Genomic DNA, 111,509 nt, shown 5'->3' with positions numbered 1-111,509 from the left:
AGACAGAAAAGTTCTGTAAATATGTCCTCAAATATGAGCATTAGGAGAAACAAGTAAGAGGTACTGCGGACTTCCAGAAGAGACAGAAAATAAATTAGTGATAGCAATAAATCAGTCTTTATTGGAACACAGCAAAATCATAAATTCAGCTGGGATGGGTAAAAGATTCAACAAAGCAAGCTAAGACAAGTGAAGAGTGTCTTTCAGGCTCAGGAACACAGGCAACACAGTTGCAGCCCTTGAATACTGTATCTACCATTTCTTTATCTGAATATGAATGGGGGTGTTGTTGGATCCTCAGTTGTTGTGGCAAAGAGCTCTCCCCCACTCCCCGCTACTCTTATGTAACTGTTGCAAACTGCATCTGAAGAAGTGTGCGTGCACATGAAAGCTTATACCTTGAATAAAACTTTGTTGGTCTTAAAGGTGCCACAGGATTCAAACCTTATTGCAAACACTGTATATATGACTATGATAATCTGTGCAACCATAACCTCCAGGATGAACTACTGTAATGAAATGCAGAAACTGCCCTTGGAGTCAGCTCAGAAGCTTCAGCAGGTGCAGAATGCTTCTGCCTATACAAAATTGGCTGGGCCAATCTGAGCATTGGCCGAGCCAATGCTGGAAAGGGAACTTTTCTCCCTTTCTCACAATACGAGAAGTCGTGGGCATTCAATGAAATTGCTGAGCAGTTGGATTAGTACTGATAAAAGGAAATACTTCTTCACCCAAGGGTGATTAACACGTGGAATTCACTGCCATAGGAGATGGTGTTGGCTACAAGCATAGACAGCTTCAAGAGGGGATTGGATAAGGATATGAAGCAGAGGTTCATCAGTGGCTATTAGCCACAGCGTATTGTTGGAACTCTCTGTCTGGGGCAGTGATGCTCTGTATTCTTGGTGCTTGGGGGGCACAGTGGGAGGGCTTCTAGCCCCACTGGTGAACCTCCTGATGGCACTTGGGTTTTTTGGTCACTGTGTGACACAGTGTTGGACTGGATATACATATTTTAATACAATTTTAACTGGGAAAGTAGGTGAAGCTGTGGTTGTGTCACCTGCAGTTTTAAATATACAGCACAAATCCCCAGGCTTTTGTTTGACTAACAGCAGAGCTAAGCATATGAAACGTTTATTGCTGCAACTCCCAATGTTTAATTAGACTACAAACTGCAAACCCTCTCTGTATGATCAGTCATGCAAGCCACTAATATTTTAAATTTTCTATTACAATAATTGAGTGACAATGATATGTAAGAGTTTGTCCAGTTCCATCAATGAGAATGAGCAACCAGGCACAGAACAAAAGACATTAACACTTTCTCAAGGCCTAAGAAGGATCTACCAAATTGCAATTTAACTGCTGGGGGGGGGGGGTGTCTGAGTGTTCTGCAGAGGTGGGGGGTATCTTGGTCTCAGAGAGAATAAGTTACAGGGGGTGACATAAATGGGACTTTGTGGCTGGGCCACATGTGTCATAAAATGTAATGCCACGTAGTGGAGATATAAACTGGGCTGTGTGTGTCATAAAATGTAGTGCCAGGTAGCAGAGATATAAACTTTGACAAACACAATTAAAGGGTGTTTTTTTTAACTTAAAATACAAACATGCTTAAAACTTTTACAATATTTTGTTTAAAATGGAAAGGTGGGGGAATACTGAGATTTGGCAATGCAATCTTTTTGTGTGTGTGTGTGTTAACCAAATTTATTAAATTTTGCCATATATTGAAATGTATTTCAAATAATAAAAAAGCAATATTTCAATCCTCATCAATACATTACACATTTTCTTTTTTCCCCCCTCACTTCTCACACCTCTTTTCTTTGACCTCTGTCAGTGCTTCAAGCTATTGAAAAAAAACAATTAAGGTACCATCCGTTTTAGAATCTTGCACTATAAAACTTACATAAAATCTAATAACATCTCTATATCTCTATTTATAATTTGGTCTTCTAGCTTTCCTTCAGGACATTGTTAGCACATCCTGAACTTATTTATCTCATTATACTAAATCATATCACCTTAACCTTTTAGTTCAACCATAGTATTACACTAATCTTTCATCTATTATCACACCAGTAAAAGCTATTTAATTCTTTTTAAGTATTACACTTATCTTTCATCAATCTATTACCACATCAATTATAACTGTTTGTTGTAATTATCACTATATTTTCTAACTGCTAATAAAAGGAGCTATCGTATATTGATTCAAAAATTCTTTCTAATCATCAGTCTCCCCCATTTCCCCCAATTTCAGGTTATACTTTCAAAAACCACCAAATGTCTCTTAACTCTCCATTGCTTTTCAATATAGTCCTGAAACTTCTTCCATTCATCTTTAAATTCTTCTGTATCACAGTCTTTCAAGATTCTAGTAAGTCTATCCATTTCACTCCAATGTGAAGTTTTTAAAATCCAGTCCCATTTATCTGGTATTTCAGCTTGCTTCCACCCTTGTGCAAACAATGTTCTTGCAGCTGATAACATATAATCTTAAACATAAAACAGCAAGAAAAAGCACAAGGATCACAGCAGAAACTAAAAAAGAAAACATGAAATGGCCTAAGAAAACATGAAATGGCTGGACATTGCAAGCGTCTCTCCACCCTGCCCTCCAGGTTTACTCAAACTGGCAATGGCTCTCCAGTGTAATATTCTCCTTTAGCTGTGAGTTCCCAGGTTACAATACCCCCTAGCACCAGTTCTCAGGTCCATTCAGCAGAGACAAACTGGCTCAAAGCATCAAGCCTTGATTTGCAAAGATACATCTCTAGCAAGCAACAGCTTCAATTGGCCATACAAATCCTGGAAAGTGAAACAAGTTCATTGAAATACATTGCATCTGGACCTGCAAAGTTACAACAAAAACACTGAATGGATTTTCTATTAAGGTCTCTGGTCCCAGATACACTACTCCCAGAGTAGTCTATCTGGATTCAGAGACCTTAATGGAAAATCCATTCCATGTTTTCTTTGCAGCTTTGCAAGTCCAGAAGAGCTTCCTGCTTAAGCCAGCAAAGACAAGGCAGAAGAGCTGGGAATTTCAGCAGCCTCAGAGAAATTAAGGCCCTGGGGCTGCACTTTTGACACCCCTGAGCTAGGCAAACTGGAATATGTCAGAGAGGGCATACGGTCCAGTAAGACTGAGATCAGAGAATTAGACTCCCTTATAGAAATGCTTTGGGTTGAAATAGAGGGCCCAAAAGGCAATTTAACTATGGGAGTTTGTTATCGCCCACCAAATCAAAAGACAGAGGATGACTATAATATGATGGAAGGCTTAAAGATGGTGGCTAGACGAAAAAACTGTGTTATCATAGGTGATTTTAACTACCCGCAGATTGATTGGGTCAATATGTGTTCAGGTCGAGAGAAAGAGACAGAGTTTCTAGATGCTCTCAATGACTGTGCTATGGTCACAGAACCTACCAGGGGTGGGGCGATCCTGGATTTGGTCCTAAGTAATGCCCAAGACCTGGTGAGAGATGTAAAAGTGATCACACCTCTTGGGAGCAGTGACCATAACGTTATTGATTTCACTATTTGTATAAATAGGGAGTTGCCCAAAAAGACCACCACAACCACGTTTAACTTTAAAAGGGGTAAATTCTCTGAGATGCGGAGGCATGTGAAGAGGAAACTGAAAGGAAAGGTAAATACAGTCAAAACCCTTGGGGAAGCTTGGAGGCTATTTAAAACTACAATCCTAGAAGCACAGATAAAATATATATCACAAGTTAGGAAAGGTATAAGAGAAGGCCTGCATGGTTAACAAACAAAGTAATGGAAGATGTAAAAGGTAAGAAGGACTCCTTTAAGCGGTGGAAAGCTAGTCCAAGTGAAATTAATAAAAGGGAATACAGGCAATGGCAAATCAAATGCAAGACTGTGATCAGGCAGGCAAAAAGGGACTATGAGGAGCATATTGAAAAAAACATAAAGACCAACAATAAAAATTTCTTCAATTAGAAGCAGGAAACCAGCCAGAGAGGCAGTGCGGCACTTGGATGACCAAGGGGGTCAAAGGATTATTGAAGGAGGATAGGGAAATGGCTGAGAAGCTACATGAATTTTTTGCCTCCGTCTTCGCTGTGGAAGATGAGAAGTGTTTGCCTGCTCCGGAACCACTTCTATTGGAAGGGGTATTGAAAGACCTGAGCCAGATTGAGGTGACAAGAGAGGAGGTCCTACAACTGATGGATGAATTAAAAACTAATAAGTCACCAGATCCGGATGGCATACATCCAAGAGTTCTGAAAGAACTCAAAGTTGAACTTGTGGATCTTCTGACAAAAATATGTAATCTTTCATTGACATCTGCCTCCATTCCTGAGGACTGGAAGGTATGAAATGTCACCCCCATCTTTAAAAAGGGTTCCAGAGGAGATCCGGGTAACTACAGGCCAGTCAGTCTGACTTCAATACTGGGAAAGTTGGTAGAAACCATTATCAAGGACAGAATGAGTAGGCACATTGATGAACACGGGTTATTGAGGAAGACTCAGCATGGGTTCTGTAAGGGAAGACCTTGCCTCACTAACCTGTTACTTTTCTTTGAGGGGGTGAACAAACATGTGGACAAAGGAGACCCGATAGATATTGTTTACCTTGACTTCCAGAAAGCTTTTGATAAAGTTCCTCATCAAAGGCTCCTTAGTAAGCTCGAGAGTCATGGAGTAAAAGGACAGGTCCTCTTGTGGATCAAAAACTGGCTAATTAATAGGAAGCAGAGAATGAGTATAAATGGGCAGTCTTCGCAGTGGAGGACGGTAAGCAGTGGAGTGTCGCAGGGCTCCGTACTGGGTCCCATGCTCTTTAACTTGTTCATAAATGATTTGGAGTTGAGAGTAAGCAGTGAAGTGGCCAAGTTTGCGGATGACACTAAATTGTTCAGGGCGGTAAGAACGAGAGAGGATTGTGAGGAACTCCAAAGGGATCTGTTGAGGCTGGGTGAGTGGGCGTCAATGTGGCAGATGAAGTTCAATGTGGCCAAGTGCAAAGTAATGCACATTGGGGCCAAGAATCCCAGCTGCAAATACAAGTTGATGGGGTGTGAGACTGACCAAGAGAGAGATCTTGGGGTCGTGGTAGATAACTCACTGAAAATGTCAAGACAGTGTGCAATTGCAATAAAAAAGGCCAACGCCATGCTGGGTATTATTAGGAAGGGAATTGAAAACAAATCAGCCAGTATCATAATGCCCCTGTATAAATCGATGGTGCGGTCTCATTTGGAATACTGTGTGCAATTCTGGTCACTGCACCTCAAAAAGGATATTATAGCATTGGAAAAAGTGCAGAAAAGGGCAACTAGAATGATTACAGGTTTGGAACACTTTCCCTATGAAGAAAGGTTAAAACGCTTGGGGCTCTTTAGCTTGGAGAAATGTTGACTGCGGGGTGACATGATAGAGGTTTACAAGATTATGCATGGGATGGAGAAGGTAGAGAAAGAAGTACTTTTCTCCCTTTCTCACAATACAAGAACTCGTGGGCATTCAATGAAATTGCTGAGCAGTCGGGTTATAACGGATAAAAGGAGGTACTTCTTCACCCAAAGGGTGATTAACATGTGGAATTCACTGCCACAGGAGGTGGTGGTAGCCACAAGCATAGCCAGCTTCAAAAGGGGGTTAGATAAAAATATGGAGCAGAGGTCCATCAGTGGCTATTAGCCATAGTGTATGTGTGTGTGTGTGTGTGTGTATAAATTTTTGGCCACTGTCTGATACAGAGTGTTGGACTGGATGGGCCATTGGCCTGATCCAACATGGCTTCTCTTATGTTCTTATGCAACTTAGAACTAAGAGTTGCTACTGGAAGTTAGGTGAGGTAGGGGGCTGCATACACTGCTTCTGAAAATCTCCTTGCCAATGAAAGTATCTATTTACTGCTACATAAATAGCAGTTGGGAGGGATGGTGGCTCAGTGATAGAGCATCTGCTTGGTAAGCAGAAGGGTCCCAGGTTTCAATCCCCAGCATCTCCAAACAATGGTCCAGGCAAATAGGCGTGAAAAACCTCAGTTTGAGACCCTGGAGAGCCGCTGCCAGTCTGACTAGACAATACTGGCTTTGATGGACTAAGGGTCTGATTCAGTACAAGGCAGCTTCATATATTCATATAAAAACATATTTTATGTTTTTACCTGTCCATGTGTTTATATTTGTTTTTTAAAATATTTGTATATTTTTGTATTTTAAGTATTTGATATGTTTTGATGTTTGCTGCCTTGGGGACCCACAAGGCAGCATAGAAATGTTTTAAGTAAAGCAAATATAACAAAACCACCATCAGTATATAACTCTAAATAGGGAGGGTTACACTATTCTAAGCCTTCTGAATACAGTGGTCTTAGAACAGTGTAATTGTGCTTAGGAATGCACCCTCTAAATCCTCCCAATGGAAATCGAACCAACAGGACTGCCTTTGGAACGCCTGGAAAGCAGAGTGTGTTCTTATTTTTGTTAAACTAAACCAAGAATGTATACAGTTATTCTGCTGCCTTGTTTTTAAGTTTTGTTAGAAACTGTTGTGGTTATGTCCAAATATAAACTCAATAAAGCGTTTTAAAAAAACTTCTCTTCGTCTAGAAAACATCCCCCCTAAATCGTATTTGCGTGATAACTTTGGTCAAGAAGAATCTATTAACCGCATATGCTTGAGCTGCAGATGACAACGATTAATCAAATTTCACGACTGGGGGCAAACTTAGCTGCCAAGAGAGGTGCTTTTGATTCGCTTAACATTTAAGAAGTGACAAAGCAGAATTAATCTACACTTCGGGACCATAGTTCTGTGAACAACTACTAGGTAGTAAAATTTGCGGGAAATCACTCTGGGTAGAAACACCGCTCAAGCATGAAGCGGTTATAACACGCCCCCCTCAGAGAGCAGAGTTTGGTGGAGCGGCCTTGCGAACGCCTTCGCCGACCATTGGCGAGGAGGGCCTGAGAGGAGCTCCTGCTGACCCCCCGTGGGGAAAAGAACCTGACAGCTGAGCTGCCTCGCCTCCTTGCTCTGCCGCAGACCTACACTGGCGCGAGGCGGCGTCCTTCTTTCGCACACGCAGCTCTCCGTGCCAGCGCTTATATGCGTCTTCCAACGGAGGACAAGGTTCACGTCTCTGTGGAAGTGGACTCTTCCAACTCAAGCACGGGTGTGTGTGTGTGTGTTGCTGTCACGGCCTAAACTAACACGGCTACCCCCGTCCTGTCAACTACCTTTCACGATTGAGGTGCCTGCTTGTGAGGGACTGAGGCGCACATAACGGGTTACTCTTGAGGCAGCGGCCCACCGCGAAGGCGCCTGAAGGACGCCGACGGAAAGACGCTGGACGCGCTTTTTCCTCTTCGTTGGAAAGAACAGCGTTAGTAAGGAGCCTTAGCCGCCACCAACTTTCTCCACACAGGCCCCTCTGAAAAAGCCACAAACCCCTCCTCCTGTAATTTGAGCACGTAACCAAAACTGTCCAGGTCCCCGGCCGTTAGCTCAGGCTTTGTAACAGGTGCGGGGAAAACAGCGGAACTACAAATCCCGCCATGCTTCGCCCCGGTACTATCGCCAGCTGGGGGCGCCACATGTTACTGTCACGTGACGCGAGAGGACGGAAAGGCAGGTTCTCGGTGAAGGTAAAGGGGAGACGTCAGCATGGTTGTTGGTGCTTCCGCTGCCCCTCCAGAACGGCACCGGGAACGATGAGCGCTGAGGGGCGGCAGTGGAGGACTACCAACCGCGGCTGTTCCGACGCTTTTTTTGTACGTCCTTCCGCCACGGCGATGGTGGCTCCGTCGCATTGGTGACTTTGTGTGACTGCAGGCTAAAGGAACCCGGAACGGCTCCGCCCACTTCTCGGAGGAACTTGCTGGCTGCAGGTAACCCGCTGCCCTTAAAGTGCTGTCTCTGCTTAGAGGGATTCTGCCCCTGCCTCCCGGGGTCTTCTCCGGCACAAAAGGGATTCTCTTTTCGTGGGGGCTTGTCGGTGTGCCCGAGCCCATTTGGTGCCCCACCTTGAGCAGCGGGTCCTGCGTGACTTACGTTCCCCCAGTTGAATTGGTCCTCTCCTCTCAATGGGGTGGATTCTCGTGCCTGTACGATTCCTTTTCAGATTCGAAGCGAGATCTCACCCGCGCGTGGAAAACTAGGCGTCGATCAGAAAAAATGCGCAGCCAGTCTTCTCCTTAGTATACTAGTTTTCTCCGGGTAAGCAGTCTTTTTGTATGGAGGAATATTCACTCATGGGAGCCTCCTCCTGCTGTCAAAAGGCCATACGCTCCCCATTGTGAAAGTAGGCCTTTCTTTTTCCTATGAACGTTCCTGCTTTTTATAGCTTGTATAGGCCAAGAGAGTTCAAAGCTGCATGCAGTAGGGGTACAGTGCAGACTTCCTGTACGTGTGAGATTTGTTGTCATTTCTGTTGTGTCAGAGTTGGGTAGCTGGATGGTACTATGTCTGTAACTTGCCTGTAGTATTGTGTTGAAGCAGCTTCTCTTTAAAGGTGCCTACAAAAGAACTGACTTATAACAGCAAATGTTTGCCTACCATATGTGTATGAAGCAGGCTTGTCTTCATATGATCCCCATCTTTCCTAGTTCTTCATACCAGCCCCAAACAAATCAGATTTAGCTGGAGATATTTCATAGCTTGTGTACTGTATGCAATGTTGCTGGGGTTCTTTTCTGCGGATACCAGTGTGCATTCAGCGGTTTTTATTTATTTGTGCACGTTCTCCAGAGCCAGCACTTTCTACCAGAGCTATTAACTTTGCTGTCTTCCCTAAAGTCTGGACCCCTCCTTCTGTCATTGGCTGCTTTCTGAAGGGCTTTCTACCCTGTTCATGCCGTAGTCCCTAAATAACCTGGTAGTGTCTGTGACTTTAACCAAACTCATTTTGTTTGATATGCTGTTATAACTTTTTGTAACTGGACTACATAAATTTGTGCTTGTAGGCTGCAACCAGGAGAGTGACAGGTTAAGAATCAGCGAGAACTGCTGATGTGGGGACTGTAGAAATTTTTCTTTATAATGGTACTATGGTTGGTGTTGAAACACTTAAGGGAAAGTCCAGTGATAAACTTCTTTGGAGACTTCCGAGTACTGGCTGGGGTGGATAAAAATCAATGATTAAAAAAAATCAGATTTAAAAAAAATAAAATGCTTTTTGGGAAAAAAATCTGTAGTTTTGTATTTAAGATACACTGTAGTCCAATACTCATCATGAAGTTAGGATTTGTTTTTAACTATGTAAAATGAGGCTGTATATTCAACCAATGTTTAAATTTTTTAGTAAATGAATTCTATTAATCCATTCACAATTTTATGCTCTTCCAGAGTTTTCTGTAGGATTATTGAGCAGTTTTTCTATCTAGAAGATATTATTACAGAAGCTTGGTTTTACAATTCTCAAAACTGTGAAATTGCGTCTGCAGAGATCACGTATCTTCACAGCAAAAATGTTACAAAATAAACAGTCAGAGTTAAGAAACCAGTCTTTTTGGTTCTCTGCAAATCTATACATACAGAACCCCAGCCCCTTATCTCTTAAGTGCTAAGTTTCAAGAAGTTCTATGAATATAAGATTGTTTGGGAGGAATAGATCTGGATAAGGAGGAAATAATAAGAGCTAAGTGTGAGGAGGGAGGGGCAAGCAGTACAAGTGAAAGTGAAACTTTTTGAGTAGAATAGTCCAGAAATCTTGATCTTTATGAGTGTATCCTCACTGAAGTGTAAACAAATATAAGAATACATATACTATATAACGTTATTGTTTTAGTTAAATAAAATAACTTAAATGATTATTGTTAATAATTTTATCCTTCCAATAAAGTACAGCAGAAAAGTTTTCCAACTATGAATGATTAACCTATTAAACTGGAGATAGTTCACCTTGCACCATTTTTTCCAGGTGTTTAGCAGGGCTATCTTCCTCCACTACCTGGAGGTTGGCAACCCTAAGCATTTTATGGAGATCAGTGGGGAGGGGTGAGGCAGGAGAGTTCCATACTGCTGATGGGAAAGTTAGGCTGGATCCAGCCCATAGTCTTTCAGTTGACCAACTCTGATTTCCCCTATTTTTTATTTTAACATTAGTAAAACATTTGGAAACATGATATTATGAAGTGGTTTATTGACAGTGTTTTTTAAAGCATGTGGAGTGGTTTTATCATTTTATTCAGGTGTCATGGAAGAACTAGCTGAAGATGATATTGATATTCTGAATCATGAAAAAGCAGACACTCGTCATAAGAGAGATGGCGAAATCCCTATTCCAATGTATACAGGAGAAGAATCGGTTGCTTCACATTTTGCTCTTGTCACTGCTTATGAAGATATCAAAAAGCGACTGAAAGAGACAGAAAGGGATAATTCTTTGCTAAAGAAAAGAGTAAAGTGGCTAGAAGAAAAGGTAAGTAGCTTTCTAACAATGTTACAGAGATGTGCTTTCCCCTCCTAACAATGGCTTTTGTATGCTTATATATGTCTGTCTTTAGCAATGGATAAAATAACTAGAAAGGAAGGGGAGTTCATTTTTCAAAATATAGACCATTGCTTAATTTAACATACATTTTAAATTTGACAGCACTTGGCTAATAGTGAACCTGTAACCTCAGTACATATCTCTTAATTTTTTAGCTTCTAGGCTCCCGTTTGGAAGAAACCACAAGCTCTGTAGGCCCTGAGCAGGTTAACAAAGCCTATGAAGCATATCGAGAGGCTTGTATTGAACGAGATAATCTGAAGAGTAAACTTGATAAGATGGTATGTTCTGCAGAAGTTTAAAATGAATGTAGCATGCTATGTGGCTGTGGTATAGAAAGGCTGTTGTGATTTTTAGAAAGTTGCTGAGAGGGGACCTGATCCAACATGGCTTCTCTTATGTTCTTATGACCTGGACACTGGATCAGTAAGTTATTAAAAACACTGTGTGAGAGAGCTGAAATAAATACGAAGAATTAAATATATTCTTAAATTTCCCATAGCAATCAGACTTTAAAAGGTATATCAGGATAATAGCCAGTGTGTGGATTTTGGGAGGGCGGGGTAGTTTACTTTTTTTGGGGTTTTTTTTTGGGGGGGGGGAGAAATCTAAAACAAAAGTGAAGTATTAGACTTTGAAAATAATACTGTTGCTTGTCCAGGATGTTGATTTTTTGAGTAAGCAAAGAAAGCAAAGCAATAGACTATATAGTTAGATGATAAGGCTGCCACAGGGGGTTCAGATTTCCAAAGCATTACACTATGCTGCAAGTGGCAATATTTTAAAAAAGCAATATTGTTAATAATAACAGTAGGACCTATAACCTGAGGTCCTCTTGAGCCTAAGAGAACAAATAATACAAAGAAAACTGTAACAGCAAAATTGGAAATAATTTTGGAAGACATTTCAGAAAGTTGAGCTCAGCTTGACATTTTTAGGTAATAGTGGGGTTTGGGGTTGTGCCCTTTTACACTATTCACAATATGCAAGGCTGTGGCATCTGTCATTATAATTTGTTAGTACCTCAGAAACAATAGAAAACATCAGACAAATTTGCTCTCGCTTCATGAAGTGCCAGGCTAGCTCTATGTGTATATAGTCTGAGAATTCAGGAACGTAGAGTATAACAACAGGGAAGTATTTTCTTTCTCAAATTAGATAAAAGAGAGCACGGAATCATTGAAACTCATGAACGAGCAGTTGCAGTCTAAAGAAGTGGAGCTCCTACAGCTAAGAACTGAAGTGGAAACTCAACAAGGTGCACATTATCTCACATTGAATGTAGCTGTACATGTCTGACTCCAGCATGCAGAACTCTGTGGCTTAACACCTGTTGTTCAGCTAATGCAGTTACCTTCTGTTAACAAATTTTTGTCCCATCATATTAACTAGAAGCAAAGCTTAAGTGTTCTGGCATTTGCTGTTGATGTCATTTTTATTATGCCTGTATATTTCCAGAATTTTCTTTGCAAATAGCTTGATACTATTTTTGGAGAAGTTACTTGCTTCTCATTTAACAAGATATACATAAGAGAACAGAAACTCTATAATGAAACTAGAGTCTGCATCTTCATATTAATGCAAGGCCATGCAAAATCTTCCTTCTCTAGATATTTTCCTAAATGGTAGGATGATTTGCTGCTAGAAAAGGCTATCATGTAGTCCATTTAGGAAAATTAAGGTGACATATTGTACAGTGGATTAATTACATGCTAAGATGTGTATTTCATAACTTTCATAAGTCCACACGCCTTAGTGCTGGAATGTTTCGTGACTGAATAACCATTTTTTCTTTTATCTTGAAAGTGATGAAGAGTCTGACTTGTAATCCATCCAGCTGGGAAATAGACAAGCTGAATAATGCTCTTAAGGTGCACAGTTTGGAGAAAGATTTAGAGAAACTGAGAGAAGAATGTAATGGTCTTAGAACAGAATTAAAAAAATCTATATGGAAGGTACTACTGCATTTTGCATTCTGATACAAAAAGGGCAGAGGATGTGTAAAATTATATAGTTATACTTGTACTGCTGAATGTTGTTATGAACTATATATTTAAGCTTTTCATTTTTCTTTAAATCTTTATATATTTGAATCTTTCATTTCTTTAAGGATGTTTAAAGGTAGTTTTTGACTTCTCTGTACAGCAGACTACCTGTCCCCATGTCATGTCATAAACTGCTTTTTGACGTCCTTTTGGTTCAAAAGGAGTTTGCCATGTGATATGTAGGACCACTTTTTAAGAACCACGAGGCCCAAGCTTCCCCCTCAGGCATGTGAAGCCAGTTCTGTGATATGCTGACTCCAAGAAATTTGTTGATATGAGAATCTCATGCACAATGTGAGCTTTCTTTCTCTTGCCAAGGTTTAGTGTTTTGCTGTAGTGAGGTGCTGTCACACCTTAGATAGTTCCAAAGTTAGTAATTCCATTTATTTATTTATTTCTATTTGTATCCCGCCCTCCCTGCAAACAGGGTGGCTAACAACATAGTAACGTGATAAAATACAATAATCTATTATAAGACAATATTAATATAAAAATAAAAAATTAAGCAATTATTAAAACCAAATACATAGAATTAATTTCTTTGGTGCTGTATCTGCTGTTATGTAATGTATAAAATAAACAGATAGATGGACAATATCATTGTAATTAATACAACTTGGAAAGTTAATATCAGTAATTCTCAAAACATTTTGATGTGACCATTATCCATATTTCTTGTCTGCTTAGACCTCAAGAGGATCATAAAGAAGGGGAATAGAGAGAAGCATGACTCAACCCATAAAAGAATAATAGGGATATTTGCAAATCAGAGCAGGCTATATGACCGCATCACAAGCTTGAGGGTGGAGGGACAATACAAATTAAATGTGTCCAATGCCATTAGTGGCCAGCCAGATATCACGCCTGTAAATTTGGCTGAGGGTTTGGGGGCTGTGGTGAGATGCTTAAAGCAGAGTTGGGTAAGACTAAACCCTCGTAAGATAGAGGTTCTGCTGCTGGGGTAGGGGGTGAGGACATGGGGTTTGGAATACCAATCCTCATCTCTTTTTAAATTTTGGTTTGGGTTTTTTTTTTTGTATTTTTATGTGCATGTCTGTGCACCTGGAAGTTATGACAACCATTGGTGACTGACCCTTACTAAGAGCATGGAGGATATTCAGAGAGGTAGTTGAAAAACATCTGCCTCCACTTCCTGGCTCTGGTATTCCAAGGCGGCTCCCATTCAAGTACTTGCCAGAGTTGGCCCTGGTTAGCTTCTGAGATCAGGCTTGCCTTGGCTATCCAGGTCAGGACTCCAACTCTCATTTCTTGATGGTATGCCCTTATTACTGACACAGACTATCAAAAGTCTGGGTGTGATTCTGGATGCCTTTGTCAATGGAGGCCCAGATCACAAATGTTGTCGGACTAGCGTTCTTTCAGCTGTGCCAGGACAGACAACTGGCCCCTTACCTGTCCTGCCCGTGCCATAGTCACCTCCAGGCTAGACTACTGTAACTTGGTCTGTGTAGGGCTGCCCTTGCGGCTGGCCCAGAAGCTCCAACTGATCCAGAATGCAGCTGTGTGGATCCTTACTGGGACCCCTTGTATGGCACACATTCAGTCTGTGCTGTGCAAACTATATTGACTTCCAGTGCAGCACTGGATTAGATTCAAGGTTATGGTATTAACCTTCAGGGCCCTTAATAGTCTGGGACACATGTACCTTTGGGACCTCTCCTCCTGCTTGTCCCCAGAAGAGCCTTACACTCAGGAGATAAGAACTTACTGGTGGCCCCTGGCCTGAGGAATATTCAGCTGTCCTTGGCCAGGGCTCTTTCTGCCCTGGTCCCTACTTGGTAGAACTCTCTGGTGAACAACATCCATTCCCTACAGGGCTTGTTGTTCCACAGGGCATGTAAGGCAGGGGTGTCCTGCCAGGTGTTTAGTTGAGGACAGTGATGGTTTCCCATATAGTCTGGCACTCCTCTTCCTTCGCCTCCCTTTTCTATGAGGCAATAGCACTTCCTTGGAATTAGCACCAGGAGATTGGTTTAGGTTGCTGTCAAATGTATTTTATGAATTATTTTAACTTTTAAATCTTTGTAAAGTTTTATCACTGTTATATACCACCCTGAGCCTTGTTTTTCAGGGGAGGGCAGCTTAAATGTTGAACTTAATAAATAAACAATATTTTCCAGTTCTGATATAGGCCCCCATGTCATTTACCTAACTAGACTAGATGGTTCAAAGAAACTAGTCAAACATCACCTTTTGGCTTTCAACAAAGCACCCAACATGATTTACAATACAAATGCCAGATTAACCACACATCATCAAATCAGCTGCAGTAAGCTCAGTGTACAACAGTAACTTCAGTAATTTACACCTTATTGAGGGCTTTCAATAAGTGGCCTTCACATATTGCCAGAAGGCCCAGCAGCCTTCCAAAGACCCCTCAGACAGCAGTACATTCCATAATGAGGAGCAGTAGCCAAAAACCTCCTTTGTACCTGCCAGTTTTACCTAAAATAATGTGGGATTACCAACATCTTGGATCCTGCAGTCCTCTGTATATATTTATCATGGTAAGTTTCATGTACAACTTTTTCCACTGTATTTTTGTGTTTTATGCTCACTGAAGTTTCTGGATACTCTTCCAAGGCAACTCCATATAAATGTAAAACCAGAAGTAAGATTTTCAGTTGTGTTTAGACCCACAGTCAGAGGGAACTGCAGTTTCATTACACCTTTTCCAGAACTAGAGTTGTGTTCATTTTTTCACTAATAACTTGTATGAAAGGTCTGAGACCCTTTTATGATGCAGTCCTAAACAGTTATATCTGTTTAGGATTGCACTGTTACTATATTGCAGTATCTTGGATATTTTGGGTTTGTAAGATAGATATTTTGCTGAAATATGCAACCTAATTATTATATACAGCTAATTCTGTGAAACTACTTTATAGCATTCCTTCTAATAGCCTAAATAGCTGATTACCTTGGGTGGGTTTCATAGAAAGCAGTGTGACCTTCTGAAATAGAAAAAACTAGATTACAGATGTATATTTAAATAAACTCCACTAGATGGTGCTAAATGCTAGACAGTGGAAAGAGTGAGGTAGTCTGCATTTAAATGTGGGGAGAACTAATATTTCTCAGTTTACAGTTCAACATTTTCTGAAGTAGGCAAGTAATTATTGCTACTCCTGTTTATTTCAGTAGCATTTTTCATCAACAATTCTTTGTTTCCTTTGATTCTCTACAGAAAGTAATTAACCCATCACTTTATTGCTTCTTGTTTTTTAACTGCCATACTTCTTAATCCCTTCAATTCATACCATATTGTACCTCAAGTTTCCCTAGAGTGAGTTTAAAATCACAATTACTCAGATGTATACTAGGGTTGGGCACAAACTGAACCATGAACCACGGTTTATGCATGATACAACAGAGAGCATGTGGGCTAGAGAAGGGAGGGGGTGGCATTTAAATGCCTCCCTCTACCCATAATGAATCATGAACAGGTTTGGGGGAATGGTGGTTCAGACAAACCACCATTTTCCCAGTTCGTGCCCATCCTTAACGTATACTATAAAAAATACAAGAAATTTAGCTAGCAACTGTGATTTTCAGGAAATCTTTATCAAAGAATGAAGTTTGGATATGGTTTTGCATTCATGAACATTAAAGCCAGGATTATCTCATGTAATACAGCTTGAGCCTTCCACACCACCACCACACAGTTTATTGCTATGCCTGTCTCCAGACCAGATATAGCAATGAGTGTTACTGTTACTGCCAGTTGTGCTTCCTGTTAAACTGTATGTTACTAGCAAAAGCATAACAGGTTTTTCCAAGATGAGTAGCTGTGTTAGTTTGTCTGTAGCAGTAGAAAAGAGCAAGAATCCAGTAGCAACTTAAAGACTCACAGATTTTGTGGCAGGGTATGAGCTTTTGTGAATCTCTGCTTACTTCTTCAAGTAACAAGAAATTTCTCAAAAATCAGTTGTAAAATGTTGGTGTCGTTTCAGGCTCATTCTCACGAAGGAACTTTACTAAATGGAGAATTTTTGCAACCCGAGGACATTCATAGGTACAAAGATGTCTTGAGTTTGACAGTTTTGTTATGTAACAAATGAATAAATGAATCCTGGCTACTAATCCCCAATGTAAATTACTTCCATGTTGAAGCCCCTTGTGATGGGACTGACCTGGCATTTCCACAATTCAGCTATTAATTTCCTCCATGTAGGCAGTTGATGGTTCTGAAGGTTAATACTTTGGTCCAAATTCAGGTGATGCTAGACAAAGATGTAAGATTTCCAGAAATTTTGAAACGATGCTGGAGGGAAAAAACTTTTCTGTTTTGTAGGTCGGGGATTGAAATATATACAGTACTAACTTTCACGTCAAACTTAAACCTATTTTGTTGCTTTAATATGAAATGTGGAATTTATAACATGCAGTATTACATTAGTTGATGTATTTGTGGAGTTTTGCCCTAAACATTACAATTATGTCTGGTACTAGAGAGAGAGACCTGCAGACCTGTTGCACCCAATACTGACTTAGCACGTTTCATTCTAAAAGAAAATAAATGTGTCATGGGAGTTTTTTCAGTGTCCCTCAGAGTTTCCCAGTTTTTTTCAATGGAATTATTTTTTTTTAAAAAAAAAGATCAGGGGCTGAGGGGGACTCATTTTGTTTCTTCCCTTTTCTGGGCCTTCGGGTCTCTAGTACTAGACAATATGCTGATAATCTACAGAGTTGGAAGGAGAGGAAGAACAGTAGCTTATCTTTATTGAAGGCCCTGCAGTCATCATCAAATACTGATAAAACCAAGCTAAGTTCATGCTGAGAAAGAAATCATTGAACCATTATGTGACAAACTGGGGATCCCACTGCTTGTATCTAACCATATCAGTGTTTTAACAAATAAGAATGTCTGTAAAACTTTATATAGATATGTATTATAAGTATTTGAAATGCTGCAGGAGATTTGTCTTGCTTTTCACCAGCTGCTTTTTGCCTTACCTAATAGTCCTGAATGCCACAAGAAAAGCCTGTGCTTTCTAGGATAAAGGGCAGCAGTGTTTGCAGTACTAATTGTCTGCTACTCCTAGAAACATTGTCCTAGCAAGAAGCGGTTGACACGCATAAAACATACAGTACTGTGAGCACCATAGTGACCTCTCTCTTCAGGGCAGTAACTTCTAGACAAAGTAATGCATAGTCAGAAGCATGAAATCTCTGCACATAGGAGAGGCCTCAAGGATTGTAATATAACTTGTCTGTTTCCTGTCCCCAGCTCTCCATTTTCCTTATTTTCCACATGAGGGAGAAAGAGGACTTGATTAGATGAGGCGGTTCATAATTATTTTGTGGCTGGCATGAGAAAAAGCCAAGGAAGCAGAGGCTGAGTGGATTGCAAGCGTTCATTTCATTGGGCCTCCACAATGTTAATAACTACCGAGTGTATCTTTCTTTGTAGTTGTTCAGCTTAGTTAGTTAGCTAATACTTGCTCTTTAGGAACAATATTTAGTGTCAAAAGAAGTTATCAGTTCTATTATAGGAAACAGTCCTCTGTAAATCATACACATTTTACATTGCAAAATAGGGGTGGGCATGAACCGCAGTTCATGTATGAACCGAATCGGTTCAGGGAAACTTCATACCCATCCTCCAACCCTTGGCTTTTTCCAGGCATGAAACAGCTGAAGGGCGCCTGAGGAAGGAAGGCAGTTCAAGCTGCCTTCACTCTGAGCCCATGGCGAGAGGTCTCCATGATTTTTCTTCACTTCCCCAGCTGGCCTGCCAGGGCTGACCGACTGGGGAAGGGAAGAAAGATTAGAGAGATATCTCTCCATTGTATCCTATGGAGTCACATGTTATGATAGCAAGATTGTGCCATGGCTGTGGCATGACTCCAGGGAGGGGGTTTAAACTTTAAACCCCTTCTCTTTAGAGTCGAGCTGTAGCACAGTGTCTCCATAGGGTACAGTGGGCCCATAGAGTACAATGGAGAACTCATGGGCTGGGGGAGGTTGAGGCAGCATTTAAATGCCTCCCCTTTCTCCCCCAGCCATGCAGCCACTGCAGACCAGCTGGAGAAGGGAGGGGGTGGCATTTAAATGTCTCCCTCTCACTCCCCAAGCCCTGATGAACTGGTTCGGGGAAGATGATGGTTCAGTTGGCTTGTTTGGTTCATGCAATCAAATGAACCACCAATTTCCCAGTTAGTGCCCATCCCTATTGCAAAACTATTTTACATGATTCACATTGACTGTGAAAACAAGCTCTGTTCACACCTAGAGGAAATTTTTTGAAGTGTTTTGGAAGAAATATTTGGTTCAGTATCATTGTCAGTATTTACTCATCTAATATTGCTATAATCAACTAACTATGTATTTGTTCAGTGGCACAGGAAATTCTCTGAAGGGAGAATGGTTTTTGTGTTGATAAAAGGAGTTCTGGCTCATTTTAGTGAATTCTTGTTAGTGAATCTTTGTTGCTTTTATTGCAGTAATAAATTCTAGTTAAAGCATATTATATACTTTAATTTTACTGACAAATACTAAGATGTTAATGGTGCTGGAGAATTTGGTCTCAGCGGCAAGCAAGCGGATTTTAAAAAATCTGTGCACTTAAGCGTAAGATGGAAACACTGGGTTTACTTCCCCTTAAAATATCTCTAGATTAAAACATTTTGTAGGTCCCTTAAACTCATCCTGAATCACTGGATGCTTGTTTTGTGTTCTTTGTATAGAAATAATTGAAGTCTAATGCAAATCTAAAGCAGAAATTCTGTGGGTTGGATCCTGCAATCTGTTAGCAGTTACTGTTGGTAGTCTCCAATCTTCCTGGCTTTCCCCTCTACCAAGCAGTCCTTCACAACCCTGGGAAAGTGTATTTTTGGAGTTGTGGAACTCATGTGGACTAATAGCCATGTGGTCAGAAAGAGGACAAAATAATCTTTTCTGATTCTTCTATCAGCACAGCTGCAGTGATGGAAGAGGGAGAAAGGACTAATTTCTCCCTGTCTCATTACATGAAAATCAGTAGACAAATATTGTGAATAAATAAAATACTGCATATTAAATGAGATCATTTTGGGTGGTTTTATTGCATATCCTTTGACTTCTATAAAACACAGTCAGTATTGGTAAAAGATTTTATTCAAAATATTGCCATCCAGTTAAGAAATAGCTAGCTTAATGTTGGAGATGGTATTATGACAAAACACCTGAATGTGCAGTAATTGAAAAGAGACTTGAAGGATACTGACTACTACAAGATCTAGCGTTCATCAGCTAGTTAAAATAAATTTACAGAGGGCTAGAATGCTAAATACATCAATGATGGTGAAACAGAACCTATGTACATAGGAAACATACTTCTGAACACTAGGTGTTGGGGAAGTTGATTGGAGGACAGCCATTGTCCTTCCCCATTTAACTTGGAAGTGTAAGGTGGAACTGTGTAGATCTTAATAAAGTGGTTTTAATTTATGATTTTCTAGCTCACACTATGCCACATTAGCTGATGACTACTCTGTTGGATACTCTTGCTTTTTAAAACATCTTTTTATGGGAGGCGTACTTGAAAAACCTAGCTAATGAAGTTACCCTGGTGAAATCTGAGCTCTTTAAAATAGCCTGTATTACATGTACATTGAAGCAATCCCTCCCCCCCCCACCCACAGTAAGCTTTAATAGAATAATTTACTTTCACTTTGAAAAATGTTCTGCAGCACACAGTAGTTACATGAGTTATAAGACTGATGAAATTTAACTTAAATGTGTTTCAGTGAAAGCCTTCAGCAAGCATACTGGGAATTAAAGAGGGAGATGTCTAATCTGCATCTGGTGACAGAAGTGCAAGTTGAAGTGTTGAGAAAGCTGAAACTGATCCCATCTGCAACGAAGACAGGCAAGTCAGTGTTTGCAAGATGAGGTCTTGAGAACACAAACCACTGATTTAAGCTGTACCTTTTTGGTGTATAGCTCTAGCTATTGCATCTCTTACCAAAACCTCATCAATTGATGCTAAACCCCTATTTTTTAAAGTTCCAGCCTCCCATTTTCTGCCTTGGCTTCTGTCTCATACTGGTCAACTTCACACATAAAGGTGTTGCTGATTGGGGGTTTTTATGCTGTATTCTCTTCCCCTTGTGGCTTTTTTCCTCACTCAAATGTTGCTTATTCGTATGAGGCAGAGGTGTTAAGTTTACTTGCATTTGACCTTTTACCATAACTACTTCATATTAGAAAAAGCACCACAGATATTTCATTTTTCAGATGCAATGCTTTAGAAGTGCTCTTATTAAATGAGCATACTGCATTTTTAACCTTTTACTGGGATAATTCTTTAATCCTCCACTCACTTCATACATTGTGAAATTCATATACAAAAGACACTTGTAGTGCATAGTAAATAATCTGTGTAGGTTAATAACCAGGCAATGTCAAGAATGTATGTATGTACATATATGAAAGTCTTGGCTTGCCTGTTTCTTTCTAGCATCCATACACTAGTCCTAAATACTGTAAGATCATCCAGTGTAATTACCCATTGTGGTGGGCGGCAGTGATGGTATTAAGTACAGCCCCCGATAGTGAACTTTTACCTAGGAGCCATTTATGGGCAGGGCATGTGGCTTCTTTTCTGGAAATACATAAATCAGTCACAAATGTTATTTATGGGTTGGATCCAAAGTGTCATCTTGCTTATGGAAGACACTTTTGGTTTCAATTCTAATCATGGGGTTTGATCCCATATGCCAAAGTAGCTCCCTGAAAGCATGCCTTTACTAATAAGTTTCCATTTTCACTAGGTGAAACTAACTCTTGTAATTTCTGTCTTCTTCCCTTTGGTACTCCTGAACACTCTGTTATATAGGGGCTCAGTGTAGTCATACACTGGGACTGTTTATCCTTTTTTATCCTGCCTTCAAGAAGAATGGTGTACAGGGTACCCTCAGTAGTTCCATCTAGAGATCCTAGGGGTTAATCTGGCTTTATTTTAAAAAAAAGCATATCCAGCATTATTAAACTTGCAGTGGAAACATGTTGGGGAACTTTGCTGCAGCTCCGAGTGTTCCATTTAGTATCCTAAGGAATGGGACCTCTAAAACTTAGATGTATTTGATTAATGAAAAGTCAGATTTTCCTTTGGACACATAGAAGTTTACAGCACTACTCTGTGTGCAGACCCAACAGGAAGAAGTCAGAGCTGGTTGCAGAGGAACAAGCAGTCTTCCAGAAGGCACTTGGCTTGAACAGAGTATTTCTTAACTTGCATTGCCTTCTGTCCCCAGAAGACACACATTGTTTATGGCATTGGACATATCCCTCCATGTTGTGGGATATGAGTGAGTGATCTCCTTCATTTCACAGTTGAAGGGTTTGCTGAGGTTTTTGAAAGAGTCATCATGCTAAAGCCAAACAAATGGACAGCTAGCTGCATAAATTTGTTAAATCTGATATAGATGGGGAGATGGATCCAATGTGCAGACTAACTAGGTTAAATGTTGATGATTTGGTATGTTTTCTGCAGTGTCGTCCTGTGCACCTATTCAGTGTATTGAAGACCTTGAAAAAGACTTCAAAAATCTTCATTTTGCTGCTTCCAGTGCAGCGTTTAAGAGGCTACTTGTACCAAATGAACAAGTTTTCAACAGTGCTGTGTCTTCCCCATCCTGTACTGATGAGAGACTTAGCCCAGTCTGCAACTCTCCCTTTCAAGAACATAACTCTTATGGAAAGAGCTCTCTGGAAGATAATTCTTGGGTCTTCCCAAGCCCTCCAAAACCTAGTGAGACAATGTTTTGGGAAATGAAAAGTAAAATGTCTCACGTAAATGTTTCAGAAAACAGTTTGGATCAATGTAACCAAAACTGCCTGCACAAAAGTTAAGAGCTTTAGGAGGAACTTGATATGTTCCTGTATTCGTAAGAGGCAAATAGCTAATGGGAAGGAACATGGTGACAGTGTCGTAAATAATCCAAGCTGGATCTTAATTTTTCCACTGTAGCGTGACTCTGAAAGTGATCCATTGAAGACTAAAGAATGGTATTTGATGTAAGGCTAGCATATGTGAGTTGGCCCTGATGTTTCCAAGTGCATACCTGCAAACAGAGTGTAAAACCTCTGGATAAAACAGAAGCCGTGCACTGTATGAATAACTTTACTTTGAAATAGATTATGTCCAGACACTCCTTCAAGCTGTGAGAAATACCCTCTTTTTGGACAGTCGTTCCTCCTTGGGCTTCTCAGGTAAAGCATGCAGTTGGAATGTGATTTGTTTTTACCTTCAGATCTGAAACTGGTTTTTCATTAAGTGTGGCTTCTACTGAGAAGAAAACATGAACAGACAATAAGATATGTATACTAAGCCAAATTATTAGTCCTTATTGAGAGTGTGTGCCCACTCATCAGCCTTATGTGAAGGTTCTGAGGTAGTTGAATCTTTTACCCTGAGAGGAACTGAGAATCTCTTAAACAAGCCAGATTCTGTGATCTTTTCACAAACGGCATTCTGTATACACTGCTGCCTCTTGTGGCCTATCTAAAATGCAGTGATCACTTGGGTGCCTAATCTGCCAGTTACCAAAACCTTCACTTTATAATTTCTAAACCCAATGACTTTGCTTTGATATAGAAACCTCCAGACGCCTTAATATAAGTAGCAGAACTTGAACTGTCTGAAAGCATTTACTCTTTTGATAACATAACTATGGTATTACATTCATTAGTGTTCAGTGTCCAAAACATTATGCCTTTGGGCAACAAAATAGTCTCTCTTCATTCAGATATCTTATGCCCCTTGCTGCTCTAATCAAGCTCTAACCAACATGGCTTATACAAAGTAGTTTGGGTTTAAATGCTGTATTACTGATTAGATAGTTCATAGTTAAGATCTAATATTAAAATTTGTTAATCTGTATTAATCTCCTTTAAAGAATGAAGAGTGGATTTCATCAGGGCAAGTAAATTGACAGATTTCTAGTTAGATTTTCCTAATTTGTCTTTAAGATGCAATGAGAAAATAGCAAATGGAACACTTTTGTAATTCTGGGAAGGTTACATGAAGGCCTAGCAATGTAATGATGGGATAGGCAGGTATGTGTCAGATCATTCCAGTATTACAAAATCATATCTTCTACCATGTTCTCAGTGTTTCCGCATTTACACTTCAGATGCATTAATAGGAAAAAGTAACATTTGAATCAGGGCCGAGACAGCTTGTTTCTTAATGATGAAAAAAAATTCCCTGCTGCAGAGAAATGTGAAAATATCTTCAACAGCATACCCATATCAGTGGTGTACTGTGACAGAAAAAGACGTCTTCCTTTCCCTGCATTGCAGTTCAAATATTTCAGTGCTGGCTGCTTTATTCCTTTTCATATAGCCTAAAGATAATTTTTATCTGTGGAGGAAGAAGAAAGGATGCCTTCTACTGTTAGTGAATGACATACATAAATAACGTGCATGCCATTCATGAGATTGTTTTTTATCTTTTATCTTGCTCACGTATCTTGGCTTGTCTGTGATTAATGGAAATGGTGTTGGATGCTGGAATTTATTCTGACCAATGAACATAGCAGACTCAGGGGAGTACAATCTCCTGCAGAGTAATAGAACAGAACCCAATATGCATAAAATAAATCCAAGTCACTAGACTTTAGCTGATAGAACCAACTACCTGTGTAATAACAAAGCAGCAGAAGCCATTTCTCCTGTGGCTATATAGTTCTGATGTTTTTCTCGGTGATGCTTCTTTGGTTGCAGAGACATGTATGAGGAACATTCTCCAACATACCTATCCACTTATTGTTTGAACAGTGTACTGAAGAAATTGTCATATTTTTAAATAAATTATTTTTGTTTGAACTATGGTATTAGTTGATCTAGATACGTGAGCTAGATATGTTTGCATTATTATAAATCCTGGAAATCTCAACTTTTAAAAAATTTTAATAGCATGACTTGAAAACCTTTGGATGGGGTGTTCTTTCACTCTGGTGGTGCAGCAAAATAAACAATGAAAAATAATGTATGCTACTGATCTGATTATAGAACACTGTATTGTAGAATTAGTTTTTTTCTTGGTACGGAATCTGGATTGTTTAAGAGCAAGTTACACCAGCTTGTCTGATATTTTGAAAAGAGTGTTTTAATTTTATCCACCCAAGGAAAGCACATGTAAATTATATTCCTGATTAGAAAGACAATTTTATTTGTTTGAACTGTATACTCCTGCCTCTTGAAACAAACAGCTACATTTTAAGCATTTCTGAGATGGCTCTTTATCTGCCAAACTTTCATGGTGAAGTGGACATTCAAACCTGGATCTAACTTCACCGTAGGGGCTACTTTATGTAGAAGAGCTGCTGGGTTTGAGCAAGGAATATAAAATCTAGTTTAGGTCCCTAGCCCAATTGTTCTTCAGTGAGTATCTTCTACCACAGGCCTTAAGGGGTGGGCTCTTGATAGTCTACAATTAGAGTGAAGAAGGGAAACATTTAATGGTTGTCTCTTCAAGCACCTTCTTTCATTTTTAAAAAAGTCTGCTGCTACTTTAATTTGTGATACAAAAAAATTTTATATCTACCCAGCTGGATCAATACAAAACTGTTGAAAATCTGTCAATTCCCAGAAGTGCTCAGAGAGGGTCTTCTGTAAAAGTTGCAGCACTTACAGAAACAAAACAATCTTCTGGAAATATTCTGATAAATGTCACTTGGCCATTCTGGCTTATTACATATTGTACTACTTGCTACCAACAACACTGCAGAACACTTAAAATGAAATATACATTCTGTTGGGCATAAATAGGGTATGCTGGTTTCTGTTGAAAGTAAGATGAATATTAGGCAAGGAATTTTATTTCATATCTGTTTGCTCTTACAGGATCAAAATCTCAAAGAAACATTTTCATTAACTCCAGAATGAAACGTTACTATAATTCCAGAAAATAACTTCTGGTATGTTTAATTCAATAGTTGCTGATATTATAACCCCATAGCACTGGATAGAAAAGGAATTAAAAAACATGCTATCCATCATCTATGTCCAAACCATCATAGTTCTTTTTACCTGTATTTCTCCTCCCCTACCCTCAGCATTAGCTGTGATTCTCACCAGTACAGCACACAAGGCATTTACTATCCCAGTAATTCAGAGCTAGCTTGATATAATTCTGTGGTTAGCTGGCAGTGGCAAAAGTAGGGCTGAGTCCATCAGCTACCTCTGAAGTGAAAATGAGGGGCACAAAAGGCAATGTGTGGCCATCCCATTCTTCTGGATGAGGCTTTAGATGTTTCCACAAGGAGGCAGGAAAGGACTAAACATGTAGTTCCCTCAGGCAGCTTGCAAAAAGGGCTGTAGTAGTCCTTACATGGTGTAGGAGTATCTTAAATAGTATACTTCTGTCTCATTGTTCTACAGGGTGGTTCATGTCTTTTGAAGAACAAGAATACTCCATTAGGAGGAGAGCTAGAACAGTTTGGCTTTTCAGAATGGTGCTAGGTCAATTTGAAGCAAGGCCAAGAGCTACAGGCTACTGAATTGTAACAACAGTATTCAATACATTCCCTTCAAAAAAACAAATACAAACAATGAGGCAGACTAGGTGCAGCAAGTACATCTTGAAAGACTGATCCTCCAAAACAGTAAAAAATTAAACTCCAAGCACCTTCCAAAGAGATGACCAGAACACTTCTCTGTGTTCAGTTTTCTAGAGGAGGGAGTTTTCTGGATGCAAAAGAATTCTTGCCTGTAACCTCAAAGCAGAATAACTCAGACTCAAGGCTTACCACATGATTGAAAGGTATCCCAGGTGAAGGACACAGAGGCCAAACTGAGAAGCGCTTCCAACTCATTAATCAAGTAAACAGGACACCCCACCCTGATGCTTAGTCTGGTAACCCTAAGATTTTTTTTTTAATTTCTCAGGCTCTTCTTTAGGAAGAAATGCTGCCCTTAAAGCTAAATATAGAATTTCTTTTAAGGAAAGTTACCCAAAAGATGCACAACACAGCTATATTACTGCTTTTGCCTGCGGCTTGGTCTTACCAGAGTTAGTACATTAATAAATTATACAAAAAATCACATTTATTTACAGAAATGAGCTGTTCTGCAACGGGCAAGAAACTGTCCAGAAGGAACAGCTTTTCAGTTAATGTCTAATATTCACATGAGTAACATGAAGCAGTAACATGTCAATCAGCAGCTGAAGTTCAATTTATACTAATCTCTCAGGATCCCACATATTTAAAATGTCAGCAGTTCTGGATTCATGCTATCTCCCATACTATGATGCTCCATTTCAAGTGGATTAGGTTGAAAAAATAGAATATTTTATTGTTCCATCATTTAAAGGCATATGTAAGTTCAGGTTTAAAAAAAGAAATACTGCCAGAGACTTTAAAATTGGCTACATACTGGTAGGAATTCTCTGTTCCTTCTGAGCAGGACGAATTCCTTTTGTTCTGAAATCTTCCCTTTGCTTTAAATATTCAGCCTTGCATTCTTCATAAAATGCTGGATTGGTATAGCTGAAAGACAAGCATAATGTGAAAATAGGAAGTAATGTTATCTTCACAATTGCACTTAATGTTGTATAAAAGAACAGTAGGTAATGGCAAAGAATATAGCCAGTAATGAATATAGCCATCTTTGCTTTCCTGTGCATATTTCATGTAAACATATCTGATAACCAATATGGCCTATAGATAACCTTTGAATTCCTGAGGCTGGTTTCTGAACGTTGCAGAGCAAAGAGCAATAGGTGAACAGGTTTTTCATCCGCCTACCCACATGCCATTTCATAAATGGATCATATTTGTGTCCATAGTTTAAACTTTGCATTCTTCTCAGCCTATTGCCTCAAAAAGGAAACGGATTATTCCAATACTTACAGTGGGTCTAAACAAAATGAGCCGAGTTAAAACTGTCAGCAGGACAAGGGAAAAGTTACAGGGGATGCAAAAGGGGAAGGAAGGAGGGAATACTGAGATAGTGTAGGGGGGAGGATCAGTAGGGGTGAGATTCCCTCCCCCACAAACTGCCTCTTCTGTAATAATAGAACCATTGGTTCTGGCAGTGAATCAACACACATTGCAAGAGAGTGAAGTGAGATCAATGTTGTTCAAAGCTTATTTGTCACTTTTCAACCGAAGATATTTATTTCCTGGTGGAAGGCTATTTCAGGTTTTTGTTATTACAACAATAATTAGGACCATATCTCTAAAATGATTTTTTCCCCTTCAGATGTAGTAATATAATCTCAGAATAATGGCATCAAATGTATTTTTATTAATTAAATGATTTTAATTTTCTTCCAAACTAACTATACATAACTGAATTTTTAATATTTTCAGTATCTTTTGTGTCAAATACCGCTTAAGTTATAGCAAACAGAAGACAAGATGGTTCTCTTACACATATATTGATTAAGTAGACGTATTATGTACTGGATCATTCCAATTGGGCAAAAGGGGGGAGGGACCCCTTTTGCCCCTCCCCTCAGTTCACTACAAGGAGGAGAGCTGAGTGACATTGCCCCGCCTCCCTCTTATACCAAAAGAAAACCTAGTGAGAATCCAACATTTGCCAAGTTCTTTCCTAATGTGACAAATGAAGCTTATCCACAGTTTCCAAATACGTTGCAACAACCAAGTTGTATTTTCCCACATGTTGTAGTTAGACATGTTGTATGTGACGACAGCTTAGCAAGTTTCCTTTTTTAAAGTATCAGACAAAGATATGAACCCAAAAGGTGTCTGCTAGCCAGTACTGGCTATACTAAAGAGACGCATTCTTCTGTGTTTAGATACACTACTTTACAGACTACCAGATGCTGATAAACACACAGCCATCTTGCCAATATCCTATTAAACAGTGAAAGCTGCACAATAGATTAGTGTTCTTTTTTGTTACTTACTGGCCTTTGAGACATTCTTTCAGTGCTGCATTTTCCTCTCTGCATTTTACCACCATCAGAAGGCCTGTTTCTTGACAACATTTGGTAAAGGCTGAAAATAAGAATTACCAGTATTTATTTATTTAGAAGATTTATATTCTGCCCTACCCCCACAAACAGGCTCAGGGTGGATTACAGCATTGTTAAACTATTAAAACACAACATTAAAATCAATAAAAACAGGCATTAAAACAATTTACCTCATGGTTATAACAAGAGACAAAAAATAGTTTACAATTATCCGCTGGCTAATGAGTCAAGTAATATCATATTGTTACTGGGCCGTCAGATAGACACTTCAGCAGCTTTCAGTATAGTCTGAATATATCAGTATGCTGCGGCAAGGGAGGCCAAATTGATTTAATTTGGACACCTGCTGCCTCAGTTAAAGGTCTGGCGGAATAGCTCTGTCCTACAATCCCTGCAAAATGTTAACAAATCTGGCAGGTCTATAACCTCCAATGGGAGTATGTTCCACCAAGCTGGGGCCAAGGCTGAACTGAAAAAGCCCTGACCCTAGTCGAGGCCAGATGAACGTCCTTCGGGCTGGGGACTACCAGTATATGTTGGTTCCCTGAGCGTAAAGCCCTTTGGGCCACATATGGGGAGAGATGGTCCCTCAGATGTTGGCTGCAGGCTACGCAGGGCTTTAAAGAACAGTACAAAAACCTTAAATCTAGTATCAATAGGCAGTCAGTGCAAATGGTGTAATGCCAGTCGGATACACGCTTGTATAGACAATGCCATCAACAGTCATTCTGCACCACCTGGAGTTTCCGGATGAGCCTCAAGGGAAAGCCTGCATAGAGCGAGTTACAGTTATCCAATTTGGAAGTGACCATTGCTTGGGTCACTGTAGCCAAGTCCTGAGGGGAGACATAGGGAGCAAGCTGCCCAATCTGCCAAAGATGATAAAAGGCAGATTTGGCAACTTCAGTGACCTGGACCTCCACAGAAAGTGAAGCATCAAGAACACTCCCAGGCTCTTTGCCTTCTGGGCTGGCACAAGAGGTGTGCCATCCAGGGCTGGCAGTCTGATACCCTGTGCTACTCCACCCAGTTTAAGTATAGGACCTCTGTCTTCACTGGATTAAGCTTCAGTTGACTCTGCTGCAATCATCCAGGAAATGCCTCAGCCAAATAATCCAGGGTGGAGTCCGGACAACTGTCCATCAACAGATAGAGTTAGGTGTCATCTGCATACTGGTAACAGCCCAAGCCCCTGGGCTAACTGGGCTGGGGGCACATGTAAATGTTAAACATCATGGGTGAGAGAATTGCCCCCTGCGGCACACCACATTCAAGTGAGTGTCATGAGGAAACTTGTTCATAAAGCACCACCCTCTGTTCCCAACTATGGAGAAAGGAGGAAAACAACTGTAAGGCAACTCCCTGTACTCCTACATTGGCAAGGTGGTGGGTCATAAGATTGTAGTCAACCATGTTAAACACTGCCGTTAGATCTAAAGACAAAAGCAGCGCCAACCTTTCTCAATCCAGCTGCCTCCAGAAGTCATCTGTGAGGGCAAGTAGTGCAGTCTCTGTCCTGTGGCCTGGGCGGAAGCAGGACTGGTCAAGAATAGATGTGTCCTCCAGGAAACCCTGGAGCTGTTCAGCCACCACCTTCTCAACTACCTTACCCAGGAACAGAAGGTTGAACACTAGGGTCGTTTTCGCACTCACCTTCCGCCGGCGCGACCCCCCTCTTCACCGCGCAGGATCTGCGCGGATTTCGCACTAAACGCTGCGGAGCAGCCCGAAAAGCCGGAAGCTCCCGGCGCAAAAGCCTCTCAAACTGAAACCGCTAAAAAGCAGTTTGGCGTTTGCGCGGCTTTTGCGACGGGAGCTTCTGGCTTTTCTGGCTGCTCCGCAGCGTTTAGTGCGAAATCCGCGCAGATCCTGCGCGGTGAAGAGGGGGGTCGTGCCGGCGGAAGGTGAGTGCGAAAACGACCTAGGTGATAGTTGGCCAGGATGTAGGGTCCAATGTTGTTTTTTAATTGTAAGATAATGTATATTCAGAATTCAGTTCACCCCCTAGTATAATGCTATTTCATTGCCACACAGCATACATTCACATGAGCAATGAGTTTTGTTTTTAGATGTACACTTGGTCCACATAAAAATCTTAACGAAGGCTGAAGAAATACAGTTACTGAATGCACACACTGTGGCCTGGGCTGACTGTACTATTTTAGAGCCTTGTCACAGAACTGTACCATTTCAGAATGCGCATTAGAATGTCTCTCATTTGAAATTTCTGTGTACATTCAGGAAGTGCATACTTTGAATACCAGATACTGGGGACTGAGAGATTAGCCTGCACGCTCAAGCTTTGCTTTTCTGCTTCTAAAGGCATCAGGGAGGGCCTCAGGAGATAATAATGATCTCTGCTAGTAGAAAACTTGTACATTAGTCCAAGGTCACTGGGGCTGTGGGTCAGTGGTAGAGAATCTACTAAATATGCAGAAGGTCCCAGTTTCACCCACCAACTTCTCCAGTTAAAAGGTTCAGGATAGCTGGTGATGTCAAAGCCCTGCAATTGAGACCTTGGAGAGCTGTTGCCAGTCCAAGCAAATACTGACCTTGATAGATCAAGGGTTTGACTCAATATAAAGCAGCTTCACATGTGCTCATGGTGCCTAGAATATAATATGGGGGGGGGGACAGAGAATGCTTCTAATGGGACACAGGTGAGAGCCCTCTTAAAGAAGTATTCTGTGGAGATACTGGGAGCGAAGTGTTACTTCACAGTGCCATCCAATGGAGCTTTTCTGAGTCAAAGAGAACAAGGTGTGAGTCATGTGGCACCTTCTGCACCAACAAATTTTTATTCTAGGTATAAGCTTTCATGTGCGGGCACACACATGAAAGAAGTGCATGTACACACGGAAGCTTATACCCAGAATAAAGCTTTGTTGGTCTTAAAGGTGCCACTGGACTAAAACTTTGTTCTGTTACTTCCGACCAACATAGCTATCCATCTGAGTCAAACAGAGTTCTTCATATAGACTTCAAGCATCAACTAGATCCCTCAGCAGTGCACTACAATTTATTTGCTAAGCATTTAAGGTATAAAGTTCCTCACATCCTCTCTGATTTTGAGATTAGTACACATGCAGGATGCTCTCTTACCATGATCTTATTCTTAAGTACTTGGACCAGTTTCAGCTGTTGCTGCTTGAAGCCTACAATGTATATGCTCAAATCCTACCCATCTTGGCTCATAACATCAAGCTGAAAAGGAATAACTGGCTGAGTCCCAGAAGTGACAAATGTCTCATTATGACAGAGTGGTCCTGGTCACTGTGAAAGAAAACAACTGTTCTCCTAGAGACAACTATCAGCTGGTTTCAAGAGGGCAGGGTTCAAGCAGGGGATGATCACAAAGTTACATGTGTTTCTGGTTAACATAGATATCCAGACCCAGTTAAATCTGGCAGGCAGCTTGGCTTTAAAAACAAGCGACTTTGGTGGCTCTGGCTGATTGCCTTCATAGGAGAGAAAAACAGGAGGAATGTGACAGAATAGATTCTCCAGGACCTCCAAGTGATGTTGGTGCCATCAACCATGGCATTTTTCTGAATTGCTTTTCTGAGATGGGAGCTGCCCAGTGCTGACGCCTGGTATTTATTATTTCTGCTTGGGCATCAATATATTGGTCTAAAAAAGATTTATGTTACAGATTTGATATGTCTTGAGTCTCTTGAAAATTACACGCTGAAGAGCACAAAATATTCCAGCACTTTTGTAACATCTGTATTAGGAAGCCATCCTAGTCACCAATCATGCGGTTGTATTAGTCAAGAATCTTCGCAGAGAAGTATTTTCTCGCTCAGTGACCCAGTCCGATCTCCAAGCTTAGCCACTTTTGGCCTGTTGCCTCGAGCTGTTTGTAAGGTCTTTCTCACTTGTTTAGCAACAAGGTTATAATTAGGATTTTCCCCTTCACACTGTGTAACAAATTAACACTGCTCATATTTGGAGTGATCTTCAATACTACTAAACTATTTATGAAACTGTATTATTCTGTAACAAATTCAGAGGTGAAACCCTTCTCCTTTTCATATGGCTTTCAACAAGTTCTAGCCAGTGTGATAAACACAGCTTGCTTTCAATCATCGTTGTGTGCTGCCAGTTCCTGAGAAAACACTACACACAAAAAACTACTTTCCTTTACAGATGCAGCCTAAATGTAAGAAAATCAAGTGTATAGAGTATGTGTGACTGATATATAAATATATTTTGCCATATGTGCAAAAAAACCCTCTGGCTACAGGAAACACAAAAGGTGAGCCAGGCCTCTTTACCACTGTCACCACTCAGAAGCAGAATGAATTCCTATGTAGTAGTTGTAATACAACAAGTCCTAAGTGGCATGGCTGCTACCTCTCCACGTGGAATTCCTGAACATAGAGCACTGCCAGACTGTAGCCCTGAAGTGGGTTAATTACATTAATTAATTAAATTTTATCCTGCCCTTCCTCCAAAGAGGTCAGGGGAGTGCATACCATTCTCTCCTCCTCCATTTTATCCTTTCAACAACGTTTGGCTGAGAATACACAACTGGTTCAAGGCCGCCCAAGAAGCTTGTGTGGCAGAGTGGGGATCTGAACCTGGACCCCCCAGATTGTAGTCCAACATGCTATTTAAATTTATTTTATAAAATAATTTAATGCTGCCTTTCCACCCAACAAGAGTTCCCAAGGTAGGGATCACTGTACCATGCTGGCTTTCACATTGAATTAAGTAACTAATTCACCTTTCCTTGAAATATAAAGCACTACACTGTCAAAATTCTGTCATCATAACCAAAAATTAATCACAGACCTAAGAAAATAGGATTTTTCAGATGCCATATATACTATCTCTAATAAATGCTCCTAATAAGTGTAAGCAGTGACTGTTGATCTTGGAGCAGTACAAAAAAAAGAACTATGCCAGCAGCAAGAAACAGTACATAAATTTCAGCCTGTTTAATGTATCCTCTAGATAAACCATATTTTCCCACTTAAACAAACAAACCGAAAAAAGCACAGAGGCTATAAATTAGTTGGCAAATGCAGATAGGTTCTCAAGCTGAATATTTGGTCTGGGGAGCAATTGGATTTTGCCTTCCCACTGGCAGGGGCCCTGAGTGCAGCAGTGCTGTACTGCAGTGGCTGTTTGTGCTCTTTGCAATCATTCCTCCTGAAAGCTGTGAAAGTTTAAAAAAAAAGAGGAAAAGAAAAAGAAAACAGCCTCAATACAAAATAAAATAAAAGCTGAAGACAACAGGAGGTCCCTCTCACTTGTTAGCTCACCAGCTTCAGTTGGTTAAAGGTGTGATGTCCTAGCGAATGAAGACCGAACCGCTACAGAGAGCACACCCCGGCTTTCGACAGACCCTGCTGAAGCTATATACAGCCACAGAAAGCATCATTACAATGTGATAAAACTGCTTCCAGCTATATAGCTTTAATATTGTTAATGCTAACAAAAAAGGAAAAGAAAAAAAAAAGAAACAGACTCGAGAATATTAGATCCCTCCACATGAATATATGACACAACTTAATTAGTACTGGCTTCTCGTATCCCCAGCCTTTTAAAATCCCTGTGATGCTAGGAGGGGGGGGGGGGAACCCTAAATGAATCCAGACATAACTCGGTCAGAAAGATTTAGAGTCTCAACAAGTATGGAAACCCCACACCTGTCATTTTGTTTTCCAATTCTGAGCATCCGGGAAGTCTCTTTGGATTTTTATGCAGTACATTAAACAGCTTCAGCCATTTAATTAGAATTCACTTTGGAAAAATAGCCTCACCAATCAAGTGGAATACTGGCTGATCTAAGTACTCACAAACATTAAAGATTAGCTTTCAGCAAATCAGCCCTATCTTGTGTCCTGTTCCATAATGTGAAAGGTATCTTAAAGACGGGTAATGAACTGCACAAAATGGGAGTAAATACACAGGGAGAGAATAAAGGTTCACAATACTTTCAGTGTTTTCACAGTATTTTCAACTCAGTCCCAACAGAGATTGTAATTGCAGGGCACTACCCTTTTCACAATCAGACCGCTGTTGACATATATTGCATGCTGAGTGAGGAACAGTTGGCCTTTCAAGTCTAGTCTAGCACTGCATGGAGAGGAGGGACAAGAAAATCTATCCAGAAATCCATAACCCTTATTTGATTTCGAGCATCCTTAAAAAAAAAGAAATCAGGAAAGCAATCTCCTGTGGTTAAAGACGTTAACATATTGTAGATATAAAAAACATGCTGCTTTTGTGTGGCTGCACTTGCATGGCTTGCAAAAAGCCAGAGAATTACACATTTCATTTTTAAAAGTCTGCAAATTCAGAAATGCAACTGGGAGGGGATGAGGATGGAGTCACACACACACACGAAAAAGGAGAAAGCCTTGCAGAGACTTTATGCTACTTTCAGGGTTAGATCAACTGTGCTTCTGTCATGAATGTATCTCTGGCCAAATGTAACACAAGAACAAAACAGTCAACAAATTCTGTTGTTTCAGTAGAACTTTGCTCATGCTGCCCACAAATGGAAGAAGGGCTACTAATTTAATCTTCTGAACATTATAATACACAGGGAAGAAAATGTTATGTTTGAATGTTATCGCCCCACCCCAACCAAAGGTCAGTGCTTTACTGATAAGAATACAGCCTCTGAATTGGCCACGGCATTGTTTGTTTACACAATGTATATCCTGCCTTTCTGCCCTCACAAGGGCTGCCAAGGCAGCTAAGAAATTAAAAAATAGATAGCAAAATCACAATTTAGAACTATTGAAAATCAACCACCCTTCACAAAAACACGCATAATTAAAACAATTAAAAGCAGAGCTAAAATACATACAAATATATAAAAAACAAAACATTGGTCAGGGTAGAAGGATCACTGAGGGAATGCAGAACAAAACAGAAAAGTCTTCACCTACTGGCTGAAAACGGCAACAGAAGGGGATGGGTGAGTCTCCCTGGGGGAAGGGGTCTAAAGTTTGGCTGCCATGACTGAGAAGGCCCTCTCCTGGATCACAGTCCAGCTAATCTCAAAAGGCTGGTGGGAAGGATCAAAGCAGGGCCTTGGAAGATGACAATAGTGGTTGGGCAGGTTCCTAAGAGAGTAGATATGTTGGTCCCAAACTATATATGGCTCTGAAAGGTCAACCCGCAGCACCTCAAATTGTTCCCAGAAGCAAACTGGGAGCCAGTGCAGATGGACCAAAACTCGTGATGTGATCTCTATGACCCAATCCAGTCAACATCTTGACTGCAGTATTCTGTATCAACTGAAGTTTCTGAACACTGTTCAGGGGTGATTCCATGTCGAGTGTATTGCAGTAATCAAATCTAGATGTAACCAGGGCATGAACCGCAGTGGCCATAACTTTGGATCTCTCTCTAGTTTATGTCCTCAGCACTCAGCATTTATATACAGAGGGGTTAACTTTATGCACAAACAATTGTTAAATAGCTATTGCCAATGTTTCTCAAATTTGGGTCTCATGGTTCTTTGTAAAGTCAGAATGTCAGCCTTTCTCATACCCCCTCTAAGTTTTGTAGGAATGGCAGCAGGAACTCAGGGAAAGGAATCTGCCTCCCTTTCTTTTGGGAGGGTGGATGCAATCAAAAAGCCACCACTACAACAGTCACTTAACTTCAGAGCATGTGTTGATTGGTTACTGGGATCCCAAGTTCAGCCCTAGGAACTCTAATTGGCTTAGAGGTACCAAAGAGGAATAATTTCTATACAGCTTTAAGAGTTGTTCCAGATAGAAAATGGGAAGTGGAACTGGTTTTCACTATTTTCTAGTGCAACAGATATCATAGAGACAGACATCTCTCTGTAGGCATAGCCAACAACAGCAAATGGTGGTCTTTAACAAAGTATAGGATTTATTAAAAACATACATTAGCCACCTTTCTTCCTTACAGAGCTCAAGGTGGTTTATAAATCAAGATCAAACACAATGGATAAAACATATTAAGAACATAAAACCAAAATTTTAAATAGTTACTCAAGATGGGTACTAAACGTAATCAAATGCAGTCCTAAATAAAACTATCTTCAACTGCTTCCTAAAAAGGTGCACCTTTCTGGGAGATGTTCCATAATCATGCAGCTGCCACTAAAAAGGCCCTCTCTCAAGTAGCCACCAAAATGAGCTTATTTGATTCCTGAGACAGTCCAGAGGGCTTCTCCCTATGATCTTAATTACTGGGCAGGAAACATATGTGTTTTGTATATTCTGTGTATTTTTATTCGCAACTGTTATGCCATTAAAGCTATGGTATGGTATGGTATGGTATGGTATGGTATGGTATGGTATGGTATGGTATGGTATGGTATGGTATGGTATGGTATGGTATGGTATGGTATGGTATGGTATGGTATGGTATGGTATGGGCACTGGTCTTCTATTTCTGTGACCAGCTCTGGAAGTTTTTCCCAACATCTTCCCATCTGTGTTCAGCTGGCCACTGGCTACAAGTGACAAATAGGAAGTTTCTTGCTGTCTCTAATACAAATTCCCTTCCAATCAAGGGGTGAGGCAGATTAGAACTGTATTTTCAGTTATGGCCCTAGAGGACCAGCTACCCTCACAGACATGCGGCCCGCGGGCCGGATGAGGCCCGCAAAGGGCTCCAATCAGGCCCTCCAGCGACTGGCTGTTGTCCGCTTCATTTCCCCTTTCCTGCTTTTTTCGGTCGCCTTTTTGTGTTTCTTCCCAGATAAGCCAGAGCAGCAAAGCAGCCAGCCTTTCCCTCTCCCCCCTCCCTTTTCCCAAAGGGAGGAGGAGGGAGGAGCAGCCTCAGCCAATGAGGGAGCTTGGCTCTATAGCTCTGCTGGGTGATTAAGTTTGCCAGGCTCAATTAATCATCCTGCAGAGCTACTGAGACAAGCCTCTCTTCCTTCTAATGAATGGCTGAGGCTCCTCCCCCTCCTCATGCCCTGGGGAAGGAAAGAAAGAGCCAGAGCTTCCTTTACATAGTCCCCACCATCAGGAGAGCTACAAAGAGTGCTTTTAAGACTAGCAACATTTTATTGGATTATAAAAGTTATGACATGGAGTGAAATGGACAAATTAACAAGAATATTAAGAGACTATGATTTAGAAGTTTTTAAGACGGAGTGGAAAAAGTTTAGAAGATATGTAGAAAAAAAGTGGAAAATAAAAGGACACTGGACAATTTTTGATAATGAATAAGTTTTAGAAAGAAGAAGAATATAAATTTTTGTTTTAATAGTTAAGGGTACCTTTAAATATTAGCATTTTAAGTAAATAACACCGGCATGTAAGAAATAATTTATTACCATATGTTACCAATAAAAATTGTTTTAATCGAAGACTAGCAACATTTTAGTGAAGGTATGAGCTTTTTGCCTTGATACAGAGAGAGAGAGTGAGAGAGAGAGAGAGAGAGAGTGAGTTTTGTTGGGCTTATTATGGGTGTAACTGGGTTCCCCTCCTCTTTTTCACTGTACTCATGCCCTCCAGTCTTTCTCAAAAGGAAAGCATGTGAACTATTTAGAAGAGAAATATCAGCATTAGGCTGAAAGTGTGTTCCACTTCAGGATTACCCAGCAAATTTTCCTTAATTTTTCTTTCACGTTTTTCTTTGATTGGGGGTCTTGAATTTAGACTTCCCAGATAGTAGGCTGACACTGACCACTGTACATGGCGGTCTCTCTGTTCTTGTAGTTTTTGGAGGGAAGTTGTATTTTTTTTTAGTTGTAGTCATATTTCTGGGGAAGATTATAGTTTTGTAGACAAGCACATAGCCCTCAGTCTGTGCCATGGTGCCTTCACATGTTCTTGACTGGTACATAAAGCAACTTCAAAAGCTCACAATGCCCAGCTGCTTCATGTTCCTCGGGGTCTTAAAGCATTGACCATGTCTGTAATGAATGTCAATGCATCAAAAGTAGGTTTGCAACTTACAGATGTGCACACCTGAACAACACATATTCAAGACTTGTACAGTACTAGGGTTGCCAAGTCCAATTCAAGAAATATCTGGGAACTTTGGGGGTGGGGCCAGGAGACTTTGGGGGCGGAGCCAGGAGCACGGGTGTGACAAGCAGAATTGAACTCCAAAGGGAGTTCTGGCCATCACATTTAAAGGGACGGCACACCTTTTAAAATGCCTTCCTTCCATAGAAAATAATGAAGGATAGGGGCACCTTCTTTTGGGGCTTGTAGAATTGGACCCCCTGGTCCAATACTTTTGAAACTTGGGGGGTATTTTGGGAAGAGGCACTAGATGCTATACTGAAAAATTGGCACCTCTACCTCAAAAAACAGCCCCCCCCAGAGCCCCCGATACCCGCGGATCAATTTCCCATCATTCCTTATGGGAATTGTTCATGGAGGTGCATAATGGCTGTGGGGGTGGGGCTTCCCCCGCCGGCCAGCTGGCTGGGGGAGGGGGGAAGCCTGTAAACCCGGAGAATTCCCCGCTGGGACCTGGGGATTGGGAAGCCTATACAGTACAAACATTGTCTGCAGTTTTTGATGCAATAATTCATAGCAAGAGGTGTCATTTATCAGAGACTGTAAAACAAAATATTGCAAGCATGCTAATATTTTAAGCATGTTTTACTTGAAGTAAAAAAAAAATTTTAATTGTGTGTCCGTGCCCTTTATAAAGTTTATATGTCTGCTACCTTGCATTACATTTTATGATACACATGCCCAGGCCCGACAAGGTCTCATTTATGTCAAATCTGGCCCTCATAACAAATGAGTTCGACACCCCTGCTGTAAACCATGCACTGCCAGTACAACCATTTCACTTAAACTTGCTTTTAAAGTGTAGCTAAAATGGTTCTCATTGTAGCATTTTGAGGACAGTGGCGGTTCAGGACACATTTTGGAAAACACAGAACAAGGCAATGTTTTGCTTTAAAGAGATGTAATTCACTGACAAAGAAAATAAAGTTTTATTCAGAATGTAAGCTTTCATGCGCATGCACACTTTATCAGACAATTCATTGTCTGACAAAGTATGAATGCACACGAAAGCTTACATTCTGAATAAAACTTTGTTGTTCTTAAAGATGCTATTGGACTCCAGCTTTGTTCTATTGCTTCGGACCAACATGGCTGCCTACCTGGATCTACTGACCAAGAAAGTTATGGGGCTAGAACAATCTTTTGTACACAGTGATTATGCCAGTATTTGAATAGGCTAAATTTGGCTTTTTGCATGTTCAATATAAAAGCTTTGTTGCATTAAGTGGTTTTTGAAATAGGACCAGAAATAGGAAAACAAATACTAGTTGTGCTTTAAATTACATAATACTTAGCATTTAATCTGAATGCTGAAAAACACTTTAAATAGATTTTCTCCACAAGAAACTCACAACAGTTTTTAATGCTTACAACGTAAGTCAGTGTTATCTCTATTCTTACAGAATTAAGCCAAGAAAAGTTCCTAGATCTGTTCAGCTGATGACAAAAACACAGAATATTGCCTAACTCAACTATTCCTAATGGGTTTTCTTGTTATGAATCATGAAACTTACCAAAGTTTCAAAATGTAATGCAAGCGTTTCTCACTAAAACTGGTATGACACTGTATTTTCCCTATACAATCAATAAAGCAGTACTACTCATTACTGAGGTAACACTGATGGTCTTTGGACTGGCTCTGTAGTTTATATAAAGGGTTTACAATTTTACTACTTAAGAGCTGGTCCTATGGAGGTGTTATCTCACCATTTATATTTTCCCCAACACTTATGATATTGCTATCACACTCTTAAAATAGGAAAACATCTACCATGAACCAGAGCAAGCTTAAAGTTATACCCCCCAACCTTGGACAAAAAAGGGAGGGGAGTATATTCTCCAGTGACTCAATAGAGGAAAAGAAACGATGATTAGGAATTACAGAACCCATTAGGTATTGAAAAATCATGTATTTTGTGAAACAGCTAGGAGACAATGATTTTTAAAAACTAGGAATGTGCCACTTTTTAAAAAAATAATTAAAGTTATGTTTTTAATTTTTTATTAAACTGTGATTTATTACCTTGTTCTTTTGCATATTATGTATTGTGCAAAGAATGGATTTGTGTGTGCATTTAATGAGGCAAGTAGAAGGTACAGTGAACATGAAAAGACTATTCCACATTGTAGTGCATGAGCTATTTGATATTTCCGACACAGTACAAAAGACAGCTTCTCTGTAGATTGATCATGGTTCAGTTAACATCACTGAATATCTAATACCTCCAACTCAATTAATTCTCACCTGATTAAGATCAGGCTGATATTCAAACTAAATCATCTCTCCAGTCAAGTAGAAATCAATATTTCTTATTTTACTTTTAAATTATAGCAACAAATAAAATATACAACACCGTCCATGTGTACCAGGAGTGTCTTTCCTGGTCTGGCCTACTATGGCATGCATAACAGAGATGATTAAAGAATTATTCTAATTTGAGCAAGAACATATAGAAAAACCAGATTAATCTGAATACAGGGAGATGGAATGAAGTAATTATAGGGCAACCAGAAGACTTAACATAGTATGAACTCTGGTTCTATAAAATTTGCCTTGTACTCACTGGATCTGAGAGACTGTCTGTGTGTTCATGTCTGCATCACTGTGCTTAAAATCTCATACTAAATACTGACTGATGCTCCTTAGGAGCCTGTGTTAAACTTAACAGCTACTCTAGCATAGCAATTTCCAATTCTGACAGGTAACATTACCAATGTATGGATCTAAAAGAACAACAGATACAAGACCAAACACCTGTTATTTAACAAGCCTCTTTTCTGCTCAAACCTATTTCTGTAGAACACAGTAGTCCTACTCGGGGGGCGGGGCTGACTGATAAGTGAGCCCTCCCATCAGGAGTTGGAAGCAGGACAGTTCTCCAACTTCCAGTCTCACTGGTAGGGGCAATCATCCCTTCTTTAATTCTCATTCTGTCTTGGGACTCAAAGCAGGGCAAACTCTTTTCAAGACTCATCCATTTTTGCCTTCACCCCCCTCCCCCTACTACTTCTCTACACCACCCCCTTAAAAAAAAAACAGTGGGGAGGTTGGTTGTTTACTTCCAAGTTGCTGCAGTTGTGATCATCTAAGACAACAGCATTGCAGCAGACCAGAGGTGACTGGACAAAGAGGCCATCTGCATCCCTGGCCAAAGCACTACTCATCATCAGCTTGAGGATAACAACTCAGCAGAACTCCAGGATGAGGACACAAGCCACAGCTCACTTGACTGTACTTCAGAACAGGAGGTGCAGGGATTGTTGCCTCAAGGACACCATCTGGAATAAATATTCCATCAAGCTTCAAAGAACCCCTCCCAACAGATTTCATCATCACAACCATCCTTTAAGCCACACAACCAACACCAAAGGCAGATGCCAAAGACATCCCTTTACACTCAAAGCAAGAGCCAGTGCTATTACAAAAATGAATGACAGATATATATATATATATATATCCAACACACTTCACAGTGTCCAAACAAGACTGGCAAATGGAAAGGTATTTTTACCTGAAATTCCTAAAAAGATCGGGGGGGGGGGGGGCTGGGGATGCTTCCATGTGGAGATGTAAGATCTATCATGGAAATATTGGAGAAGGGTAAATCCTCCCCAATAGATCTCCCAGAAGCCTAGTTGCATGTATCTATAGCACCCTCCTACTTCTGCTACCTTTGCTCTGGCTTCAGCACAAAGAGTGTGTTGCTGATCACTCCACAAATGGATACAGGGTATCAACACTTAGTTTTACTTGAATGATATCATTCAATCAGGGAGAGGATCTTGAGGGACATTCAGGTTACCAGTGGCTTCTTCATTAGCAAGGAGTACCATGCACCCCTCCCATTGTCTTCTTAATCCAGGGAGAAGCAGGGGCCCATTATGAGAAAAGTTAGAAAGTTAGTAGCAATTCAGGAAGTGGCGTCTCCCTCGTCTGACCTCACGATTTGGGGGAACACTTCTAGAACGGAATGATTTCTTGCCTAGAATTGTTACTGTGGCAAGAAAGTTTCCATTGCAACATGTCATCCTGCAGAAGAGATTAATGCATATCCTACTAGACAAGAGATGCCAGCTGTGTCTACAGTAGACCTACAAAGTGGTCTTATTCAAAGGGGTGGGAAATTCTGATTCATGTACAATTTCAAGTTGGTATGGAGGTGAGCCTTTTGTGTTAAAACACCCATTACAATTAGTTCTCTTCACATAGTCAATTACCAAGATACCACAACAGGCATGGAAGGTATTAACCAAAGGAAATATATGCAATCAGGGCTTTTTCTTGAGCCGGAACGCACCGGAACGCCATTCGGACTGGCTTGGGTAGCATTCCGGCTGCCTAGGCCAGCGTTCAGGCTCTGCCCAGGCTGCTTACCCCGCTGGCTGGCAGGGTCTGGAGAGGCCAACTGCACGTGTGCAGGGGTGTCTGGAGTTCCAGGTGTCTGGCAGAGTCCAGGGAGGCTAGCCACGTGGGGGGGGGGCCTCCAGAGTTCCAGGTATCTGGTGGGGTCTGCGGAGGCCAGCCGCGCATGCACAGGGGCCTCCGGAGTTCCAGGTGTCCGGCGAGGTTCAGAGAGGCCAGTCACACTTGCTGAGAGTCAGCAGTTTTAAAGGTGAGTTGCTCCCATCCCCTTTCTTTCTGTTTATTTCTTTTCCATTCTTTTCTTTTTCTATCTTCCTTTTCCCCCTTCTTTGTTTTACTTCTTCCCTTCCTTTTCCTTCTTCCTATTTCATTTTTCTTCCTATTTCACCTTCCTTCCTTCCCAACTATCTCCCCTATCTCCCTTTCATTCATTTATTAATTCTTTCTTCCTGTCAGTCTCTTTTTCCTTTCTATTTGCTTTTATTCACCCCCCCCCGTCAATCAGACAGTATTTTCTCTTTATCAGTCTTTTTTTCTCTGTGTCAGTCTCTCTCTCTCTCTCTCTCTCTTTTTGTCAGTCAGCCTTTTTTCCTGTCTATTTGCTTTATTTCTCTTTCTTTTTTCAAGCATTACACTATGCTGGCTCTTGTGATTGAGTAGTGTGTTGGAATTTGATTTTTTTTTTCTGGAATGGGTATATATATATGGATATATCTATATATATTTCTGGACTTTTTCCAATGCTAGAATATCTTTTTTGAGGTGTGGTGACCACCTCAAAAAAGATATTATAGCACTTTTGGTGATGTCAGAGGTGTGGCCTAGTATGCAAATGATGGTGATGTCAGAGGTGTGACCTCGCATACTAATGAGTTCCTGCTGGAACTCTACAAAAAAGCCCTGTATGCAATCAAGTACCAGGATGCAAATGGGACAATTTCTCTGACATGAAAGGTTAGCTCTAAAGACTGCAGTCACGAAAACACAGTGGGACCAGCCCAAAGGGTGAGGCTCACATATCCCAAGAGCATACCAGAAGAGCCAGTGCAATCCTCATCAAACTCATATATTCAGGCCATACACTAGTACCGTACAAATCCAACAAACTCCTACTGATGCTACACTAATAACATCTATAGCGACACAGAGCCTCAGGGAATGGTAAGGATCATATGAGGTGGAAACACTAACCGAGGAGTGATGTTTTCCTTCACCCTTCACTACAAATTTTCAGAAAGCAGAAATAAGTACAGAAATTGTTTCTAAGTCCCGTCTTCATTTAAACAAGTTCTTTATGTTGAACTTGGAACAACAAACAAATAAGCAGAAGAAAGGCCAGCTTCCGTTTCTGCCACAAGTCAAGGACAGTAGAGCCACTAGACTGGGACTGGGCAAACCTAGAAACAAGCTAAATATTTAAAAGTTGCTGGGAAAGAAAGAGATATTGATTCATGGAAAAAGTCTGATATGAACAAGAGTTCTAGGCTCTGCTCCACATATTCCCCTTGCCAGGTAATCAACACTTTTACTACCAAACAATGCTAAACACCTGTTAAAAGGATGTGTGTGCAGGCTACTTGACCACTAATCACTTCTGTGCAGTAGCCCAGGTGCTGAATAAGAGGGTTTTTAAAGATATGCTGCACAGGAGACACATGATAGTCTAGAGAACAATCCACATTCAGAAACCCAATTCTGTACATGAATTGCCCTTTCTGGATGAGGAGGATAATCGTAACAAGCAAGGCACACTTTGATCTAAAAACATAACCAAAATCCATTTTAATGTTAGAGATGTCACTGGTAACTGCAATTCTGCCTCAATGCAAAATGGTGCATGGTACTGTCAGTGTTATGGCTTCAGGAATAAACAAAGATAAAACGCAAATGAAGAGATCAGATCATATGAGAGAATGTCATATTTATTTATCTAACTTTGTTTTATCTAACTTTCTCCCAATGGGTCCCAAAGTGGCATACCTCATTCTCCCCTCCATTTTATTCTCACAACAACCCTGTGAAGTAGGTTGGGCCAAGAGTATGTGACCGGGCAAGGTCACTCAGCAACCTTCTCTGCCAGAGTGGGCATTTGAACTTGGATCTCAAAGATCCTGGTATGAAGTAGTAAAATAAATGAGTGGTTAACTATAGATATCTCCGTTCTGTTCTCTCTCTGATAAGTGACATATCTATAGGTGCACAATAGGTTTCCTTGGTCATTTCCAACTTTCCTTAATTTGTAATAACCTTTGATTCAAACTGTGCATGCTTTTGCGCTTGTGTGTGTGAAACCCAAAGGATCACAATGGAAGCATGATTTAAAAGATTGCCAGAACCATCATAAATGCACCCAACCCTGCCTTAAAAATCAATGGAAGACCTTTGCCATCACAACGTGACTTCTGTAACAATTATAGAACTTGCATAGGGTAACAGTTGAGAATACAAACAGGAAAGTTCCTTATTCAAATATCATCTCAGCCATGAACTCAAGACAGGTGGTCTGTTAAAGACTACCAAAATGAATTAGTTGAATAATCTGTAGCATCAGCAGAGCCACTACATATACTACACACTTTGAAATCTCTCAGGACTCTCAGGAACAGTATGGAGCAAGGGTGGCCAAACTGAGGCTCAAGAGCCACATGTAGTTCTTTCACACATATTGTGTGGCTCTTGAAGCCCTCACCCACCCCCTTCACTGGCTTGGAGAAGGCATTTGTCTCTTTAAATCACTTCTACAAGCTAAGTCAGCTGGCAGCTTGGAGAATGTATTTAAAGTTGCTTCCTTTCCACCTCTCCCTCCCCATCTATTTTCCTTCCTTCCTTCCTCCCTCAAACATCTGACATTCATATCTTGCAGCTCCCAAACATCTAACATTTATTCTATGTGGCTCTTAAGTTAAGCAAGTTTGGCCACCCCTGATATGGAGGGAGCAAGAAGGGGGAATTGGTGAAAATGCCTTCTCCTTCTGCTGAGAGAAGTGGCTTTAGTAACTGGAAAATTACCTTTGCGTCCAGCTAAATACATCTGAAGTGCTTTGAACACTCAGAGTGACCTACGTAGAATGCAATGCACTAAAAAAAGCCACTTCCTGAACTCTCAACTAAAAAAAAAAAATGATTGTATATAGTTAGCTCTCATCCTGAAGCCATTTTAACTTAAATGAATGTCCATGCACGATTGACTTGACCCCTCCAATGCATTTATTTAGGGAGTGTGAGATCATGCCCCCTTTCCCTACACCCTACTTTTTAGTAGGCTAAACGGGCCCAGTGGGTTCATCATTCCCCAAGGTATTCATTTTATAGACTTTTTCTCCCTCGTGTTCCAACACCTGTAATAACGAAGCAGGCTTTGTCAAGAAGCAGGTCTAAATTATGTGACAAAGTTGGACCTTTTTAGCCTATTAGGCTGGTCCCTTTCAGAACAACTGCTATCTTTAAGAGCAATGTTTAAAGTTTAAATTTGATTATCTTCTCCATACTCAAGATTCTTGACATCAAGTGTCATCGCATCAGGCGCCAGAAGGGGCAAAACTAGAGCACATACGAAGCTTCCCTACAGCTACTACCTATCAGTGCCTATTCCTATATTACCTTACACTGAACAACACTGCAATATAGCCTCAGTCTTCGTTTTCCCATATCCTGTAGGATCAACTAGAAAAGGGTGATTGGACAGAAGGTGTGATATAGATTATACAAGGTAGATACACACTTCATAGCAATAAGACTTCTAGCAGTAGCCTATGTTTGTCAGCAATCTAAAAAGTCATCATTCCCCCACCCCCCAAAAGGCAACTCAGTGCCACTGCATTTGGCAACACAACTCAGACACATGGTAGTGAACACTTCATTTCACCATGGGGTGGGGAAAAAGCAGATAATTTAGCAGTTGTCTGTCTGGGAACTATCCATAGAGACCTTGGGTACTCGAAACCAATGCCTGTACTATTACTATGGTCTAAAGCCAGTAAGTCCATGATAAGAGAGTGCTTGGAAAAAGGTTTTTTTTAAAAAATTCTTCTTTCACATTTGAAATAAAATAATCTAGCAGAATTAATCATTGGAGAGGTTCTTGTTATTAGAAAGCAAGATGTCTTGTTTTGGTTCAAATGGAATATCACATGAAACAAGACAGAATGTTTCCTATTCATGAAAAGAGGGACCACTAGACAAGCAAGAGATGGACCATTTTCGCACACAGCTTACCTCGCAGTCACAATCCTGTTCCCTCCGCAGCGTCCGGTTGGATTTCCCACCATTTGCGCCGGAGTTACAGGAAGTGACGCAGCTTCTGTGTAGCAAACGTAAACTGGGTTTTAGCCGTTTACGTTTGCTATGCAAAAGCCACGGCACTTCCTGTAACTCCGGCGCAGATGGTGGGAAATCCGACTGGACGCTGCGGAGGGAACAGGATTGTGACTGCGAGGTAAGCTGTGTGCGAAAACGGTAATGCTCTTTTTATATGAAAAAATATTTCCAGCCTCCTCATATTTCCAAGTAAGTAGCACATCCTTCATGTCATCGGCCGTAAATATATACAGTCAAGCTTTCATAAAGCAATGACCTAACTGAAACATGGACTGCTTTACTGAGTTGGACAGTAGCATATATTTCAGCAATTATCAAACTGGAAACTTAACTTGAGCAATGTTTTCCTATTATGGAGTGTTTCCTCATCCTACCTCTTGAGATGTCTTCAGGCCAGAACAGAGGTTCTGCTTCCTCATCAAAAGGCAAGGAAACAAAGACCATATTGTCTCATCTTGAGCTGACAATCACAAGCAGGGCTTTGGGGGGGGGGGGTAGAAAAAGTCCAGTAGGAACTCATTTGCATATTAGGCCACACACCCCAGTGTCACCATGGCTCCAAACATGGCTTTTCTGTAGAAAAAGCGCAGCAAGAACTCATTTATATATTAGACCATACCCCATGATGCCAAGACAACCAGAATTGCATTCCAGTGTGCTTAAAAAAAAAGCCCTGGTCATAAGCAAGGAAAGATGTCTGTGTGCTTTGCATATGACAAGCAAGCTATAACAGAGTATGTACAAGAGACTACACATTTAACTAGGAATAGCCATCCTGTAGGGGAGATACAAGAGCCCTCAATTTGCACAATATCCAAAAGCAAGGAACATAGATTTGAATTACCCACAAACACCTTCTATTACTTTTTTCTTTATTTATGTGGAGCAACTCCAAGACACATAAGTGAGAATAACAACAAAGAAAACAGGACAAAAATGTGGCAATACTTGCATGGCAACTGCCAGTCAAGAAAAAGTCAAAAAAATGGAAAGCCATAAAAATAGTAATAGCCACTCACTGAAAAAAGGAAAAACATAATGGTAAACAAAACAGAATCAGACTCCACATCATTTTAAACAGGCTATGAAGTTTAGGGAAAGAGGTGTGCTACTTCTCCACTCAATCTGTCTAATTCATTTTTTAAAAAAACTGAAAACAGGAACTATCAGCCCAGAAGGTTCCTAAGGCAGCTTCCAATACACAATTAAATTAGAACACACACCACATAAAAATGTCAAATACAAGAAAAGAAAGCATCACCAGTAATGAGATGGTGAAACCACAACGAAAACAGCAACCAAAATGAATAAAACACAAAATCTAAAAGTTAAAATTAGCAATAATTGTGATGACATAAAACCAATAGATCAGATCATTATGAGTAAAATATACATATATTTTACCCAGCATCCAAAGCTACACAGATGCAGGAAGATGAAAGCTTTTCTGAGGGTAGATAACACCAGAAAGAAAATCCTATCTTCAGCTACCACAACCTCCTCCGCAAGTGTTGAGAACTCAGAAAAAGGTGTCTTCTTCACTATCTGCTAATAAAAGGCAGGTATGCGTAGAAGTGAACAGTTGTCTTCATCCCAGATGATTTAGGGTCTAAGATCATAAAAGCTGCTGTTTACAACTGTCCAAAATAAAGCACTCTCATTTGACAGACTACCTCATATGGGAAAAATCCTAGAAGACACTAAAAGTGCCCCAGGTAGCAACTGCAGGGACAAGGCCAAGGACAACAACTCCACTTCTAATATGAACTTATTTCCATGTTTTGTGTTCAAGATCTGGAGGTTTGAGCAGGTGGCTACTGCTGTATTACAAGTAAAGCCTCTAGAGGGCAACTAAGATTCAGAGTAACATTTCCTATATATATACAGTTTCTTCACTAACTTCAGTCCAAGTTTGAAGCTTTCTTTAACACTTATTAATTTTATCTAAGGGGCTAGCAGGCAGAATGTGTAATAAGAAATGGTTTGGATTCTGCAAGTAAAGAATGTATGGAAATCATCCCCTTTCTCCAGTTTAAGTCAGCTTGTTTTCCAAACCAACTCGAAGCATCCTAATAAGCACAATTAAGCTTGGCTGAGAAGAACCTTAAAAAGAAAGATCACACTACTCTTTATTGTGAAGAGCAGCGAACACAGTAAGTGATTAGATGGAGAGTTACTTTCAGTTGTACTCTCCTCTCTCCTGGCTGCTCCTTTTTGCAGCAACTAAGTTATTCTGCTAATACTGCATCTCCAACATTATCAGAAGCTACCCAGTACAATAAAGTTTATTGTCTATGACCAAAAGGCCATTGCAATCTGACACATATGACATAATTACAAACATCATCATTAAAACAATCTTAAAAAACATACTAATCAAAAACATTGCCCACTTTAGATACAGCTCTAGCCCATTTTTTCTTGGCTGCTAAAGCAAAGTGTGACACTCTATAGGAAACAAATGGATGGGCGTCTGAGAGAAGAAAAAGCATCTTCTCTGAACCCACTTAAGCTCATTAAAGGCACTGTGAGAGATTTGGTTTAGGGCTCTATATGGATAGCACAGGATAAAATGTAGTGCAATAGCTCCTCTGGAACTGAAGCTCTGCAAATGCAAACATGTGAAGCCAGCAGAATTTGGGAGTAATGTCTAGCAAGCAAAGCCTTGGCATGGTTTGAAACCAAACTGAAGTAAAGGCTATTCTGACATTATGCAAGCAGATATTATTCAAGTAGAAGACTCTAGCATGGTCCCTTTTAATCAGTTTGAACCACTGGAAGAATTTGGACTGGGAATTTGACTGCCTGTCTGTTGCAGCACCACATTTAAAAACCCAGTCACAAATACTGGAACCAGCTATGGGGACACACCCTGGATGTCATCTGATAGGAACAGAGGATGTCATTATAGCAAGCTATCCAGGCAGCATCATTTTGCAACATGATTTCATAACATTTTGCAACATGACCAATGAAGTAAATAAGTGGTGTCACACTTTCTCCAAAATCGTATCAAAGCTACATGTACATGGGTACTAATTGAGGGCAAACTGAGTTCTGTTCATATCAAAGCTGCAGGGATACCTCTAGGAAGAGTTAGGATTTGCCTTAAAAAACAGATTTTGGCCTGTCGGGGTGGGAGGGAGTCTCTCTCTTTCTCCCCCCCACAGGGACCAAACCAGGTGGCCTCCTGCCCGCTCCCCCTCCCTATAAATCATGCCTATGTGCCCCACCAAATTTGAAATCCTGGCTATGGTCCTGATGATGAACATTTCAGCCAACAAATTTACTTGGTGCATTTCCACGTTTGGGGCATGTCAAACACATGTCTCTTTTGGGAGTCATATCCCAAGTTAACCAGCAGACAAGGAGGATGTGCCACATATCACTGGAGAGGGAATACACAAGGAGATTGTTGGAAATGTGCAGCTCAGTTTGACAGGCCTGTTCTGTGTTTTCCTTTGCTGCGTCTGCTGCTGCAGAATAACACCACATTGATTTTGATTACTGCGGCACCCTTTAAAAAAGGGTACTTTCTTTTAAAGTATCAGAATTTCTGGCTCTAAAAGAAAGTACAGTTAAATCCAATTGAACTTTGGTAGTCAAAGAGAGCCTAACTCCCTTTCCATTTTCAACAGTCACCCTTGAAAACAGACCAAGTAGTTACTGTGACAACTGGAGACAGTGATGGTCACTTTATAAGGCTTAGAGACATCATTTTGTACCAAAGCCACCCAGTTGGCTAATAGTTTGGAATCCACAATAAGAATCACTTCGAAAGACAGCTCTCTAATCAAAAGCAGAGGGCTGTTTTCCAAGGATGAAACAAACCATTTCCCTGAAAGATGCACATTGGACTCAACAAGAGAAAAATAGTAACCCATTTTAGTGTGAAAGTAACCTAAGGGCAAGATTAATAATGCATATTCTATATAAATATTTACACATATGCATAAGGAATGTAGTATGGCCTTCTTCGTAAAATATGTTTATGTACATGCACACACATATACAGGGCCCACGTACCACATTAGATCAGATTGAAGAAAAGGTATTGGAGTGGCTTCAGATAAGATTTCTTCAGTGTAAAACATGTGATTGATACATAGCTGCTACAATGGGGGGATTCTTCATTTTCCGATTTTCATATTACTGTTGCAAGTATTCATTAAAAATACTTTGTCATGTGTCACTACAACATAGCAATATGTCACTGCCATATTATTTTTAGACTGGCAAAGTGGCATATGTCACAGTATTTGCAGATATTTCCATTCTCACTTAGATGTGTAATATTAATTGCTTTGAAAGAGAAGCAAGTAAAGCCTTCAAACAAGCAACAACGACTACAGACTATCTAACATAAACAAGTAACCAAGTGCTAAATTTCTGAGGAAGGCAACTGGAGAATCAGAATCAGCAGATGCTAGCTTGACGAGGGGGATATTATTTGGGTCAGATTTGATGGTTTACAATGACAACTCCTTAACACTTTGCCAGTGTGGAGCCATTGGATCAGTAGCAGTGAGAATAGGCTACACCACAGGAGCAGGACATGCGCTTTCTGGAAGCAACATCTCTCGTTCAATCCTTTGCATCTTCTGCTAAGGAAGAAAAAACTCAGATTCCATGCAAAGGGAAGCAAAGAAGGATTTCCAGGATTCCTTCAGCTTCACTGCAGCATTTTTCAGAAACCATGTGGTATTCTGAACAATAGGTCTTCAAGGGTGGCCTGGCCAATGACTTTCCACATAGAACCATTATTCCGTGGCAGGCCGACATGGGAAAAGCCGGAGCAAACCTGGCAGGGGACACATTTCCAGACAACACTGTGTAGACTTAGTAGTCCAGGACTAATATAGTCATTAGTTCTATGCAGATGCCTGTAACAGCTTTGGGTGGGGGCAAGACCTGTGGTTGCATTAGTTAGCATGACGTCCTTGACGCACTCAGTGTCCATGCACTGACTAGAATGTTGACCAAAGCCCCAATAAGGACCACTTTTGCAGTGTTCAGAATGTAGAATTGGAACCTATCTATAGTGGAAGCGACACATATGTATTCACATGAGACAAAGTGTGGGTATCAGGTGCATGGAGTAGGTAGGGCTGTCCAGCACCTCAGCACAAACCCTCCCCCTAAATACATATGGTGAACGCATAACTGCTCAGGCCTAGTTTAAAAGTCCCACTGTAACTTCTCTGTCAATACAACACAAGCATAGTGTAGTTAAGACTCTCAGGATATGGCTGCCCTATGAAAGCTACACCAGTAGTACAAAACTATTGTGCAATGTTTCTAAAGTGCGACAAGTTATTGCACAACTTGAACACTTTGAAAGTGGTGGGAAAGGCAAAAGAGTTGAAACACTGGCTGAGAAGAATGATGACAAAGGCAACCTAGGGACTAACCTGTAGCTCAACTGGAAGCAGCAAATTGACAAACAGCCCTTGGGGAAAAGGAAGATTTGTGAGAGGACTTTAAGACTGACCCCAGAAACAGGAGCACTTCTGGCAGACTTCCTCGAAGAGTTTGATTTCAAGTGCATTTGTGTTAGTATGTTTAATTATTTGTGTTAGTATGTTTAATTATTTAAGAGGAGGATTCTCCAAAAATCTCCCAGAAAACTATGAAGAAGGTGACAAGATCCAGTAGCTAGCCACACCCACACCCCCAATCCCTTATGAAAGTAAAACTTCCCTTCTGTACTCCATCCTCTCTCCATCTCTCACATGAGCCAAAGTGCTGGTATCAGCACCTCAGCACAAACCCCATTCCACCACCTTTATTCCTTTTTGCATCAGAATTTTTGGCTCTACATTCTACATAAGCAGTATTTTTTCTGCTATGAACCAATCTTAACCCCTAAGATCTTGAGAATTAAAAGATATACATTAGAAGAATCTTTATCAATGAAAACAAAGAAAGATCACAGGAGTAAACAAGGTAAGGCTAACATTTCTTTATACAACATTTCTTTTGAAAGGGTAAAGACTGGTTAAGGGTTGCTGGGTACATTAAAAAATTAGCCAGACAGAAATTGAGGACAGCGATTACAGAAGCCTGGGCAACCCTGAGGTGCAATACTCATTTCATGAGGATGGTTGTACTCTGAAAAAGGATTAGTGTCTCTTTAAAAGGTTTGAAGTAGGCCACAGTTCAGAAACAGTTCTTCTGCATATACTGAAATGCCAAAGGGAGACAAACTAGATCTGTGGAACTTATTCTTCTTCCTCAGAATTCTTAATAGACAGGATTAAGGTGGCAAAGTGCTGCAGTGGTAGGTTAGACTGTACCATTGCAAACTGCAGTTGAGGGATTACATTTTTCAGAGTGCCCAGTCCTTGTAAGTGACGAACTAGCAGACCATGTTAAGGGCTAACCTTAAAATTTCCTCCCTAATATACTAATATTTTATTTCCAGATTTTATTATACAAGATAGCAATTTAAAATGTTATATCTCCCATCTACCATCTGAAAGGGGGGACACCCCATTCCACCACCTCAGAATTCTACCACAACATGTAGTATCTTAGTATGGAATCAAAATGCCTGAGCTCTTACAGCCCAAACTTGTAACAGCCCAAACTTGTAACTGTTTTTTTTTCAGAAGTCACAATGAACCAAGTGGAGCTTACTTTCAACTATGCAAACAATCATCAAGTTGCATGTTTGTTCATGGCCCCAAAGAATAATCCTACTCATAAACCTAGATACCCACATTAACACTTCACCACATTGCTTGCATATCATCAGAATAGCTAATGATGAAGATGTACTTAATTAGCAAGCTACTGTTTAAGCCTCAGGAGTTGGCTATATCAGAGTTCTTGCTGTGTAGATTAATGCAAATATATTCAGGGAATGTGTTAGGATTAAACACCTCTAAGTTAATGGCAGGGTTTTAACTTGATGGCTTAACCACCTACATTATAATGATTAAGATGGTAATGGCATATTGACCTCAAATTACTCAAGATACCAAGTCTCAGCAAAAGCTCAAGGCTAGTGACAATTGTTTTAAAAAGAACAAGAAATTTAAGATAATTGAGTAAATATAAGTAAATCAGCCATCATGCCTGCCTTTTGTAAGCATTAAACCTGAAATCTGGGTAATTAGAGAGATGCAATTAAAACTTTGTAGAAGGTAATATAAAAATTAAGGCCTTGCTGATCAGAATACAGCAACCTGGCTGAAATTGATATTCATTAGGATACTCCTTATATGAATGGGAACCATTTGGACTTAGTAGTCTTTATAAGAGCCCCAGCTGGTAATGGTTGAAGGTTAATGCCTTACCCCATTCTGTTCAATTTCTGTCCTAATTAGTCATCTAAATCTATAGCTGTGAGCACCAAGTGTCTGTGCTCAAAAGAAACTAATTAATGCTAGCAAATTAGATCAAGTCCAAAGATCCAACAGCCAAACTCTTAAACGCTCCTTGTTAATAGGAAGTGTAGCTGTCAATAACTGCTGTTGGTAGTTATAATGAGGCCTCTTTCTTTCACTGAAAGTGATTTCATTTCTCTTTGTCCTCACAAAAGCTGTTCCAATCTCTTATATTAAAAAAAAATGCAGTTGCAATGTGATGTTAGCCGCCTGACCCATTTCTTGTGATCAGGCCTGGGCTGAAATGACATGGAAAAAAATCAAATTGGGAAAAGAAGTCTCTTTAACCCCACCCCCAAATTATGTTGCAAACAAGTTTCTTTGGAAGCCCTAATGCTAGACTTTCAATACCTACATTTTCTTCATCACTGAACATAAATATACCACTACATTTCGTTAAGATACAATGGTTTAGTTAACACAGAAAATAACCAACAGAAAGTAACTGGATCTAAATCCCTCACCTCTGAGTAGGTGTTTCAGTTCTGTTACAGAAGAGGATACATGCAGAAGATTTAGCATGCACCCTTACCATGGAAATTGGTAATATAGGCAGCAAAACATGTCCCCTACTGATTCAAAAGATTCTGCATGCATTAAATGGAGATGAAATTATACTGAAAGAATGCAACCTGACAGGTATGGATCAGAATCTGGGCCTGGAATCGAGCATCAACCTGCTCCTGAATAAGTACTCAACTTTCTAATCTTGTTCCTTCCTATTTTTCCCCTCCCTGTTCTATGCCATCTATGCTATGGAACTGGTTTTAGATTGTTGTTTTTAAACTACTGTATAATTTAATTGTTGTTTTAATTTACCTTATATTGTATAATTTTACTGAACTGTTGTTAGCCGCCCTGAGCCTGCCTAGGCGGGGAGGGCGGGATATAAATAAAATTTATTATTATTATTATTATATTATTATTATTTTCTGTGCCACCATGATTTTCTCCTGCTCTACATTTGTTCTCTCTTTAAAAAGAAAGCAAAACCCCTTTTAAAAGTAAATAGTCATCATGGGCGTGATTCCCCCCTCCACAAATGTTAGGGGAACATTAGCTCACTGAATACCAGAGCTGTAATACAAAGCAAGCAAGGGAACCACTATAGTATACATGTTGCCTGTGTGAAGAATTTGTTCTACTACTACACAGAATTGGTGTAGTTTGGAGGGGGGAGGTTGATAGCAATTTACTGGACATTTTCTAAGATTATTAAGTAGTTATTTGGGAAGGAATTGGTGCATTTAAAAAAAATGCTTGCTAATAGGTCAATAGTCCAAGTTGATTGTACAAGATAATCTAATTTTCCCAGCCTCTGGAGTTTTGCTTTTGTGAATTTTTTTTTAATTCGAGAATAAGAATGACCATAATACAGTCCTAGTATGATGCTACTAAGTATTTCACCCATTTTGTTATCTACATTTCTGATGAGAGAAGATAAGACACTTATTAAGTGCTACTTCAGGTGTCCTTGGGCATTGAATTAGACTGTGCCAACATTTGTCCAAGCTTTGGGATTGCATTCCTTTTGCAGATCTTGATGTGTCAGGTGCAAGGGTCATGCTCTGGTGCAGGTGGCCCCAAGGGCAACATATCAAATCCCAGCTACTGGACTGCTGACTAGTGTGTATTACTGAAACTATGGTTGACATTGGCCTTACTTTTCTGTGGGGAAGCCTGAAGTGGTGTTTCATCTTATCATCTTCACTAAGTATCAATGCAGTCCCCAGGGAGAGGGAAAATAGTAGTATTTGGAAATGGCCTTTGTCCAAACACTTCCCCAATTCTAGCTATATAGCTTTGCCATGTATTTATCATTAATTTATTTAGGCAATTCCTACGCCACCTTTTGTTCCAACATACAACCCTCAAGGCAGCCGAGAGCAACCACAGAACATCATTGACAAATATTAAACCATCATTATAAAAACCAACTACACAATACAATAAAAGAGGTCATGGCACTATCAAGCAATTAGTCAGCCAACTCAAAGGCCTTTTATGTGGATATCCAGCCATAACTGTTACAATTACTTACATAAATAAATGCAATCATTTCAAACTATTTAAACTGCAGCCATTTAATCAAAGATTACATAGTACAAAGGAAAGTATATCTTGAAGTCACCATTAGAACAAATCACAATCCCCAACACCAAATTTTTCAGGCCAGGACTCAAATAGCAAGGAGAATAGTTATATTTTGGTTTAAACCAGCAACTCTCTGAGAAACATTAGCATTCTTCCCAATATCACTTGCAGTTGTTCAAATACCGACAACTATTTCCAGGCATTCTATGAGAATTCTGATGATCACAAATTCAAAGCTGGCAGCCTAGATTAGCCTTTAGAACTTTTAGACAGGATAAACACCTTGGGTAACAGAAAAGTGGGTTTGAATGACTTTGCCTCATGTGACCTGTGTATCAGGTATTTTAATTATGTACTTTATTTCTAGTTTGCCTTCCTTACTGGGATTTGAGGCAGGTTACAAAAATCTAAGAACAATGCAACCATATAGAATAAAACAGGGCCACCCAACATGGCATCTATGGACACCATGGCACCCACTAGTATTTCCCCTGGTACTCACCAAGGTTTTAAAAAGCTAGACAGGGCCATTGTAAGGTAGAGGTTGCTATTGGCTGTCCTCTACACTGCAACAGCAGCTGCAGACACTAGAGAATCAGGAGGAACAGTAAGCACCCAAGTCTGTGATTCTATTTCCTCTTCAGGTTTTCTTCCTAGAAGTTAAATAGCTAAACTATTAGTATTATACATTTGTCATAGTAGGAAGAGATTGAAAGAGGCAGAAGGAAAAGATGAAGACCTGACATAAGATGAATTGACACAATAAAGGAAGACACAGCCCTCAGTTTGCAAGTCACGGGCAAGTCTATTTATAATGCTTTGGTGGTCATTAATACATAGAGTCTTCATAAGTCAAACCAATTAGGCAGCACAAAACACACACAGTCAGAGTGTAGCTCAAGAACTCTACAGCATCACCAGATGATGTGGATAAAGGAATAAGAACATGGGTAGGGCCTTCTGTTAAGCTGGATCCTGTGACATTCCTCTAATGGAACAGCTCAATGGAGGAAAGCTTCCTTGGATGGTAAAAACTCTTTCTTTCTTTCTTTCTTGAAGGGAAGAAAGTCCTGGATGAAGACTTGGTGGAAGAGTGTTGTAAAAAGCAGACTAGTGGAAGGAATTCAAAGGCTCCAATCTCGCGAGCTAAAAAAACATACTGCAAAGGCTATTCTAGCCTGAAGTTTACATATCTAGATCACTGCAGTTCAGTCAATACATCCAAAGGTTTTTACAAATCATTTTTCCTTCAAATCATGCAATGAATCTCACTTAAACAGATCAGTTTAAGATTACTGAAGTGGATCAGTTATACCTTAACAAGCTTTCATTCCTATTTTGAGAACAATGCACATTGTAAAAGAGATGGTTTCTACCACTCTTTAAAATCCTTCTACATACTAAAGGATAGGAAGCAGTATACTAAATTATTCCATCCTACTCTCAGCCATCACAAGCCAGTTTGAATAAAGACACTGTAAACAGGATGAAAATGATGGATACGCAAGATTGGATCCAACCAGCTTTCTCACTCAGTTGCTCCTAATTCCCGTCCTTAAAATAACTTGTGTCCCACATGACTTCCTGTAAGTCCCATGATTTTCAGCATAGCCTTCTTTGGCTGTGGAAGCAGAACCATCTTTTCTTTTTCCCCAACAGAAAAAATGTGGTATACAACCTGCAGACTTCCCAGGGAAAAAATAATTCAATTTTTTTGAACCAGAGGAGTTTGCCATGTCAATCTGTAATTTTTTAAAGTATTCATTTTTTTGAAGTTTTCACTTGAAATGTCTACCCTTACAAATCTGGAGATCTAATATGGCATGTAGGTGGCAGACTTAATGTTCACCAGAGCTTTTTTTCTAGGAATATGAAAAATGTTAATTACAACTGTGAAATGGGCAAGCTTGTTTAACACTGTATTAGCAATGGCATCCTTTCATTGTTTGTAGTCTTTTTTTCTTGTGGAAAAATACAGCCCTGAAAATTTTTATGCTCTGAATACCTGGTGGCCTGCAGTTTTGCACCAGCTGAATCATCCAAGCTGTAATCAAGGAAAGCCCTACACAAAGTACATTATAGCCATCAAAGACAGGAAAGATGATCGCTATGTTTGCACTGGAAAGAAAACACCACAGCCTTTTCACCAAGAGGAACTTCTCACCAAGTGGAACTGATAAAAAGACCTTCCACTGTAATCTGGTAATCATGGTTTAAGTACTCATAACACATGGGGATGTGGTGGTTCTTGAAGCCTACTCAGCATGGAATACAGATAACGGAAATCTTCTACATGTGGGAAGTACAACTAAGGGAAATCATCTGCATTCCCAAAGAATCTGAATATATTTCCATTGAAATAGCCATTTTCTAAAATCAGAACATTCAAATCTGCGCATACTTGACAAGAGTCTAAATGTAAGACAACCCTATAAGCAGCATTAATACTATACATGTAGTTTATAATTCAATGCTGAGCCTGACCCAAAGTTCAGAGAAATGAAAAATCTGCAGCAGACCAATCAGATTAAAAAAAATATATGGAAAGGGAATTCTCCTTGTTTGTGTTTTATTCTCACCTAAATAAGAAGAAGAAGAAGAAGAAGACTGCAGATTTATACCCCGCCCTTCTCTCTGAATCAAAGACTCAGAGCGGCTTACAATCTCCTATATCTTCTCCCCCCACAACAGACACCCTGTGAGGTGGGTGGGGCTGAGAGGGCTCTCACAGCAGCTGCCCTTTCAAGGACAACCTCTGCCAGGGCTATGGCTGACCCAAGGCCATTCCAGCAGGTGCAAGTGGAGGAGTGGGGAATCAAACCCGGTTCTCCCAGATAAGAGTCCGTGCACTTAACCACTACACCAAACTGGCTCACAACACATGCATGATCACAACACATATGTAGAAGTGTAAACTTGAACACTGCAGAATTTGCAATGTATCACCATTATATGAACAGTTGTATTCAATATCCCATAGCTTTCTTAACAAATTTCAATGCAGCTGGGAATAAGAATGCAACTTTTTTTACATAGGGGCAAAAATCCATGCGTGTGTGAGACAGAGAAACACACACACACATACAGCAGAATAGACTTGTCATATGAAACTGAGAATGAGGTATCTCAGAGATCTGCATACAATTTGTAAATTGAAAATGAGAGCTGGTGAATTTAAGATCAGCCATATCACTAATCACTGCTCCATCCAGACTACACTATTTCTAGAAGAGAGCAGCTAGGATATGTCTGTGCTGATCTAGGATGTTTCAACTATACCTCAGTCACCAGATTTTATAGTTGCCTCCACTTCTTTCATGATTGGATCTAGATCTTTCTATATTAGGGCATTTTCAGAGTTTGCACTAATCCATTATTGTAGTGCCTAAGTAAGAAATACCTCAATACAACAGATTTTTCTGAACACAGTAGTTATCAGCGCATTTTCAGAGTTTGTGTTAATCCATGATTGCAGTACCTAGGTAAGAAATACCTCAGTGTAACAGAGTTTGTGTTATGGGGTATGGAGCCACAGAACTTATTTATATTCAGCAAGATAGTAGTTCTGTTTCTTATGCTTTTTTTGTCATGAGTAGCAGTGATTGAAATGGAGATCACCAACACATACATCATTGTATACAGCCAAAACCATGGAAAAGCACCATATGGTTGGTGCTGTTTGATGGCAATGTTACACAGAATGAACATTTTGTTTTCTGTTTGTTTCTGAAGGTTTATTTAGTTGCACATTTGTTTGCTTTGCTGAATTCTGTCAACATTTCTTGTGTTTCAAATCAAACTTCTTCTTTTAACCTTTATCTACATGCACAGCTTTTCAGATCCCATAATAATTTTGCTGGTCTGGAACTCTTCCTATTTTTGTTTGTAGATGGGATAACAGAGGTCTTACGTCGCCATAGTAAAATCACAGGCCTCTTCTGTGGTGGGTCCTGTCCTTTGGAATAGACTGCCAGAGCAGGTGGCAATGGTTCCTTTCCTTGATAGATTTAGGAAAGTATGCAAAGCAGTCCTCTTCCAGACAGCCTTTAGAGGAAGGTGAATTTCTGCAGCAGCTTTAGCTGTGTGTTTGCTGATCACACTAAGCCACCTTATACTGAATCAGACCGTCGTCCATCAAGGTCAGTATTGTCTACTCAGACTGGCAGTGGCTGTCCAGAGTCTCAAGTGGGGGTGTTTCACATCCACTAACTACCTGATCCCTTTAATTGGAGATGCCAGGGAATGAAGCAGGCATGCAGGAGGGCCTCTGGGGGCCCTGACCCCAGACTTCCTGTTGGGTGCCCCTGACCTTCCCTCCTTCCTCCCTCCCCCCTGCCACCACCACAAGGGTGAAAGCAGAGAGACTGGGGACCACCCACTCCCCCATGATTTAAATTGCATGGGAAGGGTACCCAGGAGCAGCCACTATCCCTCCCATGTCATTTAAAGCAGGGGTCCCTAACCCCCAGTCCATGGCCTGATAGAAAATGGGCCGTGGGTTATATAATTATTTCATTATATATTACAATGGAAGAAGAAGAAGAAGAAGGAAAAAACGAAGAAGAAAGAAAGAAGAGGAAGGAAGGAAGAAAGAAGACGATGATGACATTGGATTTATATCCTGCCCTCCACTCCGAATCTCAGAGCGGCTCACAAGCTCCATTACCTTAATCCCCCACAACAGACACCCTGTGAGATGGCTGGAGATGAGAGAGCTCTCCCTAGAAGCTGCCCTTTCAAGGACAACTCTGTGAGAGCTATAGCTGACCCAAGGCCATTACAGCAGCTGCAAGTGGAGGAGTAGGTAATCAAACCTGGTTCTCCGAGATAAGAGTCCGCACACTTATCTACCACTCCAAACTAATAGAAATAAAGTGCACAATTGTATCATCCAGAAACCATCCCCCTCCCCACCTACCCCCGGTCCGTAGAAAAATTGTCTTCCACGAAACCGGACCCTAGTGCCAAAAAGATTGGGGATGATGCTGATTTAAAGGGCCCTCAAAGGGGGGGGGGAGGTCAGGCACCCTGAGTGGTGACTGCAGCCAGGAGAAGGGAGCTGCTAAGTGCCCCCTACTTTTTTTACATGCCCCCCAACTTTTAAAATTCTAGCTATGGACCTGGAATGAAGCTTGGATCATCTGCATGCCAAGCAGATACTCTACTACTGAGTCATGACCCCCGTGTGTGTTAAGCCTGAATGTATGTGTTAAGTCTGAATACTTTTAATATGGTAATCTATGGATTTTAATCTGTCTTAATTTGGTTAATTTATGCCTTTGCAAGTTGGCTACACTATATGCCACCTTGAGTCCAAGAAGTTAAGGCAGGGTAAAAATGTTTTAAATTAAATAAATAAATCTAATATTTTATTTGCATTTTCAAAAGGGTTTAAAGCATGCTGCTCATTTAAACAACATCCTCCCAATAATCCTGTCCCTTCCAATGCCCAAACAATTCACCCTACACAGACTCGCCTCTAACCCACCCCTGCAACAGAAAGAAGAAAAAGACAAAAAGGAGGGGAGGGGGACAAAATACAGGAAAAAAGTGGAAGGGAGACAAAATCTGGCTAAAACAATTATGTATGGAGAACTGTCACCAGTTAGTAAGAATGTCAAGAATGACCCATAATGATACGCTATTACATAACAATGTTCAGAGCAGTGTCTTAGCTTCATTGCAGCCCTGATAATTAAATTAGGCTAATGATATCTTCATATATCCTAATAATATCCTAACAGTTGCAGTTCACTGAGATAATTCATAAAATGAGCCACAGTAACTCCAAGGGTCTAACCAGACATGTATGTTTCTGCAGCTCCCAGTATTGTTAAAACTTAATTATTAGCCACATAGAAGTCCAATTCAGGGTGGGACTGAAATGCAAAGGGAAGAGGGTTCAACCCAATGGGGCAAATAATGGCTTCCTGTGAGAACTTTGAGTTGGGGAAATGGTGCTGGGGGAAGGTTTAAACTCAGCCGTCATGTTGTGATCCCAACCCAAATCAGACTTCCAAATGCATGATTTTTTAAAAAAAATACCAGGAGCTGCGAAAGAGTACATATTTAGCTTGATCCACATAAACCTTGCTTGGTTAGAAGTATCACCTACTGGTATCCAACACAGAATATCCTAGTACAGGGTTTCCCAAACTTTTCTTTCCCGTGGCCCAGTTATTTTTACACTTTTCCTTCATGGCCCACTAAAATTTGGGGGTGGAGCCAGGAGACTCTGGGGGTGGAGCCAGGAGACAGGAATTATTCTTGTGGTGTCAAGGACCAAGTGATGTCACTTCTGGGGCACCCTGAACCAAAATGCCACCTTTTCCCGTGATGTCACTTTCAGGGCACTCCCCCAAACCTGCCTCTTCTTCGGAAGTAAATTCATTTTCAGAAAAATCTCTCTGAATCTCATGCTGAGCCAAAATGGGGGTGGAAAGTGGGCGGTCCTCTCTTTTCACCCCCACACCTGCATGCACCTAGCTGTTTGTGTATTTTTCTCCAGCTTGCAAGCACTCCTAATGCCCATGTTCAATTGCCTGCACCACCTACACATCCCTTGCTCAACAGCACTGGCCAGTGTATGCAATTGGGAGTGCTGTTGCCATTGCCATCAGGAATGCCAGCACTGTGTACCACCCACACTGGGCCCTGGCAGCTGCTCTACCTTTGCCTCAAGCTACAACCAAGCTTGCTTGGTTTCAAGAAAATCTTTCGACAGCTATTTTTCATACTTTTCTTTGGTTGAAACACAGGGAAATTGCTGTGAAAGGTAGCAGAGAATTGAAATTCATTCATTAATTGCAAGGCAAGTTATATTTAGTTCATACAAGGTTTTCTGCAGTTATCCCAAAAAGGATATTTATGAGGGGCTTGCAGCTTTTTACTGGCTGTGTTTCCCATGTCTTTAAAAGCAACCTGTTGTGGAGATACTTAGCCAGTGAACTACTTTCATCCTTTTTAATATCTACAGGAGGAGTTTAATTCTGGTGTCAGACAGCTGTTAAAAGCAGGACCAGTAAAATGGAGCCAAGTTCATAGTACCATCTCTTTCAGTGCTGTTGAGATATACCACAGTAATCTCCAATAATCTCTTTCTGCCCCACACCTCTTACTCTCACTCACTCACACAGAAATCTCATAGAAGGCCACCTGGCTACAACTGGGGGTGCCAACTCTTCATTGGCAGAGCTCCTATGTCTGCAACAACAGTATGATGAACAGAAAAGTTTCATCCAGTAAAAATGGAAGGAAGGAAGGAAGGAAGGAAGGAAGGAAGGAAGGAAGGAAGGAAGGAAGGAAGGAAGGAAGGAAGGAAGGAAGGAAGGAAGGAAGGAAGGAAGGAGAAAGACGGGGGAAAAGTCTGACGAAAGAAAGAAAGAAAGAAAGAAAGAAAGAAAGAAAGAAAGAAAGAAAATTTGCTGTATATTTGAATGGCTTTGGATGACTTCACTAAGTATAAATGGGATTCATCTGGAGCTTTCTGTATGTTCTCTATGATATCAATAAATCCAATTACTGCTCTAAATAATTATAACATGCCCTTGATTTCAATGGATATGCAATTGCTCTTTTGCTTTACGGTACACAGAATACATTTCTCTAAGGTGTGTTACCAGCCTTTCTTCTGCAAAAATTAAGCAAGGAGATCATTGTCAAGGTGTATGTGTTCTTAAACTTTTTTTTGGCATAGATAAGATATTAAGACATAATAATGATCTGAGTTCTTTGTATTCTTTAGCAGCTAATTCTGCAGTCAAGCATCCTTCTAAGCTCCTTAGGTCTTAGACACCTACAAATTATATTTTAGATAATGACAGAATCTCAAATCACACAGGTTGTCTTTTCATGCTGATCTACATAACCAATGCAACAGCTATAGTGCATGGCAGTACAGGAAGTAGCCCCAGCTATCTGACCTACTTCCCCTGAGTGAATGCTTTCAGCCTCTCTCTTTCCCTCCTGTTCACAAGACTTAGGTTATTTTACAGTTTTCACAACATCTCACCTCTTTCCCCTGTAATTCCAAAACATATGGGGAGTTGCTCCTCACACTGGCAGTTTAGCTGAATGCAGAGAGGTGATATTCTTATGCCATTTGATTCAATGTTTTTGTTTCTTCAATTGTCATGCACCATTATAAGTCAAATTTAACCTTCACTTATTTTTACAGATGCCTCAACCTATATAAGGGTTCAGAACACATATGAAATTTACTTGACAATTATGAAGAAGACCCAATTCCAAAGAACCTCAATACCTAGATATTTAGTGATAATTACTACACATACAGTGCTATCAGCAGGGCTTTTTTTGAGCAGAAACACAGTCCCGGCTGGCTTGGTTTCAGGGGTGTGGCCTAATATGCCAAAGAGTTCCTGCTAGGCTTTTTCTAAAAAAAAAAAAAAAAGCCCTGGTTCAGTCCACTTGGTACCTTCCAGTGCTTAACAGGCAAAAATAGACAACTCCTTGTCTACTGGAGATTACTGGATGCATTATGCAAGCAGAGCTAAGCTCCCACATGCAAGTGGAAATTCCTCTACCTCTCACTGGAGAACTCTTTATGCATGCAAATGAAGAATCACACCACCTGGTATTCCATCCCCACCACATGTAGCAAAGGAATGCAGCATAGTATGATATTTTCAAGGTTGGATTGCATACACCTAAGAAGCATGTATGGACATCACTGTTTGAATACATGTAACATAATTTCTCTTCAGAGCCCTGTGGTGCAGAGTGGTAAACTGCAGTACTGCAATCCAAGCTCTGCACACGACCTGACTTCATTCCTGGCAGAAGCTGGATTCAGGTTGAGAACCTGAATGCATTTTTTGCTTTCGTCTTCACTGTGGAAGATGAGAAGTGTCTGCCCGCTCCAGAACCACTAATTTTGGAAGGGGTGTTGAAAGACCTGAGTCAGCCTGAGGTGACAAGAGATGAGGTCCTACAACTGATTGACAAATTAAAAATGAATAAGTTACCAGGTCCAGATGGCATACATCCAAGAGTTCTGAAAGAAAACAAAGTTGAACTTGTGGATCTCTTGACAAAAATATGTAATCTTTCATTGAAATTTGCCTCCGTTCCTGAGGACTGGAAGGTAGCAAATGTCACTCCTATCTTTAAAAAGGGTTCCAGAGGAGATCAGGGAAATTACAGGCCAGTCAGTCTGATTTCAATACCGGGAAAGTTGGTAGAAACCATTATCAAGGACAGAATGAGTAGGCACACTGATGAGCACAAGCATGGATTCTGACAGCACAAGCTGAGTCTTCTGAGGAAGACTCAGCATGGATTCTGTAAGGGAAGATCTTGCCTCGCTAACCTGTTACAGTTCTTTGAGAGGGTGAACAAGCATGTGGACAAAGGAGACCCAATAGATGTTGTTTACCTTGACTTCCAGAAAGCTTTTGACAAAGTTCCTCATCAAAGGCTCCATAGTAAGCTTGAGAGTCATGGAGTAAAAGGACAGGTCCTCTTGTGGATCAAAAACTGGCTAATTAATAGGAAGCAGAGGGTGAGTATAAATGGGCAGTCTTCGCAGTGGAAGACGGTAAGCAGTGGGGTGCCGCAGGGCTTAGTACTGGGTCCCATGCTCTTTAACTTGTTCATTAATGATCTGAAGTTGGGAGTAAGCAGTGAAGTGGCCAAGTTTGCGGATGACACTAAATTGTTCAGGGTGGTGAGAACCAGAGAGGATTGTGAGACACTCCAAAGGGATCTGTTGAGGCTGGGTGAGTGGGCTTCAACGTGGCAAATGAGGTTCAATGTGGCCAAGTGCAAAGTAATGCACATTGGGGCCAAGAATCCCAGCTGCAAATACAAGTCGATGGGGTGTGAGACTGACCAAGAGAGAGGTCTTGGGGTCACGGTAGATAACTCACTGAAAATGTCAAGACAGTGTGCGATTGCAATAAAAAAGGCCAACACCATGCTGGGAATTATTAGGAAGGGAACTGAAAACAAATCAGCCAGTATCATAATGCCCCTGTATAAATTGATGGTGTGGTCTCATTTGGAATACTGTTTGCAATTTTGGTTACCACACCTCAAAAAAGATATTATAGCACTGGAAAAAAGTGCAGAAAAGGGCAACTAGAATGATTAAAGGGTTGGAACACTTTCCCTATGAAGAAAGGTTAAAACGCTTGGGGCTCTTTAGCTTGGAGAAACGTCGACTGCGGGGTGACATGATAGAGGTTTACAAGATAATGCATGGGATGGAGAAAGTAGAGAAAGAAGTACTTTTCTCCCTTTCTCACAATACAAGAACTCGCGGGCATTCAATGAAATTGCTGAGCAGTCAGGTTAAAACGGATAAAAGGAAGTACTTCTTCACCCAAAGGGTGAATTCACTGCCACAGGAGGTGGCGGCGGCTACAAGCATAGACAGCTTCAAGAGGGGGTTAGATAAAAATATGGAGCAGAGGTCCATGAGTGGCTATTAGCCACAGTGTGTATATATATGTGTGTGTGTGTGTGTGTGTATTTTTTTGGCCACTGTGTGACACAGAGTGTTGGACTGGATGGGCCATTGGCCTGATCCAACATGGCTTCTCTTATTTTCTTAGGTAGCTGGCTCAAGGTTGACTCAGCCTTCCATCCTTCCAAAGTTGGTAAAAGGAATACCCAGCTTGCTGGGGGTGTAGATGACTGGGGAAGGCAATGGCAAACCACCCTGTAAAAAGTCTGCCAAGAAAACATAATGATGCAATGTCACCCCATAGGTCATTAACAACAGTGCTTGCACAGGGAACTATCTTTACCTTTGTAAGAGTGCTGTGGCTCAGAGTGGTAAGCTGCAGTACTGCAGTCCAAGCTCAGCTCACAACCCGAGTTCGATCCCAGCAGAAGCTGGGTTCAGGTAGCTAGCTCATGGTTGACTCAGTCTTCCATGGGCGGTAAAATGAGTACCCAGCTCGCTGGGGATAAAGTGTAAATGACTGGGAAAGTCCCAGTAAAAACCACCCCGTAAAAAGTCTGCCATGAAAACACTGTGAAAGCAACGTCACTCCAAAGTTGGAAATGACTGTTGCTTGCACAGGGGATTACCTTTACATCATATATAATTTAGACTTTACCTTTCACGTCAGGAAGATATACAAACTTATCTTTTTGTGTACTTGCAACTTGTTGCTATATTGTTACCCACCATGAGTCCTGTTAACCACCTTGAGGTGGGACATAATGTTTTAAACAGACACAGGGCAGAAATCCTAAATTTGACAGGAAGCCGCAGCCAGCGTACCCAGTGGCAAAGGTGAGTTTATTGCAGGATAACATATGAAGTAGTCCCAACTCCCAAAAGGATTTAAACTCCCCAAAGTGTGTGTGTGTGTGTTTTTTCAGAATTTTTTCACAAACCTTTTTTGTCTTGTTTCTTATCTTACTAGCATGGAAGTAAAATAAAACGATGCACATGTTTTGAGGGCTTTACATTCAATATATTTTCAGTGTGAAAACCCCTGCGTTAAGAAGCATTTCACTGATTCTAAAGCAGGGGTCCCCAACCCCTGGGCTGGGGACCGGTACCAGGCCATGGCCTGTTTGAAACAGGCTGTGCGGCCTCGCCCCCCCCCCCCCCATGGCGCCTCCTCTTCCCCCCATTGTCACCATTTTAAGGTGGGGAAGGGAAGGAGGCAAGGGCTGCATTGCTCACTGCTGAAGCAGCTTTCCTACCCACCAGCTGATCGGCGGGGGGGGGGGGGGGCTCGGACTCAGAGGTGCTTCACGGCCCTTTCCCTGGCCTTAAAATAGTGAAAACAGGGAGAGCAGGAGGCAGCGAGGCTGCATAGGGGACAGCAGCAAAGGATGGAGGAGGAAACAGGGAGAGGAGGAGGTGGCAAGGCTGCACAGGGAGCAAAGGCGAAAGATGGAGGAGGAAACGGGGGAGGAAAACGGGGGGAGGAGGAGGCAGCGAGGCTGTGCGGGGGGCGGAGCATGGAGAAGGAAACGGGGAGGAGGAGGCTGCACGGGGAGCCAAGCAAAGGAGGGAGGAGGAAACAGGGGGAGGAGAAGACAGCAAGGCTGCACAGGGAGCAGCGGCGAAGGATGGAGGAGGAAACGGGTGAGGAAAATGGGAGGAGGAGGAGGTGAGGCTGCACGGGGGGCAAAGGAAAGAGGAGGAAACGCCATAGGAGGAGCCAAATTGGGTGCCCCAACCGTGCCGGCCCTGGGGTCGTGGTCGGCAGGCCGGTCTTGGGGCCTGTCCCCAAGGTCAAAAAGGTTGGGGACCACTGTTCTAAAGGATAAAATATTTAACAGAAGGGGTGTTCTGCATGAAAGACTAAAAGAATACCCTCTAGGGAAAGTGGTTTTCCAGGCCTTTATTCCTCTAACTTAGGATGCAAAGAAGAGATGGAGGAGACAGGATAGAATCTTCTGGGCCCCATTTTACAAGCTATGGTCAAGAAAGATTTGCCTCTCAGTTTCCTTTCTAATGCAGCTGATTATTTCATGTTTAAAAAACAGGACTGGGTTAGTAATTCTTGCTGGTTCACTGCATTTGGTAGGGACTTCAAATATGACTGTCTAACAAATATCACTGTCTACTGGCCAGTACAATATCGCTGTCTAACTGCTTGGCCAGTTTTTAAAAACTAAGTAGCCCCCTGAAGGAACCATAGTACACTGTTTAGCAGAACACAAACAATAAGAATAATTATTTTGATAAATTTCACACTCACCGTCCACTTTTTCTGAACACAGCTCTTTGGCCTTCTCTCTCATGATTTTGGGAATCAAAATGTCCTTCTCAACATGTCTGAGTTTTGGTTCCTCTGGAAGAAAAAACACACACAATATCTTCAGGTCACAAATGAACAGAAAGGTTAAGAAGGTTGTTGTGTGAAGTGATGCATGAAGCCTACTGTTCTTAAGTATATTTGCAAGGATACCTAACTTCAGTGTCCCGTTACCACTCTGATACCTTATAAACAGCTGTTCATTTTATCTTGAATTCCAATTGACAATTTATATTTTCACAGGCAGCTAGTTACAGTGAGGTAGTACCAAAGCTGACACTACTTTTATTTATATTTTTAAATACTGGGTTGGAACAAGGAACTCCTTTCTTCCATCAGAGATGACGCACTAAGCAACAAAGAACTCTTGGATCCAACTGAAATGTAAAAGAGACCCAGTGGGCCATAATGGTTAGAGAGTTGGACTACACCTAGAGACACCCAGGTTCCCATTCCCGCTTGTCTTGAAACTTCACTGGATGAGTTTGGGCCAGTCATCCTCTCTCCACCTAATTTATTTCAGGGTTATTTTGAGGATAAAATGGAGGAGAGGAGAACCATGGGTACTAAGCACTATGAAACAAATGCTTAATCTACTTAATAGGCCTTAATTTGTTTTCTGAATCTAAACACCTTTCCTGGGTATGGGGAAACATTAATACTGATAAGTTCCACTCTTCCTTTACTTGACTACTTTATGCCACAGTTCCTGAAAGGAGAACAAGCCCTGCTGCCTGCTTCTCTGTCCTCACAGACAATATTTATAGAGCTCCCATTGGCCCCACAAGCTTCACAAAACAGTGGCCCCTCCTCTTTTCCTCCCATCCAATGGGTTACAGAACACCAGGAATCTGATTAAAAGTTCTTGAAAGTGTCCCTTGCACTTGACCCATAAAACGCTTCCCCCACCGCCCTGCTTTTCCTATCATTTCATCCCCACATACTTCTACCACCAGTGGGTAAAAGCTCAGCTGTACACACCTCTGGCAGAACGTGTCCCCTCTACCTGCAAATCCCATTCTATTCTGTTCTCCTAGGAGGTTCCCAACTTCCTGGAGGGGCTCTTCCTTTTATTCTACCACCTTTAGCCTTTAGCCACTACCACTTCCTTTAGCCACTACCACCACCTGATCAATATAGCGATTGCCCACTGAGGGGATCAGGACCCTCAGCTTCCCTTCCCAGTTCAGAGGCCTCACATCTATATCTCTGGCTGCCTACAGCCTGGCTGCTACGGGGACAGGTTAATGCCCTGGGCATCCCTGGAAGCATAACCGCTTGTTGGCTTCCCTTGAACCCTTTTTAAAAATAGTGTGCCCGAAACAGCACAGATCTATGTGGCAGAGAACTGCTCCTCACATCAACAGTTTAAAATATTTATTAAAAAGAAAATGTTAATAAGCATGCTTTTAGCACCACGCCAGACAAAAGCAAGGAAGAACAAAAGAAATTGGTAAAATGCAAATCCTCTGTTCCTCTCAGCTATGTGTGCTCTAACAGATGTTAAACTAAGACAGGCTCTTTACCTTTAATTAGTTACAGCTCTCTACATAGTTTATATTACCTCCATGCTCCTCTCAGTTCTCCAGCCTAGCCACATGGTCAAAGATGGCTGCCTGCCTCAAGAAGAGTCTCTGTGTCCTTTCACATCCTCAGCATTCCACTGAAGGAAGGCAGCTTCCCATAGGAAGGGAGTTTTATTAACTCTGTATCTCTACCCACTTGACTAGGTCATTACCCTTCTAGTAAAAAGTCCTCCAAGCCTCTATGTTCTCTGCTTGGAGAAGGGGGAGAGTTTGCTCCACCTATTACCTCTACTACATTTGTATAGAGAGGGGCTGATCTCTTCTCCTCCTTGCCTGTTCTCAGCAGTGGCCGGGGGGGGGGGGGGGGGAATGGTTGAAATGCACAGTGGAGACCTGCTCATTGCCAACCTACCAGGAGACAAGGCATTTGGATGTAAATTGTTCTTCTGGATGAAGACAACATGACAAATATAATAGAACTGGTCACTGGTGGGAGACAGAGATGGTGACACACAAGTTTCTTATTAGAAACTTGCAATCTTCATTCTTTGAACTAACATTTATGAAATTAGGGCTACAATCTGATCCTAGTTATTGGAATAAGAGAGAACTCACTTGTACCACTTAAAGAGCTTTTCAACCTTTCTTGTACTGTTGGTATATATGACAAAAGAGAAAGGCAGTTTTAAATGTGGCTGAATCAAGTTTCTGAACTGGCCATGCAAAAAAATTTATTTACAAATCGTGTTTTTACAATGCAATTTCAGTCTCACTGAATTTCTGGTGGACTTTACTCCCTTCTCAGTTAAACATGCATAGAATCAGACCATAAGTTGCTTACTTTGCTTCATGGCTCTGTGTTAAGTACCAGCTGTTTCTGAAAATCAGTTCAGCAAATTGTCTCTGTCCATACTTTGCGAAAGTTTCAAGTTTTGAGATTTTCCTACCTTGCATCCATATCAATTCAAATGAAGAGAGAGCACAGGGATGACAACACTAGGGGGGGGAACTTCAAAGCTTTAACTTCTCACTATTCTATCATCACCTTGAAGTCAATTTTCACCTTTTTCACTGGCTGAATCTGTTACCTTACATTTTGCTTTGGGGCTCATGTGTTCTTGCAATATAGCAGTACTGGATTATGAGAATACCGACAAGCATGTTTGCAAAAAAAAAAAAATCACAATGCTTATAGACTTGTAAGTTGGGAATCGGGGTTCGCAGCAATTCTGTTCTACTTGGCAAAACAGAAACATACAATACAAAACACAGATAGAACTAATATATGTTGAGCAATGCAAAACCACATGAACAAAGAATAAAACAGCTCCCCTCCTTGAACAGTTTCATTTGTTCAGAGTTATCAATAGCCACTGCAGAATGGCTAACTTAGGTACTTAAGAGATGGTAGATTAAACAATCCCTTGGGAAACTATGGCCAGTTCATAAAAGATGACATAGGAAAACTCTGAAATAAAGAGATATTTCTTAACTTTAAAAAAGAATCCTGTCAGTCCTGTGTTATACCTGCAGACTAAGTTGAATCACCTACACATTCCACAGTACTTTACTATAAACCAAAAAGAATGTACTGCTGCTAGAAGCTTATTACTTTGGTTCAGATTAACAATTAACAATAGTGTGAAATGGAAATGCTTGTCCAATGTAGGACCTGAACCCATAATCCCTACAGGTTGTTAAGACCCAAACATCACACAGTGCAATACTAATCATTTTTATTTGACGTTAAGTCACACTAAATTCAACAGCACTTTCTTCCTAGGACTGCTGTCATAACCATCTACCATTGCAAGTTTAGTTGGCATTTATCTGCCACATCCCAACAGGATCAGTGTTAGGGGGCAGAAAGGAAAGGAAGCAACATTCACAAGAGCACTAGAAATGGTGTCACTATTGCTCCCCAACCCATAGCAAGATAGCTGTTTCCATGCAGTGAACTATTGTGTAGCAATTTATCTAGTTTTATTTTTTATGCCACTCCACTGAAAGATGCTCCAAGCCATTTATGGTAGAAAAGCAATATATAAAATGAAAATAAATGGGGGCAAGGAATAAGAGATGTGCTACCTTCAACCATAGCTCTTAAAAGTCCTCAAGGCCCAAGGACCTAAGCATACAAAGTATTTATTCAGGCCTGCAAAGAGTTCGTAATTAGGAACATAGTACTGATTCCTACAAAGTTGGTGTTGGAGCTTAAGGATAAAAGTGCTTTTCCATGTTTGCCCAACAAGTACCACTGTGTACCACTATAATGACTCCAGTATATGACGACTACTGATTCATGACAATGAAAGAGGCAGATTTACATGCACCTAGCATTGATCTGTGCAGAAATGTAGGACCAGTAATTCAGGGAAATATTCTCTGGTTCATATCTGTACTGGAATGATTAGGTCACTCCGTAACTCTACACAGGATGCTGATTAACGGGATACATTCCAAAGCCTGACAGGAGCCTTTGATTATTTCAATGGTTTATTTCTGGCAATGCACTAATTGTTTTCATCTAGTATAGTTTTATTCCAGTCTTCTCCGAAGGAACTCTGGGTATCCTACATGGTTCTTCCTTCCTCATTTCATCTCATAATCCTGTGAATGACTGGCCCAGTGTCACCCAGCAAGTTTTATGGTAGAATGTAGACTTGAACAAAGGTCTCTCAAATCCTGGTCCAACACTCCAACCACTACACTGCTATGGCAGAAAAAATCTCTTTATCCATGCTAACATCCTGGCACACAGTTTGATGATGACTGAGTTACCATATGTCTTGAAACAATAAAAAACATCCAAGAAGTATGGGATGAGGGGAAGCAATGACACACGGTAAGCTTATGTGTATGATGGTGTCCAAAGTGGTACCTTCAAGGTTAACAGATCCATTAAGTAAAACTGGGAAGACTAAACAGACAGCCTAATTTCAAGCATGTTTACCCAAAAGAAGCCCTGCTAAATTCAATGGGGCTTACTTCTAGGTAAGCATAGATAGGGTGGCAGCATCTTTAAGAGTTACAGTTGTGACTGAACAAAGATTTATCGATTACTGAGAATTTGGCTGGAAAACACATGTTCATCCCTGAACTTCTTAAACCTGGATTTCCTCTCTGAAAGTGTACATAAACACTGCCAAATTCACTGTGACTTCAAACAGATACACATGACAGCAAAGACAAAGTGGCAACGGCAGTCACTTAAGGAGTTTAACATTGCCAAAGCCAAGCAGCATTTCAGCATGTATTGCTAGGAAGTACAGTCCCAGGAGTCGGATCTCTGACAACCACAGACCAGCCATACACTTATTAGCACATCACCAACCACAGGTGAGAATGTGCCTTGACAGAACCTGGCATGTACGGCTCCTCAAGAATAAAAATTGTTTTGATAGCGAAGATGAAAACATGATAGAAGGTTTGCACCCCTCTGTATAACACTATTGCAGCTAAGGGGGGCATCTCAGACAAACAAGTGAGTTAAGTGATGAACATAAAACATGTTTCTAGAAACTGGATGACAAGAATAGGAGCAATGAAGTCAGCATGGGAACCTCTAGTGGGCAGCATCTAGAAGGTCACACTTGGGTCAGAAGCAGGCAATGGGACTGCAGACTCTCTCTCATCTCCTGCCCATCTTAATCCCATGGTTAAATTTCACTACACATACCAATTTTAGCTATGGTTAATGCTAACCAGAGCTTGCTCTTAAACTAAGTTTTGAAACCAGCTTCAAAGCTTGGTTACTTAAGCTTAATTAAGGATTGATCCAAATAGGCAGCCGTGTTGGTCTGAAGTAGTAGAACAAAATAGGAGTCAATTGCACTTCTTTCCCAGAAGTTTTTTCCTGTCCAACTAATTTACCTTTTAACATGTAACATAAATATATACATCATTTTAGTTTGACATTAGGAAAAAATACATTTCTGTTCAGTTCTGGGGAGGTGTTTGTTCCAAGTTCCTCAGGACTGAACAGAGATGTTGTTTTGTTTTTTTATCTCATTACATATGCTAAACCCACTTTCATCAAGTATGACAATATATCCACAGTATTCCAATGTATTTCTCTTTTAGGATAGTGTATCAGAACAATGCTTTTGTATTGACTTCCAGGGTTGGAAAATGCCCAGCTGAACTGCTTCTCAGAAGGGGAGCAGGCTGGAACTTCTGTTTGGGGTAGTGGAAGGCAATCTAATGCCTACTGCTTACTTTTCTGTCAGATAAGTCCAAGATATGCACAGGAAACTTTGAGGAGATTTACCTTGGCTAAAAGGGAGTCCCGGGGGGGGGGGGCTCCTTTGAGGCTTTGAGGGGTCTCCGGAGACGAGTTGCATTTTCATCATCTGCAGAAGTTTCCAGAGTCATTTATTTGACATAAACTCGACAGGATCCTAATCTTCTTTGATACTGCTAAACATCTAAAGCTATACAAGACCGGTGTTGATCTGGATAACTACAGAAAAGGTACAGATTGCTATCTTTCATTCCGGGACTAATTAAAGTTAAACAAAATAAAATCAGAAGGTGGGAAATTGAAATCTAGAAAGCTTGGAAGAAGAAGGGGAAAACGGGCGAAATTTGGACTTTGTAAATTTAAAGGACAGTGCTAAAAAGTGGAAAGGAATTTATTGTTTTGTCAACTTGCGGTTTTGGAGAAAAAGCCCTATTGTCATAGACTTGCAGCTCCCACAGCCAACACAGGACATACGTCAAGTATCGTGAGATCTCTCTACCAGCGAAAACGGGATTTGGTGGCAAGCAAAGCAGGAAGTATCAGACGGAAAAGAGAAATCTTTGAAGCAGCCAGCCTACTCTAGGACTATAATATCATAGAAAAACATCGGCGGCCATTGCTAGAAGGCTTAAAATTAAATAAAACTTTTAAAGTGTTCGGGACATTAAAAATTGGTGGAGCCGACAGAGGTGACAATTATAAGATAAATACTATTGGACATTACTGTTAATAACCATTTTAGAAGCCTCTAGAGGAAAAAGGAAAAAAAAATTTAAAGTGAGGCAGAAAGTCGTGACCGCCATTTTGGAAAAAATAAAAACTTTAAAAATTAATATCTGAACCCAGGAGGCTCTGAGGACAGCGAAATTAGGCTTATTGGAAAAAGTAAGCCTCACTCTTTTAAATCTGATAGTTGAAATTTAATTTGGTGAGGTCAAAATTTTCGGTGTTTTTACATGTCAGACCATAAGCAAACCCGTGCAAGGACTGCTTCACTGGAGAAAATGCAGGACCAATTAGATGCAAAATGAAATAAAGAAAAAAGAAGGGGAACTGAGAAAAAGGCCAGGGAAAAAGAAAATTATGAGGGAGATTACAATGTTACAAACACAAATGAGACATTTGGACAGGAAAAACTTCTGGGAAAAGAAATGCCTTCTTTTTGACCCAGGTTTATTAGCAATAGAATAATTAACAGGCATTTTCACATTCTGACATGTTACTGTTTTATGGTTTCCCACGCTAATGCAACCCAGATCAAAGTTTTTCTGAATTTGTTAATTTTACTATTCTGCTATTGGTTTTTAACTTTGTACCACTTGGCATTCCAAACCCCGCCAGCTATACTTACTGTACTCTGCTTAGTGTACCTCATTCCTCGTATGAAGAAGTGTGCATGCACACGAAAGCTTACGTTCTGAATACAACTACATTGGTCTTAAAGGTGCAATTGACTCCTATTTTGTTTAACTAAGGATTGGTGTTCATGAACTGAAGTTCTACTATAGCTTGGGGACAGTATCTGAGGTATTTTAATTTAAATGCTCTGCAGTAGAACTAGGACATTCTTCAATATGGCTGTATTAACAGGAAGTACCATCTAAGTAGACAGGAAGTTCTAGAGATTTTTTTTTTTTAGAAAAAATTATAAAATAGAAAAAGTCAGCCAATGTATGTATAATAAAAGTCAGCCAATACATAATATAATAATAGAGTGATTATATTATACAGAGACTGCAATGTACAGAATTCTCAGGGATACAACAGTCAAGAATCCTTTGATGACTAACAATTGAAGGATATCTGAAATAGTCTAACAACTTAAACCTATTAGCAGATCACCAACATAATTTCTCGGTTCCAGAAGGCAAATCCATGACAACATGTCATACTCACAAGATACAATACCTAGTACAGACAGGGCTTCCCTTTTTTTTGGTAGCAAGAGTCCTGTACTAAGAGCCCTGTAAGTTCTTGGAAGATTGGCTACATCAGGGGTGTGTGGCCTAATATGCAAAGGAATTCCTGCTACAAAAAAAGTCCCAAGTACAGGTAATTATCATATCTTAATAGACCAATTCAAGTTGAGCAATACAATAAGCTAAGAGGCAAAAATGTACAGAGAAGCATAATCATTAGCTTTTGTAGAAATGGAAGGACATGTTAGACAGATTTATATTATGTTTTTAATATATGTTAAAGTTTATTTCTACCTAGTCACAAATACTTAAGAGAAAATTTCAAACAAATGGTACCATTCAAAAAAAGAGTCCTGACCTAATAGATAAAATTCATTTTAGAGATTTGTTATCAGGTTCTATCTTCCATCTGGAACCAAACAAGATACTGAGAATCTCTTATTAAACCAATCTTTTCTGGTTTAATGCAAGCTAATGAACTGCACAAAATTCTTCATGCCATTACACAGAAAAGGAGTTTGGGGGCAGTTCAAAAGCTTGCACACACTAACACTAAAAATATTGGTTCAGAAAAAGTTATCTTAAGAAATGTCTCTCTTAAAACTGGGCACACAATAGTAAATTTGTCTCCCTCCCCCTCCCCCCCCAATCATATGCAAGAAGGTAAACCCTTTGTCACTATAAAGTGGACATCTCTGCTTAAGCAAACAGCACCAAGATTACCAACTCAATTACTGCTATCATATTTTACTTGCCATATAGCCGAAGACATCCAACCACAAGACGACAGTAACATCTTTATCAAATTCATCACAGATACAGCAGCCACAAAAGCATTTCCATAGACCCTATTATAGCACCAAGAGCAATCCAGGCTCTCTGCGGGACACCAGCAACTGACTAGATGAAGAATGGCAGCCCCACTTCATCAAGGGGCTACCTCAATGGGCTGCTGCTGACTGCTGTGGCCTCCCTAGACCAGATAGGCCATAGGAATGGGGGCAGATGGGTGAAACAGGTTGTTCGACTTGCAGATGATTCAATATGTACTATATATAAGGGCCAAATACCAGGCCAGGGAGGAGGCTCCAGGTTTTCTCCAGGCCACAAAGGAGAGGCTAGGGAAGACAGGGAAACAAGATGGAGTCAACCTCCTTCCTTCTCAGCATCAGAGGTATTTTGCCATGACCACAGAGGCAGGGCGGAGTACAAGGTGGATAGTGACTCTCTGAATCCCCACAGTCTCCCATTCCAACCATCGAGACCAAATGGATATTATGGTTGACTATTTCAGAAGCTTTGTCACTCAGTCTTGGCAACATTTGCCCATCAGGTGTAAGGCAGTTTCTGTCTCTAAATGAAGCAAGATACCAAACTGAAATGATTCTGAAGAATCTGTTTCACCTAAAAATCCCTGTAGCTTCATAGATATCTACATGCTCAAGAACCTTACCTCCAAAAGCCAGAGTTATCACTCAAAAATTAAAAATTATGCCACCTCTCCAGGGACCTGTCTGAGGCAGCTTACTAAATAATAATATTTTTAAAAAATTAAAAGTTACAGTCATTGGGATACTCTCATGGATTCTTCAGCAGAAATTTAATGACCATCTCCTATAATGTGGTCAGCACTATTTCTCCCATGTTAACAACTCTGTATCCAGTCAAATAACCCCCCTCTCCTACTACAGAGAAAGCAACTTTGGTATAGCTTTATACAGAGCCTCACAAAATGTATCCACATACTGATATAATATATGCACACATGTCAGTGTTACTGTATTTGCTCAAATGCAAGACTAGGGGGGTTTTTTCCCCCAAGAATGTCAATGGAAAATAGGAAGGATCATCTTACGCTCACATACAATTATGTCCAGTAGTAATAAATTTTGTTTTGTGCATAACATTTTTAAGGGAGTCCCCTTCAGGGTAATTTTTCTTTAGAGTAAATACCACATCATTGCCACAGCCTCTACAAAAAGATTTGCGGTACTGGACAAAGTTAAAGCCACCAGTTCTTTAAAGTAAAAATTCCTTTATCTGAGCTGCTGAACACCTTCTAGGTGAGAAGACATTCAGTGCTACTTTGTCTGAGGAGAACCTACCAGCCTGCCGAGCTATTTTTCCACCAGCTAATTCTAACAGCAATAATAACTCATGCGGGGAATGTGGCTGTCATTGATAAGGTGGGATAATAAAGAGATCAGAAAGGGGAATAAAGGCAATGATTACTAACCATTGTACTCGAGAAATTTCATTATACATTTTAGAATTCATGACTGGGTAATCTTCCTCTCTTCACCATCAGCATGAACACTGCAAAAGTGCGTGACTGGAGAGGGAGAACCATCAACCATTACCAGATTATAGCCGGGCACAGATCCTAAATCCAGGGACCAATCCACAGCCTCTATTCTTTAGATCAGGCTCGAATTATTCACCTGAATCCCTGTCACTATTTTATAATTCAGGCTCCTATAATTGTTCTAGCAAGCAGAACATTTTCTCACTGGACTTGGAAAACTTCTAGAGGGAGGTCGACAGCCACTGGCCAGCCCAAACTCCACTTTAACAGTCCCTTCATTAGAACAAAGTTTGAGTCCAGTGCCACCTTTAAGACCAACGAAGTTTATGAGCTTTCGTGTGCACGCGCACTTCTCCTGCTCATCAGAGACTGGAGCTGCCTAAAGGAAGCAAGGACAGAAATGAGGGTGGTAATCCAAAAGGTGAAAAAAAAAGAAAAAAGTATCCAGTGCTGAACATCTGCTACTAGAAAGCCCGGCATCCACCTTATTCGTGCATGTAAATGGAAGGCGTAACAACCACCTCTCCTACCTTCCACGCCAGAGGCAGGCTCCATCTGTAACTTTCTTATTAATCCAACTAATGCGGCAACTTGTGCAGGTTCGCATCGCTTTGCGCACGCGCGGATTTGCCAAACCTCCAGCGCGTGACCCTTGCGTCATGAGGCGAACGCCGCAGATGTCACAGTACCACGACGCATGCGTTTAAAAAGCTCAGCGGTCTTCGAGATAAGAATGCAGGTTGGAGGGGAAGAAAGTTTAGTGAGCGCATGCGTAATACTGAAACCTGAAGAATAGAGGGAATACTAAAAGCAGTTTCTAGGCTGTTTCCATATTCTAATCGGAAAAATCTCGTTAAGTAGCGTGTAGCGGTATCTTCCGTTTAGGAAGAAAGATAACCCTTAACGCCACCTTTAACTAAAAGGCTGATAAGCCATTGCTGTCACTAATTTCCAGTGTTCTGGTTTGGTCTTGCTGGTAAAATGCATTCCTATAGATTTCCAGGCACTCAAAGCTGTGTTCACAAGAACAGGCTCGGGTGTTCTTTAGGCTTTATTCAAAGTGCGTTACCGGTTTTTGGTTTTTTGCACTGAGATCTCGCGTTCTGTAAGAACTGCGAGGGGCGTAGGGAGTTGTATCTTACAAGGCTTTTTTTTTTTTACTGCGTACGCAAATCATCCTGCATTATGTGGTGGCCAGAGATACCCTGAGAGAAACGATAATTTGTATTTAGACATAAAGCTAAGACTAGCATTACTCCTATTTAGATAAGTATATGTGCTTGTTTCTTCTCACAGTGTAAGTAGTGAGCAAGTCACATGGCGTTAAGAAGTGTTTAGAGCTGTCCAAAGTAGAGTTACATTTGAGTCCCCGAAGTAATGCCTATGGGCGCCATGATGCCCACTAAGTATTTTAAATTGATATGCCACGGTGGGAAAGATGTAGTGGGCACGTAGAGATTTGATTGATCTGCAGTTTTTTTCGGGGCATGACTGAAAGCCATAGCAGCCATTTGTACTTACTATGCTGTGTCAAAATTCCAAAGGCACCCCCAGACTAAATAATGTTGGGGACCACTAAATTACAACCTTTCATTGATTTTAGTGGATTTATTAGAGTGTGACTGTACTAGTGGTCAGTTAAAGTGGAGTAACTGCTTGGGTGAAGGTAGTCTGAGAAAGGACGTAGTACTTCTACTTAGTAATGACTGGAACCAGAATAATGCAAAAGAAGTTTTAGGAACTTCTTAACATGACTGAAAAGTGCCGTTTATAAATTACAAAGAATAACTTTCTCATGCATAAACTGTGGCTGTTCAAAATAGCTCCAGCTTGCAGTCATTTTTGTGTTTGTCTACCATTCATATTGTCATTTGATTAGTTAATCACCCATTTTCTAAGGTGCGAATGTGTTTTTACACTTCTTCCAAGACAGTGTTAACTATGAAACTATAGATAGCAATTGAGATTAATTATCTATTTCAGAAGGCTGCACGTCTCCTGCTTCCCAGAAAAAGGGAAATAACTATAACTCTTCAAAGGTGTAGTTCAGCCCGCTCCATGATATGTGGTCAGTGAGTTCAACAGAACCTGGACAAATGGCAGGTTCAAAAATGTAAACTGGTTTGTCACCTTTTTTGAAGGATGCTTGTAAATTAGGATTTTGAACTGGTAGTAAATAATGAGACAAAAGATACTGGAGTCGTGGTGGCTCAGTCATTGTTAATATGTCACAGCATGAAAAAGGCAAATTCCATGGTAGGGATTACTTGGGGAGGGATTGAAAATAAAATAGCCTTAGTGTAATGCCCTTGTATACATTTATGGCATTGTCTGCATTTGGAGTACTGTACATTTCTGGTTGCCTCATCTCAAAGAGGGGTCCATGAGTGGTTGGTGCCTCCATCACCTCATCCTTTAGAAATCTTGCATACCCCCTAACAATTCCCATTATAAAGAAGAGACATGCAACAGAACAATCCTGCTAATCCTGTTTTATTGTAAGGGAAAGGTAATACAGTCCCTTTTAGTAAACACCTCACATTTCTAAGTATGGTCAAACGGTATTCTCTCTGCTGGCTCAAGTTCACAAAGATGGAAAGTCTCTGGAATTTCACCTCTGTGCATAGCAGAAAATATCTTGAGTGCTTCAATAGAAGGTTGAGTTATATTATGATGATGGTGTTGTCATAGTGATGGATTTGGTCTCTCCCAGATTGTTCATAGAAGAGTTCATAGCTGGTAATGAGGTTGGTTGGTTGGTCTTTTTAAAAAAAAAGTTTGCTTGCAGGATTCTTTGGCAATTTGAAGGCCATGTTTGTATTTAGGCAGGCAGAAGATTGATGTTTTTCTCAGGCTGTTGTGTATTCTTTTCCCTCCTGTTCTTATACCAGCCATAGAGAAGGGAAAGAATATCTTTCTAACGAGATTTGCTGTAGGCAACTCGTCTGGTGTATTTCCTTGGCATGACTTGTCTCAAGGCACTTTGCACATCTGAGGAGATTATGGAGGGGCGGCCACCTTTTTTCCTGAGGCGCTCCGCTTCCCCAGATACCTTTTTGTAGATGCCATCTACAAAGGAGTGCAGCATGCCCCAAGCATCTCTGGTCATTCGCATTCGCATCCTGCCAGTCCTCAGCCTTGTTGCCATCTTGGCACCAATTCTAGTAGAGCGCTTCTGCCTTTTGCTGCTTTTCATAGACTTCATGGTTCTCTTGCGCACTGTGTGTCTTCTCCGGGTCTGTGCCCTGGGTCGCTTTTTCTTGCGAAGGTATCTCTTAGTACTAGCCATTGTTTCCTGTAACCAGATTGCCAAACTGTTTGGTTGCCTGCCTGCCTGCAAATGCTTGTGGCCTTATTTAAGCTGTAGTCTTATATAATGGTGGGTATTTAAATGAGCAGCCACTTCTATGGCTAGTGATTGGCTGACTAGAACAAAGAGCTGAGTACCTCACAATACATGACTATGATGTTTACTGAAATGAAAGAGGTTTTTTATAGACACCAGGAAATTTGTTGTAATGATTAGGTCAAATCATGGACATATCAAAATTAAACTAAATTTTTTTATCCATTTGGGGTGAAAACTTATTCCAAAGAGGTCTAAACAATATGTATAATTTCCTGCTAGTTTTTCCCACTTCATAACTCATGTATTTCCCTACACTAAAGGAGCTGGTGCTTCAACCTTACATATATATTTCTGGTAGATCCAGGTGGGCAGCTGTGTTGGTCTGGAGCAGTAGAACAAATCAGGAATCAAGTGCACCTTTAAGGCCTACAAAGTTTTAAGACTTTGTTGATCTTAAAGATGCAACTTGGCTCCTGCTTTGTTCATATATTTCTGGGTTTCATAAAAAATGTCTTTGAGTCAGAACATTTAAAAAGTCAGTGTAAAAAAAACATCGGAAAGCTAAACAATCCCAACATGATTAAAACAGTCATTTCCTCACACATTATCTACTTTATATTGATTTAGCAATTTAAGACAAACTTTAACCATTCATTATTCTGTATTCATATTTCCAGAAGACTTTCAGCTGTAAGAAAAGTGAATAAATTATAAAGAGATTTTTTTAAAATTCCCATAGGAATTACTTCTGGTGGTCATTCTAGAACTCAGAAATCCTGTAAAATAAATTATTAATCTGTGCTACAGTATATAGCAGGGATGGCCAACGGTAGCTCTCCAGATGATTTTTGCCTACAACTCCCATCAGCCCCAGCCAGCATGGCCAATGGCTGGGGCTGATGGGAGTTGTAGGCAAAAAACATCTGGAGAGCTACCATTGGACACCCCTGATATATAGTGTCCTATATTATCAAAAGCAACATATTTATTTTAATTTTTTCTATGCCTCCTCCCACCCATTCAGGTTCCTCAAGGTGGTAAACGTTAAAATATTTGAAACATTAGAATGCATTAAAAATACAACTGTATGTTAAATACTTTAAAGAAATAAAAGATACTAAATGGAAGAGAGCCAATAAGAGTGAGGAGTGCCAAAGAAAACAGAAAACTCTTCACTGGCTAGTGAAAAAATGATGATAGAAGGTTACAGACAAATCACCTGGGTGGTTGGTCTAAGTTTTGGTGCCACAACTGAGAAGGCTCTTTCTTGGTTGCCACCTGTTTAACCTAAGGTTTCAGGAACAATTGAGGCAAAGTCTCCCAAGACGACCAGAGTGATCAGGTAGGTTGATATAGGAGTAGGCAGACCTCTAGGTATTCTGGCCACAAACCCTAGAGCTTTACAGTTTAATAGCAACACCTTAAATTCTTCCTGGAAGCAAATTGGGAGTTGATGTAGATGGAGGAACACTGGAATAAGATGGTCCCAAGGACCCAATCTTGTCTGTTCTGGCTGCAGCATTTTGTATCAACTGTAGGTTCTGAAGAGTCTTTGGGGCAGCCCTATGTAGATCAAATTGCAGTAATATAATTTAGATGTTACCAAGTCATGCACCACAGTAGCAAGATCTTTCTGCCCCAGGAATTCCTACAGCTGACTCAGTAGCTGAAAATGGTGAATGGCGCCCTGGCTACTACTGCCACCTGTTTATGCAACAGGAGGCCCAGGTTCAGCAGCACCCCCTAATTCAAGATTGTCAAACTCATTTGTTAGGAGGGCCGGATCTGACATAAATGAGACTTCGTGGGGCTGAACCATGCATGTCCTAAAATGTAATGCCAGATAGCAGAGATATAGACTTTAGAACACAGGCCAACACAATTAAAGTTATAATTTTTAACTTAAAATACAAACATGCTGGGCAGCCCAATCCTGACTTATGAGTCAGCTGGCCGGGGCGTAACTAAGGAGCCGCTCACTGATTTCCTAAGGCATATATTTTATGCCAATAAAGGCTGACTTGACTTGATTTCCTAAGGGCTTTGGCATGCTCAGCTGTGGGGGGAGGGGGGAGAGAAGAAGCGTAGGTCACCACATGTGAGACTGTCGCCATGACAACTCTGTTGGAGTGCAGACTCAGCACGTGGGCAAGGCGGAGGCAGCAGAAGGGGAGGGGCCTCCCTGGCCCCCGAATTGGCCAGTCCTAGCGCAGGCGCTGTGGCACATGACAATCAATGGTGAGGAGACGCAGCCCCGGAAAGACTGATCGCCTGTCCCTCCCCACCCCCTGACAGATAACTGCCAATCACAGACATACAGGCAAAGTCAAAGGAGGGAAGTCCCACCAATGTGGGGAGGGGAAAGGAGTGAGGCTGGCTGTGCATGTGTGTGAGAGAGAAACCTGGCTTGCTGCCAAGGTGGGGGTGGGGGTGGAGGAAGGGGAAGTGCGGAGCTGCAGGATTGGCCAGTCCCACGACTGAGCCCACTTGCTGTCAGAGACTTGTGCAAATGGCAGGAAGACAAGCGGAGGCATGTGACTTCCCAGCTAGCCATAAACAGGAAGCAAATAGTGCAGGAATCTGCACCAGAGACCCCAGGCAAAATGTGTGTATCGAAACGAGGAGACAGTCCTGGAATGCCACCAAGTCCCATAGGAAAGCCCCCCATGGCATGAACTAAGAGCCCCTTCAGGATGCCCTGATGTCCCCTGCTACTTGTGGTGAACCCTTCTCCTGGCAGCAGCAGAAGACAGAGTGCGAGGCACCAGCTAGGTGCTCATTCCATTAGCGCCCATCCCAACACTCCCCTCTTCTCTGGGCCATGAGCACAACAGCGCTGTAGGGTTGGGCAGGCTTTCAGGCTGGCCAGGCTGAGGTGCAGCACCCGGCTCAAGGCCACCCTCCCGCCCACGCGATGCATGGGGCAAAGATCTCCCCTGTCCAGCCTCATGGTGACTCATATGTTCCTCCTGCCCCCTTCCCAAGAAACAAGTGAGCCATCCCTCCAAAACTTTCCCTCGGGGAGCCCACTGACAGAGTGGTAGAGGGGAAGGGGAGGGTTACAGGGAATGTGCAGCAGACGCCAAGCAGGAGAGACAAAGTAGAGTACATTGCAGATTTTATTGCACTGGAACTGAGTGCAATGGTATCCCAGGTACAACTTGGACAGTCTCGCAGGGGGCAAGGCTCCACTCAGAGCAGAGGGTAGGAACAGCTGACTGAGTAGAGCTTGGGGCGGGAGGGTTGAATCACCACACATGGAAGCCTCTGTGTTGAATTCCCACTTGCAAAACAGTGACAGAGATCAAGAGCACCTGCAGGTGCGGCAGCTGGAGCAGGACGCTGTGTTTCAGCCCGGGACTCTCTTAAAGATACAGTCTCTGACCCACCTCCCCATAGGCATCAGAGCACCTGCCAGACCACCCCCCCATGCTCTGCCAAGGGAGGGAATGAGACAGAGGACAGACCAAGGGAAGGGGGCCGGCAGTGGTATATGGGGGCGCGACAACCACCCCCCACCTGAGTTCGCTGCCTGGTTCAAGTGCCGGAGACGCTGTCACAACACCCAGCCTCGAGTGAGGGGAGAGGGAGGGAATTGGGGGTGCACAATTGCACTTACCCGTCCATGTGCAACTGCCCTTGCATACTGAGCCTCCGAAGGCCGGGTACCTGTTGAGACTTGGAAATGAGAGAGTCAAAGAGCTCGCCCTATACTGTCTAAGCACTCTCACTGTTCACCATGCACCCCCAAAGGGCCTGGCCTTTTAAGTCCGTGCAGCAGGGAGCTCTGCAGCAGAGTCCCATGCCACATGCCCTACCCTACCTAAAGAGTTGTGTGGGGCCAGAGCAGAAGCCTTTGTAGGAGGGGAGATTGTGATTGAGTGCTGGAGAGGGGGCTTGTCCCACCCAGGGCTTACGAGTATTGATGTGCTGTTTAGTTGGCTCCCTAAGGGGTTTCAAGGCTGCGCCAGGAGCGGCAGCAAACTTTGTTTTCAGGGTGCATGGGTCTCTATGGGATATGCCAGTATTTTCCTTATTGTAAGTTTACGCCTCTCGTGAGGGGCATTCCCAGGTTGGAAGGTCTTAGGAAGCCGACTAATGCTGGGGCTGCCCCCTCGTGCAGTGGTGTAGCGACCTCCACCCCAGTTGTGCCACTGGCTGGGCAGAGCACCCCTGCACCGGAAGCCAGGGACAGGCGTATGCTGAGGCAGGCATAGAGGGGTGCAACTCCCATTTGAGTCAGCGTGGAGAGAGAATGGCGCAACTCACACTTACAATGACATAGTGGTTAGTTGGCTTCCAAAACACTTTCAATCCTCCCCGCCCCCTCAGGATTGCATTGTAAAACTCTTAAAATATTTTGTTTAAAACAGAAAGTGGGGGGGAATAGTGGGATTTTGCAATGCAATTTTAAAAATAAAACATCAAGAAAAAGCACAAGTATTACAGCAGAAACTAAAAATAATAAAATGCTCTCAGCCTGGGAAAACATGAAATGGCAAGACATTGCAAGCTTCCCCCTCACCCCTGGGTCTACTCAGATTAGTCTCATTCTGAATAGGAAATATCCCCATTTCTGAGTCAGGCCTTCCCCCCACCAGTAGCACCTCCATTTTATTAGCCTTCATCCCAAAACTGCCTCCAGGCACTTGTTCATGGTTTTCATAGCCTCTTTAGGATCTGCTGGAAACATGAAATAGAGTTGGGTGTCATCCACATATGAGTGGCAGCTCAGCCCCTAACTCCAGATGACCTCTCTCAGTGGCTTTATCCACATACTAGCAGCAGCTCAGCCCAAATCACCACTCATTCAGTTACCTTGCTCAAGGATGGTACATTTAAGACTGGTCAGGTTTCTTTAGGAGTAGACATACTGTTGCCTACTTTGAGGCAGGGGTGACTGTCACCCCTGTCAGGGAGTTATTGACTATCTCCCAGACACAGTCTCCCACTCCACCCTTAGCAGAGTTAGACAGCCAGGAAGGACAAGGGTTGTACAAGCTCCAACTTCCAAGAATCCTGTCCATAACCTCAGACTGAACAAACTGACAGGTATTCCTCACAAATGGGTCCAATCCTGTCACTACAAGAGATCTTAACTGCAAAGAGTTGAGCAAAATTATCACAGTGGTCCTGCAGAGCAATCCACCTTTTCCCATGGACCAGAAACCAGTAGGGCCCTCACCACTCAGAACCATATAAAGTAATGGGCTTCAGAATACATAGTTTACTGTGATTAGAACTAGAAATAGGTACTTAATGAACTGAAGAAGCTAACCACTGTTGAGAATCATGCTTGCATTTCTTTGGTAAACAGAAATTATACCTGGGTATCATTCTTTCATTGGAAGCTTATGATAGATTTACAGTTCTGTCCAAAGGAGAGTTACATTCTTCTAAGCCCACTGTCGTCAATAGATTTAAAAGGATGTAATTTAGCTTAGGATGGGACTGCCAGGAACCTCAATTAGCCTTAGAAATCTTGTGAACTAGACTCCTAAGACTGTTGGAAATCCAAGCCATTAACCTGATTATAGTCTGAAACTAAATTTACATGGTTAAATGGAGAAGTGGTGCATTTCATGAAAACAGTATTGGACCAGATGGTTTAAAAGGCTTTTTATTTTGTTGCAGTTGTCTTAGCCCTCTGATACTTCACAGTTGTGTTTTCGCATCACTTTTTTCTGGTTACCCTGTGATTTCTGACTGCTGGTCATAATTTGGAATGATAGGCAAAAGGAGGGGTCTGTAAAAAAATTCATTGGATTAATTTACAGACGTTTGCTTATTATTGGTGATATCTGCTTACAAAACAGTTTGGTAAATGCAACCAGAAAATCAAATGGACACATGAAATTTAAAACATAGTGCAATCCTAGGAATGCTTGCTGGGACTAAGGCCCATTAAGTAGGTCAGTAGGATTCTGAGTAGACCTGTTTAGTACAGTATTATTTGATAAATACTTTGGCATCATGCTTAGGAATTTCTTGGGGCAAAAAAGAAGAAAAAAATCATAGATTTCTATTCTTGATTAAGATAGTGAGGAAAAAATGCATTTCTGACTTAAATCTCCCTATCTTGAGCATCTTTTACACAAAGATTCTCATTTTATTTTCATTTAACCAATGAGAAGTAATACAGGCATTTGAACTGAAATTCTCATCTGTGTGACTTGTCGTGAAGACAGGAACTGAGTTGCATAAAAGATCAAACTAATTATCTGGCTTTGCAGCCATTTCTGCAGTTCTGTTATTAGTCCTCTATATTCAAGAACTGCTTGGTCATTTAAAACACAAGTTTCTATATGTTCTGTGAGATATTTGAGGAGAAAGAAATTAAGCTACTGATGGAAAGCATTTGAATAGATCCAAGACGATCAAATCAATGTTATTAAAGAAGTTAGCGATAAACACAGAAAAGTTTAAAATATTACTTGGGGATCTTTTTATATTATGAAAAAGGGAAATGGCATCCAGTTTGTAAATCATCTTTATGGGTAATTGGTACTGAGCTAAACCCTATCACCATTCAAATCTATTTTACTTGTGCATTCTCTGAACAGTGAAAACATGTAAATCTTTTTCAGCATCTTAATCTGTATTCAGATAAGAACCAAAGACTGATTGCAGTGTGATGAATCAATTCCCATGATGAAGGGAATAAGCTTGCGGATGCCTGAGTTTCATCATTGTCTGAAATGTAACATCAGATTATGGAGGAGCCTGTAGATTTTAACCCATACATTTTTAAGTCAAGTAATTTCAATTCCACTTTAATACAATTCACATAGATCATCCCTGCTTTGAAACTTGTAATGTAATAACTATTTTCTTAGAATGTCTGCTGTACTCATGAAAGTAATTTTTTGGGGGCAGGGGGCAAGTCAGAGTCAGAGAGAGAAAGTGACATAGCAGGCCTGTGCAGAGTTACTCCATTCTAAATCTATAGGTTTCAGTGGTTTGGACCAGAGTAATACTATTTAGGATTCCATGGTTAGACCTGCTAGAAAGCAAGAAGCATAGAAACTCCCTGTGATTATTTATTGGTAAATTTAATGTAATCTGTACATATCCTGAAGCATCCTTTTCAGCCAGTCTGTTCTGTCAATAATCTGTCTATAGATTCATGCTTTCTGCTGTTTCACTTTTGCTATATTCCTGTGACATTGGGACTTTTCCGTACCCATACTTAAGCCCCACTACATCCTTTGTTGATCGGCTGTCACACACTCAGAGAATTCCTTCACCCACAGGGGCTTCCTTATGCATCTTAATCCTGGTGCTGTTCAAGGAGCTACCTTGGAACCTGGAAGCCTCTGGATGATGGCCTTTGGAATGGCAGTTTGAACAGCTGTATGGATTCTTCTACTGATTTTTGGCTTTTTCCACATGGAAATTCTCACCCCCCTCACACAAACACAGGGGCAGTGGGAAGCCCCCCCCCCCCAAGTACTGAGACTTGCTTGACTCCTGTATTTTTAGCCCTTTGAGGCAGATTAAACTACTACTTCTACTTCTCCTCCTTCAGTTTAGGGCAACTCTGTAGGGTTTTCAGGGCAAGAGATATTCAGAGGTGGTTTGCCATTGCCAGTCTCTTCATAGCAATTCTAAACTTCCTTAGTGATCTCCCATCCAGGTACTAGCCATGTCTGACCCTACTTAGCTTCCGAGATCTGATTAAACTAGACTGCCTTCAGGTAGCTTCTGAGATCTGACATTAGTCTATCCTTAGCTATCCAGGTCAGGGCAAAACCTACTTTGAAGGTAGTAAAATCTAAAGGTAGCCCCCTGTGCAAGCACTGAATCGTTACCAACCCATGGGATGACATCACATCAGGACGTTTTCTTGGCAGACTTTTTATGGGGTGATTTGCCTTCCCCAGTCATCTACACTTCCCTCCCAGCAAGCTGGGTATTAATTTTACCAACCATGGAAGGATGGAAGGCTGAGTCAACCTTGAGCCGGCTACCTGAACCCAGCTTCTGCTGGGATTAAACTCAGGTCATGAGCAGAGGTTGGACTGCAGTACTGCAGTTTACCACTCTGTGCCATGGGGCTCCTGATAAAACCTACTTTAGCCTGTCTGTCTCAAAGGGGAAACTGTGGGGTAGCTATAGACAGGGGGCAGTGGGGGAAGGCTCCACACTCCCATTTCCCACTTCAGCCTTTCAAAGGGCTTCTTTCCCTTCCCACCTTCCTCTTTGTAGTGAAAAAGGCTTTATCTGGTGGAGAATATTTTTGGTAGAAAGGAGTCAGAGGATCCAACAAGGGAAGTGCCTCCTCTTACCCTTGCCTGTGCTCATCAGATGAGGATGTTTGACTTTATTTTGGCAAAACCAAATAAGTCTTCATGTTGCTTTTCATGCTATGACTTGGCAATGCAAGTCTGATTTATAAGAAAATCCATGTGTAAACCCAGGGGTCGTTTTGTCGAAAAATAGGTGGTGGAGCTCATCCAGGGATTGTTATGCAGCTGCACCTACTATTCAATGGACAAGGAGGTGGAACTCTCAGAAGGAGGAGGAGGAACTTTCAGAAAGGTACAGGAGCTGTGCTCCTGTGAGCTCCCACTGATTCTGAGGCCTGTGTAAACCAATGCAAAGAGTCAAGTTAGTAATCCTGAGAAGAAAATTCAGCCCATGAGTTTCCATTCTACTGGGTGGGATTTCTTATTTGGGTCCTACTTGCAAACATAATAGGAAGTCTCTTTGTATCATGAGAATGTGTTTTATTTTAATTATGAATAATAAATGTCCACCAACATTATAAAATATTGAGTGCTGTTTTATAATCTGATGTTGTGTGTATCCACCACGTTACTGAGGTCTTCTTTCTTAGAGAAACCTAAATCAAAGAAAGAGGGAGAAATCAAAATAACTGAGGCTCAAAACAGAGTGGCAGGCGAGGCTGTGTAAATAAAGTGGCTGCCTAATTGTATTCCCTCATGAACCTAGTCCAAATGGACCAGATGAGTTGAGTGCATAATACAACACATGTGCCACAGTTTGAAAATCTCTGGGAATACTGAGGTGCCTTGTGCCACCCCTGATGGAGCAGAAATTGTAGTGAACAGAATGCTGGAACCATGTTGTATTATCAAAGGACATGGAACCACTTATTTCAACTAAACACTTAGTGCTGTCATGCTGGTGTGACAGAAAATGGCACTAAAGCACAGACGAGTGGCTATTTTAGTCTGAATAAATACACGAGTTTGCCAAGCCCTGTCTTAGGTCTACAGAAGTGTTGGGAGCTTTGGAAATATAAAAATGAGATCTTCATACTTTGCTTATAGCTAATTTTATTCAGTACTGGAATAATATTAAGTATTTGCATTTTTCTCCCATACTGTTTTGAAACAGAACAGATTTTGAGTCCAGTAGTGCCTTTAGGACCAACCAAGCTTAATTCTGAAAAAGTGTGTTTGTATACAAAAGGTTATACCAAGAATTAAACTCTGTTGGTCTTAAAGGTGCTTCTGGACTCAAGCCTTAGTCTGTTGCTTCAGACCAACATGACTGCCCATCTGAACCTGTTTTAAAAGTTTACTCTGAGATGTGTTTTCAAATGGATATAGCTGTACACCAAAGTGTATGGTCCATTTTGATGGCTTTGTTGGTGATTCTCAAATAAGACCTAGAAAGTATGAGTTTGTGGAGTAAGAGGCCTTTGGCTTCCATGAGAACTCTACTTCAAATGTGTGTCTGGAGTATTGGGTTGGGAACTCAGTTCACAGACTTGAGGGATGTCAACTCAGATCAGCACCATAGCTCATGGGAGAAGGAGCTTAAACCCCCTTTGCAGTTTTCCTGACCTGAAATGGCCTTAAGAGCCATTATTTGCCCCACTGAAGAAATTCACATGTATTGGTAGATACACATAACTTTTCCTCAGTGGTTCCCAAGGCCATTTCTGGTCAGGAAAAGAGAGCAAGAAGGAAGACTTGATTCCCTTCTCCCTCTCACCACCACCCTGATCTGAATCAGGCCTCTATGCACTTGCAAATTGAGTTCCCAGGCATACATTTGTTGACAGTCAGGTGTCCCCTCTGTAATCTTTGTAATGTGTGAATTGGCCCAATCATTTAAGACTGTGTACAATCCTTTAATGCCAAGGAGGTCAATAGAAAGGAATATATGCATCAAAGACAAAATATTGTGCTCTGTCCTGAAGCAAGAAATATTTAAATAATTGTTTTAAAGATTTACTGAATTATTTTTTAATTTTCTTCTCCCCTTCTCCTATAGTCATGAGATATTACTGTTGTAATGATCAGAGAACATGGGAAGACCCTGCAAAATCAAACCAATGGTCCAGGTAGTCCAGTATCCTGTTTCCCGTGATGGCTGACCATATGCCTTGGAAACCTCCAAGTAGGGGTCTAGAGACCAAATGTGTGCTTTGTTGGGATTATTTTAACTATCATGGTAAAAAGGGAGGGGGATGTTCCAGGTTCTTTGCATGTTACTTTTTAATGACATGAGTAAGGCAATTCTCAGAACCAGTGATATCTATTAATATGTAAATTGTTGCAGTCTGTATCGAGGCGCAATTATCCTGTACTTGTTTAAACCATTAGAAGTGGTCCAAAGAGTATGATGTTTACAACTCTGGCTCTGACTGTGGTGAACCTCCAAGCAAAGGATGTTCAAAATATTTTTAGTATCAAAATTATAAATGTCATGGCTACTGATTCTTTCCTACAAACCATATTGTTTTTGAAATAATGGAAAATTATATCTTTGGCCTATCAGCAATAATAGCGGCCTTTGAGATTGTGCTATAATTGAAAATGAGAAGCTACTTATGCATCAGTTCTGTTGCCTGGCTAGCAATTTTTGATAGATCTCTCTTCAGAATTATTGTATTGTCCACAGAACAAACCCAAAGCTAGTGTAATCTTAATTTAGAAGCTGTGCTTGGTGTATACAAACAGTTTTTCCACTGGCTATGTAGACATTTCAGAATGAATTCACTCTGATGGAGCACCGGAGAATAACATGATGCCAACCTAGAGAATTGACAGAGGGGCTTATATTCAGATTCTTTTAAATTTTTAATTTTTTAAGAACATTGTTATGTATTTCTCTACCAGAGTAGGATAAAGTATCTTGCCAGCAGTGCTGGAATGCCCTTAGGATGCCCAACAGCATTTTAAATTATATTTTATGCACTTGGAGGAAGGCCGGAGGTAAACTTTTTAGGTGTCTGCACTATCTGTAAAGTGTGGGGATAGCTCAAAATGGCTGCTATTTTTATTTCAAACTTTCTAGAAAGTTTGTATTTGCTTGCTAATTAGCAGTGCAAGCAACAACACTGTTGCCAGGATTAAGTGTAACATGTAAGTTTATTTCCATTTGATTCAGAAATACTTTCAGCCTTTCCATGCAATCTGATAGTATGTAAACTAACAGAATTTTATTGTTTGTGTGGTGCTCTCTGAAGCCTGGTCCACTGTAATTTATTGTATGGCAGAGTTACGCACAGGTAGCATACAATAATATAAAATACATTATCTAGATACTACAGGTATCAATCAATTGGTATTAATCAATTGGACAATCCCCCTAAATACTAATATGTAAATTTTCAGTCCACTCAATCGCAGCTTGCGAGAGCTCAAAAGAGCTCCATAACATCTCCCTGGAAACCACAAGGTTCACATTTCTGTGACAGATGGAAAATAGTTTGGCAGACTGCACCACAGTTGCGTTTGGGTGCTGGTATTTTGCCCCAGTTAAACAACAGGTCTGCACAACTGCCAAAGCCTGTTCATAGTCTATTAGCAGCAGGGCTTTTTTTTTAGCAGGAATGCACAGGAATGCAGTTCTGGCTGGCTTGGTGCCAGGAGGTGTGGCCTAATATGTAAATGAATTCCTGCTGTGCTTTTTCTACAAAAAGCCCTATGGGAAACAATGGTGACATCAGCGGGTGTGACCTGGTATGCAAATGAGTTCTTGCTGGGCTTTTTCTACCAAAAAAGCCCTGATTAGCAGTCTTCCTTACTTTATGTGGCAAGTCAAATCCTACAGGCCTTTCATTGGTGTTTATCACGTTGTGAATATTGTGTGGAACTGATTGCTTCCCTGTTCACAGCTATTCATTCCCTAGATAAAAATTCTGTGATTGCAGGATTTGTACAGATCTTATTGTTGGGTGTCAGGACTCAGGATCTTAGTCTGGATAGGCCTGTGTCAGCCATGTCTTTGTGGATGAGCATCTCTCTGTTTTCAGTGGTTTTTATTCATGAAGAAGAGCATCTTATCTTCAAAGATGCGAGGGAGCGATGTGGCACAACATGGGTAGCCGAAAGGTAGGAGAGGGTTTAATATCATATCTGCTGATGGTTCTAATTGTTGTATTGAGTTGGATGTCAAATTTGTGGACATGGGGTCTGTTGAGCCACATTAAAGCACCATATGCCATAGAAATTAGACCTGAAAGCTGAGCATCTAAGTGTTGTAGGTGACGCATCCCAAGTCGTACCATGTAATCTTTGTAGAATGTTGTTTTGCATGTGTATTTTCACTACTACATTGGTGGTGTTTATAGCTCAAGATCCTATCCAGAGTAATGCCAAGGTACTTAGGTGCATGGTTGTGTGTAAGTTGGGTGCCATTAAGGGAAACATCCAGTTCATGGTCGGCAAGATTGTTATTGAGATGGAAAAAGGAGCATTCTGTTTTTCCTAGACATGGAATAAGCTGCCATTTATGCTAGTAAGTCAGCCAAAAATTTGAGATCTCTTGTCAGTATTTCCTCAGTCCTTTCAATTGTATGCCTTACTGCAATCCACATGTCATTGGCAGATATCATCTCAGGAATATCGATGTATAGATGGAAAAGAAGAAGAAGAAGAAGATATTGGATTTATATCCCGCCCTCCACTCCAAAGAGTCTCAGAGCGGCTCACAATCTCCTTTACCTTCCTCCCCCACAACAAACACCCTGTGAGGTGGGTGGGGCTGGAGAGGGCTCTCACAGCAGCTGCCCTTTCAAGGACAACTTCTGCCAGAGCTATGGCTGATCCAAGGCCATTCCAGCAGGTGCAAGTGGAGGAGTGGGGAATCAAACCAGGTTCTCCCAGATAAGAGTCTACACACTTAACCACTACACCAAACTGGCTCTCTGAACTGAAATGAGGACTGAGCCCTGAGTAGACCTTTATTCAGTTTCTTCTGATTGCTGATTGACTGACCCATAATTACTGGAAAGTTCTATTGCTTAGCATGTTACCTAGGAGTCAAAATAATGTTCCGAAGAGGAAAACTTGTACAGCAGATCATCCCTGCAGACTGTGTCCTAAGTGGCAGTCAGATCAACAAAAACTGCTGATGTCTTAAGACATTTCTAATACCTTATCTGAATGAAATTGTTAAGCTGAGAACCTAGTCTTCACAGCTATGATAGGGGGCGTTTTTGCACAGAGCTTACCCGGGAGCGACGTCCCTCTTCACCGCGTAGCGTCTGCGCGGATTTCGCACCAACTGCTCCGCAGAACCAGGAAGAGCTGCGAAGAGCCGCAGCTTTTGCGTTGCTAACGTAAACTGGTTTTTAGCGGTTTACATTTGCGACGCAAAAGGCTCAGCACTTCGCAGCTCTTCCTGGTTCTGCGGAGCAGTTGGTGCGAAATCCACGCAGACGCTGCGCGGTGAAGAGGGACGTTGCTCCCGGGTAAGCTCTGTGCGAAAACACCCAGGGTCTAAATCCTACTTGCTCCATAGCAAGGATCCTGGCTGCAGTGAAGCCTACCACTTGCCCCCTGGATCCCTGTCCATCCTGGCTGGTGGAAGGAAGGAAGGAAGGAAGGAAGGAAGGAAGGAAGGAAGGAAGGAAGGAAGGAAGGAAGGAAGGAAGGGAGGGAGGGAGGGAGGGGAGAGGTGAAAATAAATCAACTTTAACTTTAAATGCATTCTCCAAGCTGCTGGCCGATGGGGTGGGGTGGGGGCTTGTGGTGGGGGCTTCAAGCCACAGTTTGGCCACCTCTGCTCTATAGGGATATGTTTGTTAATTCTGTCACTGATTATGTTCAGGATTAGCCTCTCAAGAAGTTTATAACAGGAGCTCAGAAGGGCAATAGCTTTGTAACTTTCTACCAGATATTATAGTTTTCCAGGTTTCAGAATAGCAGCTGTCTTTGCTTTCTTGAATTCCTTTCTTGAATTTCTGAAGGTACTTCTGTCTTTAATGTCAAAAACTAGAAAGCCATGTTTTTCAGCCCAGTCAACAAATGTCTCACTGTTCTTATCATTAACTGTGTATCTCCCTTTTCCATGGTGGCTATTGAAGTAACCAGCATATAGAGAAGGATGAGAGTAGGTTGATAGGACACACGCTGGCCATGAAACTGCAGGAAGTTTGTAATTGTTGACAACATGTACAACATTTACTACAATTGTGTGGATGTCATTGAGGACACTGGTCAATACCAGCTTCACATTTTCAATGTTGCTTCAGGCATAAGCCACTATGCTGTAGGTATGATGGTATGTGATGCCAATAACATCACATCCCACAATTTTCACTCTGTGGTAGGCTTGATTTTCATAATCAAGATGAGTTTATTGAACAAGGGCCAAATCCATTTTTTTGTCAGTAAGATTTGCAACAAGTATTAGCATTTAGACTTGCTTATACCCTCAATATTTATTTGGCAGATTTGAATGCCGATTCCTATATCCCTTAGTAAGTAGTCCTGAGGTAGACTGATTGATTGGTTGCTCCATGGTGTGTAGTGTAGCCAGGAAATTCTATGATAGTCTGGCAGCCAGAAGTTCTAGCTCTTTAGTATTGTCCAGGGTGTACCATGAGGGAGGTGAGCTAGAATTGTATCCCTGGTCCACTGAAAGTAGTGTGGGGGACTAGTATGACTCTAATCCACAGTTTATGAAGCCTGTACTGATGTGTGTTGCAGGACAGGTGACAACTTCTAGAATGAAATTTCCATGGTCATAAAGGACAGTGGGCAGCTGCCAGCAGGTTGTTGTTGTTGTTTTCTGGTTCTGATACTTTTTGAAAAGACATAACAATAGATGGATGTGAAACGGAAGAAAGAAAACACTGGAGGCATGTTGTAGAAACTGTTCCCTTTGCTAATTATTTTACAGAAATTGTTCAAGCTAGAGGCTCATCAATTCATTTGTAGCGGATAAAAATGAATGAAAGCAGATAAAAATGTGAGTTTAAATATGGTAAAAGATCAGCCCCTTAATTAAAAGACCGAGTAAAAATGCAGTAATTTAGCCTGGTGCCTAAAAGTATAGAATAGGCACCAGGTGACCATCAGGGTAGAGACAGTTCCATATGTGATGTGCCACTGCTGAAAATACACTGTGTTTGGACACTACCTGCCTCACCTCTGCCAGTGGGAACTCCAGAGAGCTTGTGAGGATCTCAACTGATGGGGCTGGATAGAGGAGGAGGAAGCTCTTGAAGTATCACAGCCCTAATCCATTTATGGCCTTATATCTGATGGTTACTCCAAATAACACACACCTCTTTTAATATAGACCAGTGATGGCGAACCTTTTAGAGACCGAGTGCCCAAACTGCAACCCAAAACCCACATTTATCACAAAGTGCCAACATGGCAATTTAACCTGAATACTGAGGTTTTAGTTTAGAAAAAAAACCTCATAGTGAAATTAACAAACTGAAAGAACCTTTGGTCTGGATAGCATTTTCTTAGGAAACCAACAAAATAGTAACATGTCAGAATGGGAGAATGATGGTGAGAGTGTCATAAGGCAATAAACGAAGGCTGTTCATTGCTCTGTTGCTTGCAAGTCTGGGTTCAATTGAGAACATGCCTTTCCCAGAGGTGTTCCTGTCCACCTAATTTACTTTTGAACATGTAACATGCATTATAAACATCATTCTAGTTTGCCATTAGGAAAAAAGAATACATTAAAATATAGTGTGTTTAGTTGGAGCTGGTGGTTAGGGTGTCCAGATCAGATCTGGGAGGTCCTGATTCATATGCCCACTCTGCCCTGGCAGCTTGCTGGGAAACCTTGGACCAGTAATATACTCTGAGTTAACCCGCCTCATAGGTTCATTGTGAGGATAAAAGAGAAGGGGAGACTGTGTCAAACCAATCAGTCTCCTTTTGGGGGAGGAAGGCAGGGGATACATAATGTTAGTTAATAAATTAAATTGATGAGAGTCCACTGATTTATATGGCTGCATTTGAGTCCAGCGGCACCTTAGAGAACAAGATTTTGAGAGTCAAAGCTCCTTTTATCTAATGGAGGGAGCTCTAATGCTGGAAAGCTTGTGCCCCCTCCCCCAAATCTTGTTGGTCTCTAAGGTGCTCCTGGGCTTGAATCTAGTTGTTCTACTATGGACCAGCACGGCTACCCTTGGAAACGTCAGCGATAGTCTGAATTGTATTAACTAGAAAGTCTGATGTAAGAAAAGAGAGCCAGTTTGGTGTAGAGGTTAAATGCGTGGACTCTTATCTGAGAGAACCAGGTTTGATTCCCCACTCCTCCACTTGCAGCTGCTGGAATGGCCTTGGGTCAGCCGTAGCTATCACAGAGCTGTCCTTGAAAAGGCAGCTTCTGGGAGAGCTTCTCTCAGCCCCACCTACCTCACAGGGTGTCTGTTGTAGGGGAGGAAGATAAAGGAGATTGTGAGCTGCTCTGAGATCCTGAGATTCAGAGTGAAGAGCAGGATATAAATCCAATATCATCTTTCTTTCTTTAAACTAAAACTGCAATCCTGTGCATGTGTAGAGAGTAGGTGCCACAGTGCTCACTGTAGATTACTTCCGAGTAACCATGGAGAGCAAGCCCAATGAGGAAAGGTTAAGGGACTTGGGGATATTCAGTCTGGAGAAGAGGAGGTTGAGGGGGGAGACATGATTGCTCTTTTGAAGTATTAGAAGGGCTGCCACCTAGAAGAGGGCAGGGAGCTGTTCCTGCTGGAAGCAGAGGAGAGGACTGGCATAGGAAAAACTTTCTAACAGTAAGAGTTGTTCAACAGTGCAATAGACCCCCTCACTGGCAGTCTTTAAGCAGCGGCTGGACAAACACTTGTCAGGGATGCTCTGGTAAACCAGAACAGCAGTGCAACAGTTCAAAAACAGCTTATCAACAATTTGCCTTATGGTCCCTGTAGCTTGAAAGAGCTCTGCTCAGATACTGCTATCAGAAGCATTGTATTTGAAAGCAAGGAAGCCTCCCTTTCCACTCCTAAACCAGAGGAGATCCTGGCCGCTGTTTCTGCCAGACTAGAGGGATCCAACATTTTCTGTAATAAACCCACATTCCTTCAAAAAAACATGCTTGATTCAAGGTCCTGATCTCTTCTCTCCCCCTCTGCCAATCCCCACTCACCCATGTTTTCTTCTTCCCTTTGACTTGGACCGTGCCACAACAGTTTTGAAATATGAAATGCAACCAGGTCTTGACCACATGAAAAAACGTGAAGCTGCCTTATACCCATCTCTCTAGTGCAGGGGTGGCCAAACTGTGGCTTGGGAGCCACACGTGACTCTTTCACACATATCATGTGGCTAGCCAATGGCTTGGAGAATGCATTTAAAGTTCAAGTTGTTTTCTTTCTATCTCTCTCTCCCTGCTCCCTCCCACCATCTATTTTCTTTCTTTCTTTCTTTCTTTCTTTCTTTCTTTCTTTCTTTCTTTCTTTCTTTCTTTCTTTCTTTCTTTCTTTCTTTCTTTCTTTCTTTCTTTCTTTCTTTCTTTCTTTCTTCCTTCCTTCCTTCCTTCCTTCCTTCCTTCCTTCCTTCCTTCCTTCCTTCCTTCCTTCTCTCAGACATCTGACATTCGTATCTGGTGGCTCTCACACATCTGACATTTATTCTATGTGGCTCTTATGTTAAGCACGTTTGGCCACCCCTGCCCTAGTGGGTCCCATCTAACCCCCTCCCTAAAACTGCAGGAACACCTGCAAGGAATTTTCCTCTGTGTGCTGTGCTTGGTGACTGCATTGTGGTTGCACACACCCCCCATCAGAATTCCAAAGATGCCCATGAGCTCAAAAAGGCTAGAGTGCCCTGTTGTCTCTCTGAAGGAGGCCCAGTTAGGGTTGCCAGGTTTGGGTTGGGAAATACCTGGAGATTTGGGGGAAGGTGCCTGAGTCGGGGAGAGGAGGAGCTTCAATGAGATTTGACTCCAGAGTCCACCTTCCAAAGCAGCCATCTTCTCCAGGAAAACTGGTCTCTTATCACCTGGAGATTTGTTGTAATCCCAGGAGGTTTCCAGCAAGCACCTGGGGGTTGGCAATCCTGTTCTGCACCCATGCTCAGAAGGGTCCACCTTCTAAAGCAGATATCTTCTCCAGCGAACTGACCTCTGTCACCTGGAGATCAGTTGTAAAAGCCAGCAACCTCCAGCTACCACCTGGAGCAGGGGTGGCCAAACCGTGACTCAGGAGCTACAGATGGTTCTTTAGCAACTATTGTGTGGCTCTTGAAGCCCCCACTGCCCCATCGGCCAGCTTGGAGAAGGCATTTGTTTCTTTAAATCACTCTCCAAACAAAGCCACTCAGAGCCCTCTCTGTGGACATGCGTTCTCCCTGTGCCCCCCCCAAGCCTGTGCACGAGGCTTGGCTCCTCCCGTGCGGCTCCTCTGCCCCCTGCCTTCCCTCCCTCCGCATAGCTGCAATGTAGTTGTGCTCTATGGCCCTCCTCCTCCTAAGAGCTGCACTGCGCCAAAGCTGGACCCCACTGGCTTTGATGCAGCCGGTGCGCCTTCTAACTCTTTGAAGCCAGAAGTGAGGGGGAACGAAGCTTTCTCCTGATTGCACTTCAAAGAGTTAGAAGGTGTGCTGGCCACATCAAAGCCGGTAAGGTCCAGCTTTGGTGTGGCATACCTCTGAGGAGGAGGGGGGCAATGGAACAATGGAACATTAGGGGAGGGATGGTGGCTCAGTGGTAGAGCATCTGCTTGGTAAGCAGAAGGTCCCAGGTTCAATCCCTGGCATCTCCAAAAAAGGGTCCAGGCAAATAGGTGTGAAAAACCTCAGCTTGAGACCCTGGAGAGCCGTTGCCAGTCTGAGTAGACAATACTGACTTTGATAGACCTAGAGTCTGATTCCGTATAAGGCAGCTTCATATGTTCATATGGCTGCATTGCAGCTCCGTGGAGGGAGGAAAGGTGGGCTGCGGAGGGGCCACAGGGGGAGCCAAGCCTCGTGCACTGGGGGGGGGGGTGAGGGAGCGTGCGTGCCCACAGAGAGGGCTCTGAGTGCCGCCTCTGGCACCTGTGCCATAGGTTCGCCACCACTGATATAAACCATGATTAACAGAGAGGAGAATGGCATATTAAAACTAATCTTCTGTACCTCAGTATTATTCAAAAGATGTTACTACTTTGCAAGGCCCATTGCACTTACTTCCTTGAGCCTATGCACCATCTTCTCCTTCCCCTCCCCCCATTATCAGTTGAAGAAACAAGGACAGGTTAAGTGCAAATACAACATTGCAGAGTGGGCCAAAGACTGTCAGCACATTGATAGTTAAGTATACATTTTGAGTAAGCTGCTTCATTGGTCACCAAAGCAGAATATAAGTATTTAAAATAAATGTAAATTTAAATATAGTACTTTTGGAGCATATTTTACTCTTGGAATTTATTTGCCCGTGTTTTTTTGTAATAAGTGGTAATTTTATTTTAATTTATTAAAATGGCTATCTTCGAATCCAGGCAAAATGTCTTGCATGCCTATTTACATCTTTGCAGTCTCTATGAGAATAAGGCTTTTTTAAAAAGCTAATTTTCAAAACGGAGACACAGTGACCCACTCTGTATACATGGTCTGTACAGCATATGGCTGAAGTAAAGAACATCATCTCTTTTGTTCAACTGTGAGGGGTTTTTTTTAACTTCCTTCTGGTCCTTTTACTTTTCTGGCCTTCAAATAAAGCTAATTACAAAAGGAAAAAGTTGGAACTGGTGGAGAGTGATCATTTAAAGCCATTTCTTTTGCAGAACAGAACAAAAAGAAGTACCAAGGGCATGGATAGGCCTTGGAAAAAAGAAAAGAGAAAAACCATCTAATGAGGATGTTGAGATAAGTGCTTGTGAAGAAAACTGGCAAAAAAGAGCTTTTAGTCTAAAATCTATAAATAAGTGGGTATCAGATGAGTACTAGAACAGTTATAACAAGAGAGGCCACCAAGCCTGTGTCCTTCTCTGCAAGAGTTGCAACCTTAGAAATCTCCTTTCTTAACAAGCTACTTTCCCCCTTTTTCAAATATTAATTTAAAAAAGAAATACTTGAAAATTAAGGAGTTTTATTCATGTCTTTGAATCCATTATAGAGGCAGACACTATCAGTAGTAGGTATGTCTTCGGTATAATTAAGAAAGCCAGCAAGCCTGTCACACTGTACGTACAGAGAGTCTTCCAAGACCTCCAGTCTCATTGGTGATCTTGAAACTTGGATGAAATGTGTACTGTGGATGTACATCTTTAGGGATGTGAGTTGAACAGTCCTAACTGTCATGCTGCTGCTCCCACCCTTGCTCTGAATAGCTGGGGGCTTGCATCTGCTTGGTATACAAAAACGTTTGCAGGCCAGGCATTTGAGGCTCAGTGTCTAATTATCTCAGGACTTTATCCTCAAGCATTATCTGGATTCAGAGTTTAATACTGCTCTCATAAAAGAGAAGGGGGAAAAACAAATCTGAAAAGGAAACGAGATAAAAGGAGAAAGAGGAGAAAAACATATTCTATAGTTCTGTCCTATTTTGATGTCTGCCATCCATTGTGAACCTTTCTGAGGGGAGAGCATGGAGTTACTTGGTTGGGGAACTGATAAAATCAGCTTAGCACCTGTCTACTCTTGCCCAGTTTTTTTGCATCTGAAACCACATGCTCCTTTATAAACTACTTGATTTGCTGGTATTTTTCTGGCCTTGGTGAAGTGGGTGAGGAGAGCTGGGCCTGTAACTTAAAACCTTGACTCCCTATTGTGTTTCTAACTTTGTTTTCTTTTGCCTCTAGGTTAGGAATCGAAGGGGCAGGCATTGTCACTCAAAGTCCAGATTTGGTCCAGAGCCCTCCGGTTCTTATAGAACTCTGCTACAGAAGGGCATTTCTCCCCACAGCTGTTGGGACCCTGTGGGCGCAGTGCTGCCTCTTATCCCTTAAGAACATAAGAACATAAGAGAAGCCATGTTAGATCAGGCCAATGGCCCATCCAGTCCAACATTCTGTGTCACACAGCGGCCAAATATATATATATATATATATATATATATATATACACACACACACACACACACACTGTGGCTAATAGCCACTGATGGACCTCTGCTCCATATTTTTATCTAACCCCTTCTTGAAGGTGGCTATGCTTGTGGACGCCACCACCTCCTGTGGCAGTGAATTCCACATGTTAATCACCCTTTGGGTGAAGAAGTACTTCCTTTTATCCGTTTTAACCTGTCTGCTCAGCAATTTCATCGAATGCCCACGAGTTCTTGTATTGTGAGAAAGGGAGAAAAGTACTTCTTTCTCTACTTTCTCCATCCCATGCATTATCTTGTAAACTTCTATCATGTCACCCCTCAGTCGACGTTTCTCTAAGCTAAAGAGCCCTAAGCGTTTCAACCTTTCTTCATAGGGAAGGTGTTCCAGCCCTTTAATCATTTTAGTTGCCCTTTTCTGAACTTTCTCCAATGCTATAATATCCTTTTTGAGGTGCGGCGACCAGAACTGCACACAGTACTCCAAATGAGACCGCACCATCGATTTATACAGGGGCATTATGATACTGGCTGATTTGTTTTCAATTCCCTTCCTAATAATTCCCAGCATGGCGTTGGCCTTTTTTATTGCAAACGCACACTGTCTTGACATTTTCAGTGAATTATCTACCATGACCCCAAGATCTCTCTCTTGGTCAGTCTTTGCCAGTTCACACCCCATCAACTTGTATTTGTAGCTGGGATTCTTGGCCCCAATGTGCATTACTTTGCACTTGGCCACATTGAACCGCATCTGCCACGTTGACGCCCACTCACCCAGCCTCAACAGATCCCTTTGGAGTTCCTCACAATCCTCTCTGGTTCTCACCACCCTGAACAATTGAGTGTCATCCGCAAATTTGGCCACTTCACTGCTCACTCCCAACTCTAAATCATTTATGAACAAGTTAAAGAGGATGGGACCCAGTACCGAGCCCTGTGGCACCCCATGAACAAGTTAAAGAGGATGGGACTCAGTACCGAGCCCTGTGGCACCCTGTGGCACCTTCCATGAATTCTTAGCTGTTTTTTAAAGTAAGCCTCTAATACTTTTTTCATTGTGGAACTGTAAGATGATATATGCAGGCAGATTTTGTTGGGACTGCCTGGGAAGGAAGGCTGAAAAAAAGCTGGGCCTGAGTGGTTTAACCCTTTGCTGACCAGTCATTCTTATGATTACAGAAATCAGTTCCCCTGGAGGAAATGATAGCTTTTGAGGCCAGACTGTCTATGGTATATGATAGTCTAAAAGAAATGGAAATCCTGAATTGACATTATATACCTACTAAGATTCCACCACCCAAAACTCTGCCTTTCCTCAGGCACCACTTCTTCAGGAATTTTCAAAGCTGGGATTAACCTAACAATTATATTTTACAATTTACCCTTGTATTCTGGGGTCATTTTGTAGAAAAATAGGTGGTGGAGCTCATCCAGGGATTGTTATGCAGCTGCACCTACTATTCAATGGACAAGGTGGGAAGGAGGAGGTTGAACTCTTAAAAAGGTTCAGGAGCTGCGCTTCTGTGAGCTCCCGCTGAATCCAAGGCCTGCTTGTATTTATTTGAAAGTCTATACCACATCTTACCCATAGATTTACACAATCTTTTAACTCTTGTATAGAATAGTTGCATTTTAAAGTAAAATTAACATCTCCTTGTTTCCTTTCAGGTGGATTGTAGAAAAGCTTAAAATAACACTGTGACATTACCAATTATACGTGACTCAAAGGCGGGGGAGTTCTTTTTAATGACCCTAAGGTGGCTTCTTCATGAGTAATGCATGCTTGGTCACATCTTATAAAGTAATTAAAATATTATTTTGATGGTTGAAATGTTTTAAAATTTGAAATATATAGTACTCCCAACAAAAGTCTCAGATGGTTTTCAACACTGGTTCAATCCAACAAAGCTACAAAATTTTCAATAACATCAAGTTTTGATAAAAGAGGAAGGTTAAAATTAAAGTAAAACTATGATTAAAAGTTTAGGCTAAGAGCCAGCAGCAAAATACTTAAAATGATTGCGAACAACTGATAGCAACTAAGAAACACAGATGGACAGTGAAGAAACACATCTGAGGCTGAGGGAAGGCACCAAGCAGCTACATGCTCTCAGACTGCACGCTCCGTCCTCTCTACTGCCTCCAGCCTCCAGTGGGCTTGCAAGAGAGCGAGAGATGTGGAACCACCCACATGCCCCTTCCTGGGAGAAGCTGGGCCTGCTGCTGCCCACTCTGCCACACTTGGCTCTCTCTCTCTCTGGCCAGGTTTGCAAGGGGGGTGGGGACAAGGGCTGCATGAGAACACACATCCATGAAAGCAGCTGATGGCACTGTATTGTTCTGTGTCAATGTGTAGAAAGTAACCTATTGAATGGGTAACATCACTTCCAGTGATGTCAGGAGGTGTGGCCTAATATGCAAATGAGTTCCTGCTGGCTTTTTCTACCAAAAAAGCCCTGGTTGCCACTACCACGTAGCCCCAGCTATGGGGCCAAGTCCTGCCACCCACTACCTCCAGGTGCCTCCTGCTATTATCCTGACCAGTGTCCCAACACTCTGCAGGAGACTTGCAGGGCAGGGATCCTGCCTCGGGCCTATCCTCCAAGGTCCGCGAGGAGAGCCAAGGATGCAGTATTAGCTAGAGCCACCGGGTACAGTCCCCCACCCCCACAAAGGAGGGCAATTCTGGCATTATCATGTCCCCATTTCCACAGCCAGGGTGCTCCTACAACATCCCTGGGATCTCTTGCGGAACTAATGTGTGACACCACCTCCTCACTGACAGATGGCTAGGGCTTGTAACAGGAACTGGTCTATTTAAGGGGGCGGGATATGTTGCAGAGGAAGAGTTCCAGTGGTCCACTCCTCTCCTGCCATTGATAGATGCTTGACTTTGCCTCCTTGACTCATGACTCCCACTTGTCCTACTTGCCCTGTCTGTCACTCCTTCCCCACCTCACAACACTGGGACAGAACACTGTGTTGGGATCACCATGGATGGCGCTGAGGCAGCACCCATCAACAGTTTCGGGGTACCTTTTTCCCCATTTGGCTGCCACATTACTATCCCCTTAGAATGTAATACAAATTGCTTTGCCTAAAATGTCAAAGGTAATGAAAGAATTATTTAAAAAAATGGATTAAAGTGTACCAAGCTTTATGTCTTAAAGGTATCATATCCCAAATTTAAAATGGACAATTTTGTCAGCTGAAGGAATACTTCAGTCTTACAGCTGAAAATGTTTATTTTTAGCATGTACAGGAATCATCTGCCTTTAGAGCTATCCTAGATTTTTTGATCCTGAAGAAAATAATAAATATGTAATAGATAAAAATCAGCCCTTTCCCTATTCTCTCCACTATAAAGAGGGGAAAATAACAACCCTTTGTCTGGTAGCCAGCCAGAAGGGGGGAAATCAGGTCACAGTAGTGGAAAACTGTCCAGTTGGCCACCCTGCATGCGGTTGTGTGTGCAGTGAAATATTTCCAATGTGGGCCTCTGTTAAGCCACAATGGTACCTGAGATTGCCTGTGAAATGTGCCAAGTATGTTTTTTCCATACAGAGTTGAGAGACTGAGCCCAGGGCAGGTGGAGGCTGGTTCAAAGTTAAAGCTCCAGGCCTTGATATATAAAAGACTGAAGGACAAGCAGAAGTTCATAAGCATTGTCATACACATCTGATTCATTTCAACAAGACTGATGGGGTGGACAAATTTTGGGGTCCCATTTTGTTAAGCAACTGGTGATTTCATATGAGAAACTGAGTTGGATCTGGGTGATTTGGGGGGCAGATAGAAACTTTATCTGGGGATAGGCAGGTTGCCTGTTGGCATGCCTTCATTTAATCATGTCATCTTAAGGGGAATTGCACCCTTCTAAGCTCATTGACTTCAGTGTACTTAAGCAGGTATGCTAAGGATGGCGCTATGAGTGAGGCCTGCAGGGCAATGCAGCAATGCTTTATAGACTCTACATTATCAGTTTGTATAGATTCTCATCACATTCCTGGAGATTAGCTAATATTGTCTGTTAAATGAGTTATAAATTATAATTATAAGCTACAGCACTTTAATCAAGCAATCATTTGGGGAAAGCAATGTTCATGCAAAAAATTAAGAGTCAGAATGTGGGAAGCCAAGTGCTGTGAATTTATATTGAAATCACCAAATCCATTCCTTGGAGAAGTCAAAAATGATGACAGATTACATCAATTAATTTTGTTTCCATTCCATTTTTCCCCATTTAAAAAAAAAAATCTGATCTTACCATGATGCCAGAAAACAACACACATACTTGCGTGTATTCAGTGATTGAAACTTGTACTAATAAGATACAAATCAGTGCTGCATGCTGTACTTTCATACTCGGTTCTGGTCATGTAACTAATTGGTTAGCATTTAAGACATGCATATGTAAAATAGTACATGGAAAGTTGTATGCAAAAGAGGACTTGCATCTAATTTTCAATCTGCCTTTTCAATTTGTAAAGGCAATTTCTCTGAAGTAGCGATGTACACTTAATTTTTTTTTCAGTGTTCTTCAGATTTGGATTTCAGGAACAATTCTCATACCAGTATTCTAGAGCAGGGGTCCTCAACCTCTGGGTCGCGGAGCAGTATTGGGCCGTGGCCAGCTCTTAACCGGGCTGCCCAGCCTCACTGGCCCCTCAGTGGCCCCAGGCAGCCTCGCCACCCCCTGCCTGCGGCACCTCCTCCTCTCTCTGTTTTTACCATATTAAGGCTGGGGAAGGGGCCATGAAGCATCTTCTGGACTCCTTAAAGGCTGACCCCCCCCTCCTCGCCAACCACCTGATCGGCCGGGAAACCATGTGAAACCGCAGCAGCAGTAGTCAGTAGCCGCTGAAAAAGCCATGCGGCCCTTGTCTCCTTCCCACTTCTTTCCCCCGCTCAGGAATGAAGTGGGAAGGAGCAAGGGCCGTGTGGCTTTTTCAGCAGCCACTGGCTGCTTCTGCCACAGTTTTGTGCAGTTTCCCGGCTGATCAGGTGATCGTGGGGGGGGGGGTCAACCTTTACGGAGCCCAGAAGATGCTTCATGGCCCCTTCCCCAGCTTTAATATGGTAGAAACGAAGGGGGCGGAGTGGTGAGGTCTCACAGCACCATGAGGGGGTGAGGGCGAATTCGGTGCCCCCACCCTGCCAGCCCTGGGACTGCGGTGGGCCGCCAGGCCCTGGGGCCAAAAAGGTTGGGAACCACTGTTCTAGAGTATTCGGGTCCCCCTCACCATAACATTTCAAGATTCAGTGGGCTTAGGGTTTTAAACTGGAATTTCAAGATTGTGGGGTCTGTTATTCCCGGGGGGGCACTCTTTCCAGGGGAGTGAAGGAGTCTATTCCTACCTATGTAATACAGACTCCCCTTAAGTTTCAGGCACCTGGTTCAAGGGGTCCAGTTTTATGGGCCCCTGAACAAGGTTCTCCCGTCATCCTACTTATCTCTACTATTTCCTGGGGGGGGGGGTCCATTTTTCCCCCCAGGGCAAAGAAGCCAATAACCAAACACACAAGATCACTGGCCAAAAGCCTCCCAAAGCAAACAGAACCAGTAGGCTTAACTAACAGATCCAACTCCAAACTACTGAATCCCAGCAGAACCCAGGACCAACATGGGAAGCCCAACAGAATCAATGTCAGACTAGATAATTCCAACTGAAAAACCTCTCTCAAAAGCACAAACCCTAAAAATTAAAACCTAGAAACAGAGAAAATGCAAAGCAGTTAAACATTGTAAAACAACCCAACAAAACAGTCATGATTTTAACCCTTTTAAAAACAGCACAAAACAAATTCAAGGGAAATTAGAGAAAAAAATGGAAAGCAAACAAAGGGTCTCCTGAACTACAACCCCCAGGGAAAAAAACTACCAGAAAACCTTGATATACTATTTTAGACAATGTTTTAAAACAAAGTCAATTGTGGGCAAACCAGTCCTCAAGATGTCCAGGCATAGAACAAGAAGGTGTTCCCAGGTAGGTGGGAGTAGGCAGCAGAAATCCAGAGCACAGATCAGAGCAGCATGAGGAAGCACCACAAGGACTAAACAAAACCAAAAAACCCTGAAATGGAATGAAGCTGCAGAGCAAGCCTGCTTTTTATCCTCTGCCCCTGCTCATGGAGCCATGGAGGACTGTGAGAGAATCATGATGACTGGGCAGACAGTTCTAGAGCTTTCCCTTAGCATCTGATCCGATTGCCTGGAAGAGCTGCCTCTTTCCCCTCTCTCCCACTGCTTGGAAAACCTGTTAAATGGAAGGAAAGCAGACTTGGAGCCTTACAATGCTGGCCCCAGATATTTGGGAGGGACCTAGTTACTAGTATTCTGAGAATCCCAAATATCATCCTGGAATATCTTTAGACAAAGAATATATGAATGCACATCCCTATTCTGTAGCATGTGTAGATGTATGCCCAGAACTCAACTATGATGAGACGTATTATTCCCTCCCTTGACATGGCAAGTGACTTGTGTTTTTTTTTCCTTTATTCTCTTCTGGGTAAAGTGTGAGGCTGCAGTGCAACTTGCATTCATGGATTTCATCTGCAGCGTGGATTCAGTGATTCAGGTCATGTCATGGCCTGTATGTCCTTTCTTTCTGGATCGTGGCGGAGTTGCCCTGATTTGGATGAAAAAAGTCATACTATATGATGAACTACTTCATACCAATAACATGTACAGTACAATTACATTTTGAAAAGGCTACAACATCTCAGATTATATATTAGGCTGATCTGCGATGATACTCGTGCCATACATTGCATTGATCAGAGCAAATACTTCTGAACATCGTAGGGCACAATTCTGAGGAAGGTACCACAGCCCTTATTCTTTGTATAGCTGAGGTACTTTAGTAGTCTGTAACCATCATATGTAACTATTATGATTTGTTTTACAAATTTGTCAGTAACAGATACATTATTTTGTGCATCTGTGGTATTTGAATATACATGAGAATTACAACATAGACAGGCCACCTATGGTGAACCACAGGCATTGCATTATTTTGAAGAGGGAAGGGTTTTAGTCTAATTCTGTATGTAGACAGAAATCGTGTCATCTACCACTGGAAAGCACCTTTTGGGGGATGGAAATAGCAGCAAATAACATTACTGGGAGGGATTCAAAAGGTAATTCTGCATCAAATGCCTGGGAAGAAGTTCACATTTTGTAACTCTCTTTGTTTTAATTATAAATGACATTTTAGGGTATGATTTGTATGTAGCTTATGGAAGTTGATTTCAGAGATGAAGCATAGCTAAAGTGAAACTCTGTCAGCATGCTGAATTAAAAAGAGTTTTTCTTTGTTTTGACCATTTCAAATAGACTGGATTGTATGGGTTTATATGAGATGTATTTGACCTTTTTTCTTACTTCCGTTCTCCAGCCTTCCCCCTCCACCTCCGCTATTACTGAGCAATACAACACATGTCACACCATCATATTCCGGTCCATAAAGCAATTATATAGTGCAGTATATGTATAGACCCACATCTGGGTCATCATACTGAGCTCTTTATCAGTATGAAAAAAATGCCTCC

The 111,509-nt window shown here is 41.5% G+C and overlaps 3 protein-coding genes across 3 annotated transcripts; 1 reads left to right on the top strand and 2 right to left on the bottom strand.

Annotated features, from left to right (window-relative positions):
• The first annotated feature begins 7,570 nt into the window (after positions 1–7,570).
• On the top strand, positions 7,571–24,368 carry AZI2 (5-azacytidine induced 2). Its single transcript, XM_060248815.1, has 8 exons — positions 7,571–7,885; positions 10,187–10,416; positions 10,644–10,769; positions 11,647–11,746; positions 12,295–12,443; positions 16,508–16,569; positions 20,285–20,406; positions 22,033–24,368. Exons 2-8 carry the CDS (start codon positions 10,192–10,194, stop codon positions 22,389–22,391), a joined length of 1,143 nt encoding a protein of 380 aa, XP_060104798.1. The 5' UTR covers positions 7,571–7,885; positions 10,187–10,191; the 3' UTR covers positions 22,392–24,368.
• Positions 24,369–26,814: 2,446 nt separating this feature from the next.
• CMC1 (C-X9-C motif containing 1) lies at positions 26,815–80,071 on the bottom strand. Its single transcript, XM_060248814.1, has 4 exons — positions 79,915–80,071; positions 69,335–69,427; positions 28,423–28,513; positions 26,815–27,034 (listed from the first exon to the last, which is right to left on the bottom strand). Exons 1-4 carry the CDS (start codon positions 79,937–79,939, stop codon positions 26,914–26,916), a joined length of 330 nt encoding a protein of 109 aa, XP_060104797.1. The 5' UTR covers positions 79,940–80,071; the 3' UTR covers positions 26,815–26,913.
• A 2,230-nt stretch (positions 80,072–82,301) lies between these two features.
• On the bottom strand, positions 82,302–82,673 carry LOC132577919 (uncharacterized). The gene has a single exon (XM_060247709.1). It carries the CDS (start codon positions 82,671–82,673, stop codon positions 82,302–82,304), a length of 372 nt encoding a protein of 123 aa, XP_060103692.1.
• Positions 82,674–111,509: the final 28,836 nt, after the last annotated feature.

Source organism: Heteronotia binoei, chromosome 10, assembly GCF_032191835.1.
Source record: "Heteronotia binoei isolate CCM8104 ecotype False Entrance Well chromosome 10, APGP_CSIRO_Hbin_v1, whole genome shotgun sequence".
Classification (NCBI taxonomy): Eukaryota; Metazoa; Chordata; class Lepidosauria; order Squamata; family Gekkonidae; genus Heteronotia; species Heteronotia binoei.
This window is presented reverse-complemented; position numbering and strand designations above follow the sequence as displayed.

Bases quoted from the DNA above. Each gene is read 5' to 3' on its own strand.
- AZI2 (XM_060248815.1), top strand. From the start codon at position 10,192: ATGGAAGAACTAGCTGAAGATGATATTGATATTCTGAATCATGAAAAA. The intron at 10,417-10,643 runs GTAAGTAGCTTT...TTAATTTTTTAG, and splicing joins TAAAGTGGCTAGAAGAAAAG to CTTCTAGGCTCCCGTTTGGA. The intron at 12,444-16,507 runs GTACTACTGCAT...GTGTCGTTTCAG, and splicing joins TAAAAAAATCTATATGGAAG to GCTCATTCTCACGAAGGAAC.
- CMC1 (XM_060248814.1), bottom strand. From the start codon at position 79,939: ATGGAGCCTGCCTCTGGCGTGGAAG. The intron at 28,514-69,334 runs GTGAGTGTGAAA...TCTTATTTTCAG, and splicing joins GTGTTCAGAAAAAGTGGACG to CCTTTACCAAATGTTGTCAA. The intron at 27,035-28,422 runs GTAAGTAACAAA...CTTGTCTTTCAG, and splicing joins AAAGAATGTCTCAAAGGCCA to CTATACCAATCCAGCATTTT.
- LOC132577919 (XM_060247709.1), bottom strand. From the start codon at position 82,673: ATGGCTAGTACTAAGAGATACCTTCGCAAGAAAAAGCGACCCAGGGCA.